At 36.8% G+C, this 144,179-nt stretch overlaps 1 pseudogene; it reads right to left on the reverse strand.

Moving 5' to 3' along the window:
* Positions 1–21,354: 21,354 nt before the first annotated feature.
* Positions 21,355–72,259, reverse strand: LOC143411809 (actin-binding protein WASF3-like; annotated as a pseudogene).
* Positions 72,260–144,179: the final 71,920 nt, after the last annotated feature.

The raw sequence follows: 144,179 nt of genomic DNA on the forward strand, positions 1-144,179 counted from the left end.
AAACTACTAGAACTAATAAATGAATTCAGCAAAGTGGCAGGATATAAAATCAACACGCATAAATCAAAGGCATTCCTGTACATCAACAACAAAACTTCTGAAATGGAAATGATGAAAACAACCCCATTCACAATATCCTCAAAAAAAAAATAAAATACTTGGGGATCAACCTAACAAAAGAGGTGAAAGATTTATACAAAGAAAACTACAGAACCCTAAAGAGAGAGAGAGAAGAAGATCTTGGAAGATGGAAAAATGTACCCTGTTCATGGATAGGCAGAACTAACATCATCAAAATGGCAATATTACCCAAAGTTCTCTACAGGTTCAACGCAATGCCAATCAAAATCCCAAGGGCATTTCTTGTAGAAATAGATAAAGCTATCATGAAATTCATATGGAAAAACAAAAGACCCAGAATAGCAAAAGCTATTCTAAGCAGGAAGTGTGAATCAGGTGGTATAGCGATACCAGATTTCAAACTATATTACAGAGCAATAGTAACAAAAACAGCATGGTACTGGTACCAAAACAGGCAGGTGGACCAATGGTACAGAATAGAGGACACAGAGACCAATCCTCAAAATTACAACTTTCTTATATTTGATAAAGGCGCTAAAAGCATGCAATGGAGAAAGGATAGCATCTTCAACAAATGGTGCTGGGAAAACTGGAAATCCATATGCAACAAAATGAAGCTGAATCCCTTTCTCTCGCCATGCACAAAAGTTAATTAAAAATGGATCAAGGAGCTAGATATCAAACCAGAGACTCTGCACCTGATAGAAGAAATAGTTGGCTCCGATCTACATATTGTGGGGTCAGGCTCCAAATTCCTTAATAGGACACCCATAGCCCAAGAATTAAATACAAGAAAAAACAAATGGGACTTACTGAAACTATAAAGTTTTTTCTCAGCAAGAGAAACAATAAGAGAGGTAAACAGGGAACCTGCATCCTGGGAACAAATTTTTACTCCTCACACTTCAGATAGAGCCCTAATATCCAGAATATACAAAGAACTTAAAAAAATTAAACAATAAGATAACAAACAACCCTATCAACAAATGGGCCAAGGACCTGAACAGACACTTCTCAGAGGAAGGCATACAGTCAATCAATAAGTATATGAAAAAATGCTCACCATCTCTAGCAGTCAGATAAATGCAAATCAAAACCACCCTAAGATACCATCTCACTCCAGTAAGATTGGCAGCCATTAGGAAGTCAAGTAACAATAAGTGCTGGCGAGGATGTGGGGAAAAGGGTACACTTGTACATTGCTGGTGGGAATGCAAAATGGTGCAGCCAATATGGAAAGCAGTATGGAGATACCTAGGAAAGCTGGGAATGGAACCACCATTTGACCCAGCTATTGCCCTTCTTGGTCTATTCCCTGAGGACCTCAAAAGAGCATACTATAGGGATACTGCCACTTCAATGATCATAGCAGCACAATTCACAATAGCTAGACTTTGGAATCAACCTAGATGCCCTTCAATAGATGAATGGATTAAAAAACTGTGGCATCTATACACAATGGAGTATTACGCAGCACTAAAAAATGACAAAATCATGGATTTTGCAGGGAAATGGATGGCATTAGAGCAGATAATGCTAAGTGAAGCTAGCCAATCCTTAAAAAACAAATGCCAAATGTCTCCTTTGATATAAAGAGAGCAACCAAGATCAGAACAGGGAAGAAGAGCATGAGGAAAAGATTAACATTTAACAGAGACGAGTGGGGTGGGAGAGAGGGAGAGAGAAGGGAAACTGTATGGAAATGGAAGGAGACCCTCATTGTCACATAAACTACATATAAGAGTTTGTGAGGGGAAAGGGAAAAAAAGGGAGAGAATTAAACCACAGCAGATGGGGTAGAGAGGGAAGAGGAGAGGGAAGGGGAGGGGGGATAGTAGGGGATAGGAAAGGTAGCAGAATACAACAGTCATTAATATGGTATTATGTAAAAATGTGGATGTGTAACCGATGTGATTCTGCAACTTTTATTTGGGATAAAAATGGGAACAGATAACCCATTTGAATCAAATGTATGGAAGATGATATGCCATGAGCTTTGTAATGTTTTGAACAACCAATAAAAAAAATATTAAAAAAATAAATAAATAAAATAAAGGAATACAAAAACAAAAAAAAAAGAAGAAAGGAAGAAAATGATGAAGTAAAGAGAAAACACAACCTAAATTGTTATCTGAGAAAAACATATATAGTATTTCATATTACACTTGAATATTTCCCATTAAAACATAAAAGCTGTCAGAATGAAGAACAAATCTGAATAGTTGTTAACAAGAGACATATCTAAAACATATGGACACAGAGTGTTGAAAGTACCAGAAAAGAAAAACACACCAAGACAATGTTAATTAAGAGAAAGAGGGTGCATTAATAACATTAGACAAAATAGATTTAAGGCAGGGAAAGTACTAGAAAGAAACTAATGTCATCATGATAAAAGGTTATCCACCAGAAATATGTACTAATTGGGTTAAAAGAACAGACTTCAGACAGCCTAGCTGTTCAAATCCCAGCTTTGCTTGTAGTATTTGATATCTTCAACAAATTCCTTACATGTAAAAAAGGAAAATGATAGTACCTACTTTTTAGGCTGGTTGTGAGGATATAACTGAGTTAATATGTATTGAAGCTTCTCAGAACAATGCCTGGTATGTGTACACAGTGAGCATTTCATAAATTAGACCCAGTAAATATTTGCATGGATGTTATGGCTTGAATCTTGAATGTTCCCCAAAGGCCTATGTGCTAAAGGCCTGGTTGTCAGTCTGTGTTGCTATTGGGAATTGGTGGAACTTTTAGGAGGTGGGGCCTAGTGGGAGGAAGTTAAGTTACTGGAGGGAATGGCCTTGAAGAGGATTGTGGAACCCTGTTCCTTCTTTCTTTTTAATTCCTAACCTATATCAGGTGAGCACTTCCTCTAACCATGTTACAATCATGATATGCCTCCTTGCTATAGGCTTGGAATAATGAGAGCGAGTTACCCTGGATTAAAGCCTCTGACACCATGAGCCAAAATAAAGCTTTCCTTCTTATAAGCTGATTGACTTAGGTATTTTATTACAGTAACTGAAAGCTGATTGACACAGTAAGAATTATAATTAGGGTTTAGTATGTATATATAGCATATGCATCATATAAATAGGCCATTAATTAACAAGACTAATAACAAACAACAAAATATGTGAGGCAAAGGTTGACAGAATATACATATGAAGAAATACTTGTCAAAATTCTTAATGTGTGTGCATGTGTTCGATACATTCTTTTAGTGATTTAAAAAAAATCAGTAAGGATTTAAAAGATAGCAATACAAAAAAAAAACAAAACAAATAAACAACAAAAAAAAAAACAAAACAAAAAAACAAGACCCTTAATGAATACATGATATAAAACAGTACATCCAAAAATTCCACTTAAATTGTTTTCTAAAACTGGCCATATACTGGATCTTAAAATCAATCTCATCAAATTTCATACAACACATGTTTGAAATGATGTCAAGCATGTTATTCACTGCAATAAAGCTCGAAATAAAAATTAAATACATAAGCAGAAAATCCTTATATTTAGAAAATAAGAACATGCTTCTGAATATATAATTCACAGATGCAAATTAGAAACTATCTTGAACTGAATATTAATTAAAACACTGCATGTTACAACTTACAGAATTCAATTAAGCAGAAATTTTTGAACATTATAGCCATAAAATGTATATACTTGAAGAGAAAAAGAAAAAATAATGAACCAAGCCTCCATCTCATGAAACTAGAAAAAGAATGGAAAAATAAACCTGAAGAAGGAAATAATAAAATTCTGAACAGAAATAAATAAAATTTAAAACAAATATAATAGAAATCAACAAAGCCAAAATTTTTTTGGCAAAAAAAAAAAAAAAACTAATAAAAGTGAGAAGCTTCCAGTAAGACTGATTAGGGAGAAAGAGAAGAAACAAATCTTTTTCAGTAATGAAACAAACAGAGGTCACTAGAGTTGTTGCTGGCATTAAAAAAGATAATTAGAAGGTATTATGAACAACTCCTCTGCCCCTGCCAAAATTTGGAAGAAATTGCTGAGCAATTTATAAATAATAGAAATTAATGTCTCAAAGTTCTGGAGGCTGGAAAGTTCAAGCATGATTTTGTGTCATCAAGGCCTGCTCTTTGCTCCACAGTTGGACCTTTTTTCTGGGTCCTCTTATGACTGAAGATGCAGATGCTGTAGCCTCATGAGGCAGAGGGGAGAAGGCAGCTCCCCTCAACCTTATCTATAAGAACTAATCCTATTCAGCCCTCAGGACTTAATCACTCCCCCACAGGCCCCACCTAAACATTGCTGCAATCCAGATAGGTTTCAACTAAATTTTGGAGACCATCATAAGCCATCTAATGTCTAGAGAACTGTAACTTACCAGAAATGAGTCAAGAAGAAATAGAAAACCTGAGGTGTCCTATAATACTAAAGAAACCCAATCAGCATCAAAAAACCATTCTACAAAGAAAAGTCTGAACTTAGAGGGCTTTACTCTTGAGTTCCTCCAAACCTTTAATTTAGAACTTCAAAATCTGATAATAATTTAAGAAAGAAAAATTGTAGACTAATCTCCTACATGGGCATAAATACAAAATTTCTAAGAAAAATATTAACAAAATAATGCAGTCTGTAGTTGACAGATTAAGGGGAAAAATCACATGAACATGTAAGTAAACACAGAGCTACATTTACAAAATTCAACATCTATTTATGATTAAAAAAACATAAGGGAATTTTATTAACATTATGAAGGTTTTAAAATAAAGACTAAAAAGGAAGAAACATTTCAAAAGATATAGAATTATTCACCATACATATATGAGTGTGGATACATGTACATAAGTATATAAAGAATATTTAACATAAAAGAATATAGAAAATTCTTTTTAAAAAATGTGTGTGAACATATCCCAGGCAAATATAAACCAAGAGAAAACTGTACATCATTTTAGTATCAAGATAATTTTAATCCCAAAATTTGAAAAATCAGAAATAAGAGAATATTATTTAAAAAAAAAGAAAATTAAAAATTGAGTTAGAGATTTTAATATATTCTTTTTGTAACTGTTAATCAAGCAAGCAAATAATAACCAAAGGCATGGAAGTTTTGAATAATATGCCTAATAAGCTCATTTAATCAGAGAAAAACATCCATTGCCTTCAAGTACACACAAAACATTCACAAATATGGTTTGTATATAAAACTCAGAAGGAAGGCTCAATATATTCAAAGGATCAACACTATTGAATATGTTCCCCAAATGTACATGTGTTGGAAACTTAATCCTCAAATTCACATGTGAATGGCTTTTGGAGAGGTGAGACCTTTAGGAAGATGAGGCCATGAGGGTGGGTCACAATGTTGCATTAGTGCCTTTATAAGAAGAGGAAAAGAGACCTGAGCTAGCACGTGTGTTGTCTCACAAATAGTAACCTCCACCATGTTATGATGCTCCAAGAAAGCCCTCGCTGGAGAGCAGCATCATGCTCTTGGACTTCCAGCCTCCAGAACTGGAAACCAAAATGAATGTCTGTTCTTTATACAGAACTTCTCCAGAATTTTGTTATGGCAACAAGAAACAGACTAAGATACCAGGCTAAACACTTGCTGGGTATGTCCACTGAGCAATCCACTTAAACGGGTGGACTTAGCAAGGCAAATGGTCCTTCTCAATGTTAGTGGGCATTGTCTAATAGGATGAAGGCATGATTAGAGAAAAAGGAGAAAGTTGCCCTATTTGCTTCTTGCCTGCTTGTTTGCACAGGGATATAGAACTCACTTCATCTTCTCCTGCCCTTGGGACTGGAATTATATTATATTCCTGTGTCTCCAGCTTGCAGACAGTAGAACATGGGGCTTCTCATTCTCCATAAAATTGTATGACCTAATTCCTTGTATAAACCTATAGATAGATAGATGATAGACATGGAGATATAGATATGTAGATATATTGTCTGTGTCTCTGGAGAACCCTTAGTAATACAGCCCCCATGGGGAAACAGGATATGATGGTGAGCAGGAACTATGTCTTTCATCTTTATATTACCATTTTGAGTAAATTAAAGAAACTTTTTACATTTAAAAGTAATTAGAAAAACATTCAGATAAGTAAACATTCACAAGGTTAAAGGTACTGAAAAGGCCTTCAGGAGAGATTTTCCTTCAGTCTTGTCCCCTGAGATACATAGGTGGCCTCCCCTGAGGTTACATGCCACAAAATGACATTTTTGTCATTGTTTGTGTGTGCAACAGCAGTTCCAAAATATTCCAGTTGAGCTGAAAAGTCCCCATTGCCTAGTGACATTGCTGCCATTATGATGTCCCAGAGCAAGATTTTCTTCATGTACTTGTGGTCATGCAGAGGTAAACACACTAACTTTGCTGCCAGTCTTTAAAAAGTGCAGAATATACAGCTATGAACATAATACTTGGTAATCATGAGTGATAGTATTACTGTTCTAAGTATTTGATAACCTAAACCTTTTATCATTATTTTAGAATATACTACTTCTACTTTTAAAAAATGTTACTGAAAACAACATATGCTGAGCTACTCCAGCAACAGGCTCATATACATCCTGTTTACTCTGTCTTTTTAATTTAAATAATACACATTACATAAAAAATTGTACATATTAATGGGGTACTTGTACACATTGCAAGTTTGAACCAGGTTAAACATATTTATCTCCTCAAACATTTATCATTTCTTGTGGTGAAAACTTCCAAAGTTCTTTCTTCTGGCTTTTTGAAATGTGCACTACATAATTATCATCCATAGAACTCTACTGAGCAACAATACTTCATACCTTGTGTCTTGATTACATTCAGAGGTTATGTCTTGGTCTTATGATTGACCTAGAACATCTAGGTTTGTGTAAATGCACCCTAGGATATTCACACAACAAAGATATTACTTAATAACACAATTTTCAGAAAATATATCTGGTTACTATGTTCTTTAAAAAAACAAAGAGCATATAAACATATTTTCCACTCCTTGTTTTTTTCACTTTAAAACTGTATCCTGATCCAGGTTATGGGAATGCATGCCTGTAATCAAAATGACTCAGGAGGCTAAGGTAGGAGGATTGAGTTCAAAACCAGCCTCAGCAATTTATCAAGGCCCTGAGCAACTTGGCAAGATGCTGTCTCAAAATAAAAAAAATAAAAAGGGCTGGGGAAGTGGTTCAGTGATTAAGCACCCCTGGATTCAATCCCTGATACCAATAAAGTAAAATAAAATAAATCCGGAAGATCATGCTGATTAATTGAAAACCTCCTTGTTCTTTTTACAATTGCAATCCCACTTTGTAGAGTATGATTTAATCAACATTCTGCTGCTAGAGCAGTGGAATGTTTCCAGTCTTCTGTTATTTCAAATAATGCTGAGGTGAATGTCATTTTGTGCATGTGCAAATACAAATCTCTTGCAGTTAACCACACTTATTTCTGCTCATGGATCTTCCACTTCCACCAGCAGAACTCAGTGAGCTGAGTGGTCTCTGACCCTGAAGCTTGCTTATCACTGGTTTAGCAGGAGATGCTGGCCGGCTCCCAGCCAAGACTTTAGCTTGCAGGAGACCCTCATATATGGCTAAATTATGGTGGCCTTCTCTTCCTAGACAGGCAAGGGCTGCAGTGCAGAAATGGCATTCCAAAAGGAGAAGCTTCCTGTTCTTTCAGGGTTTCAGCTGTTCGGCAAGCAGTTCAAAAGGTTTCCAGGAGAGGGAAACAGAGTCCACATCTTGATAAGGAGAAACAAGATTCTGGAAGAGAATGTAAGTCCAAGAATACTGTTGTCGCCATTTTGGAACAATCCAGTCCACCTCGGGTATATTTCTAGAAATGAAATTGCATGGTCTTGGATATGTACAGTTTTAATGTTAATAGAGGTTTCCTAAACTGCCCTCCAATTAAATTGTACCAATTCACTTCCAACAGCAACATATGAGAAATACATATTTGTTTAATGAAGGCGCAAAGGAGGATTGGACAGAGAGGACTGGGCGAGGGAACAAGTTGAATGACTAATTATGAAGCTGTTTTTCTGAGGACGCACTTCTCTTTAAAAAAACAAAAAAAAACTTTTTAATATTTATTGTTTAGTGTTCGGCAGACACAACATCTTTGTATGTGGTGCTGAGGATCGAACCTGGGCTGCACGCATAGCCCATGCCGGGTGAGCGAGCTACTGCTTGAGCCACATCCCCAGCCCTGAGGACGCACTTCTGTCACTTGGACTGGAGGGCAATGTTGCCCTATGGAAGCGCAGGGAGTTCCTCCTCTGAAAGGCTTGAAGCACTTCAGTGACTTTGGAGGGGAAGGAAGGAAAAAAAAAAACTCCCCAACATCCGAGTTAGGGATCATTATCCTTAACTTGGATGTCCTTAATATACTATTAAAGGGAAGGCAGAAATGGCAGCTTACCGTTTCCTTTGCTTTTGACAGTGGGCCCTTGCCCCTTGGATAAAATCCTTTTTCTGGGAAACCACAGGCAACCTGTCCATCAAGCAGCGGCCGGAAGGCCCTGCTGCAATTCTTTCAAAGGTAGGTTTCCAAATGGTTTTAGATTTAAGCCCATGAATGCCCACACTCCACCGCAGCCCTGGGAAAACCAGAGATGCTGGCTGCTCTGCAGAGGGAGAGGAGGTGGGTCCGGTGGTCTTTGAGTGGCAGCCCCTTCTCCATCAGCTCCAGAGCTGGACCAATTCCTCCTCCCTGTCCTGGGAGGTCAGAGGAGCCTGAGTGGGACATCCCAGGGGTGGGGGAAAGGATCAAGCAAGATTTTCCCATCCTCAGGGCTCCCACCTGGCTGACCCACGGAGCAGAGCGTCTCTGTCCACTACTGCCTGTCGCTTGACAGCCTGTTCTCCAACACTTCACTCTCCTATGCTTCAGGTATTCCCCCAGGGGGTTCAGACACGCCTGTAAGAGCAAAGCAGGGCACTTCCACAGTGCAACTTAATGGCAGGAGGATTCCATCCTGCACAATTTCTAAAAGATCAAGTGAGAAGGACCAATATCCCTGACCTGTCTTTGTCTGGGATGTTTAAAGTCAACCATTGCGATCAGGGTGAAACTCCTGGAAGGACCAAAAGTCAGGCCAGGGCAGCAACACCACACTCTGGAAGCTGAACAATCGGTTTTGAGGCCAGATTTGGAGAAGGATGGCCTCTTGAGCTAGCTCAGCAGCCTGACATTGAAAGAGGCTGTGTTGTCCCCTTCTTGGAGTACACCACTTCTGAGATTCCAGTGGGGTCTCAGCCTGTCACCTTCAATGTAGCAGCATAGCTCAGAGTTTCCAGGCAGCTGCAGCCAAGCATCTAAGGTCTCAGGCTGACACCAACTTCCTTCTTCAGAGTCCAGACAGCTGGGATGGCATGGGGTGGGGTCTGAGCACAGGAGCTCTTGTCTGGCATCAGGAAGTCCTGGCTTGGAATCTCAATTCTCAGACCCTGGGCAAATGACTTGTCCCCTGTTTTCTGCCTGTAAGATGGATGACAGTTGTCATTTGATTGAAATGGTTTCTCTGCTCAATGAGATAGAAAATGCATAAGTCACAGCCAGGTGCTGGGCATAGCAGGATAGCATGTGGCCACTATCCACACTCTTCTGGCCCTTTACTGACTTCACAGCCCATAGCTAGAACACTACCCTGCAAAACAATCCTTCTTCCACACAAGGCACACAAGCGAGAATTTTGGTCACACTCCCTGTAGACTTACCCTCTGGGGGCCACAGATCTCCTTCCAGCAGCACCATCTGCACTTCTTTTTCTGCCCTGCTATACATACATCTGAAAGCCCCAGGGGATGCAGTGATCAACTTTTATGTTCCATGTGTCCATCCAGGGCAGTAGTTTGAAGATCCAGCATACAGTGATCTGCACTTATAGGACCCAATCACCAAACCAAGACATGCTGGATTGCAGGGAACTCTGGCTCATTCCCTCATCTCTGGATGAGGCCCCAGACCCCAGAAAGGTGGGCTTGTCCCCATTTCCTCACCCGGGCTATACTTGTCACTGCTCCCTGAAAATATGCACTGAGGAGCTAAGTACAGGAAACCCCACCCCCTGTTCTCTCCAGTCCTGGAGGGAGACATTTGTCCTAACCTACTTTCACAATCTTTTCCTTCCAAAGGCCTCAGAACAAACAGGCTGCTCCCTTTCAGCACATGGCTGGGAATGAGTCCAGCAGGAGATGGGGAGGGGGCAGGCTGTAGCTTCAGTCTGCTTGGCCACCAACTCCCTGTAACATCCTGGGCCACCAGGGTGAACACAGATGAGGGCCTTTTTCAGAGGGAGGTCGAGGGCCCATCAGGGTGTAAATCAGTATCTGCAATTTGTCTTACCAGAGGGCAGATAATCAAGAACAATTATTCCACTTCCCATTTTAAATCAATGAGATGAAAGGGAAAGCCAATCTCTGGGTAGGGCCCCTTCAGTACCTTTCAGTTGGTGCCCAGGGAAGCAGGGTCAGGAACAGTCTGATTGCACTTGAAGGAGAGAAAAACTCCCCTTTCCACCTCCCTGCTCAGTGTGTCAGACCATAGTTAGCCCCCAACAAAAGCATCTTTGTGAAATGCCTGACCCAGAGAAAATCAATGCAGACCTCTGTTTCATTTAATGTGTCCTTTGATGCTGCTGTCCCAGTAGGGGCCAAGGGCTGGAGTTCCTGCCACTGTTATTCATTGCCTCTCCCATCTCCAGGGCTTGCTGCATGAGGGAACTTTCATGCAGTCGGGAGCTGACTGCATGGGGAGGGAGATCCATGAAATGAATAGAAGAGGGAAGAAGTGAGGGGGAAGGAAATATGAGCCAGGATAGAAGACAAAGAAGGCGCAAGAGTGTTGTGGTCAGGGAGTTCATGAGAGAAGCCCTGGGAGACTGGAAAATGGTACTGTCTGAGGCACACCAGCCAATATTTCTGCTGCAAGAACCACAGTGATAGAAATAGAGTAGAGAATAATGCTCCAGTTAGGGAAGGCCCATCCAGTGATTGACACTGATGGGTCCAGCCCTGGGGCAAAGGTCACAACTCTTTTCCCCATGTAGGATAACCAGAGATGAAATGACTTCCTAAATGATCTCTTCCAGGTCTGCTATGGTTTGAAATGTATTCCCCAAAGAGCTTGTGTTGGAAAAGTAATCTCCGAAAGAATAGTATTGAGAGGTGAGTAAGCTATGAGGGCAGAATGAATGGATTATCGCTGTTATCCATGTTATCCATAATGGCAGTGATATCATTATTGTAGGAGCTGGTTTATTACAAAAGATAATAAACAAAAAGTTCAGGCCCTTTTTAAATCTCTCATCATTCCTTTGTCCTTCTGCCTTCCACCATGGGATGATGCAACAAGTAGGTCTTCACCAAATGTCTGCACTCTGACGTTAAACTTTGTGGCCCCTAAAACTGTAAGCCAGTACGTTTTCTGTTCGTGATAAATACCTCATCTCGGGTATCTTGTAATAGCTGCACAAAATTAATTAAGAAAAGGACCATGGACTCTCCCATGTGTTTTGTAAAGCCAAGACTCATCAAAAACAAAACAAACAAACAACAACAACAAAAACCCAAAATAAAAAAAAATCCAAAAACATATGAGAAGCATGAGTTGTTTTGAAAAAGTATTAAATTAGAAAACCAGATGTGGCATTAGAATGGCAGTCCTGCACCCCTGCACCTGAGGTCTGAAGGTGAAAATAAACAAGTCATTAGCTCAACCATGTGGGGAAGGCCCTGTCTTCCACCAAGCAGGAAGCCTAGCTCTGGACAGTCTGATGGACCCAGGGGGAGTGGGGATGCTGGACCAGCCCCAAGTCCATGTGGCACCATCAGTCATCTGATCCACATCTCAGGTCACCACTGGTGGCACCCTTGGGCTCCTATTATTGAACAGCAGAGTCTCTTGAACTTCAGATCACCTAATAAGTATCACTCTGGGTTACTGGATACACTGTGACTGCCAGGGTCCCATATGCAAGGTTTTGACTAATAATTTTGAGATGGGGCTCAGAATTCTGCATTTTAACCCATATCCCAGGTAATTTTTATGTAGGGGTTGTGGAAAACAGCCTTGGAGAAAACTCAAGTTTCAGCTTAGCATCAAAGAGGACCTGGCTCCTTCCCTGGTATTCAGCAGCATCTCAGCTCAAACACAACATTATAACCACTTCAGGGAATGTTTGGTCCTTTAGTGATTTTCTAAGGTTTCTATACCCCCAAAGTTTCACCAGAATAGAATTGGGAGGCTTGGGAGGAGAGAATATGGAGCCACACACTGATAATTCAGGAGAGTTAAAGGATGGCAGGAGCTATGGTGATGTGCAGAGACCATAAGGACCACTGGCCAGAGTGAGGATGGAGCCTGTATAATGAGCGATGTGCAGGTGGAGGGAGGCTTATAGAGTGACATGGTGAGCCACTCAGAAATGGGGAAAAGAGGGACACAGGGTTGCTAGAGCTGTGACCTTATTCAAATGCAACACAGTGAACTGCATTGATACAGAATGGTTGCCAACAACATGGGTGCCCCCAGATGGGGAACAATCCAGGGGCCCTTGATGGCAAATTGTCCAGGGTGATTCACTGTGCTACTTTCTGACCTAGATAGACCCAATCAATGCCCAAGTCTTTGAAATGAGCTGAGGGTGAATGATCAGGATCCTGGTATCTGGATTTTCAAAGGGTTGAAGGTGCATTTTGAGCCACTGTCACATACATCACAAATGGCACTGTCCTGTAATGCCAAAGGCATTCACACTTTTAGGACATGTATGCAACATATGCTTAAACTATTTGGCTTCTATTTGAATTGGTTTTAGGCCAGCACAACTGAAGCACATCTTAGAATATTAAATACTTTAAATGTCACTTTGTGGTAAGTACCACTCTCAACTGGAATAGTTTCTTAATTTTTCCTCATGGTAAATCATCTATCAACCTACCACCCCTAGCTAATCATAGTGCTGTATTTGAAGCTAATTATTCAAATCCCATGTGCAAAGGGTAAATGCAGTGGGGAACTTAAAAGGCTACATATGCAAATATTCACAGGACAGCCTTATTGTGTTTGGCAAATATATGTTACAGGTGTCAGCTGTGAGGTGGAGGGAGTGGGGGAAGAGTATGCTTTGAAAGAAAATCTCTTTAGCACTGAAGTCCCTATTGGGATCCCTCTACAAGTTACCCATACGCTCTGAATTAAATATAGCATCTCAAGCTTATTTGTATAGCTTATTTGTATAACTTTATTTATCAAGTTTATTTGTATAACTTATTTGTATAACTTTATTTGTATAACTTATGTTCCTGAATCTAAATTTATAGCACTCAGTGAAAATATTAATGATTATTCAGTGAACATTAAAATTGAGACTGGAGATAAAGCTGACACTTTTTAAAAATGTCTCAACTCTCTAATTATTTTTTTAAAGAAAGAGTGAGAGAGAGTGAGAAAGAGGGAGAGAGAGAGAGAATTTTTAATATTTATTTTTTAGTATTTGGCAGACACAACATCTTTGTCTGTATGTGGTGTTGAGGATCCAACCAGGCAAGTGCATGCCAGGCAAGTGTGCTACCGCTTGAGCCACATCCCCAGCCCTCAACTCTCTAAGTATTGACATACATGGTTTTACTTGCATGTATCAGAAAACATTCTGATTCACAGAAATAAGGAGATGCAAACAGCAAGTGTTTCACAGTACACCATGCTACCCTTGGATACCAATTAATAAAGACCTTATAAGCTTTATTTGGGGTCCTTGTAGAAACAAGATCACCTGGCAGAAAAATTAAACTGCTAGTTGTCTTTTATGATTTGTATTCAACACCAGTCTACTTTTTCAAATTTACATTTAAAAGTAAACATTGCATACAGTATATATGAAATGAGCTTTCTGGGACTGAGGTCTAATCTATTCCAAACCAACTCTCTACAGTTATAAACTGAACAAAATATACTTCATAACTATTGGTGGTATTAAATAGAAGTAAAAATAGACACTAGAGGGGAGTTGATGCTTGGAAGAAGGAAAATCTTTGGGTGTGTTTCCAGATTTGGGTTGCTTTTTGACTGAAGGCAAATCTCATTCTGCCAAGCAAGATGGCTAAACTTGAATAGAAAATCTTCAGTCTTTCTGGCTTAATCCACAATTTGCTGGCTTAAAAACTAAGAACAAAACAAACAACCAAAAATAAACAGGACCAAGTTTGGAGAGACTAGAGCAGATATAAAGTGATAAAGGACCTCAGAAAAGAAAACCATAAGGGGGGATCCAAAAGTTCTGTGTATAATTCTTCCAAGGCCAAATCCTAGCAGCTTAAGACTAAAAGTACTTGAAAACTTTCTGCTGCTATCCCTAGCAGGGTGTATAAGAACAAAGAGGTCAGTGCTTAATTCTGGCCATGTTAACTGACTTCCTTAAAGAAAAATGAGCATGTCTCAAAGAAATATAACAGAATCCAGAGTCTCTAAAATGCATCTAAATTCTAAATATAACCCAAACTACTAGGCATGCACTCAAGAGAAGAACCAATAAACATATTGAACCTAAAAATGACCAAATGTTGGAATTATCAGGCAATAATTTTAAAAGAGCTAGCCTGTGCTGAAAGATGTAAAGGAAAATAAGTTTATAATAAAAGAGCAAGTAGGAAATCTCAGCAGAGAACTATTAAAAACAAAGAAGAACCAATAAGAAATCCTAGAGTAGAAAAAGAACAATGTTTGAAATAACAAATCTACAGATGTGCTTAAGATCAAATTGTAGGGCTAGAGATATAGTTCAGTTGGTGGAGTGCTTGCCCTGTATGCACAAGGCCCTGGGTTCAATCCTCAGCACCATTTAAAAAAGGACTAAATTGTAGATAATAGTCAGTGAGCCTAAAGAAATATTAATAAAAATTACCCAATCTGCAGAACAGAGAGAAAACAATTACATTGAATGAGCCTCAAGTACTTGAGCCAATATCAAAAGATTTAACAAACATGAAACAGGTATATAAGAAGAGGACAGAAAGAATGGGACACAAATTTGAATTAAAAATGTCCAAATATTTCCTAAATTTTATTTAAGACACACTGATTTACAGATTACAGTTCAGTGAACCTCAAGCAGACCCGCCCCCTCTCCCCCTAAACACACAAACCACATTTATAGATGTGGAGCAACACTGCTAGTATATAGCAGAGGGAAAAATTTAGTTGTTATAAAACTCAACATAACACCCAACACAACAAGCAATTTCACTGTTAGTACTGTATTTCACATCATAATCATTACCACTGCATTAACATGTATTTATAAGTATTCTTTGTATCCTAATCTTGCACCAAAAATTGTGAAGTAATAAATCATTTTAAACTAATCATTTTAAACATTTTTGAAAGCTTCACATAATGGTCATATTTCACTTTTTTGAAAAAAAAAGTGACAATTACATGGTATAATATATTTATGCAAGATATATGATGGTGAGGTCCAGAAAAGACTTATATAAATCTTACCCAAGAGAACTGATAAACCCATTGTGTTCCTACACTAGAACATGACTAAGTGATAAAAATTATAACTATTTATACAAGTAAAACATGAATATCAAAAACATTATCATTCAAAGCATCCAAATGCAAAAGAGTACATGCCACTGTTTTCTCTATATAAAAATCTAAAGCAGGCTAAATTAATCTACAGTAAAATAATTCAGTCAGTTGTCCTGACATCGGAGATGGAGAACCAGCTTCAAAAGGGTATGAAGGAGTTTGCTGAGGCCACAGTAATACTGTGCATCTCGATTTGCATTATGTAACTATGCACTGCTAACATTCACTGAATGTTATATATGAAGATGTGTTCATTTTACTCTGAAGTATGTTTCACTAAAACATATTAAATAAAAACATTAAACCTTAATATAATGATATGTACACTGAAGTGTTCAGGAGCAAACTGTAAGTTACCTGAAAATGCATAAAAAATGAGATGAATAGGGCTGGGGATATAGCTCAGTTGGTAGAGTGCTTGCCTCACATGCACAAGGTCCTGAGTTCAATCCCAAGCACCCGCCCCAAAACACATGAGATAAATAGATATGAACAGATGGAAGTTTATTGAACAACTTTCTTGTAGGTTTCAATTTTTGCACAATAAAATGTTGGGTAAAGAAGAATGTTAAGTAATTCTTGAAGGCCCACTGTGAAACAGGAGGACCAGTTTGAAAATATAAGAGTTAAGAGACTGAAGAGCTTTGAGCAACTAGCAACGCAAGCAATGGCTGTTTCCCATCTTTAATATGAGGCAGCTGGACTAGTACTAAGATGTCTTCTAAATATATGAACACAATATACCTAAGATCCTTCAAATATATGAATATAGTCTAAAGCATCAAGATATTGAGATTAATAAAAAGTCAACAGGCTACAAATAGATTTTCTGTACATTTCAGTTATGGTAGACATATTATTGTGGCAGGATTCATTGGCTTAACTAAGGGGCAAGAGAGGTTCCCACCATCTCGTTTCTGTCCCTCTTGTGGTACCTTCTTCCTCTGGGTTCTTCCATCTCACTCATATTTTAATATATTTGCATGATCACTATACATTGTCCTTTCCTCCTTTAGGAAAATAAATGCCATCCCTCTATTGAGAAACTCCTTTCCCTTCTCTTGGCCCCAAACTTCTACTAATTCTTAAATCTTAGCTTCCATTGTTCCACAGACTAGACTTCATCCACTTTCTACCTCACTCCCAATTAGAGTAAATGTAAAGTGATCTACATTATTTATTTGGCAATATGGAATGTCCTTATGATATACTTCAACTTAAGATTTTTTTTATTTAACCTTATGTTGGTGCAAAAACAATCCTCATTAAGTAGAAATCATCATTCAAAATTTGTATTTGGATCTTTTCCCAGGCTAGTAATATGTAGTCCAATTCCCTCTCTTGATGCTGGCTATGGCAGTGACTGCAGCTTCTGGCCTGCCTTGCAATCACAGCAGATAAGAACTGATAGCCTATAGTATGCTGTGTTGCTAAACTGGGATGTGCAGTAGTTTGGATATATTAATGCATTTTCAACTTAAGACATTTTCAATTTATGATGGGTTTACTGGCATATAACCTCACTGTAAGTCAGGGAGCATTCACAATTGTGTGACTATGCTTCTCATGAGACAAGAAGCTCCACAAAGGCAGGTACTGGCCTGCTCACTTTTCCCCAGCAAGGGACCTGCAGATGATAGTAACAGCTCATACTCACTGAGTGTGCTAGATGTCAGGCACTCTTCTGAGTGCTTTTACAGATTCATGCATTTCAACTCCTATCAGTCCCTCAAATATTTGTTGAAGCCTTTGATTTTGTTCTAGAAATGACAATTACTCAAAAAATATTTGTTAATATTGAATGCCAGGCATTGCATGCAATAAACAGAGTAAATAGGAGTTCTCTGCCTTCTTCACTGAGTTCAGTCTGATGGGTCAAACACCCAAATAAAGAGAAAATCATGTCAAATAACAAGTCCCAATACAGAGAGGATATTCGAGGTATGTGGTAAAATACTCCATGTTCTTAAAATTTGCACACAATTTACCTTTTGGTTAAAAAGTAACTTGGAAATCCATCCATTATCTTATCACTTAACAAGGAGTTGCTCATTGCCTAGTTAACTGGGCACTGTGCTGGGGCACTCAGATGCAAGACAAATAAGGATGACACAAAGCACACAGTCTGGTGGTAGGTTACACAAAGAACTAACAATGTCATGTGATGTGTGTTAGGGCAAACATATCTACTGCTTGCATCAGCAGTCCAAGGCAGTTGTTACAAAGAATTAAGTTCCAGTCTGTCTTTCCTAACAAGACCAAACATACCTACCCAATCTGGATTCTCATTACTCCCAACATGAAATTCCTTCCCCAGGTTGAGTTTCATATCATGCATGGTCTCCTAGTTTTTCCATATGTGAAATAGAATGCCCATCTTAAAAGATTTTAAGGGGTAAGCAATGAATATTCACAAGCAATGGATACTACAGAGTACTAGTCATTATTATTATCAGACCAAATGTGGCCAAGACCCTCGTTTCCCCAGCCTTTAACTTCTGAACATGTTGCTTCTGTTCCCAGAATGGCTTCTCCTAACTATACTAGTGCTCCCTTGTGGCACTCACAGAATTCAATCTGGACTTACAGGCACACAAACATTATGCAGAAATTTAAGTGGAATCATTGTAAAATCGTCTGTTATCTGATAATGAACATGCTACATAAATATCTTATACAATTTCCAACTTCCTCCTAAGAGTCAAACATACAACAGAACCTTGTAGGGTTAAAAGTATAATTTTATTTAGATGTTACTTGTACATAATCTATAGTAAGATATACAAACAGATAAAAATTGTTTGACAGGATCTTTTTAATACCACTTTGAATTCAATTTACAACAGCATTGGTAATACTGCAAGATGACAGATACTCTGCTTCATAAAACAAAAATTACTTGCTACTCTGGCTGATACATTCCCACTAGTCTGTAATGGATTAAAATGTATCATATATTTTAGTTGCAAATCATTACAAAACTTTTACAAACTAGCCACTTGGTACTCATAAAAGATTTCGATGTGCTAAAAATTTACTGAAATGAAAACATTAATTTTCTAATAGGATCCTATGTAAAGAAAATCAGAAGTGTACCAAATCTTAAGGTTTGGGGCTAAGCATGCAAAAATCATTTGCCTGCTGTTCAGCCACATCATGCTTGTGCAGTGACATGTGGATTCGGGCATCTTTCCAGCCTGTCTGCCTGAGTCTGTGCCATGAGGAAAATGCTTATGAGATATTCAACTTAACACACATGGAGCAATACAACTGGGGAGAATTTAAAATAATCTTAAAATTATAACTATAATTTAAAATGTAAAATTTATAGAAATAAAATACACTGTTAAATGCTTTTCTCCATTTGTTTTGGTAAATACTTTTTAAAAATGGAAACGGAAAATTCAAACTCTTCACTTTGTTCTTTATAGGGAATACCATATTAGAAGATTTAAATTTAGACCAAACCAGATTTGTTGAAGATATTCTAAAATAATCTAGACTGGATTTTAGTCATTTTCCATTCTCTTATAGATAATAGAACACAAGAGGGCAAAAACTTTCTCACTAGTCATAAAAACAAATTAAAAATAACTTTTTTATTTAACCTACAGGAAGACAACTAGTAATTAATAGGCTCATGAATATTAATGAATAAAGTGCCACTAATTTTATTGTAGTAGGATATAAATAGAAGAAATTCTGAAGTGAATAGTAGCTGACGGTGCTCCCTCCATCCAGAGAAGAGAACGGCCAGAAAACAAAGAAGCATTGTTAAATTCAGGTTTCTGATTATACAGAATACCCCTAACCCAACAGGAACAATGAAGGCAAACTATTACAATAAACACAGAATAAGACTAAAACTGGTAAAAGTACCAAGAGTAATGCCAACACAGTAGGTCTCTGCATTGGAAAAAAGAGAAATTTAGAAATTCACTAATAGTTACTAATATTAAAAAAAAAATCATAGTGACAGCCAAGTAGGGCCTGCTCAGGAGGCACACCCCAAGCAGCTGTGCAGCAGAGAGGACTTGAATGCACAGCCAAAGGAGGGCCTTGGAAAGTGGGTATAGACACGAGACTTTGCAGTTTCAAAATCTATGTGACCAAAACCCAGTGTGCAGGCAGGCATCATACAACAGCTGCCCCAAGTTAAGAGGTATCCACACAGAGACACAGGGTGATGTGGGCAGCTGGCTGATTTCCCCAGGATTCATGAACAAAAATCATTTGTTACAACATTCTCCCATCAACTCACACATATCAGCTGCAGCTCAAGATTCTTTCCTTTGTTGGAGCTGAGAGTTCCTAGCACCTGCAACCTATTGGAAGTACTGCAGATAGGCACAACTCCACAGCAAGTGAAGGACCTTAGCATATTTTTTCTATCTACAATCCAAGCCTGGGACAATTATTTATTCGTAACAAGCATTTGTCCTTATCTAGAATTACAAAGTAGAAGCTGTCATTCTTGAGTCTCCCCGGTAGTATGCCTGAGCCAGGTCTATGGGATCACCATGTGAAAAGGGGAATAGGGTGAGTGGAGGTGAAAGCAAGGTGCTTTGCCACCACTGGGGATTAAATCAAGGTAATCTTGTGAGGTACATTTTTAAAAATTTAATGTGCTAACAACAATATGAAAGAAGAGAACTGTGTGCTTCTAGGACAGGACAAAGGCCCTGCATGGGGCTAACCCCCAATCTGCCACAGCACCTTTAGAAGTAAATAGCTGTCTCTATTTTTCACTTAAATGTAAACTTTTAAAATTCTGACCAAATGGAGTGGGTTGCCTTTGCACACAGGGCCATATGTGGTAGCTCTGTCTAGCTGGGGGCTATACACCTAGATGGCTCACAGCTGTTCTGGCTGCCTGGTGCCCAAGCCATCAGGGCTAGCCAATATTTTAAGTGTGAACCCAACGATCCCTAAAAGGGAAAAGGACCTTGTGTTCATTTGCATTACTACTGAGCCGCTGAAACTTCATACAAAAATCACCAACAAGCATTTATTAAGTGAATATCCACAGGAAACCTGCCTAAAAAGGGTCCTTCCAATTTCACATTTGACAAGTGCATGAAAAGGCAATGAAATTATTCAGTAGAACATTTGAATTCACTCAGTAGCTATCAAATCAAGAAACTGAATGCAGAAACATTTGATTCTCCTGTTGTTAGACCTTTCCCTCTACAACCAACTTCTTCTGAAACTCATAGTAAAAATGAAAAAAAAAAAAGGCAAAACAGTGTCACTTACTGATTGGAAGACATCACTCTTGACACAGTCATTAATCTTGCCAAGACCAAACACCAGGCAGCTCACAGACACACAGCAAGTCTACAGAATCTTAATGATCAATAAGGGTAAAGTAAATGCTTTCATGGCCAAGAGGGAAGCAAGATGCTGTTTTCAGAACAATGTAATAGTTACAGCATATCTCCTTGTGTGCAGCACGATGTGCTATATTTAGTGGCATTTAAGTATTACACAGTAAATACTGAAAAAAACCAGAAATTTTGGATGTGCAGAAGCAATATCACATTATTAATACAAACAGTGCTAAGCTACAGGATTATAATACAACTATTTGGACACTGAAACCATCTGAAATCCCCAGTGAACTTCCACACACACTTTACTGGTGGTCCACCTGCCACCGTTCCTAAATGACCTTAGTCAGACCAGTGGTTCTCGTCAAACTCAGAGTCATCATTGGAGTCGCTGTACTCTACAGCAATTCATCTGGATAGGTTCTGGCTTGGCCTCTTGCTCATGTTGCTCCTGCACCTTTTTCCCAGAGACACGACATAGGGGTGAGAATTAAAATGTTCTGATTGCTCCAGAAGGAAAGAAGACTGAACAGGACTACTGGACTTGGTTTTTCTAAGTTTAAGGACAAAAGGTTTTAGAAATTTGAGGAGAGAAAAGGATGTGCAAACTCCATTTTAAGAAGATTAGTTGTGACTAAAGTGCACATGAACACCTCAATGGAAAGTTCTAGAGCCACACTGTTCCATATGCCTGCCGCTAATCTCTTCTCAATTCTTTATCATGATATGCATACCTGACAGCTGCAAAAAAACTCCTAATATTAAAAAAAATCAAACAAGCATCCATGACTGCAAAAAATCATTTAATGTGTAGAGCTATCATTTGAAGGCAACAAGGTTGAAGTTTGCTAGAGATCTAAAGAAATCTCTCTATAAGGAAGGCTGTGTATATGTGGGATGCTCCACTTACCCATCCTGATGGCAGCAAGGAGGTCACTTCGAGCATCACTTATCGGGGGCTGTGCAGGCTCAGGACACTTTGCCTCAGCTACAGGGGGGCCATGCATTGGGGAGGATGAAAGAGAAGAGCCGGGGCCAGGAGGGCCTTGTGGGGGAGGTGGTGGACCTGGAGGTGGTGGTGCTGTGAAGAGGAGCTCAGCTGAAGATGGATGAGGAGGAGCTGCATATGTGGAACCAGCTGATGCAGGAAAGGGGGGCTGCATGGGGATCTGGAGAGGGCTGACAAAAGCAGTTTGTGCTGAAGGAATCATGGGTGGAGGTGGAGGAGGAGGTAGTCCTGAAGGGTTGTAATACTCAATTATCTGTGCCGGGAGCATCCTAATAAAGAGATGAAACAGAGTCACCAATGTAACAATAAAGGGCCATGTCCCCGAGTTCTAATATGCCTATTCAAAGAAGTTCCCCCAGACACAATGCCCCCTACCATCCAGACTTCAGTCACTGCAGGATGCACATGCCCACTATGTGGTTCTGTCATTTTACAGTCCTACATTATTCATTATGATGAATGCAAGACTTATTGAAACACACACACATACACACACAAACACACAATCATTGAAGAGGAAAGCACCTTCTGTGAATACTAAAATAATGTAGTTGCTGCAGAAGAGCAATGGCATCCTTCATCCTGGACATCTCAAAGGGCTTAGAAACTTGTCTCCTGAGGTCTGTGTCGCCAACCAGATGAGGAAAATCCTATATTCTCTAGCCCAGTTCCATGGAAGCCCTGGGACCACAGCACCCAGTTGTGTGTCAAAGGCTTTGAAAAGTTCTAAGCCAAGAAATCAGCTGATTTCTGCTCAGTCAAGGGTTTTAACAGTCAATTAGACCACAGGCCCTCTCTGTGCCTGAAAGAAAGCACTCTGGGAATCCTGGTTCCACCAGGGCACAAAAAGAATAGCCAAGTCTGTGTGGTCTCCCCTTTGAGGGCTGAGAACATACATTTAGAAAGTGACACCAGTGCTCTAGATAAAGAATACACATTACAGAAGCATATATTCAACTTCTCTGGGTACTGACTCTGAGGGTTAAGACAAAAACAGAGCTATAGAAACCCTATTAATGTCAAGGAGGGCACTTGATTTGATGAACATGTGAAAAGGAAGGTCTTTTAAAAGAGGTATTAGAATTCTAACCCAGACAGAAAAGGAGAGGGCCTGGAGGAAGAACAATCTGAGGGCCTGGAGGAAGTACAATCTAAGGGCCCAGAGGTCAAGAAAGTTTATAGAGCCAAGTGTGAGAAGTGATGTTACAGGATTCAGTCATCTGTGATAAGCATTCTCTATGGTTCACCCAGGACATGTAGAGAAATTTGAGAATTTGAACAGTTTCACAAAACAGCATGTCATCCTTTATCAATGCCTGATTTAAAGATCCTTTCAAATACATGTAAGTATGTATGCAAAGAGAACACATATACAGGAACACAGCTGTCAACCTGGAATTTAGCTGTAATAAGGTAGGGTCAGTAGCACACCTATTTTATTTAACATAGAGTAGGATACCACTGAAGTGTCTACATCTAATTAGTCTTGACTATATTCTGATATCTAAAATATCGAGGTTAAAATTCTTCCACAATACATTAAGATTCAAATGCAAAAACAAGTAGCAACTAAAGTACAAGGAATACTGATTTACCCATAATCTGCTGGAGCCATTGGTGCAGAGGATTGGGACCCCTCTGGGGCCTGGGGGGGTGGTGGTGGTGGTGACTGCTGAGGTCTGTTTAGGACCATGTGCCTCACCAAGGCAGAGGGGGGCTAGTACTCGTGTTCAGGGGCCTTGTTTGCAGCCCCAGGTGGTAGTGCTTCACCGGCAGTGTAGGAAGGGGTGACCAGCTGGGGATGCAGAGAATGGTTGGATGTAGCCGGATAAGAGTAATCTGTAACATCTGATGCATGGGATCTGACGTTGGAGAAAAAGAAATGAAAGAAATTTAAATTGTTTAAAAAATTTCCCTTATCAGGCAGAGGCATATATATGAATAACAACATTGCCAAGGCACAGAAATCTATTTCTTTAACTATCAACTAGGTCTAGTCCCATGAGAGCTTCCAAGCAACAACATAATTACTATCTTAGCGGCAAGCCCCAGTGTTACATGGATTCAGATTCACAGCTTTGAAGTGAATAAGTCAGACAGACCAGCAAGCAGGAACCAGCAGAGCCTCATTTTCACAATATTTTATGTACTTCTTTTCTAAGAGACAAGACTACAAGATGAATCTCATTTTATTTAGAAACAGCATCTCAGACAGGATTTCAGTGGCAATGAAACTGACAGTATATAATTAGAAAATACAAAATGGCAGGTGACATGGGTAAATATTAACAATAAGAACAGAAAGAGAAATGCAGAATGTAATGGAGTGAAGCATGTTTTTCATAACAGAAGCAATTATTTAACTGAAAGAGAAAGAAGCAATGTGGTACACTATGGAAAGGCCTTCTTGCTTTCTTTGAACACATAGTCAAGTGTAAAACTCTGAAAATGGAAATCACATATTAGTGAGAAGTGTTCAGAAAGATGCCAGGTGCTGGACGCTGGCTAAGCCCCAGAAGGAGAGGATAGACTTGCATGTATGGCAGCAGCTTGCCCAAAGGCATTAGTAACAGTCACACACTCGTGGCTTGGGTTACTGGATACGTGTGAGTAGTGACTGCACATCCTCTCATGACACTGAAGCAGGGGATGGCGTGGAACTGGGAATCCAAAGAAAGAAAATGACAAACCCTCTGGGCATCCTGTCCTCTTTCGTGCTCCCTGCCTGTTCCAGTTTCCTTGCATCACTCAAAAATTCAATGCCCATTTTCCTTCTCTCCCACTCTTCTTTTCTTGTTCTGACTTTTCTCACATGTACTTGCTGGTTCATGTTAGGATTCAGCTTGTGTTTCTCTCACTGAAGGAAACAGGCAAACATACTGGGAATGTGAAGGAAAAAGGGAAGATGATACAAGCTGAGTTTCCATCTCTAAGATTTTACACAGAAGCTTCTGCTAACTGGAATTCTGTGTGGCATAGAAAAACTTGCTAAATCAAAAAGTCTGTCCCAGCATTCCTTCCCTAATTGCAGTATAATAATAACCAACAACTCATTTTCTTTTCTTAATTGCAGTATGAATTCTAGATTATGGTGAGCACATGAAGATGTCTTCTGAACTCTGCAAACTTCAAGCAAATGCATTAAAAATATTTTTAATGGGAGAGGAATCTGGCCTATATTTTAATGGGAGAGGAATCTGGCCTATATTTAGACTTAGTACATTTAAAAACCATAAATACCTAAAATTCTGGGGTTATTGATGATTCATCCTAAGGAACTGTGTCAGTGACTATGTGCATCATTTTTTTTAAAGGAAATAGTCATCCAGCAAAAGACAAACAAACAAAACATGGAATGTAAGTGCTTCTTATGAGATGCATGGCAAGAAATTGTAAATGTTGTGGCATAATTGAAAGTGCTATTCTGGTAAAGTTGTTTTTCAATGTAGAGCCAAATGAAGCCAAGAAAAAGGGGTTAACCAGATGGACAGACATAAAAGCAGAAGAATCAAATATTTGAAGGAGAAATGAGAGCAGAAGATTTCTACAGGACAGGACTTTGGTGAAGAATGGCCACTGCAAGGACAGGATGAGAGGAGCAGAAGGGATTGGTCAGCTGAATAGTGAAAGATCAGGGAACAAGGAGATGATAGTAACCTGGAGGAATAGGAGACTAACTGAGATGGGAAGGCAAAAGTCAGCTAGGCACTATGATGTCAATGTGGAGGTGAGTCCGGTGGTCCTGAAGCTCTCTGATCATCAGTAACCATCTTCTGCAGAAAAGAAAACAGATGGGTGAAGACAATAAAGAAACAGGAAGAAGTCAGTCCAGCATGGTGGAAATATCCAATAAATTTCTAGGGTTTTTAAGGTACACAGGGTCAGAACACCAATAACAGGGCCCAGAATTGATGAGAGAAAACAAGGATGTTACACATGGAGGTGTAATGCTTCCTGATTACACTGCAAGAAAGGAAAGAAAGCTGGTTATCAGGAGTGCAAGCATTTCGTCAATGATCAGATCTTAAATTCATACTTAGAAATAAAACATGTTTGACATTGTTCAGAGAGAGGGCAAAAACTTAAGATCAGCTTATGTGAACTATGCTAAAGTATTTGAGTTACATTATTGGCTCATACACATCATGAAAATTGATATTAAATTTTCTTCAATATCTTAAATACATTGATGAGGATACAACCATTAAAAAGTCATGTTTCTAAATAACACTTAAGACATAAAATATCATTTTTTAAAAGTTAAAAAATGGTGATTCCAATTTTGTAAAAGAAAAAAAATATGCACCAGGACAAAAGAAGACTAAGGAGAGACACACCAAAATGGAAACACTGTTTTTTTATGGCTGAGGGAATTATGGTTATTTATAATTTTAATATCTTTTCCATAATTTCCAGGTATAATTAGTGTATCTCATTTCATAATAAGGAAAAAGTTTAACACTCAGTAAAATGAAAATATAAAACTTTTAAAATTAATTTAAGAGATATATTCCAAGTTCAATGATGAATTATATAACTTATTTATCTCTTAGTAAATAATGTATACAAAAAGTGAGAGGCCATGGGAAATAGTATGAGGCAAAACAAAATTCTGAAGAAACAAAATGAACAATTCTATTTGCTTTTTGAAAAATAAGAGAAATGAAGACTTATCTAAGCAACACAAATACAAAGGCAGATACTAAATAATTCAAATAATCATCAGCTTTGTGCCCAACAAAGAATAATAATCTTTGGAATAATCTCATCTCAGATGCTAGAATGAGTATCAATCATTCAACTGAGGATTTAAAAAATTCATCATTTTTCTATTTGCATCTCTTAAAAAAGATTATATGTGGGAAAACAAAGTATAAATTGTTCATGAATAAATAATAACAACTGTATTATTTGGGAAATGAAAAATGAAAACTGACATCAATGGGAGATATTAAATACACATATTCTTCCCTACCCCAAATAACTAGAAGCAGAACTATAGCATCATTTAACTTTTTACAGAAATAAATACATAAATATTTAAATATAGGGCTAGAAGTCATGAAAGCTCCAACAATTCTCTAATATTTAATAGATGCCAACTGTAAAAGCTACTTGCCTATAATCCCCGAAGACTTAGGAAGCTGAGGCAGGAGGATCTCAAGTTCAAAGCCAGAGTCAGCAACTTAGTGTGGGCTTAAGCAACTTCACGTCTCAAAATAAAATATATAAAAAAGGGCTGGTCTAAATGATTTGGTACTAGGTTTAATTCCCAGGACCAAAAACAGGGGAGAGAGAAAGAGAGGGAGGGAGAGGGAGGGGGAGGGGGAGAAAAGGGGGAGAACCTCAATCTTTCCTCACATCCTACCAATGAAACACAGATCTACTTTAGTAGGAATATTTACGCCACTCTATCTACCAAATAAATCTCAGCAGCAAATATTCAGTTAGCACCTTCTACATGTTAAAGTCTGCTAAGAAAAGCCACAAAGGTAAAAAGAAGAAGAAAAAGGACAGAGATAAAACACAAGATCCAGGTTACTTCTGTTTTCGATATATTCTTGAATCACATAAGAATTCACTATTCAAAACTTTAAATGTTGATGACTTTGAGAGTCTATGCAAATGGAAAACTACAACTTAACAAAACCAGAAGGAGGAAATTAAGTCAGAAGGTTAAAATTGGCCAGTTTTTATCATCTCTTCCAATGACTCCCTTTTTATGACAAATGTGACCTACTAACTCACACCTGAAAGAAACATTTTTTCTTAATCACTAAAATTTTAAAATAAACTCCACCAGAAATTTTCTCTTGAAATTAGAGTAGACAAAATTAGTTATCCAAAGTAAGAAATCATTTTTTCTTCATCATTCTTCCAGAGGATTATCAAAATGCTCAAGAAGGTATTCCTGAGTCATAGTAACTACCACTTGCTGATCAGTTTTATATAACAAGTTACCAAAGGAAATTCAAGACTCAAGACAAAAATAAAGGACTAAGTAATTATTAAAGTAAAATTGAAGTCATTGGCAGTTACTCCAAATTTTGAATTAATGTTAACTATCTCCAGATTAACTGAAGAGTAAGTTTAAATCAAAGAGCTTTTTAAAAAAATCAGATAAAGCAACCCAATTTAAATTAATACTGCCTTAAGGTAATAATAATCAAAATATACATAAGTAAGTTTTAAGGAGAGTTTTGAAACATATTGTGGGTCATATAAACCCCAAACTCCTGGTATATTTCCAATTGTAACAAAACCAGGTAGCATACAGTGGCCCCAAGCATGGGATAGGGGGCTGTGACACACACACACCTAATGTCTGGGGACAGAGATCCCTCAGAAGATGCTCTGTGGTGCACACTCTGAGATAACCTGTTGTAGGGTCTAAGCTCTTTGTCATATGCCATCATATTCCACTCCTGGGGCCTGTTTCTGGCTTTTTTAACCTTTTTCACCTCATGGATGGTGCCATCTATATGCTTTTGCTCCTGACATCCAGGAAAAGAAAGAAAGCATGCCAAGATAGAAGGGAAAGGAAAACAGCAGGTTAAATGTAGCTACAATGCATAGGAAAAAAGCTTGGTGCACATACAAGAGACATTCACATCTTGATTACCCTACTGTTAAGAAAATTCTAAAGCATCATACTTGTTCCCAACAGACTCAACAGAAAGTAACTGAGACTTAGTTCTTTAATCTAAATTTAAAAAAAAAATGTTACTGTGCTACAACTGCTAGAGTTGCTGACCATGATTTTTGGTAAAGAATGTCCACTTCACTAGGCTGGTAGCCTGTTTTAAATGTACCACACACATAAAATACTGGCAACAGCCTTCAGAAAAATCACTTCCCACAACTAAACAAGTTTGGTTAGATTGTTAACATGCAATTATATTTCAAAGAAAACAATTCAGAATTTTCTATTCCCAATTCCTAAAAGATTAATGTAGAATATTTAACACTGAAACTAGCTTAACACAAAACAAAATAAAAATTTACCTGCCCATAGAGTCATTCTTGCTCAATCCCTACCTGACAGCAAAATGTACTGAATAAACACTTAAGTCCTATGCAGGTCCTTCTTTAAGTGGCGAGGACAGTTGCTTCTATGTATATATCTATGAGTCCTGCTGCTTCCCTCATAAGATTATATGATCTTTAAGGACAAGAACTATGTGCTCTTACCTCCTATGCTTCCCTCTTAGGGACCTCAACATATGAGTACACACTCAATAAATACTGGCTAAATGATAAAATCCATGCTTTAAGAATGAGCTTCTAGAGCTTACTGCATCCCAGGCACTGTGCAAGGCTTGACTGACACAAATGTCAAAGAAAGAAAGAACAATAAGTGTCTCCACTCTCAAGGAGCTTGCAGTCCAGCAAGAAAGCCTACAAGATGACACAAATAAATGTATCATTATAAAATACAATAAAATAAAATTGTATGTATACTTTTTGAAACGTATTTTATATAAAATGCATATTACATGTACATATTTTATATTTGCATACTTATATTTTGATATATACAGGTATTTATGTGTTTAAATATATGTACATATATCTCTAACACCTTCTAGTCTGAAAGACAGGAGGTGTCCTGCTGGGACTTAGGGATCAGATTTGCAGCATGAGTAGACATTAATTCTACAGACATCATGGGTCACTGCACAGCAAAAGAGGCCACTGAGGAGGAGCGAGAGCACTGCCTTAGGAAAAAAAAAAAAAAGCTAAACTGAAATCTCCAAAAAACGAGACCGCAGGGGTTGACTTGAGGAGGCATTGGAAAAGACCTCTATATTGTGGAGAAAAGATTAAAAAGAAATACAGGAGGGTTAGAAAGCTACTAAGGTGGCTGAAGTTAGATGATGGCAGGTGGCTCAAGTTAGAAAACTGGATTATTTTTAGTGTTATTCAAGGATCCTAAGATCAAAGCCAGCCTCCGCAACTTAGTGAGACCCTGTCTCAAAACAAAAAGTAAAAAGGGCTAGAGGTGTGGCTCAGTGGTTGAGCACCCCTGAGTTCAATCCCTGGGAGGGGGATGGGGGGACCAAAAAACTTTGGCAATATAGTGGCATAGGACATACACATGAATTTCACAGAAGATACAGAAATGGCAAATAATTTGAAAAGATGTATACTATAGGTGATAGGGAATGGGCGCTCATTCAACAAAATAGTATTTGGGGCTGGGGACCTGTTAGTACAAACTAGTTCTTCTGTCTTTTATGGGTCAGGGGCAATATGATAGCATCTTTCAAATGTCAAAACTAACATTCTTTTCATTAACATCAATTTGACTTTTACAAATTTAAGGAAATACCTGTACATGGATACTGGATTACTCACTGCAGTATTTTTAAATTAAAGCAACAATTTAGAAACTTTTTATATTTGTTAATATAGTAATGAGTCAATAACTGATAGAGCATTTATATTTCAGAATACTACACAACTATTGAGAATAAAGTACATTTTTAACAATGTCAGTGGTGTGTACAAATTATGTAGCACAATTTTATGTATACAGAATACTATTAAATGTGTATGCATGTATTTATATGTACTTACAAGATTTGAAAAATGCACACCAAACTGTAAACAGTAGTTATCTCCTCTCAGGGAAGGGCATGCCTTTATTTCCTTCAGTGCTAGTGGAGCATTTTATAGCCAGCATATATTGTCTACATATTAAAAAAAAAGTATGTGTGTGTGGGAGTTTCAATGTTATTCCAATGAGGGACCACTGTGTTAAAATAATTAATAACTATTGCTCTTATTTTCTAAGAGATGTATGCTGACATATTCAGGAATTAAGTGTGTTACTTTCTTCAAATATGTTCTGTCTTAAATTCTACCTAAGATGCATGCAAGATAGACACACACAAACATACACACACGCACAAGAATTAACCACAAATATTAAAAACAATGGCCTTCAATAAAATCCTGTTTCCTACCCCAGGATACTCTTATTTCTGCCAAGCAGGTCCCTTGATTCTAAAATACACTGGCCTCATCTGCCCTCTGCCCCTCCATACTATCTATGCCTCACCCATATCCTTACTCTGCAAAGCTATCTATCATTTAGACCTCAGCTTGAGTAACACTTCCCTACAAAGGTCTTCCTTGTCACTCCTCTGCATGTATGCTCCCACCTTACTTGTCATCTCACCCACAAAACTCTGTACTTTATAATACTTAATGGCAGCAGTGTAACTATGTACAGATATGGTGGCCCATACTTGTAATCCCAGTAGCTCTGAAGTCTGAGGCAGGAGGATCCAAAATACACAGCCAGACTCAGCAACTTAGTGAGACCCTCACTCACAACAACAACAACAAAAAAGGGCTGGGGATGTGGCTTGGTGGTTAAGCACCCCTGAGTTCAATCCCTGGTATAAAGAAACAAACAAACAAATAAAACAACTTCATATTTGGCCAGGAATGGTGGTGCATGCCTGTAATCCCAACAATCTGAGAAGCTGAGACAGGAGGATCACAAGTTCAAAGACAGCTTCAACAATTTAACAAGAATCTGTCTCAAAACAAAAATTTTAAAAAAAATTAAAAAGGGGGCTGGGGGTGTATTAATGCCCCTCTGGATTTAATCCCCAGTACCCTCAAAACAAAACAAAACAAAACACTTCATATTTATTTACAGAATTTTTTAGGGTTTAAAAGTATCAAAAAATACAGGAAACTTGAAATACAGAAACAATGGATTGTTTTATTCCCAAATTTTCTAAATTAGTTTCTTCCTTCAAGTTTGTCAAAAGAAAATAGAACATGACTTGGTGTCTAAAGTCCTTGGAAATGAAGGCTACCATGCTTCATTTTCTTTTTATTCCACTGTGAAGCACTTCGGCATTGACACTGTTGAACTTCTCTCTCTGTATGAGCTCCAGGCTCATGACAGCATAAGGCCAGGGATCCTCACTGTGTTGTAAACCAGGTGTGTGACAGTCTTGTTTTCTCCATCACTGCTTACCCAGCATTTAACAAAAATGATTACATAAATAAATGAATCAGGAATTTTTATCAGACTTGTATGTGTTTGAGGAATATAAAATGAGAAAAAATAACTTATGAAATGACAAATAATTTTGAAGACACAATAATCATACATAAAAGATGATTTTCCCTTCAAAATAAAAAGGTCACAAAATTAAATATTCTTCTACAAAGAATCATTGAGAAGGTAAACTGCCTTTTAAAAGGACAGAAAGTTTTAAAAGAAGGTACTCTCAAAAGTCCTAGGGTTTTGCCAAGTTACTGTCAAAAAGTATAGGAATTGAGATAAACAAATACTTGTTTCTTTTACATTTATTCTTTGGTTGAATACTTTGAAGAACTTCAGCAGTTCTTTCAAAATTCCCAATTAAATCTTTCTAAGCCATGAGCAAAATTTACTGAAATTGAGTATTCAAATAATCCACAGCTTTTAAATATTTTTCCAGAGTCCAGTTTCTTTTCTTTCCTCCTTTTCCCCCTGCTATCTCCCTCTGTTCTTTGGAGCACTGGGGCTGGTACCCAAGACCTCCACATGCTAGGCAAGCACTCTACCAATGAACTACATCCTCAGCTCCATATCTTCTCTTTTTAAAATTCTGTTTTAAAACCTCAAATTCTTCTTTCTCCAGCTGAACAAATATACCTAAATGCGCCAAAACCTAAAGGCCAATCCACAGAATGCTAAATGTTTCTCCTAAATAATGCACTGTAATATTTGTCGACAAAACTGGGTGGTCACTTTTTTAATTGATTTTTTAAAAAAATAAATGACAGTGAAATGCTTTACAATTCTTATTATACATCACTGTTAAACACAGGTTACATATAAAAATATTAGCAAAATCTTGTTCTCAAAGAAGTACTCTTCTAGGTGGCTTAGTCTGAGTTCTGGGTCCCAAAGGGGTAATTTTCAAAGCAGAAGTTCCTTAACTTGAGCAAGCAGAATTATGCTTGCATGACTGCCTGTAAGGCAGGTGTTTCTCAACATTCTGACTTGCAATTCTCTTGCCTATGGCTACCCCATAAACATAAGCTCGTTTTCAGTAAATGGCATCCCTGAACCCAGATTACACATGTTGCCCAATCCACTATGCACATTTCACCAAGGTGTCAATTATGACACCAAAAAATTTAAATAGACAGAAGTACATCCTTGTATCTAATATGGAAGGCTGACTGCTCTATGAAAAATTGAGGGATCAGAAGGAGAGAAGCTATAAAACATGGTCACCAAGAAAACTGAAATTTTAGTCACTACTATTATTAAAGCAAAGCCAGTGCTGGAGAATAAATCAGCAGTTATTGAAAAATAGTATGACTGTGTTACATTGAATTGTCAGGATCTTTTTTACCCTCTATAAAAACCTTGAGTACTAAATCAAATAACTCAACCATTTAAAAAAAGCACTTAGTGATTTACTTACTTCTAAACAAGAATCCCAAATCCACAGTGATATGCAGCTTTCCCATAGTGGGATTACTTACCTTTTGACGCTGTTTCTCTTTCCTTTTGTCTTCTGTATCCTGTAGCATTTTTTCTTTCCATAGGCCAAAGAAATAGGAAGGATCAGTATAGAACTTCAGCCCATCCTTAGTATCATCTCTACGAATCAATGTATTGTAAGTAAGGGGGAAAAGATTATTAGATACTTTCATATGCATTTTCATGTGAATTTAATTTTAACTCATGGCATTGTAACATTTGCAGAGAACATTTTGATGTGAATTTAATTTTAACTCATGACATTGTAACATTTGCAGAGGACATCATAACTATCCTATACTTTATTAATTATCTAAATTTCCTTTTGAAAAAACATGGAAAAATGTACAAACAGCAACTTGTTCCAGAATAATGAAAGTATTCTTGCACACTCAGAATTAAGAATAGAAAATTGCTCTGTAAAAATTGCAATGAAGCTCATGAATACTGAGTGTTAATATTTCAGGAAATATTTTGTTTATTCCAACAGGGAGGTATACACAGGAATGAATGGACTCTTATACATATACATTTACTTCTACTCTGAGCTTCAATATTATTAGAATAAAAACTATAAAGTGCTGTCTCTTCTTCTCAACCAGGTTGCCCAATATCTGTAAATTCAATCAGCAAACAAAATTTTCATGGGATAGAATTGTAACCAGGAAAAAAAGCAATAAACTATATATTTTCACAGCAAGTTCATTCACTTGTTTTCATTTTAGTGTCAAGTACTTTTTCAAATACTGTGGTCTTAGGAATATTTCAAAGGCCTCATAAAAAATTACTCATTTATCATGCAACCAAGGATAATGTAGCCAATATGAATCCAAAGTGAAATATAAATCAATAGGAATGTTAGTAAACTCTTTATAATACTAACATTTTTTAAAAAGCATGTGGTCTGCAGACTTCCCAAGAGGAAGCAGTACATTCATACTTCATACTAATATTTCAGCAAGTCATTTAAGGTACTGAGATGCAAAATCAGTTAAATGAGTATAGACAGGAAACAGCTTATGCCCAAGAAAAGAAAGCTAACACAGGAAGAAAAAATGGAAAAGGTCTATCTTTAAAGTTCCTGCTATGTCATCTCTTGCAGGCTTCTCACTCTAAAATGCTAAGACCCATATTCCTACCATGGCTATTCTAGTCACTATGTCTGAAGATCACTAACAAACCAGTGCAACTCTTTCTATATATACTTTACCCTTGGATTATTTAACATCCCTCCTTTCTTCTAGTTTCCCAATTTGTAAGAAGTTTGCATGATAGAGATTTTATTAGTAACATAATTGTGAAAAAGCAAATTTGGTTCCCTAAGACACTAAGGCCTTTAATATAGAATTATAGAAAAACTGAGGAACTTGCTGAAAAGTTAAAGATGTCTAAAATGCACATTCTTGCTTTGAAAAAATCAGTTAATACTCTAATGAAGATAGAAGCTCAATGAAGTAAACAAATGCCAATCCTGACTTAAGACTAAAAGCAGATATGTCTAATGTTTATCATCATCTAACCACATTTCATCATGTCACAGTGATACATTAAAGTTCAAATGCATAATTTTATGTTTTATGTATCTCAATTATTGTTTTATGAATGAAAAGTTGATTTGGGCTGTCACTGCTAATCTTAAAACACATTATTAAAAAACCAAAGATATGCTTTATTTTCCAAAAGACTGAATATGTACACATTATATATATTATGTACATTATAATAATATATAAAATCATTTTATGCAATTAAAATTTAAATCACTACAAATATGTAATCATGAGCTTGATTAGTCAAATACATGTGGTTCATTGGATATTCTGGATTATTTCATTTAACACAGAATTTTTAGTGAGCTTCCTTAATAATATCAGGCAAGATAATTCTAATCAGCAAGCCCTCACACTACAGTGTTTATAAGTGGGGCTGCCAGTGCTAAATAAAACTGAAATTGTCCTGGAAAAACATTTATCAAATGAAAGCAGTCACATGGGGCTGGGGTTATAGCCAGTGGAAGAGGACTTGCCTGGCCTGTGTGAGGCCTGAATTTGATACTTAGCACCACATAAAAATAAAGAAATAAAGGCATTCTGCCCATCTTAACTACAAAAATAATTTAAAAAATGAAAGCAGTCACAAAAATACTAGGTGTGATGGTTTATATATCAGGTGTCCCCCAAAAGCTCATGTGTGAAACAATGCAATAACATTTAGGGTTATGGGAGACATAACCTAATCGTGGATTAATCCATTGGCATGGATTAACTAGGCAGTAACTGTAGGCAAGTAGGGTGTGACTGGAAGACGTAGGTCACTGGGAGTGTACCTTTGGGGTTTATATTTTGTCCTTGGTGAGTACAGTTCTCTCTCTTTCCTGGTTTCCATGTCCCTCCACCATGCTATTATGCCATGATGTTCTGCTTCATCTTGGGCCCAGAGCTATGCAGTTTGCTGATAATGGATTAAACCTCAGAAATCATGAGCCAAAGTAAACATTTCCTCCACTTAAGTTTTTCCTGTCCAGTCTTTTGGTCACAGGAATGTTAAAGTTGACCAATACATCAGGATTACCATGCTTTTATTCATATGTATCATATATTTTTAAAATTTGTGCCCTATAACCTCCAGCAAGCATACTTGTTCCATTTTTATACAAACTTCTTATGGGGGAATCCTGCTCATCTCCCATCAGTTTATAGGGAGGTCTTAACATTTGTTTTGAGAGAATCTTTTCTGTCTATGCAGAAAAAAAGGGATTCAGTTTCAACTGCTCTATCCTGATAGAGCTGTGATAAAAGGTATCTCCAAGTCTTGTTGATCCCAGAAAGGATGGAAAATGAGACTGGGGAAACTCTAAGCTCTCCCTGAGGTGGTCCCTGCAGGCAGGAATGTCAAGGCAGTGACACATACAAAGAACACACAGTATTCTCCAAGGCCCTTGTGGGAGCATCAGCTGGCAGCACTGACTCTAGGGCCACTGATTTCCACAATCTGTGCTTGGCAGAGGTGAAATAAGTGGCCTCCAAAGAGGAGAGTGTTGTAGTTTGAATCCAGAATGTCCCCCAGTGTCTTGTGTTTCCAATATAGCAGTATTCAGAAGTGGGGTTTTTGAGAAGTGACTGGATCATGAGGGGTCTGACCACATAGGTGGACTAATCCACTGATGGTTAAAAGAACTTTTGGGAGGAGGTACCTAGTTGGAGTCAGCAGGTCATTGTGGGTGTGCCCTAAAAGGTTTTATCTTCCCCCCAATCCCTCCCTTTCTCTCTTTGCTTCCTGGTATCCATGAACTGAGCAGCATTCCTCTGCCATGCCTTTCCACCACAATCCTCTGCCTCACTTCAAGTCCAAGGAAATGGAAGGCTGATCATGGACTCAAACCTCTGAAGCCATGAGCTGAAATAAATCTTTCCTCCTCTGACTTGTTCTTATCAAGTATTCTGGTCACTATAACAAAAAGCTGAATAACACAGGGAACAAAGATGGACAGAGGAAGAAGCCTTTAAAATTTTTCTGTCCTTTTTCTTAGAAATTTGGTCCTTATAATGTATTTTACCATTTTAACAATAACAGAAAGTTAATTTTGTGACTCTATTTTCACACTTAAAAACCCCTAACACTGTAGCATACATTTTTCTGAATTAATAATAAATGTCTCTGCAGTGCTAAAATGCTGAGACAGATATTTTGCTGCATTATAAATAAATTGTGCTGCTCCTTTTTAACTGGCTTTGAACATAAGTAACAACAAGATAATCACACATAAAGCCTTTATATAAAATGCCCACTTCCACTTAAAAGATCCAAGCCTAAGAGTTAAAATCAGAGTTCAAACTTCTCCTGGTAAGTGATATGTATCCTGAAATACCAGAACTTTAGTAATCCAGCACCAGGGACTAATTTCAACAGCATTATTGTTTTCAAAGTTTGAAAGAATTCTTTTAACCTAAATGAGCTATCCAGGATACATTCAGTACATAAGTGGGTTTCCAACACTGTGACTAAAAACACTTTGAGGATGTGGGAAGCCATACCTGTAAGGTGTCAGGATGTTCAGAGGTGGAGGTTTATCACTCTGGTTGTAAATGTCAGCAACAGGATTAGGAATGCTGTTCTTTGAAACCACCTGCTGACCTTGAACTGTAGGACCTTTGAAAGCTTTTTACATGTTGATGTTCTGTAGTGACACTGTTTAGGGAAAAGTCCCCCAAGTTAAATTATATATGAATACGAATATATATATATAAAATTTTTAACCATTTAGGAATGAGTATCAATTGACCCACTATAGTAAACATCTCCTGTAATAACCAAATGATGGTTTTTGAAATTGTTCATCTAAAACCATGCTTAAAGAAAATGACCATCCCTCCTCACTTAGAGGTAACAGTTTTCTCTAAAATATGGTCAAATTATGGCTTTTCTTCCTCTGTAGAGATCAAATTTTTCACTGGACCTAAGTAGTAGAGCTTCAGATTCTTTAACCAGTCCTTCTCAGAAACCACATGGGAATATAGTTATGAGTATAAAAAGGCATGTAAATACATAGATTTCGGCATCCTAGGGGAAAACCTCAGTTAATAGTAGTTTCAGTATAACACCTTATACTTGTGCAAAAATCACACAAGTGTAAATCACACATTAATCTTTTACAACAATGACATTAAGGAAAGACAACAAAAGTTTCTTAACATAAAGTCCTAGAAATTGAGTAGCTTGACTTATGAAACAAAACTATACAAAGGAGCCAAAATATCAGTGCTAGATATATTTCTTTCTTGTGTCTGTACAGCATTTACATTTTATTTGTTCACTCATCTGACCTTGATATAAACTTTTTGTGGAGAGTACACTGGTCGTATTAACACACCAGCATGGCCACTGAAACTAATTCAGGTTGTTATGTGACACAACATCTTCCAGCCTTCACCCTCCCCCCGCAAGAAAAAAAAAAGGTGAGCTATATTTCCTATATTTCTTTCAAATATCTCTTCCACTCTCCTATCCATATCAAGAAAAATAATAAGGTAAAATCTTAATTGAACAGGGATTGTAAAGACCTGACACATACTAAAAAATGTCATAAAATTTCATCTAGAGATTAACCTTTTCCAGCATAAAGTTTATCATAATAATTTCAATTCAAAAAGACAACATAAAAAATCTAATAAAGTTGAATATTAAAAATCACCTATCTGGGCTAGAGCTCAGTGGTAGAATACTGCCTGGCATGTGTTAGGCACTGGGTTCAATTCTCAGCACCACATAAATATTAATAAATGAAATAAAGGTATTGTGTCCGCCTAAAGCTAATTTTTTTTAAAAAAACAATCACCTTTGCTATCAATTTTTAAACTGAATAATAGATTTAAGATGTTATGAATCTTATCTCAACTGAAAAAATTGCCATTTAAAAAACTTTTATTTTTTTAAAATATTTTATTAGTTGTTGATAGACCTTTATTTTATTTACTTATTTATATGAAGTGCTGAGAATCAAACCCAGTACCTCACACATTCTAGGCAAGCACTCTACCACTGAGCCATAATTCCAGCCCTAAATTTTTATTTTTAAATAGAAAATAAAATTTAAAAATCTGATTTAAAAGAGCATGTTTTCAGCTTCCTATTGTTGGAAAAGTCAGAACATTCATAATGGATATTGATACTAATTTAATTTTACCTTTGAGCATGAACAAATATACTTTTTAAAATAATGAGGGATAAATTTCACAAATAAACTATGTTTTTTTAAAAATTTACAGCTTATTTTTATTGATACTACTATAAATAGGTTTAATTCAAAAATCAAATGCTGGTATCATTTTAAAACAATGAGAGAAATTCTAAAAATAATTCATAACTTGAATGTTTTTCTCAAAGCAAATATGAATGGTGTATCTTGCAATTCTTTAGCAAATTTATTCCAGTCTAATCTCAGTCTTTCATTCAAAAAAATACTGAAAATGAAATTTTTAAAATGGAATTACTGATGCCCTAAATTTTATTGCAACTGCCACAATTTTAGGAAATATAATCAAATGATTTTCAGTTAACTTACATAGTGTTTGGTTAATGTTATTTTAAAACCTGAGCTTAAAGGCCTTTGGTAACTGCTATTTCTGAGATTAATAACATTTTTTTAAATTGGCAGAATCACCAAGATTATTCATAAGCATCAACCCTAACAATTAGGCAAAATGTTTTGTTCTTTGGCATGATACACCTATGACTCTCCCTCTTGGTTGGACTATCTCTTTAAATGGTTCTGTTTTAGGCAAGAATGTATTTTCAAAATAACTACCATTAACCTATATTAGGACTTCTACTACTGAATATATTTGAAGAAGCTTTTAGAACAAATACTATGTTTATATCTAATTGTAATATATATATATATATATATATATATATATATATATAATAGCAAATGCATGGTGTATGAGATAAACAAGATATAAATCTTTTCATCACTAATTAACCCAATGTTGTAGGGTTTTTCTCACTATTCTTCTAGGAAACGATGAGATGAAATGTCAACACACTACCTCAAGGAAAAAGCAGTAATTACACTGCAATTAATTTCTACCATCTTGTCAACATCACTTCTAGCTCACTACTTTCATGCAATTACCTACCCTCTTCGACTGTGGAATCCAACTGGGTAACTTTGACAGCAAGGCGATTAATTCTGTCTTGAAGAGAATTTGCTCTGATGTAGAAGTTGTTAGCTTCATTAAACAACTCACCAAATATGTCTTCAGCATGCTTGCCTGTAGAGAAGAAGAAATGGAGAAAGCCATCTGCTAAGGAGCTGTTGAGCTGCCCCCACACAGCCACACCAGTGCTTATTAGTGTCAACTCCCAGGGTCCTGTGCAAATTAGTGTAAAAATGAAGTATGACAGTCCACGGCCTTAGAACTTTTGGAATTTATTAGATATTTATATAATTGAAAAGTTGATGAAAAGTGGCAGAATTCTAAAATAGATAATACTGCATGAGTGATCACTCAAGTTGTGTCCTGCTAAATGTGACTTCTTTAAGAAAGAAAAAAATTCTCATTTTGTGTGTTTTAAGTATAAATACAATTTCAGGAACTAAACTTTCCTTTTGCCACTCAAAATAATTCAATAAATCATATTTGACCTTAAATTTACCTCATTCACAATGAGAAACATTAGATATTTGGTCCTGTTGTGTTTTTTTAAAAAAATATTTATAGTTTTAGATGGACACAATGCCTTTATTTTATTTTTTATGTGGTGCTTGCTGGGACCAAACTCAGTGCCTCTCACATGCTAGGCAGCGTTGCACTACTAAGCTATAACCCCAGCCCTGCTTGGCTCTTTACAATAGCATTAAGTACTTCTAATTTATATTTGGAAATCTAGAGACAGTGATGTGTGATTTTACACTCTCTAAAAATCAGTATTTTTAATTTTGAGTTATTTTTTTTTCTTTATGGTCAACTCTATGTTCCTTTGAGTGCTAGATATAACTCCCAACTTTTCTTAAAATGGATTTAATATTTCTGAAGACTTAACAAAGAGACATAAAAGTTAGATCTACTTACACTGAATTTCCAAATCCCAATACCTTCCTTTACACATTCAACAAATATTTAATATTTGCTCATTTCATGTAAGGACTTAACTTCTATGACATAGATACCTATCATTTCTTTTTATTTTTTTTTCCATCAATTTATTGCTCAAATAACAACCCAAACATTCCAGAAGAAAACTTCATTGGAGCAAGCATAACACTAATATTTTCTTGGTGATTTACTGTTTACTGAGCACTCTCATAGCCAATTTCTGTTCTCAGTGCTAAAATCCATCAGACTGTGAACTTCTGAAGAGCAAGAACCTTGTCTGTCTGCTCAATGTTGCAGCCCCAGTCCTAGAGCAAGGCTTTTCCACACACATACTCCTTCAACAAGTAAATGAGTGAGGCCCAGAGGCTATCAGGGAATTTCTGTTTTTCATTTTCCAGGTAATTAAACTGAGGATCAGAAAAGTAATCTTTAAAAATCTCCTGGCTGGCAAGTGGTAAAAGCAGATGAAACAAAATCATGGTCTACTAACTTTTAGATCTATGCTTTTATCATTTACTTCACTGAATCTCCTTGGCCACAAAATACAGAAGAATATGGCAGATCCTCAAAACATTAAACATAGAATAACAGTATGATCCAGCAATTTCAATTCTGGGTACATGTCCAAAACAAGTGAAAACAGGGACTTGAGAAATACTTATACACTTCGGTTTATTGAAGTGTTAGTCACAACAACCAAGAGGTGGAAGCAACCCATATGACCATCAAAGGTGAAAGGATAAACAAATAAAATATTCAGCATTCAAAGGTAGAATTTCTGACAAGATACAACATGGATGAGCCTTGATAACAAGGGAAATAGTCACAAAAATATGAATACAGTGATTTTACTCAGATGAAGTATTTAGAGAAGTTAAAAATTCTTACAAACAGAAAGTAGAATGGTACTTGCTAGGGGTTGGGGGAAGAAGGGAACAGGAGTTGTTTAATGGGTACAGAGTTCAGTTCTTTCACAAGATAAAAAAGTTCTCAGGAACTACTGCACAATTTGAACATTCCCAAAGTATTGAAGTGTACACCTAAAAATGATTAAGATGGTAAATTTTGAGTTATGCATATTTTATCACTATTAAAAATGAAAATTTGGACTGGGGTTGTGGCTCAGTGGTAGAGCGCTTGCCTAGCATGTGTGAGGTCCTGGGTTTGATTCTCAGCACTGCATATAAATGAATAAAATAAAGGTCCATTGACAACTAAAAGAATTTTTTAGATGAAAATTTTAAAAGTTTCAGAAAAAAAATCATAAAAATTAAGGATTCTACACTGAAACAAACCTCTCTTCCCCTCTTTACTCTGAACTGTTAACAGCCTCTTTCTCTATTTCTTCTGCAGTATAGATTCCAAATAACAACCCAAACATTATGGTTTTTATTTCTTTTTTTTTTTCATGTGGTGCTGAGGATCAAAGACAATGCCTCTCACGTGCTAGGCAAGCACTTCACCAATGAGCTACAATCCCAGCTCTTGTTTATTTAGTTTGATAGTAGGGGATAAGGTGGTGAGAAAGATTTCAGTTATTTTTAAGATGACTAAAATCACAGCAGATTTGTAAGATAAAAAAAAGCAGGTAAATTGCTTAGATTTTTGGCTGACACTACGTGCATTGTAATGTTAGTGATTAGTTTAAGAAAGAGAGTGAAAGCAGTTGACAAGGGGGCTTGCACAAAAGGCACAGATATGGTGGGAGGAAGCAAATGGGTTTAGGGACTGCAAGAACAATGTTGCACTGATAGAACAAATATCAAGCAGAAATTTGGTCATAGGACTTGCCAGATGATACTGAGTGGTTTATGTTTTATCCAAGTCCCTTTCCCCATTCTTCCTGGCATTTTTGCCCTACCACTCTATAAAACAGTTCTCCTGCCTCAGAAGACCACTTCCATTTTAAGTCAAGGGCAAACTCTGGGCCTTATCTGGTTCATGGTTGCCATGTCCCCTTTTGACAAGTCTGCTCACTTGCCTGCCTCACACCTAAATCCTATCTGTTGGCTCCTCCTCAGCTTCCTCCCGTGCCCAGACTAGAAACTTCTTCATATAAACCCAGAGCTCGGGGTCTTGGGGTTTTACTTTTATTTAATTGAAGTTCTTTTTGCTATTTGGCAAAAGAAAAAAAAGCTATTTGTGCTTAAGCCTAGTGTTTCAATATTTCCAAGAACTTTGCTCTTAAAAACTACTGACAGGTGCTGGCTTATAGCTCATTGGCAGAGTGCTTGACTAGCATGCATGAGGCACTAGGTTTGATCCTCAGCACCACATAAAAATAAACAATTAAATAAAGGCATTATGTCCATCTACAAATACCAAAAAATATGGAAAAAAACTACTGACAAAAATAGATCTCCATGTCAAATATTTCAATCTCCTCCCTTTCCTGTCAACATTCGCTTGGGCATCTAATCCAGTCTAATGGCTTCAAATACTCTCTCAGTTCTTACAACTCCTCACTTTTATTTCAGGGTGCCCTCCACCTGAAAGACACACTCATGTATTACACTTCTTCTGAAAAACATCACCTGGATGTCTAATGAACAATCCAAACTCATGTTCCAGAACAGAATTTCTCATTTTCCTTCCCAAGCCTGCTCCTTTCATCATCTTCTATGCTTGAAGAGTGACAACTGCATCCTTCTTGTTACTCATGACACAGCCCTAGGGGTCATCCTTGACTCATCTTGTTCTCTCCCATCTGTTGACTCTCCAGCAAACCCTCTCCAAGCATACTTTTGCAGAAAAGACCCAGAACCTGACCATCCTGCACCACCTCCCTGAATCCCACCCTGATCCAAGTCACACTCACTTTTCCCCTGGATATCCCTTACTGCCAAGGAATTCACTTCCCATTATTCACCCAGACACATGCCCCCTTCAGATCACTTTCTATAGAGCAGCAGAGTCATCTTATCAACCTTAAGTTAGATCCCGGTTCTTTTCTGCATTCTTAAGTCCCTTCTGTTCCTTGCCATCTCACTTAGACTAGAAGCCAAAGACCAGGAAATGGCATACAGTTCTCCATAATCTGGCTCCACTTAATCTCCTGGCCTCATGTCACATACCCCTTTGCACGCACATTCCATTCCCAAACACTGGCTTCCTCGCTGCTTCTCAGACATGCCAGTGTACTCCTTCTCCCCAGTTTTTTGCATTTCCTATTCCTTCTGCTCAGGTCATTTCTGTTTAGCTCTCTCACTTCATCCAGCTCTATGTTCAAATGTCACCTTCTAAGTGAGACTTTTTAGCAACCCTAGCTAACTGTATCACCTCATCACATACATCATCACACAGACTCCCTCATCTCCTCACTGCTGGAGTTTTCTCGTTAGTGCTTATTACCATTCAGTCAAGTATGGTATTTTATGTGTTCTCACAATTTATCATCTGTCTTTCCCACTAAAACATTTGATCCATGAAGACAAGAATTCTCCTCAGTTTTGTGCACTGCTCTATCAATCCCCTGTGGCTACAGCACACCGTGATTATAGGTTTTCAGAAAATATTTTGGAATATATGAATAAAAATGCATTGACTGAGTCATCACCTGGTTAATTTAAAACCGACCCTTCAGGATGCAGACTAGGGTCAGTAAGAATAGATGTCCTCTCTGTGCTCCCACAATACCCTAATCCTACCTCAATCCCATGACTCTCATAACTCTAGTCTTTATTTCCCTAAGCTCTTTGAGGGCATTAGTTAAGCTTTTGACCTCTATATTGCTTTCGCTGAGCAAAAACTGTCTGTCACTGAGCAAAAACAGTGATCTAAACCAATGTCTTCTTGTTAACAAGTACACTGCCAGCTAATGTTCTCTGCTTGAAGTTTGGAAAATGCTGAGCTAAACAGATTAATCATGTTCCTATCCCTTAGGGCATCTCAAAATCTTTAACATGTTAATATGTGTATGTGCTGGGAATCTGCAAGATGATTCTAGCATATAATGCTTTCAAAGTGACTTGGCTTAGAAACACCTAGTCACATCTTTCAGAACTGCTGTTTTATAACACTCTCTTGGTAAATTCTGGGTGCCTTGCAGATGAGCACATGTTCCAAATGCTTTCATATCCAAAGGTTAGTTCTTTATTTCTAAATATGTGACATAGTCAGGTGAAACTAATTTTTGTTTTCCTACTTGACAATTCATAATTCATTACATATTTTATATAAATATATACATATATATTCCAGTGCAATCTCACAATCTCCTATCCTTTCCCCTTTAGCTACACAGAAGACTAATTTAGATGGAGAACATAGATCTCAAAAAATATGGGATGTATGCCACAGCTTCTTGCAAAAGTTATAGCAGCATTTGCAAAGCATTGTGACTATTTTTGAGAAAAACCCTTTGTACTCTCTGCTAGATGCTATATAAGCAGAAAAGGATAAGTAACATGTGCCCTCTGCTATCAATGCATAGCTGTATTTGAAAAGCAAGCAATTGATACTATAGTTCCACTTGGAAACTCTTGCTTTATAGAGAAACACAGAAATTAAACACTTGTATAATTAATATTTTGCCAGCTGCAGAAAGCTGACAAGTGACTAAGAGGAAGGAAATGGAAGGAGTTGCATTTTTTGATGAACAAGAATAAAGTGTTGCAATTATAGTCTTCAGTTTTGCAAACAGCGACAGATTTTAAAAGCAGAATCCTAACTCATTCTTTCAATGGCAAGTCCATTAATAGTTAAATTAAAGTAATTCTGGATTGAATTAGCAACCATACTGAGGGAAATGTAACTTACTCATTCATTACTGGCAAAGGTTACAATTCTGGACTTATTCATACCATATGAACTTGTTTTCAGCTTGAGAAATCTATGTTCAAATTACCCCCACATAAAAATGTTGCATGGATTTCAACAATATTTATTCTAAGCATTTTATAAGAAGGTAATGAACACTGGTTATTAAGCTTACTCAGTTATTCATCAAACATTCATCAAGCACACACTATGTGAGAGGCATTATCTCAGTGGAGTGAAGAAACACAGCAGTGAACACAGTCAAAGTCTCATGAAGCACATATTACAGTTGGGGGAAACAGATAATGTGACAGCTGATAACTAAAACCCTGAAGAAAACAGTAGGAGATTAGAGAGTGGTATATTCTATAGGAGTATACAGGGGAAGAATCTTCCAGGCAGAAGACAGAAACATGCTTGGTATGTGTGAGCAATATCAAGGAGGCCAATGTGGCTGAAAGCCAGTGAGTGGTGGAGAAGAAAAATAAATGCCCTCCCCTTTGAGGGGTGGGTGACTACAGTGGGAGTAAAGAGACCATCTGGGAGGATCTTGACTAGCAGGTGAGAGGTGATGGTGACTTAGTCTAGAATAGTAGCAGTGAGACAGGCAGCAGGTGTACAGATTGGCAAATATTTTGAATATAACTGACCTCATTTGCCATTGGATTAGATATCTGTTATAAGAGACAGAAGAGACAATCCAAAAGCAACTGGTAGAGTAGAGTGCTTATTTGCTAAGACAGAGGGGTTGGGGAAAAGGAAAGGAAAAGAATGATAAATATAGTTTTAGACAAGTTGAATCTGAGATGCCAATTAGAAATCCAAGATGCTATCAAATGGGTAGCTGTATATGTGAGTTTGAAGTCTAGGGGAGAGATCATAAATGAACATGTACATTTGGAAGTCATAGCATAAAGATGGTATTTAAGCCATGACACTGGAAGAGCTTGCCTAGTTGAATGGGAACAGGCAGAGAGGAATTTTAAAGACTGACCTCTGGAGCACACCAACTTACAGGGGTTGGGAAGACCAACAAAAGAAAGTAATAACAAATAGTTGTAAGGCACAATAAACACCAAAGTGAGGTAGTCCAGAAACCAGATGAAAAAGTCTCTTCATCTCATACATAACAAGTTAGAATAAGAAAAGTCAATTAGATCTCAAAAAAAAAAAAGTCTCTTCAAAGGCAGGAAGTTATCAATAGTCCATTGCTACTAACAGATTAAGTCATAGGACTGCAATTGATCGCTAGAGTCAGCAACTTGGAAGGCACTGATAATGTTGACCAGCACAGTTTCATAAGAGTGGGAAGGATAAAACTTTAACTGGGACAAAGACAACAACAAAAGCAGAGATATCGGAGAAATAAATAGTTCTTTGAAGGACTATTGCTGTGAAAGAAAGCAAGAAATAGGACAACAGGGAGAGGACAATCTGCAGTTTAAGCTGGGAGATTCCCCTAAATGTTATATTTAGTAGGAATGATATATATATAAGTGGGTGTTGGGGGAAGATGCAGAGAAGAAGGAAGGTAAATGTAGTCCTAGAGTAAGCACAAGGGGGTGGGATCCAGTGCTCAAGTGGAAGAGAAGGTTTGGAGAGGAGTAGGGACAAGTTATCATTTTAAAGGAGGGTGAGCAGGATACACCAGTACACAGCCCTCATAGTGGGTTGATATGTCAGAACACAGATGTCAAGATTTCCTGATTGCTTTTATTTTACCAATAAAATAAGCACAGTGGTCATCAGAGTGGGGTAGTACAGTATTAAGGAGAAGATATGAAATAAGCACTCTGATAAGAATACCAAAATTAAGGAATTATAACAATATTGTTCAGCAACACTAAGAGTTCACATGAACAAAGTGCATATGATTTTAGGTCTTTATTTTCAAATATAAGCATTTAAAGCTACAAATTTCCCTCTAAACATTTAACTAAATCTCACAAATACACTGATATTTTGTGTTTAATGACCACTAGAAATAATATCTAATTTCTGTTTTGAATTCTTCGTTGACCCAGTGAGTAAAAAGATACTGCTTGACTTTCCAATAATTGAGAATTATCTAATACTATTATTATTATTTTATTATCATCACATTCTATATAGTGATCTTTTTTAAACTTATTCTTTTACAGCCTAGCATATGTTCCATATCAGTGAAGTTCCATGGGAAATTAAAAGAATGTGCATTTCACAGTTTGGGAGTTCAGTATATACACATCAACTAAGTTACATTGGTTGGTAGTATTCAAACCTTCTACATTATTCATTCATGCATGGAATTCATAGTTTAAAAGATGAAAAAAAAGTCAATGAATAAATGACTTAACATTACATTTCAAAGCCCTAGAAAAAGAAAAACAAATCAACACCACAAGCAGTAGAAGAGAGGAAATAATTAAAATCAAAGCTGAAATCAATAAAATTTAAAAAATCAAACAAAAAAAACTAAAAAAATTGACAGAACAAAAGTTAGTTATTTGAAAAATAACTAAAACTGACAGACCCTTAGCCATGCTTATGAAGAGAAGGAGAGAGAAAACTCAAATTACTAACATATGTAATGCAAAAAGGATATATCACAAAAGACACTACAGAAATTCAGAAGATAATTAGAAATTATTTTGAAAACTTGTACTAAAATAAAATAGAAAATATTGAAGGCATCAACAAATTTCTAGACACAAATATTTTGCACAATTTGAATCAGGATGATACACACAATTTAAACAGATCAATTTCAAGCAAGGAAATAGAAGATGCCATCCCAGAAGTGTACCAACCAAGAAAAGCCCAGGACCCAGTGGATACACAGCCAAGTTCTACAAGACCTTTAAAGAAGAACTAATACCAATGCTTTTCAATTTATTTCAGGAAATAGAAAATGAGGCAGCACTTCCAAACTCATTCTATAAGGCCAATATTACCCTGTTTTCAAAACCAGGCAAAGATACATCAAAAAAAGAAACTTCTGACCAATAGCTCTATTGAACATAGATTCAAAAATTCTCAATAAAATTTGAATACAAAACATATCAAAGAGATAGTGCACCACGATCAAGTGGGATTCATCCCAGGGTTGCAAGTGTGGTTCAACATGTGGAAATCAATAAACATGTTCAAAAAACTAGAAAAATTAGGGATAACAGAAACATATTTCGACATCATAAAAACTACCTATGCTAAGCCACAGGCCAATATAATTCTAAGTGAAGAAAAATTGAAGGTATTCCCTCTAAAAACTAGAACAAGACAGGGATGCCCTCTTTCACCACTTTTATTTAATATAGGTCTTGAAACACTGGCCAGAGCAATTAGACAGATGAAAGACATTAAAGCAATACACATCAAAAAAGAAGAACTGAAATTAGCACTATTTGCTGATGATATGATTCTATACCTAGAAGACCCCCCAAAATTCTACCAGCAAACTTCTAAAACTAGTAAATGAATTCAATGAATTCAGCAAATTAGCAAGATATAAAATCAACATCATAAGTCAAAGGCATTTCTGTATATCAGTGACAAATCCTCAGAAGAGAAATGAGGAAAAATGTCTCATTTACAATAGCCTTAAAAGAAATAAAATACTTGGGAATCAACTAAAGAAAGACCTATACAATGAAAACTACAGAACCCTAAAAAAAGAAATTAAAAAAGACCTTAAAATATGGAAAGATTTCCCTTGCTCTTGGATAGGATACATTAATATTATCAAAATGACCATACTACCAAAAGCACTGTACAGATTTAATACAATTCCAATCAAAAACCTATGGCATTTCTCACAGAAATAAATAAAAAATGCAGTCTGAAATTCATCTGGAAAAATAAGACCCAGAATAGGAAGATTGAAGCAGGTGGCATCACTATACCAGACCTCAAACAATACTACCAGAGCAATAGTAACAAAAACAGCATTTTATTGGCACCAAAACAGACTGATAGATCAATGGAACAGAATAGAGGACACAGAGACTAACCCACAAAACTACAATAATTGACAAAGGTGCCAATTGGAGAAAAGAGCCTCTTTAAGAAATTGTTCTGGGAAAACTGGAAATCTGTATGCAACACAATGAAATTAAACCCCTATCTCTCACCATGCACAAAACTCAACTCAATATTTTCAAGGACCTAGGAATCAAACCAGAGACTCTGCGTCTATTGGAAGAAGAAGTAGGCCATAATCTCTATCATGTGGGATTAGGCCCCAATTTCCTTAATAGAATCCTATAGTGCAAGAACTAAAACCAAGAATCATTAAATGGGATTGACTCAAACTAAAAAGTTTCTTCTTAGCAAAAGAAACAATCAGTGAGGTGAATAAAGAGCCTACATCCTGGGAACAAATTTTTACCCCTCACACATCAGATAGAGCACTAATCTCTATGGTATATAAAGAACTCAAAAAGCTAAACACCAAAAAAAAAATCAATAAATGGGCCAAGGATCTGAAGAAAGATTTCTCAGATCATACACAATCAACAAATATATAAAAAATGTTCATCATTGCTAGCAATTAGAGAAATGCAAATCAAAACTACTTTAAAATTTCATTTCACTCCAGTCAGAATGGCAGCTATTATGAATACAAACAACAATAAGTGTTGGCGAGGATGTGGGGGAAAAAGATACATTCATACACTGCTGGTGGGATTACAAATTGGTACAGTCATTATGGAAATCAGCAATGAAATTCCTTAGAAAATTGGAAATTGAATCACTAACCCAGATGTCCCTCTACTCAGTATATACACAAAAGACTTAAAAACAGCATATTTTATTTATTTATTTTTATGTGGTCTATCAACAACTAAAAAAATATTTTTAAAAACAGTATATTACAGGGACACAGCCACATCAATGTTTATAGCAGGACAATTCACAATAGCTAAAATGTGGAACCAAGTAAGAAGCCCTTCAATGGATGAATGAATAAAAATGTTGGTATTTATACACAATGAAATATTACTCAGCAATAAAAGAGAATAAAATCGTGGCATTTGCAGGTAAATGGATGGAGTTCGAGGAGATAATGCTAAGTGAAGTTGGCTAATCCTAAAAAAAAACAAATGCCAAATGTTTTCTCTGATATAAGGAGACTGATTCATAGTTGGGTAGGGAGGGTGAACATGGGTGGAATAGACAAACTCCAGATAGGGCAGAGGGGTGAGTGGGGAAAGAAGGAGGCATAGGGTTAGAAATGATGGTGGTATGTGATGGTCATCATTATCCAAAGTACATGTATGAAGACATGAATTGGTGTTAATATACTTTGTATACAACCAGAGATATAAAAAATTGTGCTCTATATGTGTAATATAAATTGTAATCCATCCCACGGTCATCTATAAATTTAAAAAATTAATAATTAAAAAAAGACTGGGCACCTTGGGATTTTTTAAATCTCACACTTGTCCTATGTCTCCAACAACTCAGCAATAACATCACAGGCTTTTCTGCCTGGAATGGTCCTCCTTTGCTTCTGTGTGTGAGTTTCTGCCTGATTCTCTGTATCTGCATCTGGCTGATTTGGGGCATCGACCATAGTTCTCTGATGATCTAAGAAAGGTGGGGTTGTGCTCCAAATTCCTTAATAGGACACCCATAGCACAAGAGTTAATAACAAGAATCAACAAATGGGACATACTTAAACTAAAAGTTTTTTCTTAGCAAGAGAAACAATAAGAGATGTGAATAGGGAGCCTACATCATGGGAACAAATTTTTACTCCTCACACTTCAGATAGAGCCCTAATATCCAGAGTATACAAAGTACTCAAAAAATTAAACAATAAGATAACAAAGAACCCAATCAATAAATGGGCCAAAGACCTGAACAGACACTTCTCAAAGGAGGACATACAATCAATCAACAAGTACATGAAAAAATGCTCACCATCTCTAGCAGTCAGAGAAATGTAAATCAAAACCACCCTAAGATATCATCTCATTCCAGTAAGATTGGCAGCCATTATGAAGTCAAACAACAACAAGTGCTGGCGAGTATGTGGGGAAAAGGGTACTCTTGTACATTGCTGGTGGGACTGCAAATTGGTGAGGCTAATTTGGAAAGCAGTATGGAGTTTCCTGGGAAAGCTGGGAATGGAACCACCATTTGACCCAGCTATTGCCCTTCTCGGACTATTCCCTGAAGACCTTAAAAGAGAGTACTACAGGGATACTTCCACATCGATGTTCATAGCAGCACAATTCACAATAGCTAGACTGTGGAACCAACCCAGATGCCCTTCAATAGACGAATGGATAAAAAAAAAAGTGGCATTTATACACCATGGAGTATTACACAACACTAAATAATGACAAAATCATGGAATTTGCAGGGAAATGGATGGCACTAGAGCAGATTATGTTAAGTGAAGCTAGCCAATCCCTTAAAAACAAATGCCAAATGTCTTCTTTGATATAATGAGAGCAACTAAGAACAGAGCAAGGAGGAAGAACAGGAGGAAAGGATTAACATTAAACAGAGACATGAGGTGGGAGGGAAAGGGAGAGAAAAGGGAAATTGCATGGAAATGGAAGAAGACCCTCATTGTTATACAAAATTACATGTATGAGGTTGTGAGGTGAATGGAAAAAAAAGAAGAGAAATGAATTACAGTAGATGGGGTAGAGAGAGGAGATGAGAGGGGAGGGGAGGGGGGATAGTAGAGGATAGGAAAGGTAGCAGAATACAACAGTTACTAATATGGCATTATGTAAAAAAGGTGGATGTATCATTGATATGATTCTGCAATCTGTATACGGGCTAAAAATGGGAGTTCATAACCCACTTGAATCTAATGTATGAAATATGATATGTCAAGAGCTTTGTAATGTTTTGAACAACGAATAAAAAAAAATCAGAAAATTTCCCAAATCTGAATAATGAAATGGAAAATCAACCACAAGAGGCTTACGACCTCAAATGTACAAAATTATAGCAGATCCACACCAAGACACAATTTAATGATAACTGAATCAGGAGGGCATATACAAATTAAACAGATCAATTTCAAGCAATGAGATTGAAGATGCCATCAAAAGCCTACCAACAAAGAAAAGCCCAGGACCAGATGGATTCACAGCTGAGTTCTATAAGACCTTCAAAGAAGAATTAACACCAATGCTCCTCAAATCATTTCATGAAATAGAAAATTAGGGAACTCTTTCAAACTCATTCCATTAGGCTAGTATCACCCTGATACCAAAACCAGACAAACGGTGTCAAGGAAACAAAACTTCAGACCAATGTTTCTGATGTATATAAATGCACAGAATCTCAATAAAATTCTGGAAAATTGTATTCAAAAACATTCAAAAAATAGTGTACCACAATCAAGTGGGGTTCATCCCAGGGATGGAAGCTTGGTTCAACATATGAAAATCATTAACATAATTTATCACATCTATAGACTTACAGAAAAAAAATATATCTCAATAGATTCAGAGAAAGCATTTGACAAAATACAGCACCCCTTCATGTTCAAAACACTAGAAAGACTCGGGATAGTAGGAACACATGTCAACATTGTAAAAGCTATGTATACTAAGCTCAAAGTGAACATCATTCCACATGGAGAAAAACTGAAAGCATTCCCTCTAAAAACTGGTACAAGATAGGGATGCCAACTTTCACCATTTTTAATCAATATAGTCTTTTAAATTCTAGTCAGAGCAATTAGACAGATGAAAAAAATTAAAAGGGATACAAATAGGAAAAGAAGAATTCAAACTATCACTATTTGCTAATGACAATTCTATATTTAGAAGATCCAAAAAATTCCACCAGGAAACTTCTAAAACAAATAAATGAATTCAGCAAAGTATCAGAATATAAAATGAATACCCAAAGTGCATTTCTATACATCAGTGGTTTTATCACTAAATGAAAAATTTGGAAAACTACCCTACTCACAATAGCCTTAAAAAATACTTGGGAAGAAATGTAGCAAGAGGTGAAAGACCTTAAAATGAAAACTACAAAATACTAAAGAAAGAAATTGAAGAAAACCTTAGAAAATGGAAAGATCTCCCATCTTCTTGACTAGGAAGAATTAATATTGTCAAAATGACCATACTACCACAAAATTATACAGATTTACTGCAATTACAATTAAAATCCCAATAACATTCCTCATAGAAATAGAAAAAGCAATCATGAAATTAATTTGAAAAAATAAGAGACCCAGAATAGGCAAAGTAATCCCTGGCAAGAAGAGTGAAGCAGGAGGCATCAGAATACCAGACCTTAAACTAAACTATAGAGATATAGTAATAAAAATGACATGGTATTGGCACCAAAATAGACATATAGACCAATGGTACAGAATAGACAACACAGAGACAAGCCCACATAAATACCATTATCTCGTACTAGAAAAAAGGTGCTGAAAACATACCTTGGCAAAAATATCACCTCTGCCACAAATGGTGCTGGGAAAACTGGAATCCCATACTCAGCAAAATAAAATTATATCATTATCTCTTACCCTGCACAATACTCAACTCAAAGTGGATCAAGGACCTAGGAATGAGACCAGAGACCCCTGCGCCTAATACAAGAAAAAGTAGGCCCAAATCTTCATAATGTCGGATTGGGTCCTGATTTCCTTAACCAGAATCCTAAAGCACAAGAAATAAAATCAAGCATTAATGAATCAGCAAAAGAAACTATGAATAATGTGAAGAGACAGCCCTCAGAGTGGGAGAAAATCTTTACTACATGCACATCAGATAGAGCACTAATTTACAGAATATATAAAGAACTCAAAAAATTTAACATCAAAAAGTAAATAACCCAATCAATAAATGGGCTAAAGAACTGAATACACACTTCTCAGAAGAAGATATACAATTGATCAACAAATATATGAAAAATGTTCAATTTATCTAGCAATCAGAAAAATGAAAATCAAAACTTCTCAAAGATTTCAACTCACTCCTGTCAGAATGGCAATTATCAAGAATACAAGCAATAATAAGTCTTGGGGAGGATGTGGGGGAAAAGGTACACTTATACATTGATGTTGGGACTACAAATTGGTACAACCACTCTGGAAAGCAGTATAGAAATTCCTTAGAAAACTTATAATGGAACCACCATTTGACCAAGCTATCCCAGCCTTTGGTCTTTACCCAAATGACTTAAAATCAGCATACTTCAGTAATGTGGCCACATCAATGTTCATAGCAGCTCAATTCATAATACCTAAACTGTGGAACTAACCTAGATGCCCTTCAATAGATGAATAGATAAAGCAACTGTGGTACACAATGAAATATTACTCAGCCTTAAAGACTACTGAAATTATGGCATTTGCAGGTAAATGTATGGAGCTGGAGAATATCATGGTAAGCAAAATAAGCCGAACCCCCCAAAACAAAGGCTGAATGTTTTCTCTGATAAGTGGATACTGAACCATAATGAGGATGGAGCAGGTAGGGAAGAATGGAGGAACTCTGGATAGGGCAGAGGGGAGTGAGCAGAGGGTAGGATGCCTGTGGGTGGGAAAAAATAGTGAAGTGTGATGGACATTATTACCCTATATACAGGTATGATTATAGGACTGGTGTGACTCTGCACCATGTACAGCCAGAGGAATGGGAAGTTGTGTTCCATTTGTGTACAATGTGTCAAAGTGCATTCTACTGTCATATATAAGTAATTAGAAGAATTTTAAAAAATCCTTCATAAAATCTTGTTATGCTTCTTACATCAACTTCTGTGCCGATATATCAATATCTTAACTTACCCTTATCCTTAGCTTTAACCTACACAAAAAACCACTTGTGATCTTTAACCTTTATAAAGTGTGTTTTATCTTTTTCCTCCCCCCACAAAAATCCTGTTTGGACAAAAACATCTAAGAAATCTATAAATTGAATGCTTCAAAATATTTAAACCTCTATTCTCAGTAGTACTGCACTTAGAGGAATTAGCACAGTTTCAAATTTCAGATCCAAAAACAGGTCAAATGCGTGAGAGTGCAAGCCTATGAAATCAAAGAATATTTATGTCAATTCAGCATTCAGTTTGATATGAAATACATTGTGTACCTCCAGGAGAATTAATAAAAACAATCACTTTTTAAAGTATATGAGAAGAAAATAGACTCCTTTCTCATTTATATAATTACACAAAATATGGAAAATAGGGAAAAATTGATTTTGTAATGATTACAAAAAATAGAGGCAAATTTAAAATTAATAGACTTATAGAACTTTAGGCAATTTTTGGAGACTCTTTTTGTTTATTATAAGAAGTCTGGATTTTTAAGATACAAGACAAGTATATTTAAACATCATAAACAACCAATACATATGTAGCTATTTTGTACAATAATTTATAAGTGCCCCTGCCCCTGACAAAGAAATAACTTTTATGTTCAAGAATAGAAAAAAAAGATTAAATCATAAAGAATGACTTCATGGCATTTGTTAGTAAATAGATGAAACTGGAGATTTTCATGCCAAGTGAAATAAACTAGTCCCAAAAGTCATAGGTCAAATGTTTTCTGTGATAAGCAGGAGTTAATCCAACATAAAAAGGGAGGCATAAAAAAGAGAAGAGGATACCAGTTGATCAGACGAAGGGAATGAAGGAAAGGGAGGAGGGATGGACAGGGAAAGACCCTGAAATGAATCTGACCTAACATTCCTATTTATATATTTGAGTATACTGCAATGAATCTCACCAGCATATACATCCACTATACACAAATTACCAAAAAAAAAAATTAGATTCCACAAAGTTACATCAAATTCCTATTCTATTAAAAAATTGAACCAAGTAAAAACCCACAAGTGACAAAAGCAGAATACTATACTAATGATATGATACAAATGCAAAATAAATATTCTCATAAAATTGTTTTCAGAAACAAACAAATTTAAAAAACCCAAAATATCAGCAATAGGGATTTTAGGCTAAAGTGATTATGAACTATTAGTAGGCTTTTCTGTTTGTTCTCTGTGATTTTATATCTTAAACAAACAATAACAACATCATGCATTTGGTTTATAAAATGACTGAAATACACTTAATTTGTAAACAAGAAAAACAGACAAAAATGTCTAAATAATATGGCATATCAATATAATAATCTCCAGTTATTAAAAACTGTGTCTTATAAGAATCAATAAAAATATATATACCATTTAGTAATTATGGGCTACAATGCCATTTCTTCCGTGATACCATTTTTATAAAGATAAATGTATGAGTGTGTGGATATATAATGCACACAGATAAAATATTATCGATACTTTTCTATGATTAATGCAATTTATTCATCTTTTCCTGCTGGAGTCCTGCCCTAGCGGGGTCCAGGGAGTCCTGAAGGATGAGTGGCATCAGCGAAAAGATGAGACAGGAGTCGTTCCATTGGAGCAATCTCCAGAGAGAGAGCTAATGCAGCTTTCTCTGGGTCATCTTTTATTATAATTTTTCTCATCATTATAGATTCAGAATACGTCATTGATTATATAATTTAAAGCTTTGCCAAAACATGACATTTCCTTAACCATGATTGGGGGTACAAAAAATGTAACATTAATTTACATTTTTCCAGGATGTGATCTTCAGTTATGTAATTATTAAAAGTACAGAATCATTAATAAAATATTTCACTAATTTACATTTTTCAGATTTTCCCAAGATTTACTGTTTTTCCCAAGATATGCTATTTTCTTATTAACTAATGCCAAACTATGTAACCAGACTTTAAGTCTCCTAACCAATCATTAACCTAAAGTACACTTGTACTTTATTTCTAATCTAAAATGCCCATCTCAAAAAGTCCCTTTAAATCTTATATTTAAAATATCCTAAAGTTTATAAATCATTCTTAAAACATATCAGAAACCTATACAACTAAAAACTTAAGAATTTCTAAACTTAAGAATCTAAATAAAATAATATTTTAAATATTATTATAAAACTGTGTCTTATAAAGCTGTTTAAATTAATTCCTAAATTTATTCTCATAAAACTGGTTGAGCTGCTTTCTCAAAGAGTTTCTTTGTTTCTCAGTCAAGGTGCACTAGTTCTCATATCTTTATAATCTTTCTCAATGGAAAGTAAGTTCTAAAAATCAATCCACTTTCCACCAATATTAACTATGCTCATCATGTATACCTATGTAAAGTAAGAAAGGATTTATAAAAAGAGAAGAATATATCTTTATATGTTTTAACTTTCCTAAGTGTATAATATAACTTTCCTTAATCAAAAATGAAATTGCATGTGGTGAACTTTGTGAAATAAGCATACTGATTAGGTTTTCTAAGAGGCCGGAAATATGGGCTTGGGTTCTAGTTGATATAATCAATGTGGTGCCTAAAATTCTCATGACCTTTCAATGGATGATTGTTGTCTGTTGTCAGGTTTGTCCACAATGTACTGAGATAGAAGAACAGCCTTCTACTTTGTCCTTGATATGCTGAGGGGTAGTAGAACAGCCTCCAAGGCATGAACTACCTGTTATGTTCTAGCCATCTGAAATTTAATTTGTTTGGCATTTAACATACTCATGCCTCCTGTCAGAAACATAAGCATGAAAATGCAAAGTCCCAATTACATAAAAAAGGGTCTCATGGTTTCAGTTTCCCACCAACCAGCGTGGCTTTGCCAGCATTCATCCTCACTGTGACCCTGTCAAGACAGTGGGAGAGCAGCTTTGCCAACACTTTTTCTCACTGTGACCCTATCAAGACAGTGAGTGGGGAATCACCTTCATCATTTTCCTTTGCATATTTTTATGTTAAATATTCTATATCACCTTAATAATATCATCAAATATAACCAATCACTTTGTGTGGAGAAGGGACATGCTAATTCTTACTCCTTTCTTGTTTTGTTTTTGGTACCAGGAACTGTATCCAGAGGTACTTTACCAATGAGCCATAGCCCAGCCCTTTCTTATATATTTTATTTTGAGACAGGACCTCATTAACTTGCTTAGGGCCTTGCTAAATTGCTGAAGCTGGCTTTGAACATTTGATTCTTTTGCCTCAGAGGAGCAGGAGGGAGGAGCCGATGGGATTTACAGGCATGTGTGGCTCTTACTGCTTTCTTTGTGATATCATATTAAGAGGAGAAAGGGGAAGATAGCTATTATCTCAAGAACAAAGAAAAGTAATAAAAACCAACTTATGAGGCATAGAAATAATTTCTGTCATCCTTGGCACAAATGTCATATCTTCTGATCACCTTTTCAATGTAAAGTGTATTAAAATTACATTAGAATATCTGTAAGAATTTGATTGCAATATACTATAGTTTTAATTGAGCAACTAGTTGACAGGAGTAAGAGCACTCAGATTATTAATCAAGGAAATGATGAAAAAGCAATCTTGATTTAGTGTTAATTGCTGCACTAAACTGTCATTACTTGAAGAAAAAATATCAATGTCCCTTAGATGGAAACCAAGTGACATATTATTAATCAAAATTACCAAAAATATAATTCAAAATAAAAAGCAAGTGGATTTTCTCAATCATGCCATATCTCTGATCTTTCATATTTGATAGTTTGAAATAATGAGAAAAATCTGAAAGCCAATAAAGATTATTATTTTTTTTTATTTTACTGGATGAAGCTCTGAAAGCCTATGATCCTTTAACGATAAGGCTGCTCAGGTTACAAATTTCCTCTCTTTCATTTCTATAACTATCCCTAAACTCAATAACAATAATCAGTATATTCCCATTAAAAAGATTTCAATTTTCTACAAAACCTGTTAAGAATCCAATGCTGCCAAATTACTGAGCCTTGAAGTCAGGTGTTTGATTTGGATGTAATGGTAACATGGCAATATGTTTTTTAAAAACCCAGTTTTACCAACAGGTGTGTAGTTAGTTACAGAACTTACAGAGGACCAATTAGCATCCAGAACCAGATTCTTTTCTTGCCTTATGCAAAGTCATTCAAATCTTCATGTCTCTGAACTTTCCTAATAAATGTGATGAGAAGCAAAATAACCTGATGAATGAGGATATCAACTGCTAGTCTTCCTTATTGGAAAAGAACAAAGAAATTCATTCTGGAGTCCTGATTTGTTTTGTCTTCCCTAGAACTGTCAGACAATTTGTCACCATGGGTTCCTTGAAGCAAGCCATTCTCAGGTGGGAAAAACCATTCAGGCTCAAGGAAGGTCCTTAAGTTCCCATAAACTTGGCCCCTAAGATGGCACAGAAGGACAAGGTCCAACCTCTGTATATTGCTTGCAAGAAATCCAGGTAACTCTCTATCACCTATCACCACACCTGAAAATGAGTCTCTGATGTGTGAGTGTAGATGCTGAAAGATGGGGTGAGGTGTTTTGTGGCACAGAAGTGAGACTTAACATAGTCCATTTTAATCTGAACCAACTGAATAACGGTCAGGTGCACAAGAAAATTTAAAGATTCTGTTTTTACTTTATCATAGAAATGAATAGTCAGCAAAAAAAAAGACTTTTAATATGCCAGATTCTTGCATTCTTAAAACTTAAAATACCTTAGTGATTATGAAAATAGAAAGTAACATTCTTTTTTAATATTTATTTTTAGCTGTAGTTGGGCACAATATCTGTATTTATTTATTTATTTATTTATTTTTATGTGGTGCTGAGGGTCGAACCCAGGGCCTCACACATGCTAGGTGAGCACTCTATAACTGAGCCACAACCTCAGCCCCAAAACATTCTCTTTTAAAAATTTTCTTATTCTTCCTAACAAACTTAGATCATAAAAATTTTTATATAACTTTCTATATATCCAGTAGCATCTTTGTTCAGTGAGAAATCACAAAAACTAAGATTCATCTATGTAGATATTATTTATTATGTTTTTTGTGTTTTCTTACAGGTTATAATGATTGCATATCTGTTTCCTATTTTAAAACCATATTGAAAATATACTTTATTTATAAAGTATAAACACATTAAAAGTGTGTTTAACTTCTTGACAGGGAACAATTACTTCCTGTATGTTGCACCTACAAACAGCGGTACTAAGTGAATTAACAATAATAAATAAAGTACTTGTGTAAGGGATGAAGTTGAAGTTGTGGCCCAGTGGTAGAGCACCTGTCTAGCACATGTGAGGCATTGGGTTCAATTCTCAGCATCGCATAAAAATAAATAAAATAAAATAAAGGTATTGTGTCCATCTACAACCAATAAACAAATAAACAAATGGTAAATCTAATTTGCTATTCTATGACCAATTAATATCTTAGCATCTCAGTCAGTTCAGGCTATGGTAACAACACCTCAGACTGGGTGACTTTTAAATAGTTCTAGGGCTGAAAAGTGCAAGATCAGGCTTCTGGAGGATTCAATATCTGTTGGGTGCTATTCTTTCTGCTTCAAGGGTGCACCCTGATCCTGAGTCCTCACATGGAGGGGACATGGGGTCTCTCTCAGGTCTTTTAAGTCAGGGCACTAATCTCATAAGGATTCCATCTTAGGATCTATCATCTTCCCACAAAGACTCTATTTCTAAATAAGACAACCTGAAAATAAAATTTCAATATATGAATTTTGTGAAGACATAAACATTCAGTCCAGTACACTCAGTTTTTCTTACTTTTCTAGAATTTACCCCTGGCACATACTCTTTCTATAAAGGCTTTTTGGTTTGCACACCCCAGTTGCAGGCAGGGAACTTGAAGGGAACATTCACCTTGAGGACACCAAAAAACTGCACCTTGAATAGCAGTGAGAGGCCATCCTGGGAAAGTCTAGGGACCAGCTGCTCTCTCTGCCTTATGGGGCTCATGTTCTCTCTCATGTGCAGTTCTCTCTCCCTGTCCTTCCTTTTGCCTTTTTCTGCCACTGACTTCCTCTGCTTTCTCCTAGGCTCAGGCCTGTACAACTTTGGCTTATAGATGGTCATGGCTTCTTTAACCCTATATTACATTTTAGCAGTAGGACCTATAATAAACTAGCAAATTCATGTGCTTCTTCCTAGTTCAAATGTCCTAAAAGGATCTGACCAACCTAGCTCACCTTTTCAATCCAGACACACAGGTAACTAATTTGGTGGATAGCATCTCTTATGTATACTTCAATCACCACCATTGGGGGGGATTCCTAGCATCTTGTTTTAATGTTCCCCTAGTGATCCTGGTAGAGAGGCAGAGTTGGGGCCACTGAGAGTCTCTCACTAGGTACTGACTGTCCTTGAGGTAAATGTTTCTCATTGATCCAACCCTAAGGTACTGAGGATTGTATGGAATGCAACATAATGAGGGTAAGTGGTATATGGGTTTTCTATTGCTGCTATAATAAATTACCACAGAGTGGCTTAAAAGAGCACACATTCTAATCTCATATTTCTGGAGGTCTTTCATCTAAAATGGATTTCATGGTATTAAAACCAAGCACAACTCACAATAGCAGCACAATTCATAATAGCTAGTCTGTGGAACCAACCCAGATGCCCTTCAATAGATGAATGGATAAAAAAAAAATTCTGGCATCTATACACAATGGAATATTATGCAGCACTAAAAAATAACAAAATCATGGCATTTTCAGGGAAATGGATGGCACTAGAGCAGATTATACTAAGTGAAGATAGCCAATCCCTAAAAAACAAATGCCAAATGTCTTATTTGATATAAGGAGAGCAACTAAGAACAGAGCAGGGAGGAAGAGCATGAGAAGAAGATTAACATTAAACAGGGACAAGAGGTGGGAGGTAAAAGGAGAGAGAAGGGAAATTGCATGGAAATGGAAGGAGACCCTTATTGTTATACAAAATTACATATAAGAGGAAGTGAGGGGAAAGGGGAAAAAAACAAGGGAGAGAAATGAGTTACAGTAGATGCGGTAGAGAGTGAAGATGGGAAGGGAGGGGAAGGGAGGGGGGATAATATAGGATAGGAAAGACAGCAGAATACAACAGACACTAATATGGCAGTATGTAAAAACGTGAATGTGTAACTGATGTGATTCTGCAATCTGTATATGGGGAAAAAATGGGAGTTCATAACCCACTTGAATCAAATGTATGAAATATGATATATCAAGAGCTATGCAATGTTTTGAACAGCCAATAATAAAAAGAAAAAAATTAAAAAAAAACAACAAGATATTGGTGAAGCTGTGTTCCATTTAGGGGCTGAGAGAGAGAATCCATCTCTTGGTTTTCAGCATCTTCTAGAAACTGTCTGCATTCATTGGCTTGTGGCCCTTTCCTTCATTTTCAAAGTCAGCAAAAGCCAGCTGAGCCATTTCTCTTATTGGTGTATTTTTAGTAGATCTGCACTCATTGACCAAGGAAAAAGTAACTTGGAAATTACTTAAAATGTACTTTAAAGTAAATTTCTTCTGGAGACTAATCTAATTATAATTGATTTTAGTAGTAGTTATTGATAAAATGTACAAATTAATATAATTAATTGCAGGAAAATTCCTTGTACATTATTGAAGGGTAGAAATGTTTCTGTTTACATTCATATATTTTTGCAGGAATTCTTTAGTCTTTTATTTTTATGGCTTAAATGTCTGTGGACAAAGTGAAAGTGATTAAAATAAACAAACCTTTAAAATTTGAGTAATCTACAGGTCATGCTAAAAATATTCAGCATAGTTTTGTATTGGTTGTTTATAGTGCCTGCTTGGCCATAACTTCTTATAAGCAAATCTGACCACCCAGTGTGTTTGTTGTACATGGACTTCATAATGGGCAAAGAGTCCATTCAAATATGTCAGTGTCCTTAACTGTGGAACCTGTGGGTGTGTTATGTTCTGTGCAAGGGTGGATTAGCTTAGGCAGCTAACTTTAGGAGAGAAGGATTACATTGGATTATCTGTTTGGGCCAATTGGAATAGGGCTTCTTTAAATGTAGACCAAAGTGATAGAAGAATCAGTATCCAAGTGTGTGCTGTGAGAAATGGCTCAGCTGGCTTACATATTAATAAGTTAACTATACATGTACCATATTTATTTTCGTATGTGTAGATTTATGGCAAATTCAAGCATAAGGAAGAAAAGACTTTTTTATTATCTGCAGCATTTTTTCTTCAAAATAAATTTTAAAAAATCTTCCTATGCTTGAGACTAACAGTATGTGGAATTTCATGAAGGACTTTCTGGTCATTAGTAGAGTTTCTGAAAAATTTAATGTGAAAACCTGTCACCAGAAATGCCACCTCAACCATCTCAACCAAAAAGGAGAGGAATGAAGTGAGAAAACAAGATCACAATATAAATGTAAATTAGGCAAAAATAGTTCAACTTCAAAAAGCTTTGAGGGAAAAGCATTTTTATGCATATTTGAGAAAATAGAATCCTTATTGGGTTTTAAAAATTAAAAGTCAAAACTAGAATAATAAAAAAGTCTTTTCTTCCTTATGCTTGAATTTGCCATAAATCTACACATACGAAAATAAATATGGTACATGTATAGTTAACTTATTAATATGTAAGCCAGTGCCTGCATTTTAATTTTAAGTAGGTTAAAACCAGCAAATATTACTGCTTTGGATTTTATTCTGTGACTCATTTGGAACATTAGTCAATCAAAAATATTTTTTGAGCACCTCATATATACCAGAAATATTACCAGTATTAATTAGTTTTCAATCTATTACATTTTAAAAAAATTGTTCCCACTCAAGTTCAACAAAATAACTTACTAAAGTTGAAAAAATTAACACTATTTTAAAATGTTTTAATAAGTTAACACTATTTTGAGTCTACATGTTTGGTCTTACCTAATAATTTGTGAGCTGGTAATCTTCACTGTATAGTGATGGATATCACAAGCCCAGTGGGCAAAACAATTAGTTGCACACTGGCAAATGTGAAGGGAGAAGGGTTCTTTCCTTTATATCTCTAATAGCATAACAATTGAATTGAAATTAATTTGATAATGTAAAGTTAATAACATGTCATCAGTAACCAGAAAAAAAAAAAAAGACTTACTCAGACTGCTTAGCTGGTGTATGATTGCAGCATGAGTACTGTTGGTTACACATTCAAGTTCACTGGTAATTCCTTCTGGCAGAGCTCTTAAATAGAAGTCCAACACTGACTGGAGAGATAGACAGCCCTCATTACCCCCACACGCACACACATGTGCGCAAGCGCACACACACACAAACACATACACACAGAGCTCAGCTCCCTCCTCCACTGGTTCCCAGATCAGAAGCAGCCAGGATTTTACTCTCTACTCAAAATCTTACTAGAACATTCCTCCCTGGGGAATGTTTGAAGAGAAAAGGTCTGCAAACATGGGCATTGGAGAAGTGACTTCTCCCTACTGTAATTGCTGGCATCAGCTTTTAGTGCTTTTGAATCACAAAAACCACCACCACCACCACCAACAACAACAACACACACACACACACACAAAAAAAAAAAAGGTCCAACATGACAAGATTCCTTTTCACCTCTCTCCTCAAAAAGTATGTTGTAAATAAAATAAAACCTCAACTTTTATTTAAGGAGGTATGTGGAATTTCAAGCCCTCTACTCAAACAACAAACCCACTCCTCATGTAACGCCAGAATATCTGACTGGGATGTACCTTTTATTTTGCCAAGCTTATCCCACCACCCAACTTGTAGCAACAGAAACACAGAAGAAAAGCCTAGTACCTGAATGACACATGTTAGTAAACAAAGTAGCACTAAAATACCATAATTCTTGTTATAAATAAATTAATATCCTATTTGTTTAAGTGACCATAGCTGGTTTTCTCTTGTGTGAAATATAACCTATTTCCAGCTAGTACAATTACTGAATGACAAACTGCATTTAAGAGTACCTGGAATGCAGTAAGAATATAAACTTTGCTTTTCTTCCTTCTTTCTTCTTAACCTTTGCTTCATTCATTCAATAAATGAATTACATACTGAGCACCTACTTCATAGCCAGTGCTGTGGAAAGTGATGTGGATGCAATGGTAAACGAATGTGGATAAGACATCTACCACAAAGCACTGTACTCTAGCAGAAAGAAGAACTTTGAGCAAGTCACTGAGGTTCACTCACCTTCCACTTGATCAGTGCTATGAAGAGTAACTTGGGGATTCTGAAACCATGTAGGGGTAGGGTGCTGATCTGTCTCAGTTGTCAGGGGCAGACTCTCTTAGAATTAACTGAACTGAAACCTCAGGGACACACATGGGTCAGTTCACAAAAGGGTCTGTGGCAGAGGGAATATGGGGCATAAAATGGAAAATGGCAAAAACAGCAGATTTATAAAGGAAAAGTTCTGTTGAATCCCAATTCTTTATTTGCTAATTTTTTTTATATTTGCTGAATGGTGTTTGAACACAATGAACACATTTTCAAATTCCCACACCACTGGCTCATCCATTGAGAGGTGCATCACCATGGCTCATCACTTTACCTTTGTGTGCCTCAGCTGCCTCCCTATAAAATGGGGAATAATAAAATTTCCCCCATTGAAAATGGGGAGGTACAAACCTCTCAGCTACTATATACATAAGTTACTTAGAATAGGGCCTGATATACAGTAACACTTTAAAAAGTGACTAATTATAGTAATTGTATCTTTTTTATATAGTAATTGTCTTTTTGCAGGGTGGGGGAGATTGAACCAAGGGCCTCATGCATGCTAGGCAAGCACTCTACCACTGAGCTACATACATCCCCTAGCCTGTTGTATTTATCTTATATGTTGATTCTATAATTCTAATGATTCCATATGAAATAATAAAACAAGAACAGTTTGTCATTTGTGGTTTGAGGGTAAAGTCTAACCTGTAAGACAGTAACACAAAAATCATTAACGGAATGGTGCTATGAAAATTCTAGATATGGAGGTTTCTAAGTAAAAGTGTAAAAAAAACCCAGAAAACTAGGATTCCTGATAAAAGATGAAAGAGAAGACTGATTATTATAAGCTTAATAAAATATAAAGCGCAGGAAAGAAAAATAATGAACAGATCAATAGGGACCTAGTGCATGAGAACTAGAAGGAAATCAAGAAACAAAAAGGTGATTTTTCTTTCAGTCAGCTTTTTCATAGCTGTGACTAAAGGATCTGACCAGGACAACTGTAGAGGAGGAAGAGTTTATTTGAGGGCTCACAGTTTCAGAGGTCATAGTCCATAGAAGGCTGGCTCTATTTCTCAGAGCTCAAGGTGAGGCTGAACATCATGGCTGGAGAGGGTGACAGAAGAAGCATCTCACATCACTGTGATCAGGAAGTAGAAAGAGAGAAATTCCACTCTCTAGATACAAAATATACACACCAAAACCATGCACTAATTCCCACCTCCACCAGCCCATGCTACAACTCAGTTACCACTCAGTTAATCCCTGACAGGGGATGAATTCACTGATTAGGTTAAGACTCTTACAACCCAATCATTTTTCCTGTGAATCATCTTACATTCTCTCCCATGTGAGCTTTTTAGGGACAACTCACATTGAAACCATAACAATGTCCATAAAGAAGCACAGAGCAATCAAAGCAGAGAAGAAGGTAGCATAAACCTTCTAAAAACAAAGCAGATGAGCTAATGAACCAGATGCCTGACAAGAGTATGAACTTGGTCACAGTCTGCTTATAGTGCTGGTTTATGAGACTGGCCCAGGTGTTCTTTATCTTGTAAACAATTTCTCAAAAAGGGTTCATGAGAGTTTGGTTTATAATATTCTCCTCTCAACATTTATTCTGCCTTTATTCAGGATTACATGTCTGCTGCCTCCTCCTATTTTTAAATCTCTGCACTGACCCAAAATGTATCAGTACAGCTTCTCCCCAATTACCACTCCTATTTTTTTAGACCTATAACTATTTGGAGATTTACACACTAATCATACTGATGTCCTACTGACATGTCTAGAACTTATCCCCAAAGCAAGATAAATACTCTCCTCCATTTTCTCCTGAGCTGAGTAGCTCCCCAGTAGCAAATATGCCAGTCATTTTGGCATACTTGGGAACTAGCTCAAGCTAATTCCCAAATAGGGAATATCTGTTCCTGTCATTCATCTCTACAAGTCCATGTCCTGTGATACTCACCTCACCACTTCTAAAGGCTTTTGATTGTGCATGTAAGACATGCCTTTCTCTATTCCACTGGACTGCTCACTAAACAATATGGCAGTACTGGCAGGTTCACAGTATGCTTAGTAGAGCTGCTATGAGTGCTGACCTAAACACTTGCTCAAGATATTATTGGGGCACAAATAATAAAGTTCAGTCCCTTAATATTTGTAGTAACTATGTCTTTTATTTTCTTTTTTCTGATACTTTTATATCTCAGTCTGGCTGACAGTGAAGAGACAGCCTGCCCCTCCCAGAGTTACCAACTCCTAGAAACAGTAAATAACTGGCCCAACAGCAGACATTGGTACAGGAGTACCAATGAGTACACACACATATATATTTCTTTTTGGCCTTCCCTTGGGGCACTCTGCCTATTGTTGTTCACTATTTCAGTCTTGAATAATACCCAGCCTTCATTTCTTATTATATCTTTATTTGGAATTCCCATACATGTCTAAATACAAATGACAACAGAGAAGGGACATGCCACCTGACTATAATTTTAGAAAATGCATTTTGCAGCTCCTTTTTAAAGTTCCAATTCTTGGGAGTTGCCCCAGCTCCAAAGACTAACCCCCCCATTGCCCTGAGAAGAGCCTCCAATGGTGAGTCCTGCTGACTCACATGATCCTTACCCACCAATCAGAAAGCACCCCAGGGCAGCTACCAAAAACATTAAACTGTTAATCTGTTTCAACTATCAGACAATCCCCAGCTCTATAAATATACAGAGCAGCCTCAATAAACAGGGACTTTCTCTGACAGAAAGTCTTGATCGTTCTTTCACCAATCACCTAGCAATGCTTTCTATTTTATTTTATTTTCACACCCATTCAGTGTGAAAAATACTCTTGGAGTATTTTACATACACAGAAGTATTTTTTCCCAGACAGCCTTAATTTAATCTGACACTAATTCAGTTTTAAGTGAATTGAAGAGCAAGAACAAGGTAAAGGAAAAAATGTTGGGTCAGTCATTGCTCTTGAAAATACTTTGCAATGACAAACATAAACATGCAATAAACTATGCTAATTTTCACCAACGAACACTTGAGCATGCCTCTCCATTCATTTATTATAAGAACTATGACCCATCAAAATCATTATTCAAAGTCAGTCTATAAAAATGAAACAAAGATTTCTAAAAATAAGGATGAAGGATTATTAAAGTCTGCATAAGGTATTAGTATTAGGTCTGAAGTTTGTCCCACTTTTCTGGGAAATGTCTCAATTTAGTGAGAAACAATGTGGTTCACAAAACAGTGAACTAGATTCCAGACACATCTGAAACTGAGCCAGGGTCTTTTTCTGGGAATTTAGAAGTGGAACCACAATGTTCAGCGTGGTCTGGCTGCTTTCTTTAAAAGTGATGTTACACATCTCTATGGCCACATGAAATTGATTGATAAAGTTAGTCTGCTGTAAGAAATTAGAATGAAATAACTGAGCAAATGACAAATACAAAAGACAAGGACTCCCATGGCTTTGTGGAGTCTCCTTTTAGATCTCAATGCAAACTAGCAGAGAATGGTCCACTCAGTGTTCTCCCCTCTTCCTTCAGGGGACCAGGCTTGCATTGTGTTTCCTTTCTCTTAAGCTTCCTCAGCTCCCACTCTATATTCTTTCTTTTGATTAAGAAGAACCCAATCCTTTCACCTGTGATTCAAACTTGGCATTTGTTTCTCTGACCCAAACACAAATGATCCAAGAAATGATCTGAGGAAGTAGGTGGTGAGATGGGGACTTAAGACTTGCCCACATATTACTGTAAGTAAGAAGATTCTATCCTGACTGAAGAATGGGGGACAAAAAACCATGGCACACCTCATGGTTCAATTGCTATCAATTGCTGAAGAGTGCACTGTTGGTGACCTGGAAAGAGTATGTACCATTAGCAGGTACAACAGTGCAGACACTTGTTTGCAGAAGTTTCAGAGTTTTGACCTAAAATACAGCAAGGTTGAGTAGTAACTGAAAAACTGTACTGATACCCAGCATAAGGATAATGAGAGACTGTAAGGTAAATGTAAGAACCATAGGGCATTCCTGGTGGGTACAAAGTAGTCCTATTATGGACCTGTACTGGAAGGGCAGATACAATATGGCACTGTGGGTTGAAGAAAGAGATGAACTGTGAGAGTAAGATGGAAATTCTGCATGTTAAGCCAAAGCAGGTGTATGCTGGCTCAGCCCTGGTAGAGAAAAACTGGCAGCCTGGAGACTAATATGAGCATGTCCAGAAGGTTGCCCATGACACTAGTAAATCCAAACACCTGCCTACAACCCCCTCCAGGACTTTCTTGGCTTGCTCTTGAATGAGCTACAAGATGCAGCAGAAGCTTCTCCCCTACAAGGCAACAGGTGCCCCCTGCAGGCACTACTCACATCTCTTCTTCCTGTATATCATGTTCATAACCAAGGGACAAATGTCAGCATAACTCAGCTTGTGAAATGATGGGTTATTTAAGAAAGAAAGATATTTATCAACATCATATTAATGAGACAAGGCCATGGTGGCTGGTATGCTGAAGCCTTGATGGTATATGGCTCAAGATGTTGGCAAATAACACTATGAAGATTCAGAATCTGGCAACTATAGTAAAGTTTTGAGGGACTAAGTACTCAGAAGCACATTGGGATACCTCCTATTAAACAAAAACAAATTGCTGCATCATTTACTCTCTACTACTAAGAAGAAAGCCCATTATCTATTCTGGGGACAACACATCTGGCATTACTGCCCTGGCCCACACATTGGACAACATAACAACTGTCAGCTTTTAGTGGGACTTGGAGAGTGGCCTCTATAGCAGGTTCAGGCAGACAGGTGGGGGCTATATGATCCAGCAGATTCTGTATGGTGTAAAGGAGAGAATAGACACAGCAAGGAACTTGTGGTGAACTCCACCAGGAGAATCATGATGCCACTGGGATTCTGCCACCCTCTCAGAGAATTACAGGCCACTGGAAAACAAAAACAGTTGTATTACTGGGACCCAAGAGACCAAAAAATACAAAGGACACAGGCATCCAAGGCTCTCCACAATTAAGTGCATTCTACCTGTCAAGTTATTAATTTGAACCAGCAGTAATCTATCATGACATGAAAATGGAACATCTGTGATCAAAACAGAATAGAAATGGAGACTACAAGTAAATCTCATAAGTGCATCTACTGTGCCCCTCTACTACCTTGTCTCTGGGTGGTGTAGGCCCCACACATCTAGTTAGAAAAGGAAGAAAATTCCAAGCTTGGTTTTCAGATGAGTGAGACTGGCATGTAGGTGCTTACCAAAAACAACAGGGATGGCAGCATTCAGAAGATTCTTGGAGACAATAAGGGAAAATCTTTACAATAGGTAGGGTGCTATAGAGAGTAACTAATTTATCCACTTTGTGCATACAGAGAAGTATCTGGAACTGAAAACATGTATAGATGCCTGAGCAGTGACCAATAGCCTAGTTCTATGGCCAGGGGACTATCAGGTAGGAGATAGAAAACTTCATAAAAGGCAGGTGGGTCAAAATTTGAGAGTCTGACTAGTGTAAAGACTTCTACAGGACAAATTAATCCCCACTAAACAAAAAGTAAATAAAATTTCCAACCTGAGTTTCACAGGTGTCCTCAGAACTGACCTGATGGATTCACACATATCACATCTGACCCACATTATAAAAGAAAAGGCTTGGGATAGTGCTATGGTTTGGTAGGTGTGCCCAAAAGGCCCATATGCTGAAGACCTATTGAGTAGTGGTGAAACCTTTAGGAAGTAGGGCTTAGTGGAAGAAGTCTGATAACTAAGGGCATGCCTTTGAAGAGAATATTGGGACCTAACCATTTCTTTTTGTTTCCTGGCTGTCATGAAGTGAACAATTTCTTCCAATACATGCTCTTGCCATGATGTGCTGCCTCACAGTAGGCCCCAAAGCAATGGGAAAGCCAACCATGGACTAAAACCAGAAAACCATAAGCCAAAATAAACTTTTTCTCCTTTTTCAAGTGGATTATCTCAGGTATTTGTTACAGTGATGGAAAGCTGACACAAACCATCATGGTATGAGCCAATGTCCATATAAGGCCTAAGACCATCCAGAAGCAAACTGGATCAATAAAAGCTGGGGCTGCCTCAAGACACACTAAACACCAGCTAAAAGGCACTCTGAAAGGATGGATGCAGTAATATGGCACTGTGTCCCCAAGAAGTGTAGATGGATTTAGGAGCTGAGGGGTGGAAACAGGAATGATCCCACTTACCATTACTGCCAACAGCCCACCAGGGTACTCTGTGGTTCCCAATCCAGCATTACTGGACTTTGCAGAATGGGGGTTCACAATCATGGCTCATTCTTGTCAGGGAAAAAAGCAAAAGGGTCCCACTGAACTGTGAATTCTGAATGATGCCATGACACTTGGACTCATTTTACCAAGGGACAGAAAATGAAAATGTGTCCAATAATTGCAGAGGAAACTGACTCTGACCAGCAAGAGGAGTCAGGGCTGCAATTACACAAAGGGGTAAGAAGCAGCAGGGAGGAACACCGATGTTTGGCTACTCTTACACACCTTGGAGTCATCTCCTGAGAGGACTCAGATAGCTTACTCCAGTACTTACTGTGGTATGTGTGTGTGTGTGTGTGTGTGTGTGTGTGTGTGTGTGTGTGTGTGTATTGCACATGTGGGCATATGAGGTAGGGACTGCATTTGCTGATACTTCCTAAAGTACCTAATAAATAATAAGTACCTAATAAATAATAAACCCTTTCTCATGTTCTCTGTATCTTTTTAATGAAGGCTTCCTCACAGAAAATTTTTGTTTTCTTCTGCAGAGATTCTGGCACAGAGTTGAGTTGAGTTTCTCATTTCTCCTTTAAAAATTCTCTTTTTTTTTTTTGGTTGGGGGGGGGGCTTGTTTGTTTCTTACTATGTGGTTCCCCAGGCAGCAAATGGCCAAGTTATTTCTCTAGGTTGCTGAGCACATTTTTTTTCCTTTTCAACTTTTCCTTTAAAATTCCCAGCATTTATTCTGAGGACTCAGTACTAACTCACTACCTTAGGTTGCTCCAACATTCATTTCTGAACGACCCTGCTTTCCAGACCCAGTTTAATATGCATCCCTTCTACTCCTTTAGCTCCTAAAACCTATGGACAGATTGATGATTTTTTCTTAATTAATTAATTAATTTTTAAATTTTGATTTGTTGTATATGACAACAGAATGCATTACAACTTATATTACCCATATAGAGCACACTTTTTCATATCTCTGGTTGTACACAACGTAGAGTCACATCCTTTGTATCTTACATGTACTCAGGGTAATGATAAGCATCACATTCCACCATCTTTCCAACCCCTAATCCCCCTACTTTCCCCTCCCTCCCCTTTTCCCCTTTGCCCTATCTAGAGTTCATTTAATCCTCCTATCTCCACTCCCCAGCATATTATGTATGAGCATCCTGATTTTTATTTTGAGAATGGCAATGTTTTAAAATATACTCAGACACACACATACATTTTGATATACTTTATCCAATATTCATGTGTTTATAGTAACTTGATTATCTAATTTTTATTGTTACTTGGGATGAATCTGAAGAATTTCTAGCTTTGGTTCTTGCCATCTCTTCCTTACTGGAACAACCACCACAAGTTACAGTCTCATGAAATGTATTCTGAATGAAGAAATAGTGAAACATATCAATAGTTGACCCAGTATAAGCAAAAAAAAAAAACCTAAATGAAGAAAAGGTAATGAACAGAGAATGAGAAAGATATTGAGGATATTAGTCACAGAAAATGTGGTAGACAGTGTTGAATATAAATCAGAAAATGTGTACTCAAAATACCCCCAAAAAATCCCTCTGAGTAATATCACTTACACATCTATCTTCTTTATAGGTTATGGAGACACTCATATGAAAATGGGTGTAGGCTCAGCATCATAGTGCATGCTTGTAATGCCAGCTACTCAGGAAGCTGAAGCACAAAGATCTCAAGTCTGAAGCCACGATACTCAGTCTCAAAATAAAACGCAAAAAGAAGTGGCAATGTAGCTCAATGGTAGAGTGCCTCTGGGTTCGATCTCCAGTATTTTCCCTGCTCTCCCACAAAAGAATATGTGTGCTGGGTCAAGAAAAATGTTCATTATAAGACACTGATATTGGGCTGGGGTTGTGGCTCAGTGGTAGAGCATTCATGCGGCACTGGATTCCATCCCAGAACCTCATAAAAAATACTAAATAAAGGTATTGTGTCCATTTACAACTAAAAAATCAAACAAAATTTTAAAAGACACTGATGTTACTAATTTAATTAATATTATTCATTACTATAACAAAATACTAATAATTTCCCTCTAATTATTATTGCACAATTAAACCCAAATTTTTCCTCCAGTGTTATGTGTTATGCAACTAACTGCCTAAAGATTGGCATTTCACTTCTCCAAGTGATACTCTTACAATTAAAGTCAAGTGATTACAGAATATGAAAATAATATCAATGTGCTTTCTACTTCTAAGTCGACTATCCTATCTCCCAATAATTTATTTATCCTTTTTTTTCTTTTGGTACCAGATATTGAACCCAGGGGCACTTAATTGAGCTACATCTCCAGTCATTTTTTTGTATTTTATTTAGAGATAGGGTCTTACTGAGTTGCTCAGGGCCTCAATAATTTGCTGAGGCTATCTTGAATTTGCTATCTTCCTGCCTCAGCCTCTTGAGCCACTGGGATTATAGGCAAGTGACACTGTACCTGGCTATTTATCCTTTTTTTTAAATCCCAGTAGTGAAACTTTTCAACTCTGTAATAGCATGATTTAATTACAATTGTTTTCCCCTGAAAAAGTTAAAAAAATCCAACATGTATCCAACATGTTTATAACAGTATGAATTTTTCTAAATGTCCTTTTCCATGTCTACTCTTGTCCACAATGAACCATCCAGAAGATCCTCTGATATACTGTTCATCTTGGTAACCCAAATAACCATTGATTTTTTACAAATATATTTCTGTTGCTGACTATTATTTTAATTTCATTGTGTTAAAAGAACATGCTTTGTATGATTTAAATTCTCTTAAATCTACTGAGATTTGCTTTATGGCCCAGAAAATCTTGATGAATTCCACATGCCTTTCAAGAGAATATACATTCTATTGTTGATATCTTCAAGGTCCTTAGTTCATCTTCAGTGTGCATATTCTATGAATCATTAAGAGAATACATGAAGATGTCAATAATAATTGTGTATTCATCAACTTCTCTGAGTTCTAGCAATTTCTGTTTATGTATTCTAAGTCTCTGTTTTTGAAGTATCCACACACTTAAAATTATATGAAAAATCCCCACTATAATGAGGTGGTGTCCCATTTACTCTGGTAGTAACTCCTATCCTGAAGTCTACTTTGATATTAATATAGTCAGTCCTTTTGATTGGTGTGTATAACTTTTTCTTTATTTTAATCTTATACTTCAATTAAGTTTAATTGAGATAGAATCCAATAGTCTAATTTTTTACTTTTATCTGAAGTACTTTTATCATTAACATTCAATGTACGTGCTAATGCAACTTAATTTGAACCTTTCATTTTGCTGTTGGTTTTTTATTAAGGCCATCTGTTCTTTGTTCCAAATACACACATTATATTTCTATTTTCTCCCTCCATGTTTGGTATTATGTTTTACTTCTTATATTATAAACCCATAATAAATAGTTACTGTTTTTGAACAATTAATTACCATTTGAATTAATTAAAAATAAGTGAAATTATTGATGTAGGACAGATAAGGCTGAATATCAGAGGAATTTTCAGGAAGCAGTTTTAATTACACTGTAGCAGTCCAGAGGTGGTAAGGCCTAAAATCCTCTGCACCCCAGGTCTGGAAATTCTTTTAGATTTATACTCTATGGATTAGTTACATGACAGTGGGTGGGTACATTACAGTTACTCTTTGTCCCATATTTAAGGTAAGACAGAGGTTTCACACGTTTTTGCCAATGAAAACAGAGATAGGGGGCTGGGTCTATAGTTTAGTGGCAGAGCACTTGCCTGGCATCCATAAGGCACTGGGTTTGATCCTCAGCACCATATAAAAATAAACAAATAAAATAAAGGCATTCTGTCCAACAACAACTACAAAATCTTTTAAAAAATAGAGATAGTATTTATTTTTATAATAAACTCTCTTTGAGACAGAATCTACATACCTTTTGTCTACAAACCTGGCATTTATACAAAAGAGAAAGCTTCAAACCATATTGAGCTCTCCACAGAACTCCTGTGAAATCCCACTGATACACTTTATAAGATCTTGCTGACAAGAAGTTTAATTATGGTAGAGGTTCCTGAAGAAGCTTGTATTACAATTCTGGTTTGCTTCAATATGACTTGCATTTAACTTAAGTTTCACCATTTCATAGTTCCCTCATTTCTTTGTGTGGATCCAAACTGCCATTTCATAATCCTTTGTCTAAAAAGCATTTTTTAACATTTCTTAAAGTGTAGATTTCCTGACAGTAAATTCCCTCAGTTATTTATTGCCTGAAAAGTTCTTTATTTTGTGCTGTTTTTGAAGGATACTTTGATAGGTATGAAACTTTGCATTGAGTTTATCATCTCTCCCCCACACCCCTTAGTCTTTTGGTAAAGATGTTGTTCCGCTGTTACATGACTTCATAATCTCTGAAAAGAAGTCTGCTCTTTTCTTGTATCTGTTCCTCTGTAATGTTGTTGGCTTAAATTACAGCTAGCACCTGCCATAAAGACTCCTATATCTCTAGTATTTCTGCAGCTTGACTCTGGTGTTTCTAGAATTAGGGATGTTCATTTTTGTTGTTGTTAATCCCACTCAGATTCTCTGACATACATGGATCTATTTGTCTTTTATTAGTTGCTTACTGTATTTTATTAATTTTTGGATAATTTGCAGCAACTGTCCCCTCAGGTAATTCTTCTGGACAATTCTCTTTTACTTCTAGGTTTCAAATTATATCCATATTAGAGTGCTGATACAGCTCCACAGCTCTAAGAGGCTCTATTCTGTCTTCCCTCTTTTTTCTCCCTTGTTTTTTTAACTTTTCTCTCACTTCTTTTAATTCTTTATTTCTTTTTATGTTCTGTTGATTTAGCTTTAGTAAGTTGATTCCTCCTTCAGCTGAAAGACCCACCGATTCCCTGTCCAGGAAAGACGCACGAGGCACTGGCTGCAAACGCATGAGGTTTACTCAGACACAGACGCCTGCGGGTGCTCAGCGAAACCTCAGCCGGAGCTTTGGTGAGCTGGCACACCGGGCTTTGGGGTACAGGTCTTTTATAGGGTCAAGGGGCAGGTTTCGCTTGCGCGGTAAGCAACAGGTTTCTTATTGGCTATTTTGAACCCAGCATATAGGCTACCTAAGTGGTAAAGTTATTTTTCATTTTATGTTCCTGGAATTACACCACATGACAGTTACATATGAGCACTCTGATTTTTCTGTTCCTGCTTATTAGCCCCTGTTTATTCAGGCATGCCCTGGAATCTGTTTTTCTGCTCTTTCCCAACCATCCTGTTTTACCCTTTTCAATCGGTCACACTTAACTGATTATCTGAAAAACACATTGTCTGCAGGTTTGTGACGTGCCCTAATAATTTTGTAACTAAGCCTAAGGTTGCTGGGCTGGGGGTCTTTCATTCCCCCCTTTGTCTGGAAACTTGGGAACCAATCATGGTTCCCTCAGTTGGGGGCCTATTTTGTCTGGCTCTACATCTTGGTAAACAGTAATCCTCAGGGGACAGTCTTTAACTTCCCAGACTTACTTAAAATTGACCTCCTAGATCCAACCTGACTCGATTTACCTATCTACACTATCTATCTAATTTTGGCTTTGTTCCCCCCCTAATTTTAGAAACTTTATTGCTGTGTGGAGAAGGGGCGATGACTCGTTCTGGCTGCTTCAGAGCTGAAAAAGGGGTGTCGAACATGAGGGGGCTTGAAGACGTTGGGGAGCGGCGACGTGGGGGATGTGAGTTTCCTTTTAGAAGTCAGTTCCATTTGAGGTCTGGTTGGGGAAAAACAGGCTGTCATCTGGGGATGGGTGCTTCTATGAGAGAAACAAAAACCATGAGTACTGAATAAGTGTTGCAGCAGCTGGAACATGTCACTGTACATAAGTTTTCTCACCAGGCTTTAACATCCCCAGTTACTAGGAATGTAAACATAACATTTAACTTTTAGGGTTACAGATGTCCTTTTTTTAAGACACAGTTTAATAATTTAATGTCATCTGATCTTGTAAAATCTTTAATTCTGTTATTAGGGCTGAATAACCATACCAGCAAAAACTAAGCCCACCTGTATAGGTTAGAAATAAAGGCCTTAACCTTAAGCTAAAATTACTCTGGCAGTTCCCTTTTGATGGTTATCAGGCATTTCTACATAAGAATCTCTTTTGAAGTCTCCAGTTTATTTATTTATGGAAGTTACATTTAACTATTATTTTATTTAAAATGTCCAGGAATAACTGTGTTTTGGCTTTGACTGTCTTTGCTAAGTGTTTAAGATGAAGCAAGTCAAACTGACTTTTGTTTTTATCTATTGTTAACAGTCAGCTGAGTTTTCTTGGGAGTCCTCGGAACTTTATAGCAGCTTTTCAGATCTGCTAGTGCCATTTGCGCTAGGATGGGTCCAGGCCTTGCTTGACCATGTGGCTTCCCTCGGAAGCATCAGGGATGTCTCCCTTTTCTGATGACCCTCCTCTTTACAGCAAATGTACTGATTGGCTTTCTGTCCTCCACTGGTCTCATTAATCTCCCTGTTCAGGAGGTTATGTGGCCTAGAGTTGCAGAGCCCTTTGGAAAAGTCCCCTATCCCCTGACTCAGACTGACTCAGAGGGCAAAAGCCAAATTTTTAATTTTAAAACTTGATCTTAAACATCTAGCAAATAAGTCAACAGCCTTATATTAAGAGCACTGGGCTTTAATGTCTATCTCTCTATGCTGTAGGTGATAACTTTTTATCTTACATTAACCCAGGTTGTGAGTTCTTAAATCAGTACCTCTGCAAAATATTAACAGGCAGTTTTTCAGCCATTTTGAAAACTACAAGATAAAATTATCAAAGAGTAAAAACATATTTAGTTCATATAATAGCTACCTTGAATTTTGGCAGAGTTATACATTATAATTCCCTGTTTGAGATCTTAGTAATCTTAACAAAAACTAACTTTTGGACACAACTTTAAATGTACTGAAATCTAGCCTACCTTTTTTTATAGTCACTTTTACATATAGTGGGATGGGACATAGAGCTTTATCTCAAGTAAGGCGGGGCTCTTTATAAATCTTAAGTACTGCAGTTCTGAGACTGATCTTTACTTTTTAGACATCATTTTACAAAGTTTACATAAATTGTTGTGAACTTGAGCAAACATAACATAATATCACATCTAAAACATGAATTAAAGAAAGGCTGAAAGCTTTTAACCTTTGTAGAAAAGTGGCAAAGTACTTTTGTGTTTTGCAATAAAACCTTTACACAGATTAGGCTCTCATTAACTTAAAAATATATTTAAATTGTATCTCAGTGTAAAAAGTAACATAGAACTTTACATATCTTATTGATAACAAGTCCAGTTATAGAACACAAATGATATAAATAAATCTTTAACATGTTGTTTTTTTTTTAAGCCTAAAATTACCATACAACTTTAGGACACCAGTTTGATATAATGTTCTTTTGAAGCTTTTACCTTACAGACTTGTATACCTGGAAGATATAAACATATTAATGGCACCACAATTACATTGATGTTTTTATATTAACCAAGTTTAGCTTTTTAAAGAGATAACATAGCACAATTTTTTTTAAAACAACAGCACTTGTTTAACCAGCTGTTTAATTAATTATTTTTTAAAATTTCTTGTTCAAAAACTTACACTTATAAGCAACTTATACAGACCTTTTTTATATCATTTACTTAAACTTTTTAATTATTTAATCATATAGACTTTTATCCAGAAATATATTTTTTATTAAATTTATATCTAGAACCTTTTAGTTTTTTTTTTTTTATCTCTTAACCTCCTCTGTTCACATTTTGAAACAATATTTGTAAATTTTGAATTTAGGCAGATTATTTTATAGACATGAACATTTTATTAGAGTTTTTCTTAACACCTAGAAAAACCTATAAGCTTAATTTTAAAGACATCTTTACTTTTATATGTTTACCCAATTTAAATTGAACCATTTGAATCACGTGAGTCAAAGATATTTGGATCCATTTTTGAAATATTTTATGAGCGCTCCTCATCTGTCAATTGTCATATCACTACATGATACACGGACATACACACATGCAGACATACTGACATATAACACGTAACAAGTGTAACACAATACAATAGCAAAGGCCTTGTTGCTTTCTCAGGTGATATCTCATTGTAATGTTTAAAAACTCCATAGTTGATCAAAAATAGAACTTATCAGAAAAACATTAACTTGTCTGTAGGATCAAAATCATGAGCTCAAAAAAATACAAAATCTAAGGAAAAAGCAAAAATCCTAGAAAAAATTGGCCAGTAATTAGTAAATGCCATACAATTTACCCTCTGGTTTAATCTAGTTTGAGTTCCCATAAAAAGACACTTTTACTATTTTTTTTATACTAGAAAAACTTGCTCACACAAAACTGAAAATAGAAATTTACTTAATAATATAAAGCTACCATCAGAAGAGATCCCTTCAGGACCATTAAGTCACTTTCTTTGTTCTGAAGTTTTTAGAGTAGTACTAAGTTACATTAAATCACCTGGAAAAAAAATCTTAAAAGAGAACCACACACTACAATATACATCCAAAATTAAGCTTTAAATATTTTCAAGACTGTTGCTATTTAATGTTATTTTAATAAGCCAGACCAACATTTTAATTTAACATTTTTTTTGAATCTTACACACTAAGGGGAACAGATACCAAATCATAATTTACTATCCTTGCCCAAATTAATGCACTGGTATACCTAGTGAAATCTTTTTAGGCTACCCAGTTCAAAATTGATGGAAAAAATAACACTGAATGATTGGGAGTTACTTGCCAACTTGGAAGTAGAGTTCTTTTAATTTTTTTTATCCTAAGTATTTAAGTTTTCTGGCATGAATTATCTGAAATCACAAACTAAACAATTACCTAACCCCAATTTTTAACTGTAGGATTATGCAATGCTTCAAACTTATTTAGGTACCAGATTGTTACAAAAAAATTATCTTTTAGACACACATTTAACCTAGATTATCCCCAAGAAACAATCAGACAACTAGATAAGAAAATATCTCTCCAGGTTTTGAACTTTCATTTAATTATGACTCCTATCAGTGGCACCATAGATTTTCCCATGAGTGGACCAGATGTTTTTACATAGGGGCAACTGTAGGTGTAAAATCAAGGGTCTCAGTGTCACTTACTTTACTGCATTCAGGTGGAGTAATCCTTGCAGTGCAGGGAAAGAATGAGGAAATTCCCCAGAGCGAAGATGGCTCTGGCAGCTGCTGGGAGTTTCTCAGTCTCTCCTTTACTTACAGGATTAACTTCTTTGGATAGACCCAATTTCAGGCAATCTGGCATATCTCCTAACTTTCCAGTAGAGTCAGTTTTTATCTGTCTTAGGTCTTAAAGGGGGAAAAGGGTATGTACTTTGATAGGCTCAAATTTCTCTCTTGACTCTTTTTCTCCTCATGGTGGATCTGTAGACTAAAGAAGCCACCTAAGTGTTAAGGGATATCTACTGGTTTTAAGGTCCCATGTTAGTCTTAGATGGAATGAGAAAGTACAAAGGCAAGAAGACAGACACAAATATCAGACTGGACACAGAGAACGCTGCGCGGCTCGAGCACAAACCGAACGGATTAGGGAGAGGAGGGATACCGTCACCTCCGTCACCCACGAGTACAGTGTACTCTACAGAACATTGGAGGCCCCCCAAGATGGGCCTCCCTGAGCCCCTGGGACGTCTCCCAGGGTGGCAGGGGAGAAGTCTGAGTTCGTCAACTCCTTCTCAAGCTGCCCAGAATACAGAGCAATTACGCGTAATCGTACAGACGCTGCGCATGAACAGATAACAATCAGACATAGACAGAGACACAAAATGACACAAACTGGCCAGCTTACCTCCCAGTGGTTATCGGGTGTTCCTCGGGCAGGGATCCGGACGGGGTTACAGGAGTTCTCCTGGCTGGCTCGCCAAATGAAAGACCCACCGATTCCCTGTCCAGGAAAGACGCACGAGGCACTGGCTGCAAACGCATGATGTTTACTCAGACACAGACGCCTGCGGGTGCTCAGCGAAACCTCAGCCGGAGCTTTGGTGAGCTGGCACACCGGGCTTTGGGGTACAGGTCTTTTATAGGGTCAAGGGGCAGGTTTCGCGTGCGCGGTAAGCAACAGGTTTCTTATTGGCTATTTTGAACCCAGCATATAGGCTACCTAAATGGTAAAGTTATTTTTCATTTTATGTTCCTGGAATTACACCACATGACAGTTACATATGAGCACTCTGATTTTTCTGTTCCTGCTTATTAGCCCCTGTTTATTCAGGCATGCCCTGGAATCTGTTTTTCTGCTCTTTCCCAACCATCCTGTTTTTCCCTTTTCAATCGGTCACACTTAACTGATTATCTGAAAAACACATTGTCTGCAGGTTTGTGACGTGCCCTAATAATTTTGTAACTAAGCCTAAGGTTGCTGGGCTGGGGGTCTTTCACAGCTACATCTAAGTTTGTTGATAAATCCAATGCAGTAGTTTCCATTTAACATTTCTGGAGAGGAGGGGAATGGTGACTGAACCAAAAGGTACTTTACCACTGAGCTAACTCCCCAACCCTTTTTGTAGGCAACTAAGTTGCCTAGGGCCTCATTAAATTGCTGAGACTTGCCTCAAACTTGCAATCCTCCTGCCTCAGCCTCCCAAGTCACTGGGATTACAGGCGCACACCACCCTGCCTGGCTTCATCCAAATTTTAAAAAGAATTTTTGGTTTTCATCTATCTGTTGATATTTTCCATAAGTTCATGCATGTTGTTCACTTTTCCCATTACATTCTTTAACATACCAATCAGTGATTTTAAAGTTTACGTCTGATTTTTTCCATATCTAAGGCATTTCTGAGTCTGCTTCTTATTATTTGTTTTATCTCAAAACAGTAGACTGTTGTTGGGTCTTATGGGCTACAAGGTTTTTCTGCTCCCAGAAACTTTTATGTCACAGAAGATAAGCCTCTTATGAAGCAGACTTTACATCATGTCTGACCACAATGGCAGCTGATTACCCTCTGCAGAGCTGAACCATCATGGCCATTCTGTCCAAGCTTGCCCCTAATCTTTCCTATAAATATGCTGCCCAATGTAGGCCTTTAGAAAAGATCCTGTAGATGCAAATTGCCCTTGTATCTGTAGTTCCCACTTACTCTAAACTGAGTATAAGCCAACATTCATTCAACCTGTAAGAATTCTTTATTTCACTAAAATTTCAACTGATACTTTCTTACTCATTTCTATGTTAGTCACATGTTTCTCTTGTGCTCTGTTATTCAGTGAAATAGCCAGATGTATTATATCTCCTCAGGAGGGGTTGTCATTTCTGGAGATTTAGGAAAAATTATTACTTTGAGGATCATCTAGCTTTTTTTATTTTCTTTCAATAAAAGCAATGTTCTCTCCCACCTTTTTTAAATCCTAATTGTAAGAGAAACACTCTGCCATCACAGTAAGAACAAAATTAACATACCAGCCTTTTCTTTTAAGACTTTAAAGTGCTAATTATATTCACAAATAAAGAAAACAGCAAACTGGCGTTCTTGATATGTGAACACTGAGTATATTCAGTTTTCATGTGTGCAGACCCCAAATTGAGCAAACTGTTTTTTAGTAAAGAATACCACTGCTATATTAGCACAGATAAGAGTTTTCACATGTAAACTATACTGCAATGGGCTGAATAAACTAAATTGAAACCCATGTCTATGATCCTCTGCCATTGCAGAAAGGGTTGATGGGACTGTGACCTATCAACTTTATTAAATTATTGTGACATGTTTCAATATTGTTTTACTAATAGCTAGAAATGGATGAGTGTACAAGATCGACTGAATACATTTGTAATGCATATTTTTTCTCCACTGCACAGTCACAAAGCCTGCCCTGCAAATTTTTAGAATCCACAGTTAACAGAATGATTATTAATGATTATTAATGATTCTGTCTTTTCTATTCCCAATGTGCCAGTAACCTTTGCACTGATTGCTGTGTGCCAGGCAATTAAGAGTATAGCACATGGGAGAGCTAAATCAGGCAATACAAACTACATTATACATAGAGAACTAAATGTGCACACACCACAGATGTTTGACTTTTTAATCAGATTTATTTGTGCTCACTTCAGAATAAAAGAGATCCAGGTCCTGTGAAAACTGGCTGAACAGTTCCTCTGCCTTTCCATTTTACTCTGCCCTTTTTATTTTTGAGGGCAAAAACTTCCTCAGCCTACCTCAGTTTATGCTACCCTGCAAGAAGTCAAGTGCCTACTGACATTTCCCAGAAGACAGACATTTAAATCCACCACAACTTATAGACATATTTGAAGTGTGAGAATTATGAAAGATTGGATCAATCCAGAGCATTTTCCACTTGAAGAAAACATGACTAATTGATTGGCCTGAATGGAAACTCACAGTGGGGTTCAAAATCTGGTACATGCCCTCATAAAAATATAAGTTGTATATGAAGTTTTATATGAAGGTGATGATGGAGCTAAACTGCCTGCAATTGAAGTCCAATTACTCAGCTAGTTTTCAAAAAGTTTAATTCATCTGAAAGTTTGCCATTGTTCTGTGCTTCAGGCCTGCTATTTGTTTAATTAGTTAAGACTGAGGAATCTTGAAACAGTAAATTATTTTTTTGTTGTTGCCAAAAATGATTGGTTATGGAACATTATATATAAAATATTAACATCTGCTTCTGGAGCACATGAGAAGGGGCAGAAGGAAAACACCCTATTAGATTTTCACCTAAAATGGAAATCAAGGCAGAGGAGAGTAACTCTTCCTGTATATTATTTATATAAAAGAAGACTCAACTTACCAGGTATTCAATATTTTGTCAATGCACATGCTGTTCCATAGGCAATGATTTTATTTATTTATTTTTAATACTGGGAATAGAACCAAGAGGCACTGTACTACTGAACCACATCTCCAGTCCTTTTTATTTTTTATTCTGAGACAGGGATTTGCTAAGTTGCTCAGAGGTCTGCCAAACTTACTGACATTGGCCTCAGACTTGCAAACCTCCTGCTTCAGACACCTGAGCTTCTGGAATTACAGGCGTACACCACCATGCCTGGCCTTTGGCAATGATTTTACAAATATGCAGCCTAGGCTTTTTATGGTGCACAAATGTAAAACATTACTTTTAATATCAATGGAAACAAATTCTTTAAGTAAAGAACATTACTGAAGAAATTTGTCTTCAGATTTTATATTACTTTGGATCTTATTTGATAATACTTTGGCATCATTTTAAAATATGTGCTGATTCCTCACATCTGATAAAGGAATCTGCATTGGTTTTCTCAATTATGTGAGTTGTATTATGTAGGTCAATGATTGCATAATACATCAATTAAAATATTTGAAAAGAATATTGATCTAATAGCTTAACTATCCATGCCTAATTATTGTTCTTTTTAATATAACAACAAGAAATATATTCCCAACTGCATTGAAATTACTATTGCAATTTCAAAGCTGTCTCCTATTGATATCATGAAGAGATGGCTCATTTCAAAAGACTGGCTTCATCATATTGTACTTCAGTCTAGGAAGAATTACTATCACAAAATTTTACTCTATTTCCATGTTGAATCACTAATTCAAAATGAAACATGAGTAGAACTACTTAAAAATAGAAAAGTTAATTGCAAACTGCTAATTTATCTACAAGAGAAATATTAGTATGATCCAACTAATTATAAGATAATCTCTTTAGAACTCATACTGGAGTAAACATTATAATGCTTTCCAAAGTACTATAACTTATATGTAGGAAAATGAAAATTAGATACCATGAAACAGTGTATACAATACAGAAATCATTAGTGCATGATGGGGTTGTAATTGATTTAAATACTGTCAATTATATGATAATATTAAGTCTTAAAACAGAATCAAATAGCTTTCTGCTGCCTTATTTAGTAAATATGTCTCTTCAGACTTATAGCATTGATAATAAATAATTTATTATCACATACTACAATTAAAGTAAGAATTTATATTACACCATTATGTATTCCAAAAGTAACACTGTAAGAACCAATTAGCTTTTTAAAAAAATCTTTTAATTTTTATTTTTATTTATTAATTTGTTCTAATTAGTTATATACTAGAATATAATACATTTTGATGCATTGTACACCAATGGAGCCCAACTTCTTTTTCCTTGGTCTGAACATGGTGCAGAGTCACACCGGTAGTGTAATCATACATATATATATAGTGTAACAACATCCAATGTCCATCTCATTCCACTGTCCTACCCATCTCCACACCCCCTCCTCTTCTCTCACTCCCCTCTTCACAATCCAAAGTCCCTTCATTCTCTTCGCCCACCCCCATTGTGGATCAGCATCTGCTTATCAGAGAAAAATTTGGCTTTTTTGTTTTGTTTTGTTTTGTTTGGGGGGGGTGTTGGCTTACTTCACTTAGCATGATATTCTCCAGATCTATCCATTTACCTGAAAAAGATATAATTTCATTCTTTTTCAAAATATTATTTAATTTGTTTTAATTTAGTTATACATGACACTAGAATGCATTTATGCACTTTGATATAACATATATAGATGAAATATAATTTCTCATTTTTTATGAGTGTACATATGGTAGAATCACATTGGTCATGCAGTCACATATATGCATAGAGTAAAAATGTCTGTTTTGTTCTACTATCCCCACACCACTTCCTCTCCCCTCCCTTCACTTCCATCTACCTAATCTGTGGTAACACTATTCTTCTGTAGTGCCCTTTCCCTCTATTTTGAATTAGCATTCACGTAGTAGAGAAAACATCTGGCCTTTGGTTTTGTTGGGATTGGCTTATTTTGCTTAGCATGATATTCTTCAACTCCATCCATTTACAAGAAAATGCCATAATTTCATTCTACTCTAAAGCTGAGTAATATTCCATTGAACACATATTTTCTTTATCCATTTATCTATTGGAGAACACCTATATTGGTTCTATAGTTGAGCTCCTGTTAATTTAGCTGCTATGAACATTGATGTGGCTGAATTTTTGTGGTATGCTGATTTTAAGTCTTTGGGGTATAAAATGAGGAGTGGTATAGCTGGGACAAATGGTGATTCCATTCCAAGTATTCTGAGGAATCTGCATACTGCTTTCCATAGTGGTTACACCAATTTGCAGTCCCACCACCAATGTATGAGTGTACTCATTTCCCCACATCCTCACCAACATTTATTGTTGCCTGTATTCTTGATGATTCATTCTTAAAGACTGAGTAATATCCCATCGTGTGTATTTACCACATTTCTTTATACATTGATGTGTTGAAGGGCATCTAGATTTGTTCCATAGTTTAGCTATTGTGAATTGAGCTGATATGAACATTGATGTGGCTGCCTCCCTGTATCAGATTGATTTTAAATCCTTTGGGAGAGTGGAATAGCTGGGTCAAATGGTAATTCCATTCCAAGTTTTCTGAGAAATCTTCGTACTGCTTTCCATTGCCATAGTGAAACTTCCAATTTGCAGTCCCACCAGCAATGTATGAGTGCACATTTCCCCTTACTTCCTTGAAAACACTTATTGTTGCTTGAATTCTTGGTAATTGCCATAGTTGTGACTTCACCAGAATCTAGTGTTACTGAGAAGTAAAAAATAGGATATATTGTGATAAAATGTATTTTTTAGATTACCAATGATATTAAATTTCTAAAATCACTAGAAATGGTGAACATTTTTTCATATGTTTGTTGATTGTATTTCTTCTTCTGTAAAGTGTCTGTCCCTTTCCTTAGCCCATTTATTGATTGGGTTATTTATTAATTAATTAATTAATTTATTTGTTTGTTTGTTTTGGTGTTATAATTTTTGAGTTCTTAATATATCCTGGAGATTAGTGCTCTGAGGCCTTTGTGGTAAAGACTTTCTCCCATTTTGTAGGCTCTCTCTTCACATTGTTTACTATTTTCTTTGCTGAGAAAAAGCTTTTAAGTTTCAGTGCATCTCATTTATTGATTATTGATTTTACTTCTTGAGCTTTAGGAGTCTGGTTAAGGAAGTCAATTTATAAGCCAACATGGTGGAAATTTGGTCCTATATTTTTCTTCTATTAGGTGCAAGGTCTCTGTTCAAGTACCTAAGTCTTTAATCTATTTTGAGTTTATTTTTGTGCAAGATGAGAGATATAGGTTTAATTTCATCTTGCTACATATGGATCTCTAGTTTTCCCAGAGGAAATTCACTCTATATGATGGAGGAAATTACAAACCAGCAAAGACATGACATCCAGAAAGAAATGCTGCCATAAGCAAGTTCATAAGAATTGTAATGAAATGGGCAATTCAGGTTCTTAGTCCCTTTTCTGTTGTTGTGACTGAATATTTTAGTCAGGGAAATCTGTAAAGAATAATTCTTGATTCAGGTATATCTTATTCATATTCTCTCTCTCTCTCTCTCTCTCTCTCTCTCTCTCTCTCTCTCTCTCACACACACACACACACACACACACATACACACACACATGAATACACACATAGCTGGAGTGACTAGTCTTCTATACTGGCTGGCTACATCAGGAAATGTTGTAACACAGGCCGATTTCTAGAAGCATTGATTGGCACCAAATGGTGAAATTTCTTCCTGACAAGTACAACTTGTTAAACTCAGAATGATAAAGATTAATATTAATTGGTAATCTAAAAAATACATTTTATCACAATATATGCTATTTTTCACTTCTCAGTAACACTAGATTCTGGTGAAGTCACAACAAAAAGACACGTCTCACATTTAGTGGAGACATGTAAATTCTGTGAGATTGCTGGAAAATAATTTAAGGATATTAAACAAAAACTTGAGGCTGCTTTTACATTCTATGATCTATCATCACAGTTCACTGTGAAGTCAGAATGCACTGATGTGCAAGGAAAATGTAAACCTGGAAACAACTTTAAATATGCATAACAGAAAAAACTTAAATATCAAGCACATGCACACGAGAATATTAAATAACTGTAAAATTAATATTTGGTTAAACAGAACACAGTTCTCAATGCTGTAAATTAAAAATAAATTCAATTTAATTTGCACTATGAATACAAGATATATAAGGATTAAGTAGATTAAAGAACTCTCAACTGAAGCAATAAAAATGTTAATTTTTTTTTTAAATGAAAGGTCTATAGCTGCTAATTTGTTTTTGTTTGCTTGTTTGTTTTGCTTTTTTAGTTGTAGATGGACACAAACCTTCATTTTATTTATGTATTTTTATGTGGTGCCGAGAATGGAACTGAGTGCCTTACATATGCTAGGCAACTGTTCAGTCACTGAGCCACAACCCCAGCCCCTACTTTGTTTTTATATTTATTTTTTTTCAGTTTTTCACTAGTTAATAGGTATTACTTTGACAGCTAATATGTAAAGAAATGTGTTGTTTGAGAAATTCCACTTAGAGTAAGATTAAAAAGCAAGTATTCTTCCTCAGTTTGTGGTTTACTAACATAACTAACAATTAAAACAGACTATTCTTGGAAGCAGATTATAGCTCAATTTTTTTTAATGAGTCTCATAGATGTATTATTGGAAGCTGACAGATTCTTTGCATATTTTCTTTAATTCTACATCTTTGTTTATCTTAAAATGGAAGAAATAATAGATTATCTTAATAGGAATACAGCAGGGATTGAGAACAGCAGGATGAGATGGTGCATGGCCTCTCGAGAGGCAAACTTCCCACTGATTGCAGCCCCCTTCCTGTTGTTGGTAGGCTTGCTTGTCACCTCTGACCTGGCAGCCCAGCAGCCCTGTGGAGCCCTGGGGTGCACACCTTTGTCCTTTAAACTATTCTGAGCCTCAACTCCATGATCTTTGTCACCTGTCAGCAGGTTTTTGCAGTACGGTTGAATTCTCTTTCCCATTAAAGAGTCCTTTCCTTTCTTCTCAACTGCTCTGACCATTTATTGAAAGATTTTATTGGGATTTTGGGAAGGAAAGAATACAATGCTCAGGTGCTGAATTAGTTATTTTGAATTGTATATTTTTTTTTTTCATTTTTGATGTTTGTTCCTGAACAATTTGATGACAACTAAAGAATAGCAGCATTTATTTCCTGACGTGAGTTCCACTGAATTATTGCTGAAAAAGAAAGTTGTTTTGCTTTATGTTTTGCAGGTTCTCCATGTAGTAGACCTAACCTAGCATGATTCTGATGATTCCCGGCCCCTTGAGATCATAAGTTGTATCATTCCCTCCTCTTGACTGTAGGCAAGAGCTCTCATTTATTTCTGACTATGAAAATATGAAAAGGGTGTGGAATGTTACTTCCATGATAGGTCACAGCAAGTGGAAAAGTCACTTATGTGATTCCCTAAATTATGTTAGACTCTGGATTTAAGGCCACAGGAAAAACTTTACTTCTAAGAAGTAAGTGCATGTGGAAGCTAAGGAAGGTCAGGGCCTCAACTCTCTAGATGCTGCAGGGAATTGGATCTTGCCAAAAAAAAAATGTCTGTTGCTTGAAAGAAAACCCCCAATGCCAGGTAAGAATGTGGTCTGATTAGCACTTTGACCAAGACTTTGTGAGCAGTTCATGCAACTCACACAGGTCCAGACTCCTGACTCACAAAATCCCTGGAATGACACACGTGTTGTTCTAAGCCTCTAAATACTTTGTAAATAGTTACAGAGCACTATAAAATTATATGACTCATAATTACTACTCTAACAAATTATCCACAAGACACAATAAAAACTACTTCAGTTACCAGGGTCTGGAGATATTTCCATTCTTAGGGCTGCCCAGTCCTTTACCAGGCAGGAGGTCTCCTACACTTGACATCTTCCTGTCTAAAAAGAAAAGTATTGAAGTTGTAATAGACATCTTTACAACTGAGAAATAAAGCTTAGAAGTATGTTGAAAAGAATGTCTGTATTATGTATCACCAGATTATATTTTACACCTGAGGCGTATTTATGCAGACTTGCTTTCCCAAGCTGATAGAAGTGCTTTTCTTTCTAACATTAATACCTGTCTATAATGACAAATGTTAATTATTAGTCATCACTCATCAGAATTTTGAGTCCAGCAGAGCAGGAATTCATCTGATTTGTTCACCCACTCTTCTTTCCAGTGCCTCAGAAAGTGACTTGCACATAACAGAGACTCAAAAACATAATTAATGACTGCTGAATATTTTTCATCAGGAATTAAACAAAGCAGGTGAAGTCACAGAATAAATCAGGTTATAAAATGAAGGGTCCATCCAACTACTTTTTCTCCTGTAAAGTCATTTTCATTTCTTCCTATGCAGCATCAGAAGGAAAAGAGAAAGATGAGGGAGATTGTTATGGTTTGTACATGAGATATGCCCCAAAAATGTACCTGTGAATTAAAGCAAGAATGCCCAGAGGTGAAAACATTAGATCTTGAGAACTGTAACAGGATCAGTGGATTAACCCACTCAAATGGATTAACTGAGTGGTAATTATAGGCAAATAGGTTATGGCTGGAGGGGGTGGTTCACTGATACCATGCCTTTGGGGTTCATATTTTGTCCTCAGTGAGCAGAGGTCTCTCTGCTTCTTGGTTGCCACTTTCTGAACTGCTTTCCTCAGCCATGGTCCTTCTGCCTTGGTGTTCTCCCTCACCTCAGGACCAGAGCCATGGAGTCAGCTGAGGTTGGACTGAACCTCTGAAACCGTGGCCCCAAATAAACATTTCCTAAATTGTCAATGAGGTCAATTCAGCAACACCAGTAAAGAAAACAGACTTGCATGAAGAGACAGTATTTCCCCAGCATGGCTGATGTGGATATAAGGAGAGGCAAAAGGAAGAGGAAGCTCCTCAGCAGCCCTGCGATGGACACTGCTGTCTCTGCAGCTAAGCCCCCTTTCCATGTTCAGTGCAGCTTGACCAGCCCTCTTCTCCTTGTGCCCTGGAGACCTGTTCTAAAATGCTGTGCTTTCTGTGATCAGGTCACCTTTTACACCCACTCGTGCTCTAGAAATTGTCTGGAGATTCAGGTGTTAGGATGAAGCAGGGGAGATAACATAATGGGGAAATAATGATGGTCTCTCTGTTCTTGGCACTTACTTCCATGACCATTTAGTTCCATCAAGTGTGGCTACAAACCTTTTCTTTGATCACTTAAGTAACTTTAAATTTCTTTCATATTCTCCTTGTGATGATTTCATTACTATCACTGTGGGACTACAAAATACTTTGTTACATCTTCTAATTAAACCCCTAAGTGTTCTTCCCTCTTATGATGTGTTCTTGTTGAAGGTTGCTTTCCTCCTGTGCAGGGTGGGTTCATTTTGCTTTCTATTGCAGAGTTTCTAAGAAGAGTGCCCTAATGTGCCACTCTGCTCATAAGGATAGCTCTGCTACTGGATCAGTTTCCATGTAAATTTCTTGATTTAAGATTACAGATGATACATATAGAATTGGAGGACAGAACTAGAAGTGTCTTGGGCTTTGTTTTTTTGTAGTTGACTCTTGCTTGAAGACCTTTTGATACCTTCTGGCATGGACTCTAGTTTGCTAATCTGACTTTGACTTCCACTATTAATTTTATCCTTTTAGAACTAACAAACTAATTCTTTGGTAGTTTTTAATGTAATGTGTTTGAGTAAAATATGAAGAGAGTTCCTCAGTGCTCCTGTGCTCACCCCCTCCCCCACTGTTCCAATTCACATCTGTCACAACAGTGATCCACTTAGCACAATAGACAGATATATTCTGACATATCACCACCCAGTCAATAATTTACATGGGGGTTATTTTGGGGTGCTATACAGTCTATGGATTTTGCCAAATGAATGACATACATTATTATTTTAGTGTCATATAGAATAGTCTCATGCCCTAAAAATTCCCATAAATGTTCATAGTTTTTATAAATAATGTTTCTTTTTAACTGTTGTTTCCTTGGTTTTGTTCTTGGGCAAAGGAAAAGTACTTGATACTAACTTAGAGAAGCGTGAAAATGGATACTATTTCTAGGTTATATGTTACTAGTAAATAAAAATATTTCCCAAGTTATTGGTATAAATATGATATAGAGGTGAAAAAAATCTAAAATGAACATCAAGGTGATTAGAGTTCAATGATTATTTAGTTGACAAATATCACTTTTATGACTTGAAGAATTAACCAATATTAGAAAATTCTTGCTGAGTGTGTGTATATATGTGTTTGTGTGTTTCACATTTAGTCTGTTTGGTTTTATGTTTCCACAATATATTGCATTGCAATCAAATCTCTTCCACTGTGCAGCTGAGAACTGTTGAAATAATACAGAAACAGAAACCAAACCTTATTGCATATTTTATAGTCCTTTGAAGTACATGTGAAGTAATTTTTGAGATATTTCTATATAATTTTCTATCACATTCTTATTTCAATTAGGCCCTAACAAAAATATAACCAAGAGAACGTAAAGACTCTCTCTGGAAAATTTTTTTATCATTTGGATATTAAAATGATTCATCATTTAGTTCACATTTATTTAATATCTAAAATAAAATCTTATCACTGTACTAATACAATATTTCTATCTATCTACATCTCTTGAAAACCACTTTTAGAAATATTATAAGGATTTATTTTTAAAGAAAAATGCCTCTAATGTGCTATTAATTTGTTATCAAAACAGCCAAGAAGTAATAGAAGGAAGGCCAGTAGAGTAGAAGAAAAGGGTCAGGGGGAATGAAGTGCACTTTTGAAGGAAATGGAACAAATTATATTATGCGCATATATGTATATTTCATAATGAACCCTACTAATATGTGTAAATATAATGCAGTAATTTAAATCTTTTTTGTTTCATTGCCCTTTAAGCTGATGGAATGTTGTTTCTGCAATTTATGTCATTAAGTGCTCAAGACTTTATACTGAACTTTTCAACTGATATATGCATCTTGACTGTGTGTGTGTGTGTGTGTGTGTGTGTGTGTGTGTGTGTGTGTTCTGAGATATCTGCTGTGCCCATGACCTACAGCAGAGGTCATGTAAAAAGAGACCAAAGGCAGGGCTAGCTAGCCTGTAGCTGCGAAGTGACCTTCCTGTAGAGAGCACCATGTTATTGTTATTATTCCAGTTGTGGCACCTGTCATTTCCTCAGGGACACCTTGACTCTCAGCTCATCTAAAACTCTCTCTTTTCCTTTACTCTTCTCTTAGTCAGTCTCATTTTCCTCCATATTGATTATTACCAATTAACATAATATGCCTTTATTTGTGTTCTTTTTAGAGGAACTGCCTCCCCCACCAAATAAACTCAAGGAATTTTCCTTCTTTATTTATCTCTGATTTCTAGTGCACAGATAAAAATGCCTTATAAATAGTACCCACTCTAAAACCATTAGGTTAATAGAATAATAAATGCAAATAAAATTTATTTTAAAATTAAGAGAATGGGTTTAAGCCTGAAGAAAGAAAGCATAATCAGAGTGCCCTAGATAGAATATCTTCTCACTTAATTTGACACCAGAAGATGGAGAAAATATTATCTTTCTCATTAATGATGTTTTCCAAAATCTTTGTGTTTCAAGAAAACAATAAAAATGCTTGTAGGTCACCTAATAGTAACAAAGCATCCAACATTGTCAATTAGATTTATGCCTTCAAAAAGTCAGACATTAAACTAATAAATGTATCAGTTATCATGAAATTATATCATTAGACTACCTTTGAAAATTCAGCATTCTGAATCAGGGTGTTAAAATTCCCTCCAACCTCTGCAGGCAGCTATTCCTGTGGTTTGTAGATGGATGTACTTTTATTACACTGCTTGATTCTTTACCTGTATTTAGCATTTATCTCAGTTGACAAGAACAGTATTTCCCAAAGTGTGACATATACAATAAAATTTTTTACTTTAAAAATAAATATTCATTTTTGTGTAGTCTAAAAATGTAACTGGTTTTATAAAGAGCTTGCCCAAGAAGCCTGAAGATGTCATATTGTGAGAGTTTGTAGGATAATGTGACACAGAAAGAATTTAGAAGTAATAAATTTTCCTACGTACTCAACTTTGAAGTCATTCTTTCACACCCCAATCCTAATACCTCCCACAGTGAGATAAGTAATTTCCTGGTTATAGATAGCCACTACAGAATGGTACAGGCTGTCTCTGAGGAGCATGGGCCTCTACAAATTCAAGCACATAAGACCATTCTAGCATAGTGAGTAAGAGGAGGACTCCCTAATCTGTCCCTTTGGACAAGGTACTTAACATCATTTTTGTCTCCATTTCCTCAACTCTAAAATTGAAATAGTACAGTATTTACCCAAGAGGGTTGGAGTGTTAAATAAATTAATCCTTGAAAATGTCCAATAAGCATCAACTCTTGATAGAAAGAGTTGGACTACAAGCTTCCAGAAGGCCAAGATTTTGTGTGTTCTATGTAACCATAGTACCCTAGTGCCTACACCAGAAAGGGCACATAGGGAAGCTCAAAAAAATATTCATAGCATGAATTAATGAAAAATTCTAGCATCAAATGGATCTTCACAGTAGTATAAAGGATCAGCAATGGCTCTATATAAACAATGATAAGAAAATCATAGTTAATGTCTAAGTTTACACAATTACAAAGGAAAAATTCTCTTTTACTAAGAAAGAATTCTATTATTGATACACAAACCCTGAAATGAAGGACTTAGAATTCCATTGCCTGCAGTCACGGAATTTGGCAAAGCATACAATACATAAGATAATCAGAACAAAGGCAAGCCAAGCCAGGTGTGGTGCTACACACACACACCTGTCATGATAGTGACTCAGGAGGCTGAGGCAGGAGGATGGTAATTGTGAGGCCCTATGCAACTTCAGGAGACCCTATCTCAAAATAAAAAGAGTGAAGGTGTAGCTCGATGATAAAGGCCTCCTGAGTTCAATCCACAGTACCAATAAAATAAAATAAAAACAAAACAGGGGCTCGGGTTGTGACTCAGGGGTTGAGTGCGCACCTAGCACGTGCGAGATGCTGGGTTTGATACTCATCACCACATAAAAATAATTAAAATAAAGGTATTGTTTCCAACTACAACTAAAAAATAATATAAAATAAAACAAAACAGTTCCAAAACAACCATTAAAGAAAATCAGGTAAACACCCTTTTGTTAGACATTCTTGAATAAAGATACAAACTTTCTAGTGAGGGATGAAACAAAACAGTTTCCCAAAAATTCGAGGACTACTACTATGCCATTGCTACATCTTCTTTCCCCAGTGTATGCGTGCCATCCCCTTCAGATTACCCACTGACCTGCTGTCCCAACCCTAGGCATCATCTGGTTGTCTTAATACACAGTTCTCGGTAGGAAATTTGGCATGCTTCTCATTCAATGCACGGTACAGCAGGAGTTCTAGAAACCACACTTTCATTAATACCTCCTAGCATGCAGTAGATGTTATAGCAACTACTTCAGACCATTCATACTGAGTTGCTCATGAATGATTTCCACTGAGTCAACTAAACTACCAAATCCTCTACAGGTAGATAGATAATGTCAGATAGCTGCCTCCAGGTCCAGATGGGATAAGTGTGTTAGTGCATAAGTGGAATTATTTTTTTGGACAATTATATTCATATTTTTATTATAAAATATAATTATGTAACTGATAGTTTAGAAAATAAAGAACTCATTTATGATTCTATCACTCTTATGCCACCACCGCTAATGTTTTAGCAAATTTTGTGGCAAATTTTCCCCATGTCTCTAGACGTGCACTAATAACATTTAATTTTTTTTTGTCCTGATTTTTTCTCAGTGAATTTGCATTTTCCCATCATTTGTAATTATAAATAAGATTCCTTAGAGGGGGCTTACATGGTTTACTAAACCATTATCTGATCATAAATGTTGAAAGTATTTGCTCTTCTTTCACATTCAGAGTAGTAATTATAATACATATAGTCATGAATGTAAACTTTCCATCAGTTACTTCAGTAAATTCCCAGAGGCAAAATTACCTAAACATTGGAGGAGGAGATTGACCATTTTTTCTAGGGACCAACAGACTTAGCTGTTTATCAAGAAAATCAGTTTACTCACTTTTAAGCAAACCCCCAAATACTTCTTATTATTTTAAAATATTTATAAAAGCATACAATCCAAAGGAAGCTAATGATCAGGCCAAATTCAACAAATTTGAAAGCGAAGCTTTTGGCTTTTTGTTTGAGCAAGTTTCTGTCTCTCCCCTGCCTTTTTCTCTCTCGATATTCAAATAGTTTTAATTTGTATTTTACATCAAATTGATAGATCTATAGGCCCAGCTCCCTACTTAGCCCTCCCCTACTTTATTATAGAAAGCCCATTTTAATGATTTTAAGCAAAATCAATGAAGGAAAACTGGGTGGATGCTGGTGTTTTATTAGCAGATACATTAAAGGCCTGAAGAATATCCTTTAACTCCTGGCATAGTCCTCCCAAATCTTCAAGCAGGTCAGGTAGCAAGAAGCTCATTAGCTACCCCTGAAGCTTTGAGTGGAAACAGATGGACAAATTCTCATCCCCTAATTCCAGCATCAGAGATGTCTTATAATTACTGGGGAATTCTTGAACTATATGACTATGGAAATAGATGCTCCATGATCCAAGCTGGGAACCAGACTCAGGCAATTTAATCTTCTAAGTATGGAAACCCACCTGCCCATTCATCCAATCTGGCCATTCATCTGGAGGTGTTAGACACTCCCCCCTCATCTTCTTATGTTCCTTGGTGTTGTTCCCTTATAGGTATTTGTTTTAACAAGAGAAAATGCCTGCCTCCCTGTGCTTAGAAAGCTCCAAGAGGCTGGAAGTCTTGACTCTACATGGGTCACCCGAAAACCCAAAGCCACCTCCTGACTTGGAGACCATGTACAGTGCTAGCTGCAATTTTGGAAATCTTTCTATCCTTTAAGTTTCCTGTCTCTTGATTTAGGCAAAAATAAAGATAGACAAGAGTCATAGCCACCATAAAGTGCATAATTCCCCCTGCAAGGGCACCTGTGTGCAGCACATAGGTATTTCCTACTCCTTCTCCCTATCCCCCAAACAAGAGGATTAGGAGGTATTGTTTTGCACTGAGAAGGACCCTACTGATCCTGTCCAGGATCCTCCTTGCCCAGGGCTCCTTATAACTAGATAAGTGGCTTCTCTTCTTTTGGTGAGCAGCTGCCCCACATGGCCATGCCTGCAATTCTGGATCCACATTTCAGATGCCAAACATCAGCCCACACTGAGGCATATGTTTGGTTATCTTTCCCAAAGGGATGGGGTTCCCAGTCACCAAAATGTCTCAGAGGTACCACAAGGCTGGAATGAGCCCTGACCTCAGGGGAGGAGTCTTCATGTGACACCTACCTTGGATTCAGACCTGCCATCCCACCTGCCTACAGTCACTTCTCTGGATTCAAAGCATCAGCTGTGACAAGATGTCCCTAAGGGGTGTGGGTTTCACTTTTGATGAGCAGGAACATGCCTGATGCAGGGAAACATAATATAGAGTATGGGAAAGACAGGCAAGTTTCTTTGCCAAATGGCCACTGAACTCCCTTGGTAGGATACCATGTGCCTTGCAGCAAAAAAGTCATCATCTTTGCTGCATTTTCTTACGATAAAATTGGGGTGCAAATCACAATAAGACAGTTTGAGAAATAATGTAGACATGTTATTTTACATCCTTGATTTCAATTTAATTGGCACTAAATGTGCATGTAATCTCAGGTTTAACCAATAGCTATGGAGTGATTATCATGTGCCATGTACCCTCATGCATGTTATCTTATTTGGTCTCACTAAGGCCAATGATTGGACATGAGTATCTCTGCTTTAAAGGTGAAGATGTGATGAGGTGAATTATTGGCCGAATATCATACAGCTGGTTAGTACTTAAGCCCAGATTCCAGCCAGGTCTTTAGCCACTGAGATCCAGGTCTTGTTGCTCAGGCACCACACTGAGTGTGCCAGGCTATGTTCTTCTGACAGTGTTTGAATGTGGCATAGTACTGAGGGTAACAGGTTGGACTAGGATATTGAGTCTCTGCTTTTAATCCCCCGTGTGACCTTGGGAAAGTCAACTGGGCCCTCTGTGTTTGGGGTGTGTTGTCTGTGAAGCACATTTCATGGAGCATTGGTTTATGTGGCATCAAAGTTCCTATTGGGTATAACATCCTTTGATTCTGTAAAATGAACTGTTAACAGCACAATGGGCTAATTTCATGAGACCATGCTCCATCCTGCAGCTCAGACCATTTCCCACAAAAAGAACATTGGTGCTGTGCGCTCTTCTGCTCACAATGAGTTACACTTAATCTCATTATAATAGAAAATTAGTCACTTCCACCCCTGTGTGGACTGCTGCATTTTACCATCAGGGGTGCTGAAAGACTGGTGGTGTAATTACTCTGGGGTATGGGAGTTGTTCTTCTACAGAGAACACCTATCCACAAAAACCACAGCGTTCATTTGGCTGTTATTTGTGACTTGAGGCCTTCTCTTTCCCTGAGGCTCAATGCTTCTGAGATTCTGTTGCATTCAACACAGTTTGCAAATTCCCAGCAGAGAGGAAGCACAAGGTCCTTGCTGGACACATTACAGTGAGGCCAAGATGGGCAGACAGATGGGCTCTCTCTTCTCCCAAGAGCCTGAGTTCTGGCACCAGGGAGGGGCCCAAGCTTGCTGGTGTCAGCCCCATGCCACCCCAGCCTTATTGTGGCCAGGTTGAGAAATGACACCTACCTTCCAGATGAGGAAAGCAAATTTGTTCCAGCATCTCCTTCCAGGGTACATTTATAAGCCTTCTGGAAAAATAATGTTCTATGGTGGACACAGGTGAGTGGATGTATACAACTTTGATTCCCAAAGTGGCTCCTTTGGGGCTATCAGTACTCACTCAGCTCTGACCACCAAAGGGGAAAGGCTTGGCCTTCAGAGTTCAATGAATTCTGCTAACTGTGAGGTTATTCACAAATCGCCTGTCTATAAAGGGAGGTTTGGAGTTTAAAACATCTTTCATTAGCTGCCAGCCTCAGTTTCACATACTATTGGAATTCAATATTAGGAATGACTTCTTGGAGACAGGAAGTGTCTGAAATTTCCCTGTGTAGAAAAATGAGGGCCAATCGATTTCTTAATAAGTATAGAGAGTGAGGACTTCTGTGGATCCATATTGGCTGAGGTTGTGTGGTATTTAAATTGAATGTGTTCGTGGCTTTCCAAAGCCAATTCAGAATAATGTATAAGCCAAATGTTTTATCACAAAAGATAGTATTGCAAGGACTTCCTGAAGCCAACTCTTGCTGGAAAGTGAACTGTTGGAGCTCTCAAACTCATTCACTGGTTCCCAGGAGCCACTTGGTTCATACTGATTATCTTGAAGGCAAAACAAAAGCTACTTGTAGAAATTTTTTTTTACTTTACTTTTTGTTTTGTTCTAATTAGTTATACATGACAGCCAATGCATTTTTGACACATCATACATAAACAGTGTAACTTCTCATTCTTCTGATTGTAGATCATGTAGAAATATACTGATTTTGTAATCATATATGCACATACGGTAATAATGTCTGATTCCTTCTACTATTCCTACCTCCATGTCCCTTCCCCTCCCTTTATTCCCTCTGTCTAATTCAAAGTACCTCTATTCTTCCCCACTCCTGCCCTTTATCATGAATTAGCTTCTGCATATCAGAGAGAACATTTGGCCCCAAGTTCTTTGGGATTGGCTTATTCTACTTAGTGTGATATTCTCCAGCCCTATTCATTTATCAGAAAGTACCATAATTTCTTTCTTCTTTATGGCTGAGTAATATTTCATTGTGTATGTATGCCACTTTTTAATGTATTCATTCATCCATTGATGGGTGCCTAGTTTGGTTGCATAGTTTATCTATTGTGAATTGAGCTGCTGTAAACATTGATGGGTCTGTAACACTGTAGTATGATGATTTTAAGTTCTTTCGGTATAAATCAAAGGACTGAGATAACTGGGTCAAATGGTTGTTCCATTTGTAACTTGAGGCCTTCTCTTTCCCTGAGGCTCAATGCTTCTGAGATTCTGTTGCATTCAACACAGATTGCAAATTCCCAACAGAAAGGATACACAGGTTCCTTGCTGGACACATTACAGTGAGGCCATGCTGGGCAGACAGATGGGTTCTCTCTTCTCCTGAGAGCCTAATTCAAGTTTGCTGAGGAATCCCCATACTGCTTTCCAGAGTGCTTGTACCAATTTGCAGTCCCACCAACAATGTATGAATGTATGTTTTCCCCCACATCCTCACCAACATATATTTCTTGTATTCTTGATAATTGCTAATCTGACCAAAGTGAGATGATATTTCAGTGTAGTTTTAATTTTTAATTCTCTAATTGCTAGAGATGTTGAATATTTTTTCATATATTTGTTGATCAATTATATTTCTTCTTCTGTGTAGTGTCTGTTTCCTTCCTTAGTATACTTATTGATTGTGTTATTTGTTTTTTCTGATGTTAAGTTTTTTGAATTTTTTATATAGCCTGTAGATTAGTGCTGTATCTCACGTTCAGATGGTAATGATTTTCTCCCATTTGTAGGCTCTTTCTTCATGTTCTTGATTATTTCCTTTTTTGTTAAAAAGCTTTTTAGTTTGATCCCATACAAATTATTGATTTTTTTACTTAACATTTATTGGTCAGTTGTACATGGACACAATACCTTTATTTTATTTATTTACTTTTATGTGGTGCTCAGGTTCAAACCCAGGGACTCACAAGTACCAGGCAAGTGCTTTACCACTGAGCTACAACCCCAGTCTCGCATTTATTGATTCTTGAGTTTACTTCTTGTACTTTAGGAGTCTTGTTAAAGAATTCAGTTCCTAAGCTGGCATGATGGAGATTTGGGCCTACTTTTTTTTTTTATTAGATGCAGGGATTCTGTTATAATGCCTAAGTCCCAGATCTACTTTGATTTGAGTTTTATTCAGGTGACAGATAGGGGTTTAATTTCATTTTGCTACTTATGGGTTTTCAGTTTTCCTTTTACCATCTGTTGAAGAGGCAATTGTGGTGCCAGGGATTGAACCTAGGGCCTTGTGCATTTGAGGCAAGCACTCTAACAAAGGAGCTATATCCCCAGCCCCCTTCAATGTATGTTTTTGGAGCTTTGACTAGTATGAGATTATTGTATTTATCTCTGTGTCTTTTATTTTTTACCTTTGGTCCACATGTCTGTTTACTTGCCAATATTATCCCATTGTTTATACCATAGCTCCATTGCATATTTTAAGGTCTGGTATTGTGATGCCTCCTGCTTCAATATTCTAGCTAAGGATTGCTTTGGCTATTCTGGAATTCTTATTTTTCCAAATGAATTTTTATGATTTCTTTTTCTATTTCTATAAAGGTTGCACTGGGATTTTAGTAGGAGCTGCATTAAATCTATATAACACTTTTGGTATTATGACCATTTTGACAATGTTAATTCTGCCTATCCACAAGCATGGAATATTTTTCCATCTTCAAAGGTCTTCGTCAATTTCTTTCTTTAGTGTTCTATAATTTTCATTGCAGAGGTCTTTCACCTCTTTTGTTAGATTGATTCCCAAAATTTAATTTTACTTTTCCAGGATATTGAGAATGGGGTAGTTTTCCTAATTTTTCTTTCAGTGGATTCATCACTGATTTACAGGAATACATTTGATTTATAGATATTAATCTTATATCCTGCTACTTGCCAGATTTGAATTGTAGAACTTTGAAAACTATTAGAGGAACAAGATGGGGGTATTCTGCTATAAACCTGAAAGTATAGAGTGCCTGCTATGTCCAGGGAATGGGGATACAATAGTCAAGGCAGACACAGTTTATACTCTCTTAGATTTACTCCACTCTTGAAAGTGAGATGAAAGGATCTGGATTTTATCCACAAATAAAATTTTGTGCTTTCCTGAAATCTGCAGCTAGATAATTCCTGCCTTGGATCAGGGTAGGAATCTGTCCTCAACAGTGTAGGATGTTCAGCAACATCCCAGGCTTATGCTCACAATGTACTAGTAACACTTTTCAGTCATGGTAATCACAAAAATTTCCAGACATTGCCAAATATCTTCTGTGGGATGAAATCATTCCTTATTAAAAACCACTATTCCAAGAGCAATAGGGAGTCACTAAAGAGTTTTGGGCAGAACTGGAATTGTAGCTCAGTGGTAGAGCACTTGCCTCACATGTGTGAAGCACTGGGTTCATTCCTCACCACCACATAGAAATAACTAAATAAAATAAAGGGAAAAAAAAGAGTTTTGAGCAGTACCAGAGACCTGGTTGCAGAAAAATCAGAAGGCTAAATTCCTGTGCCACATTCCCTATCTTTCACCTTGTTTGGACTGAGTATCTTGCAAGCATGAGAAGCTTTTCAGAAGTTGGACACATGAGATCTATAATTTTATCTACTTGGGAGGCTGAGGTAGAAGGATCTCAAGTTCCAATCCAGTCTGGACAAGTTGGTGAGGCTTTGCCTCGTCATGAAAAATAAAAAGGACCAGGATGTGGAGAGTAGTGACTTGAAATAGGATTTCTGATTCCCTTATAGCTGTGCAATTGTGATGGGAATTTCCTGTGCAAACGTGAAGGTGAAGATGGCCCAGTTGCTATGGTGATGCCCAGCCAGAGGAGGCCTTCATGCAAAGGAATGTAGCTGTATCAATTGGAAACTTGAGATCAGGCACCAAGTCTATAGGGTAGAGAATTCTGAATATAACAAGGTAACCCTAATGTATTGCCTGTCCTGCATCCTTCAGATTGCCTGCTTTGCTAATATTTTCTCACAAATAACCTTTTGATGACAAAACTTTTGTAATAAATGTGCCAAGCTACACAATAGAAAAGAATAAAATCATGGCATTTTCAGGTAAATAGATGGTTTTGGAGAAGATAATATTAAGTGAAGTTAGCCAATTCAAAAAAAAAAAAGTGCTGAATGTTTTCTCTGATATCAGGAGGCTGATTTATACTTGGGTAGGGAGAGGGAGCATGAAAGGAATTGGTGAACTCTAGATAGGGCAGAGGGATTGGAGACAAAGGGAGAGGGCAGGTTAGCAAGGTTGGTGGAATGTGATAGACATAATTATCCAAAGCACATGTATGAGACACAAATTGGCGTTAACATACTTTATATACAACCAGAGATATGAAAAATTGTGCTCTATATATGTAATAAGAATTATAATGCATTCTGCTATCATTTTTTAAAAAAAAATCAATGAAAGAAAGAAAGAAAAAAAAGAATGAAAGAAATAATGAAAAATGTGCCAAGCTAGCTCTGATAGTTTGACTGCTCACCTGGCCCCAGTTATTTTTCTCTATGTGTGTCTGTCTTTTCTTCATCTCCCATTACCCCTTTTCCAGTTTTAATAAACTGATAACTATGGCTGAAAGCAGAGGTGAGGCCACAACACTAGGGTATATCTTAGAGGTAGAGCATTTGTCTAGAAAAGTCATAGAAGAAAAAATTTGATGTGTCTTCCCTTATGGGTACATTTTAGAAATTGGAAATAGGAAAAAAATGTCACTACACTCATTTCACAGTGCAAAGAGCCCTATGCAGTTTCCCTCCTTGCTTTGGTGACCAGAAAGCTAAGAGTTAATATTTCTATTCAGTAACATTGTTCTCTGTTGGTTGGTTTGAATCAGTTTTCTACTGGGGCCATAGAGTTGATGTCAGTCAACTGGAAGAACTGAACCAAGGTGTCCTGAACATCTCTGTCTTCCCTTTAGGGGGCAGCAGCTCCTCACTCCAGCTGTGGGGCATTGTCATAGCATCTTTGAATTATTCAAGCAAAATAGGAAATTCAGATTTCTATGTAAATCTACCAGTGTTTTAATATGGCAATAAATTAAAATGTTTGTTAGGCCTATAACACACTAAATCTGATGGTCTTGGCGGCTAGTATGTGACTCCTTAATAGTGTTTTGGTTTAGATTTTTCTTTTGTTTAAAAAATAAATTACTTCATTACATTACTCAGATTTTTTTTTTTTGCCTTTATTCCTTTTAATGTCAGTTTCTTTTGGGAGGTAATATGCAAAGTATTCTCTTCATCCAATACAGGTCCACCTTTAGTCTTCCTCTCCCTTGCTCTGTCTCCAGGAAGTTGAAACAGACTCTCTTTTTCTGTAATTTGCACTGGGAGGCCCTAACATCATTCAAGGTGACAAGGAGGTGAGACCAGAATACATATACCCACAGATCCATTTCCTGCTTCTCGTCAGATCAGGAAGCCTTACCTAGAGTCACTGTACACAAGTCCTGAAATATGTCCCCTGTTCTTGTTCCTTCTGGGGCATTGAGTGACAGACTCTTGGCATCTTTACAATAACCTTGTTGGTCTCACTTAACCCTCCCTGTATCTTTAAGAATAGTCCCTTCATGAAACTTCCTCAAGTATCTAATGAGAGTTTAGTTTGCTTCTTTCCAGGGCCCACAACTTATAAAAGAATTAAAAATAAAACATTGAAAGGTCGCAAGATGTTTTATGTGAACAGAATATAAATGCTATTTTGGTCTCAGAGGATGAATATTGGTAATATGGATGGAAAACCCTCAGGACAACATTAATAGGGCTCTGGTGTAGACTCCCATTCATCAAATCAAATCCACTTCATGTGACATAATTTTTGAATCCTTTATTTACAGCAGCTTGTGGCACTTTCACAAAGAACCTGCATTTATCTTATAGGAATAACATGGAGAGCTGCCTTAGAGGTGAACTGAGTGAGGAGTTCCACAGAAGCCTCACATGCTTATTGTGCCTACTATTGTTTATTCTCTGTTCCTGGATTGACTTCTCCTTGGCCTTTTACTCATTGAAACACTTTCTGGAAATTACTAGGCAGGATAGAGTGGTGGTTAAAACCACTACTTTTAAATTAGAAACATTCATTTTGGAGTCTCACATCTTTTCATTTTGCCTGTGTAGCAGTGGACAAGTGGTTTGTCCCTGTGAGCTTTAGTGGTCTTGCTCAGTACAAACCTCACTGGATGGCAGAAACTATTAAAGAGGCAAATATCAGGAAAACATGGATGGCTCCTGGCACAGGAGTACCCAGTAAATGGAGGCAATCACTAACCATTCAAGCCCTGTGCCCAGGAAGCTAGTAATTGTTAAGAGTTATTTGTGCTAATGAAAATATCCACCCATTTTCCCTGAAAGGACTCACAATTCTGAATCACTCTCCAGATCATCACAGAAAGATTGAGTTATGTTCAGTCTAGTGTTCAAAATACTCTTATTGTTTCCACATTTGAAAAATTCCTACATGATATGTCTCTGGCCCTTTAATATCTTTCCCATTTTGCTTTTCTTGAAGATTGAAGATAGTAGATCTGAAATGATATGGCCCAATCCCACTTGCTATCTGTGATTTCAGTCCCCTGACATCTACTCATTGAAAGAAGTGTGTTGTTTCCTTTCTCTTTTCACAGAGTTGGGGCTGCAGTTGACTTTTGTGTATCAGTGTCTGTGAGAAGTTCTCCAAATGTACTCTTAACTTGTCAGGATGACAAGTTTCACCTTAAAATTAGCATGTCACTCACTGGGATCAGAATGCCAAACATGCTGACTGGGAAGGGAGGGAAGACTTAATAAAGCCAACACTGTGTAAAGGGAAAGAATATTAAACCCTCTCTGGGAAGCCATTGATAACTTTGTTTTTATTGTGACTTGATTATGTTTTATAAACTGGATTGCATATCCTCCTTCCAAGTTATTTGCTGAGAGCCATAGCCAAGTAGGAATGATGCATGGCATTTTTGGTTGAAAGGTGACACCAGCAAGCCATTGAGATGATAATGATTATGTTAAGATGTGCATTCAATTGGAGATTAGACCCCTGCTGTCAGCCTTGGCCTGCTACTTTGGAGCTCTCATGCGACTCCTGGAGAGTTCCCATTGGTTGGGGAAGTGCAGTAGGAGGGAATTCCGGAAGAGCGATTTCTGGTTGGAGTAGTGTGGGAGAAGCTGCATGGCATGGCCTTCGGCATTTTTCCCGGGAGCGTGTGTGAAGTGTGCTGGTGGAGTACACAAATAAATTTTGTTTCTGATTCAGTGGCTCCTGATTTGTGTCCAGTCAGACTGTGGCAGTTACTGTCCTGTAGCCTCTAAGTCAGTGGTAGTTGGTACAAATAATCACAAAACAGGATCACAGGCAGTGTCTCTCCTGTGAAGTTGCTCTTAGTTCTTTATCTGTCACCAATAAAATCACCAATATATATGCTAGCATTTCTTGAATACATTTGTCCCTTGATATCTGCCCAGGAATCAATGCCAAGACTCCTACTACACCAAAGTTCAAAAATATTCAAGTGCCTTAAATAATATGGTGTACGTTGCATAGACCCTACAAACATTCTCCAAGATACTTTCAATTGTCTCTACATGTCTTACAATAACTAATACAAGTGTGATGTAAATAGTTGTTAGAAAATATTGATAACACAAAAAGTGTATATATTCAAATCAGATACATTTGTTTTTTTCTCAAATATTTTTGGTGGACAATTGTTTGAAAATGCAGATGTAGAACCCATGGATATGGAGGGCTGACTGGATTTACTACAAATCAGCACTTTCTGAAGAATATTACTTAATCCCAAGAACAAACCTATTTGGTCATTGCTACTTTTCTGATGAGTGACTGAGACTGGGAGAATTTGAGTGAAGGTTAAAGCCCCACCACTGATTTGCACATAGTGGGCAGCATATTATTCCTGAGACTACCTCCCTGCACACCCCTAAGACAGAGAACAGGCCCCAGGAAGTCTCATATAACCTAATCAGCACCCTGAGGTTCAAAGAGGTGATGTTTTGGCTCAAGGAATGGTTCTTGATGGAAGGGCAGAACTGGGTGCTGTAGGATAAATATGGCAAGATGGCTGAGCACCAGGGAAAATGGCCATTCCCAGTAAGTGGGCCACATGTGCAAAGGCCCTAAGATGGGATTGAGCTCAAAATTTCTCAGAAACAGAGAAGGCCCGTTTGATCAGGTGAGTGAGTTAGGTCAGGAGATCAGAGAAATTGTTGAGGACTGGTCATTGTATATCATGAGGCTCAATGAAGATTCATGATTTTATTCCAAATGTGTTAGCAAGCCAAGAGGGTTTGAAGATATAGAGTTAAATTATAAGGTTTGAATTGTAAAAGGTGATCCTAACTACTGTGGAGATTTGCTGAAGAAGGGTAGAAGGGGAAGCAGGGAGCTGATTAAACACTGTCACTGACAGAAAAGAGATGAGGAGGAGGTAGGCCTGGACCAGCTGGATGCTGTCAGAATCATGATCTGACTTAAGAGTAGACCTGACAGAATTTGCTGATATGGGAGATGGAGGAAGGATGTTGTTAGGAGTGATTCCTAGGGTTGGGACTGAGCAACTTGGTGAGTGGGGCATGCAATGGTTTGGATGTTTTGTTCTCCAAAGGTTTATGTACTGGAGGCTTGGTCCCCAGTGTGGCAGTGTTAAGGTGGTAGAACCTTGAAGAGTTGGAGCCAATGAAGTGTAGTTAGGTCATTGGGGGTATTACTCTCATAGAGATCAGTGTAGACATTGTGGGACTCCTGTTATTTCCTGCAAGAACAAGTTGTCATCAAAAAGCAAATGGCCCATGAATATCTAATGTTTCTTGTCTCACCATGTATTTGTTCTGCACACACTTCACCATCATCATGGCATGGCCATCAGACCCTCATCAGAGCCTGGATTGATGGGTCTGCCTGATCTGTCTGAAAAACTGCACTGAATAAGCCTTAAAAAGCACCCAGCTTCAGGAATTATGTTATAAAAACAAAAAAAAAATGAACTTATAAAGGAATATTAAAAAGAAAGTAGAGGATTTTGGAATGAGATTCTGGGACACATGATGAAAAGGTATTTTTAAGGTTGAAATTTACATTTATATCCGTAGATTTTGAATGCACCTTATTACTCTCTGTCATGGTGGTGGGCCTCATCTAATCAGTGGAAAACCTTAAGAGAAAATAGAGTGAGGTCCTCCAGGAAGCAGAAATTTTTCTAGAAATCTGTCTTCAAAGTTGAGCTGCAGTAGCAACTCTTTCCTAGGCCTCCAGTCTCTCTATTTGCCCTGCAATTTCAGACTTGTCCATACGCATGCGTGCACACGTGCGCGCGCGCGCGCGCGCACACACACACACACACACACACACACACACACAGAGTAAGTAAGCTAAGAGCCTGAGATCAACCATCCAATGAGGCAAATAAGAAATGAGAGTAAAATCTTGAAGCCAAGAGGAAAAAATATTACCAATGGTCAACAACATGCACTGAGAAACCAAGTGAAATGGCTTACAATCCTGGGCAGAATTATAACATCCAAGGAAGCTTTTACAACATACCAAAGATTGGACCCTGCCACAGTCAACTTGAATTAGAATCTCTTTAGAATCTCTCTTGAAGTGGAACTTTATCACTGGGACACATCTGTGGAATTGGCCCAATAGAGGTCATGGTGACCTTGACAAGAACAATTCAATGAAATACTGAGATGAGATGTTGATAAGTGGAAGGAATGTGAAGAAGTGGAGAGTAAGAACACAGATGACACATTACAGGAGAGGAGACCAACACAGAAGGGAGCACAGCCAGTTGTCATGCCTAGAGAGGAAGTGGGAACTAGGACATTGTGCCTTGGGGAAGAAACCTAATGTACTGTTTGAATGCCCATGAGAGAGATTTGGTACAGAAGGAGAAAGAATGATGCAGCCAAATGAGAGGGAACTACTGTGGGAATCCAGCCCTGATCTCAACAGGAACAAAGTGGGATGCAGCACTGTCAACAGAAGCTAGGACACAACACATGTGCAAGTGATGATGTGACAATAAGCTTTTTCTCCAAAGCTCTGTCATTCTAAACTTGTGAAGAAGGTCATATTTTCTTGATGAGTGAGCATTTGGAATGGGAAGTGGGGGAATAGAGGCACTGACACACATCTCCAGCTCTTTTTATTTTTTTATTTTGAGACAGGGATTTATTAACTTGCTTTGAGCCTCAGTGAATTAATGGGGTTGTTCTCAAAATTATGATTCTTTTGCCTCCCAAGTCACTGGGCTTATAGGTGTGTGCCACCATACCCAGCATAACAAGTACTTTTAAATATTTTCTTTTGGCTTTTCATTGGCATCCAACTTTAGGAAACATTGGAATAGAGGAATGTGATACAGTACTGGGTCATGCATCCAAACAGTAAATCTGATGTTGACAAAGTTGTTTCTACTGAAGTAACACAACAAGTTTAGGAAGACAAGACTTTGAGGGGGAAAAGCCCTCCAGTCCAAATCAACTCAGGCAGCACCCCCAGTGGGCCTGTCATGATCTCAGCCTTCAGAAGTTATGGAGGTAGCCATCTTCATTATGGGATATGTAGAAAAATAGTGAAAACATTATCTTGGATTGTAGCTATCCAAGAGTTACCATTCACCCTGATGAGAACAATCCAAATCAGGAAAGGAAGGAATAGATTCAAATGTAATACTTCACATATTGTACTTCAGATATTTAGCTAAAGACTGATTCTAGGGTGCTGGGGAGAAGTGACCTGAGATTAGAAAGGAAAGAACTTGAGAAGAAATGACCTGGCAGCTTAGAAGGAATGAGGATTTGCTCATCTCAACATTCAGCACACATTTACTGATCACCTACCATATGCCAAGCTGTATTTTTTTTTTACAAAAGTTAAGCATTTACAACATAGTACAGTCCCTGAGGTGTCAGCTCTTCAGGTTTCACCAACACAAGAAAATTGTCAGACCTTCCAAAAGAAACATTAGAAGACCCAGTGAGCAAAAAATGCATAGATGGCAGCTGTGTCACTCTCACCCAGATCTGAAAAATGACCAAATCATCCCGTATTTGAAATAAAATCAAATAACACCCAGAGATCTCAACTTGCCAACACTTCAGGGAATGAAAAAGACCCATATGGAGCCCATCCTCAGATGCCCTCTGGACTCTTCATTCATTGGTGGCACTATGTCTGATGTGACAGGCTTGTGCTGAGAACAGAAACATGAGGTAGACATGATTTACCCTTCAGGGAGCCCACAGCTTAGTAGGAAGAGAGCCACAGAGTGGAGTGATATCTCAAAGTGATTACATTCTTACATCAACACTGAAGAGAAAAACCACGTGCAACCAAAGTCACCCTTGGGGGGTGGGGGAATCCCTCATGGAGGTGGGAAGCTGGCATCTGAATATCATTTCTCAATAAGCACAGAACAGCACAGCTAGTTTTAATGCAGCTTTGGACCAAATGGTTGTCTCTGTACCTGAGCACCAGAGAAAACACTCAGGTTGTCTTGCATTTTGAGGACATATTGTACAAAGAAGATGTATTGTAGTTTCAAACACTGGTGTGCAGGATGCTACCCATTTGGAGGAGCTCAGAACTGGGTGCAAATGTTGGCAGATTCACCCCCCTGGGCATATGTTTACTGTGGAATGACTGGCAAAATCACACACTTTGTATACATTTTTTTTATCTCAAGTTGTCTTTGAGCACATACAGTTGAATTCACTTAAGCTAAATATGTGTATGATGGGACCTAACAAAAACAATTAAATGCACCGCTAGAGAAGAAGCAACACTTAACAATGGAGATGCAATGGACCCTTTTTTTCAAGGGGCTCTGGTTTTTGTGTGAATGCTCAAAAAAGAGGAAGAGCCACAAGAAGCTTCCCCTTGCCCTTCTCCTAAGACACCTCCCAGGAGAATCCTCTACTGGCTCTGCAAGGAGAATAGAGAAATTTCTATTGACAGTAGAAAAGGCTGCTGGGCCCTGCTTCTGTACTGTCTGTGTGCCTCCTTTCCATGTGTCTTCTCAGAAGGCAACTTCCTTCCAAAGGTAAGTCTGAAGTATTTCATGGAATTCACTGCTGCAAGTGCCTCCTCTTACCAATTCCATCCTGGGCCCTGTAAAGGTTTGGTGTGGCCTCTGCAAGTCACTTGTGGGCCCTCCTCACAGCTATGCATGGGAGCATTCTGACCCCTACCCTGCAAATCTCCTTCCCCTCTCCCTGAATTCTCTCTGACAATCCACACCTTTCCCAGCCCCCTCAGCACCCCTGGAATCTAATGGGTGTTTGCCTGCAGGCTCCATGCACTACCAGATGGAAGCAGGAGACAAGCCACTTTTCAGGCCAAACAGACTCTACTAGACAGTTCAGCCTTGGCTGATTTTTTGTCAAAGAAGAGATAAGGGAAGATTTCAGAGAACAGCCAGCAACTGAAACTGTGGTAGCCCCAATGACTTTGATTTCATATCTGAAGGCTGCACCCCCTTCCCAGCTTTCTTACAGTGGTACACACATCATGTCTGTAATTTAGAAGCCACAATTTAAAAATAAATCAGATATGTCTCCAAACTAAGAAATTAAAAGGAACAACAGCAACAAAAGAGATTAAATAATACAAGATATACAAAGGATATTTTACAAGATAAAGTAATTTGTTTGCATGAAAAAAATACCAAGGTAGGGGAAAATTAAAATATAGATAACAAAAAAATGTGGATAAGGAGAGGGTGCTGCTTTAAGAATTCAAAGTGATTTATAGGTGACACTAAAATGAATAAAAGATTAAGGATAAAAGTTAAGACAAAGATAGAAAAAAAAAAAGAAAAAATTCTTAACAATAGTAGGAAATAAATCAAGGCATTTAAAAATGAATGCACTTGTGAAACAACAGCCAGAAACTTTGAGGAGTTAAGACAATAAGTAAAATAGGCAATACTTTATATGTAATCTGGTAATATATTTTCATGTAGTACAAAATATAAGCTTATAAAGCTAAGGTAATAGAACAAAAAATGCCAATAAGTTAAAAGCTGACAATGGGAGTTTTTGAAGCTTCTAAATGAGACCATATGGTTCCTGACAGACATTCTCAGGGACACTCTCTTGGGCAGCTTGATCCTGTTTTTGTCCCTGATCCTTGGGAGGTGCTTGTGGGGTTGGCAGGGGGAGAGACCTAGACTACATCAAGGACTGTCTCCCATCAGTCTGGCTTAAGCTGAGATTGATTGTCTCTCCTTAGACCTTGGCACTTCACCATTGAAACATGAAGCCTGAGGACCCCAGAATTTCCACAGGCTTCTCCTTCCAGCTCAGAAGCATGGTAGAGTGCCCTTCTGAGTTTGAGAAACCAAATAAGAGTGAAAAGATAAATGATAGAGAAGAGGAATAGTATATTGGAAATCAACAAAGAAAGACACAAATCCACTTATCTAGAATAAAGGTAAAATTTTTCAAAATTATATAACAGAAAAGAGATAAATAGAATAATAAAGAGACTGACAGCATCTTTTTTTTTCAGAGGTAATTAAAATGGGAGAAGAGAAAGGGGATATACTCAAGGGACAGAGTGGGTCATCTCTGACAGGAGAGGGACATTGTGCCTCTTTTTCACTCCAGTATTGGGGATTCCAAAGAAATTTCCAGATGGTTCCACCAGGCCTACTTGTTGACTTTTATTTTATTTTATTTTATTTTTTAAAGAAAGAGAGAGAGAGAGAGAGAGAGAGAGAGAATTTTTAATATTTATTTTTTAGTTTTCGGCGGACACAACATCTTTGTTTGTATGTGGTGCTGAGGATTAAACCCAGGCCGCACGCATGCCAGGCGAGCATGCCACCACTTGAGCCACATCCCCAGCCCCACTTGTTGACTTTTAAATGATAGCAAGGTGACATTAAACTGTCAAGTCCAAACAGCACCATTTTTTAAAAATAAAAAACAGATTTTAAAAAAGAGGCAATTCTTATAAAAGTAATAGAAGAGCAAGAATGTTTTAATAACATATGTATCAAAAATATAACCTGATAAAATATACAGAAGATGCTTGTGAAACTTATGACTTTTTTACTTTCTGTAAGTAGAATCCAAAGTTGCAACTTGGAATTTTGATCTTTTCATTGGTTAGAAGTTTGTGGTACCATACTCTGATGTGATTCCCAGAGCTGTAGCAGTGAACAGCCTACCACCACAACTGATACCCAATAGTAACTGTACTGCTAAGTTGTTTGGTAGGTAAGGGGCATTAAAGGAATTTTCAGGATATTTTCACTGTAGAGTGGGATAAGAGGAAATCCTACCCAACATGAGAAGTCCAGGAACATATATGCAAATGCTGAACCTCAATGGGGAGAGAAACAATCAATAATTATAATAGGATAATTTACTACAAACTTCTTAAAGCAGCTAAATTGAGAAAACACAAAGAAAGCAATGATTCAGAAGATTTGAAAAATACAAGGAACATGATCAACCTAGTAGACATAAAACTCCATAAGGACCTTTTGTTTTAATATTTGCATGAAATTTTTTTGAAAGATTGTCCCAATGCTAGGCCATAAGAGAATATGTTGCATTAATTAATGTCATATAAACTATGTTCTATGGCCAAATGTGATAAAATTACCAGAAGGAAAGAAAGGTTATATAAATCCCACATACCTGGAAACAAAATATCCTATACTAAAGAGCTTTAGGGTTTAAAATCTTGCAAGAAAAATTAAAATGTTCATAGAATTGTAAAAAAATATAGCATTTCCAAATATTTGTAGAAACTGCTTAACCACGCTCCAAAGAAAATTTAAATCATTAATGAGGATGAAGTGAGATACTTTGTAGTTATAAAAGAAATAGCACTTCAAGAATATAAAAGAAATCATGAATGATTTTAATTAATGCCAGATGTTTAAAGTATATTTAGCAATAAAATATTATAATATCAAATTGACAAATTTATAATTATTATAGAATTTTAATGCATCTTTTCATAAACTAATATTTATCATTGATTAAATGATGGTTCACTCATACAATTTTGTCATATTTTGTAATCTTCAATGTTCACTGTAGCTCCATATTTATATACAACAATATTCATGGTACATTTAAAGGAAAATAATAATAAATTAATGTCAGTGTGAGTTTATGTGCATATGTATGTGTGTGCATAAGTGTTGTAAAAACAAAAATCTACCTAGCTTTTTGGGAGTCTGAGGCAGAAGGATCCAAATTTCAATGCCAGCCTGGGAAATAGTGAGAACCTGTCTCAAATTATAAAATGGGGAATGGTGGTTTGGGGTGAGCTGATTGGTAACAGATTCTGGGTTCAACCCCCAGTACTGCAAAACAATAACAACAACAACAACAACAACAACAACAAATACTAGAAGAAATTATTATTTCTTGGTGCTGGGGTTATGGTTGCTTTATAATTCCTTCTTTATGTCTTAACTATATTACTTTTTCAGTGATCATGTATTAATTTTTAAATTAAAAAAGAGCAAACAGTAACAGTATTTTAATGCATCTTATCAGATGCATTAAAAAATCAAGACTATTTGTCCCTTCATGGAGCAGAATTTCTTTATAAGATTTTTTTAATAATTCGTAATCTCTTTATAGTTAGAACCACTTTCCTAGTCCATGAAACCTAATTCATGAAAGACATGAAATTCTTCCCATTCTCATAATTTGGTTATTTTGGGAATGCCATATAAATGGAATCACAAACCCTATGTCTTTTTGAGATTGGCTTCTGTCACTTTTTAACAGAATGTCCTTATTTCATCCCAGTTATTGTGTATACCAGTAATCCATTCCTCTTTACTACTGAGTTGTACTCTATGGTATGATGTACCACAATTTTTCTAGCTATTTACTTACTGATTTAAACAAATATACATTTTAACTTAAATTTTTAAAAAGGTTAATAACATTATTTAATTTATTTATTTTTTATATGGTGCTGAGGATTGAACCCAGTGCATCACATGTGCTAGGCAAGTGCTCTACCACTGAGCCAAAATTGCAGCCTCCAAATATCCATTTGTATTAATACTGTTCTCAGTAAATCTTTTTATACATATTATTGATTAATCACAAATCTGTATTAATAAAATGAACCATTTTTTCATGGCAAATTTGCTTTTGTTTCTACTATCATTATTCAAATAATTAAAATATGATATTGCTAGCTAATATTTTAATCTTCCTTCTTCTTGTTTAATTTTCTGATTCTATTTTAGAAATCTATGCATATTATTGGCAAAGTAATGGTGACCTCTGTTTATTAATGACTAAAAATGGTAAAGATATGTTGTAATAAAATTCTTTAAAATGCACCTGCTTCACCAAATCTCAAAACAGATTCATTTTCTACAAGCCTTTTAGACCTCATCTTATGTTTAATGACCAAATTGTATACACAACATTAATATACCTGATGATCTTTATATTTATTTCAAAATTATCTCCTCTTGCTTGTGAGTGCCCAAGGAGCTGGCACTGCTTATAGGGCAAGCACAATATTTAGTAGATTTATGTTGCATATTACTTGCTTATAGGGCAAACACAATATAGGGCAAACATCTACTGCAAAGGAAACTTAAGCATCTACATCTGCATCCCAGGATGTTCTAAGGAAATCCTTTTACAGGTTCTGCTGCAGAAGTACACAGGACCAACATGCCTGCTTAGAGAAGCGTGCTCTTTAAGTGTATTCTTTTTCTGCTGTCAGCTCTCTACAGTGGAAGGATCCATCTGAAGCATCAAGTCCTTGATGACCTTATGGTAGAATTAAGGAATGTCTTCACATAGGCAGAGTAAGGTAAGAATCCCCTGCAATATCCACAGACAATAATGAGAAGGTGATGGGAAATTCAATCATCTAAGAGAAGTGTGACTCCAGACCATGTTCTGGATGGATTGAAAGAGAGCTCCATGGTAAATATTTAGGAAGAAGTAACAGTAGACAATGGAGAGTCCAAGTTTGCTTGCAGAAGTGGAAGCAGGAAAGGCAATCTCTCAAGAAGTAAGGCTATCCAGTTAGGCTAATGCATTTCTAGAGGTAAATTGCTCTGCATGCAGTCAAGAAAAACTCTAAGGACATTCATTTTGAAGTGCAAAAATTGTGGAGCGTGGGTAGCCAGCCATAACTGGACTCTGATTCTTGACTACTGTTAATGAGAAGACTCAAGATATATCACTTGATAATAAAAATTCATACTGTGAATCCTTCCTTGGGAAGAATATTGAATTACTTGACTGCTAAAACCCCATCCAACCCAAAAATTATGATTTTAAGATATTAAATATTGACAGACAAACAACATGGACTCAATAAATATTTGCCCATATGAACATAATTGGATTGAACTCAGGAAGCAAAAGGGTCTCTATTTTATGACCTCAGTTTGTCTAATTCTCATAAAGAAATGTATGAGCTTCTTTTTTCTTTGAAAGTCTTACTACATTTACATTCTCTGAGAAAATCTGCAAGGTAGAACTCATCCTACTAACTATATTTCAAAGGACAAATTGCCTTTGGTGATTTATTTTTGAGTGCCCTTTCCCTAATGTTATTATTCCAAATGCAGAGTTTTTATATTTTTATCTAAAAATAAATTACCTGAACTTGATTGCACATAGTTTCATAGAATAATGAACATGGATTTTTGCTTAACATATATCCATTTGTTTCTTGCAAAGATACTTTATGATTTATGTTCCTTAATGACCTACTTATTTGAAGAAAAAAAAACACAAAAACTCCCACAAAATACAGTTTTCTGCAATGAGTTAAAATATCATGCATTTCTTTCACTAGTTCAGACATCTTTGTCTTTCATCCCAATTCACAGAATTTAGTGAGGAGGTGGAAAAGAGAATTGTTACAGAAGATCAATGAACCACATGATGGATAAAAGATCATAGAAATAATAAAAAAGATTTTTTTAACTTCAAAAATAAGGCTGAAAATGTGAGAATCTTTGGATAAGGAAACCAATCTTACTTTAGAGAAATTTATGAATCTAATTCATATTATGTATTCTGACCAGAAGAACCACATTTACTTAAATCATAAACCCTCTGAAAATATTCTTTCTAATAGTCTTCTAAAATTCAGCAAGATTACCCTAAGAATATTATCAAAATATCAAATATTTAGTAGATTTACATTGCATTTTACTGTTATAAATTATTTTATATGCATATTTTATTTTATCCACTTGTTTGTATCTATATGATGATCTAGTTATTATTAAAATATATTACATAATCAATTTTATTAGCATCCATAAAGGACTTTCCATGACTTTTCATGATTTAAACATTTCAATAAATGAACAGGACATAAAATTATTATAATTTTTAATAATATGAAAATATAAAGCTTAATTACTAATAGATTAGATAACTTATTTTTCTTACCATGTTTGTTTTAGTTTGATAAAAATATTTTATTTGACAATTTTTGCTTACTCATTTAGAAGTTGTTTTCACCTTCTCTATTCAAATAATGTAGCTATGCCATAACTTAATTAGGAAACCTCAAGAGATGGTGGTTATTTCTTATGATTAATATGAAGTGAGAATCTTGTCTTATTTTCTCAGTTCACAAATTTTTAAAAAAAATTATTTACCTTTAATAAGAATGAAAATACTTTAACAGTGATCCTGTTCAAAGTAATCAAAGCTTAAAAGATATTTCTCCTCATAATTTTTTTTAAATAGGCATATATAAAAAGTTGCCAAGTCAAAAAGAATTATATGTCAAGTGGGTTGTCTGAGTTTTGGAACATATTTTCTTAGAAATAATGTTGTAAATGATGTTCAGATGCACTACTGATTCATGAATGTAGAAATGATGCTTATATTATAGAATGTATACTACCACTCTTTTCAATAAATAAAATAAAAGTAAAGGTTGAAATAAAATTTTACTTAATTCATGTACTATGCTTGAAGTAAATCCAGTTTTATTAGGGACATTTAACAGGGTAATTTTAAAAGACACATTGGTCAATGTCATTTTAAACACTTACTTTGAAAAAATTCTATACCACATTATTGTTTTCATAAATTAAGTAATAAACTTCACTGGAGAAAATTGTGGAAATATTAAAAGTAGAAAAAATATAAAAGTCCTTCTCCTCGAATATAACCTTTCTTATGATGATAGCAGTAGTTATCTGTTGCTTTATAACAAAACACTTCTAAATTATCAAGTAACTAATCAATAAACATTGATTAGTTCATTGTTTATGAGGTCTACATATGTAGGAGTAGCTTACTTGAATGATTCTTTTTAAAAATTTTTTTCTATTATTTTATTTTATTTCAACCTAACCCTATTATTAAATGTTACAAAATAGAAAAGAATACAAACTCCATCTAATTATTGTCCTGTAATTAAACAACAAAACACTATTAAGACATACTCAAACACATCTCTCTCTCTCTCTCTCTCTCTCTCTCTCTCTCTCTCTCTCTCTCTCTCTCTCGGTACCAGTAGATTTAGTAGATTGAACCCAGAAGCAATTAACCACTGAGCCACATCCCCAGACCTTTTTTCTTTGTTATTTTGAGAGAGGGTCTCTCTACATTTCTGAGGCTGCCTTTGAACTTGTGATCCTCCTGCTTCAGCCTCCTAAGTTGCTGGTATAAGAGGCATGTACCACCATGCCCAGCTAAACATTTCTCTTAATGAGCAAAAATAAAATAAAAACTTCTTAGTTTTTCCTTTGTTCTTCACACCTGTCAAACAGTATGTCTTACTTCAGTTTAGCTTATCGTATATGAAAATGATTTCAAAAGCACAACAGAACAAGTCACTTTATCTTGATAAGATATTTAAATTTATGTTGAAAAATCCTTGAGGAAGGGCTGAGGTTTTGGCTCAGTTGAAGAGCACTCACCTTGCATGTCTGAGGCCTTGAATTTGATCCTCAGCACCACATAAAAATAAATAAACAAAATAAAGATATTGTGTCCATGTGTAACTAAAAAAAAAAAACTTGAAAAAAAATCCTTGAGGAAGAGATTTTCATCTTTAGGTGAAAGGGGTCTGCTAAAGTTCAGATACAGAAGCACCTTTTTCCCCTTCCATATTCAGGCTTGGTCAGTGATGTACTGCTGTGAGTAAGAACTATCCAGACAGCACGGACTACAGACAGAACAGCCAGCTCAGCACCCTGCCTTGTGCTTCCAGGACATAGAGACAGCTTGAACTCATGAGCTCAGAACCCAGCTTCTCATTACTACTACTACAAGCTAGACAGAGTCCTCAAGATATTTGTCAGAGCATTTAAAGAATAAAAGTACACATATAAACATTAGGAGCATTATCTAAAATATTAAGACCACTGCCAATATCTTTAATAATAACTTTAATAACAAATCTATGATGCATACTGATTAAAGTTATTGTTCTTATCAAGGAACATTTCTTTTAACCTAGATTGTTCTTTTATGCCTTCAGTGGTAACCTCACCACCTCCACATTCCTCTCCCTGAAGTGCTGGGGACTGAACCCAGGGTCTCAGACATGCCAGCCAAGTGATCTACCACTGAGTCACTCTCCCAATGGTTTCAGTTTCAAAATGTAAAACTAGTCATTGTGAGACTATCGGTAAATATCAATATGGGAAGTCAGCATGTAATGGAAAAATAGCAGAGAAGTATCTTAAATTTTAGAACATAGTACTCTTCCTGTGCATTTTTCCAGAGCTGCTTCTCAGAGGAAAAACTACAGCACATTCAGGGGAATATAGAGATAGAGAACAGCCAGAACACACTGGGTGGGCCCATTCTTCTCTGTCTTCCTTGCTGTTTTTACCAGAAGGGTTACTAAGAAGGCAAAGTCACTTACTCTTTGACAAACAATAGTGAAGGCACTTAAAGGTATTTGAACAACAGTCTGTCTGTGGCAAGTGAAGGTTCCCAGAAAAGCAGTCAAGGAAGGCAGCTTTTTAAAGGGCTTCTCATAGAGGTTTCCAGAAACAATGACAAGGTATTACACAGCTGGGTGAAACCCATTTAGGTGGTCTTTCTGTATGTTCAGGAAACACACCAAAAAATATGGTAATGGTAATAAAAGTCCTGCCACAGAAATTTTGCATTTAATTGAAAAACTAATCTTATATGACAATCCTTAAGTGTTATAAAATTTTTAAAGTAGTTTATTTGTATATTTAGTATTGGTGATGGAACACAAGTGTGTTTTACCATCATGCCACATACCCCAGTTTTTTTTTTATTTTGAGACAGAATCTCACTAAGTTGTTGAGCCTGGCCTCAAACATGGGGTCCTCCTGCCTCAGCCTCCCTAGTTGCTGGGATCACTGGTGTGTACCACCACACCCAGATATATTATGCATTTTATATATCCCTAACCATTTATTTGTTTATTTATGGTATAAATGGAACCAATATCTTTATTTTATTTATTAATTTTTATGTATTGGTGCTGAGGATAGGTACCCAGTGCCTCTCGTGTGCTAGGCAAACACTCTACCACTGAGCTACACCCCCACCCCCTATAGCCCTAGAGTTTTGAAAAATTCTAATGAAAGCATTATTGCCTTTTGGCATTAAGGACTGAAACCAAATTCTTTGAAATTTTATCTTAGGACACAAGGCATTGTGAAAACGTCCTGCAGTGGAATTTCAATGCAGCATTATTAGAGAAAATAACTGAATGGTCACAAAGGCATTTGCTCTTTCAACCTATGTTTTGACCTTTTGGGAAACAGAGCAGAAAGAGGTTAAAAAGATGTGACCCTAAAAACAAACAAGTGACTAAGCCTCCAACTAGCAACCAGCCAAATTAAAAAAAAAAAAAAAAAAAAGGGTATTTCAGGACATCCAGAAAGCAGAGTTGGCAAAGGCTTGCTTCTGAACTTTCAGAATTTAACTATAAGTCTTCAATGATGACATGAATAAAATGTGATCCTTAAAATTTGCACGTCTGTTTTATGTAGGAGATATAGCAGTTGCAGAAATTTTTTTAATAGACTGGTATAAAGTCCGAATTCAGGATCCTCCTGCGTATTGGACAAGGGCACACCAGTCCCCGCAGCCTTCACGAAGTCGGATATGTACATCATCTGCCGCCTCCAGCCATATTCATTCCGCATAAATTGCTGCCAGCCTGAATGTCTAAGCTGCCAGAGGATGGACCTCGGAGATCTGGTCAGGACAACTGGAGTATTTCTTTGACCGGTAAGTATTGTAGTTATTTTATTCTATCGTTCAAAAAGAAACACTCCTCTGTAACACATTTACAGTCAGCAGCCTCCCATCCTCCTTCATGGCGAAGTAGTGGTTCACACACACTCCCTTGATTGACACCACCTCTCTGTCTTCTGCTCCTAGACCCGTCCACTCGCTGCCCGGGTGCATGTGCAGGAAGAAGCTTCCATTTTTTTGCAGTACAACTGCTTGGGGTCCTTGAAGTGGCGGGGGCAGGGAAAGGCACCCTAGGACAGAGCTGGCAGCGTAGTGACACTCCAGTTGCCATGGCCCCGCCGGGGCCCACGGGGCACCTGGGATGCCCTAGCCTCTGCTCCTGGGCTCTGACCCCCGCCCCAGCCCTTCTCCTCTCCTGGGGTGCAGCCAAAGCCCCGGGGTCCCCAACCTTGGGCTGCTGCGCTGTCCTGCTCAGGTTGCCTACAGCATATGCCCCTTAACGTTTCTTGTTCAGATTCTCTCATGAGGTTGTGATCAAATTGTTAGCCAAAATTTCAACTACCTCTAATAGACACAACTGGCAAAGAAGAACCTGCTGCCAAGGCAACTCAAATAGTCACAGGGAGGCCGCTGTTCTTCCCTGTCTGTTGGCCCAATATTATACTTGCCCACCATTTAGACATCTCCTTAAGAGTGATCATACACGGCAGCTTGCCTCAGCCAGTGACATATAAGTGACAGATCCAGAGTCTTAGATGAAAGTCACCATGTTTTATACCTAAGTTCAGGTAGCATATGATCACATGTGTCATATGCTCTTAGTCACTCAAACTAAGCCTGAACATTAAGGGAAGGGACAACACAAGGCCATTAATTCTAAGAGGTAAGGATTATTGTGGTCCATCTTGAAGGGTGATATCACAATGGTATGTTTCTTATGGGGCATTTTTTGGTAAATTTCTGTATGCTATTTTCCCATCAAATTATATAAGAACAGTTTATTTCATCAATCCTTCCCTTATTTTATTTGCTAGAACTGTATTGTATGTTGTTGAAATTTTATATTATTTCCAAATAATGTGCTACAAAAAAATTACTAATGATAAAATCTTTTACATAAAACTTTTCTATCTGCATAGCAGGTCGTTTCTTTGAGATTGAAATGTAGCTAATTTAACCCAAATCACCCAATTATTTTCCAGTTGGTTTATCAATTCACTCACAGGAAATAAGAATATGTGTTTTGCTTCTCCTTTATTGGGGGATTTTCAGTGATCTAAAAATTAATAGCTGAGTGTGATGGTGTACATATGTAATCCCAGTGACTTGGGATGCTAAGTCAGGAGGATGATCAGTTCAAGGCCAACCTCAGCAACATATGTACCCTTTCTCAAAGATAAATAAATAAATAAATAAATAAATAAATAAATAAATAAATAAATAAATAAAAATAGACAAAGGATGGGTGCTGTAGATCAGTGGAAAAAATGCCCCTAGGCTTCATCCCCAGTACCAAAACAAATCAACATAAATGAAATAAGAATACTAGTATTTTATTTTTATGTTAGTTTACCTGTTCCCTGATTCCTTATATTACTAACTTTGCTGTTTAATGGAGCAATCCTAACTGTGTATTTGTATAACTGGAAGAAATCACATATACGAGGTTGTGAGGGGAAAGGGGGGGGAAGGGAGAGAACGGAACAACAACAGATGAGGTAGAGAGGGAAGATGAGAGGGGAGGGGAGGGGGGATAGTAGGGGATAGGAAAGTCAGCAGAATACAACAGTCACTAATTTGGCATTATATAAACATTGTGAATGTGTAACTGATGTGATTCTGCAATCTGTATTTGGGGTAAAAATGGAAATGCATAACTCATTGAATCAAATATATGAAAGATAAAAAAAATAAAAATAAAAAAAGAGAACATATCTACATGCAAAGAATATCTACAGGAAGAATACAATATGAGTATTTATATAATTTGAAATGATGAATTTTTACATTAAAAAACGTAATGGCACCTTTAGACACTCCTTCTACCTATGTTTAAAATGGAAGAGAAAAAAATAGTTGTGTGGCTCACTTCAAAGTTCTGAAAAACACATCAAGAAGCTAAAAATTTGGAAGAAAATCTTAAGAAAATAATGAAAATGACCTGATAGGCCTCATGAGGGAAAAAAAATGCCCAAATAACTTTTATTATTCTGCTTGGTAAAGACTATACAAAAGATACAACACTAGTCCAAGTATATGAAGAGATAGTCAGACCTAACAAAATGAGAAAATGTTATTGCATTCAAAGAAAAAAAGATATAGCCAACAGCATGTACAATTTAAATTGGGCATTAAACTACCTTCAAACCATATACAATGAAATTTTTTTAAAGTGTCAAGCACCTGAATTATCATCACAGAAGTCTTAAGAATACAAGCAGCTCTTTCTGGGTTGATTTGCTCCAGTTTGTTTGAACTCTGAATTAAAGGCCATATCTACTAGGCTTCTTTTATTAATGTATACAAATATTAAAATCTCATGGGACCTAAAAAAATAGGCTTTCATTTATTAAGGAGCATTATGAATTTGGGCACCACTTATAACATGTTGGGTCTCTTCACTTATTCATAAGAGTACAATCTACTGTGTTGTTAAGTGTACTTGTGTCTGTGTCCCTGTTTGTATGTGCATCTGCATGTGTAACTTTTATGTTAATTTTTGTAATGGCTTCATATAGCTCTTTCCATATATCTCTTGACCATAAATGTTTTCCATTGATATGGAAGTCTGAAGAAGACCATTTCCCTGGCTATAGTGCTATGCCATTTGCAACACACCATGATTCTCTATAAATATATATTTATTTACATTTTGTTAACAAGGCCTTTCTAATGACTAATGCAACTGCTATTAGTTCTGTATGTTATGCTGATTTGTGTTCCCCTTGCTCTGTCAAGATCTTGCCTGTCTTAGGGTTATATGCTACTGCTTTCCACTCAGTAACTTATTTCACTACTGTACTTGATCCATCTGTATACCATGCATTTTGTTTATTTTCAAAATATACAATCCCCATGTGCCTATATTTTTCAGTGTTTTTATTTTTTATTTTTTTTTGAATATCAGGCACTGGTACAAATGGTAGCTTTGCCATTTCTTCTGTGGTTTTATATATGCATACTTTTTGATACTCCTCTTATAGAAATTATTGTAGGTACCATTGCCACATCAGGACTTTCTTTTCCCATCATCCAATATTTTGTGTCTCTTTGGGTGTGAGTTTACACCAGTCTTTAAGTGAAATTGGAGTTTTTAATATAATGTGTTCATTAGTTATGGTTTTAGCTTGTTTTAGTGCCTCAAAGGCAACCCATGCCAATTTTTCAAATAACGAATATCTATTGGATGCATATGGAAATCTTTTACAAAAAAATCTATTGGTTGGGGCTTAGTTTTGTTATTATAGATTTATTTTCACAATCATAGTTCCTTGGAGGTTATGCAATTTTCTAAATTCTGTTATATATTGTTTTAATATATCTAAAGATTTTTGGTGATGTGATTCCCAAAAAAGTCCTGTGATTTTCTTGTTATTACACATATTGGTTGTAAAATAAAATTTAAATGTGGTATATGGTTGTGTGAATACCCAATATTCCTATCAGTTGTTGTGCTTATTTCTTATTGTAACTTTTATGTTAATGTGTAACTTTTATGTTAATTTTTGTAATGGCTTAATATAGTTCTTTCCATATATCTCTTGATCATTATTGGTAAGAGATTGTAGTCCCAATATTTTATCTATAATTTGATCTGGGACTTGCCTTACTTCTGTTATAATCAAAACTCCTAAAAAATTAACTGTTTAATCTGGTCCCCATACTTTCTCTCTGTTGATTGTCCATCCTTTTGCTATTAGGTGTTTAATTACTTTCTCTGACATTTCATGAAGATGTTGTTTGTCATATCCTGCTATTAGTATATCATCTACATATTTGTATATTGAGGCATTTTTAATTTTAAGATCCTTAAAGGATTCTTTTTTTAAAAAGAGAGAGAGAGAGAGAGAGAGAGAGAGAGAGAGAGAGAGAGAGAGAGAATTTTTTAAATATTTATTTTTAGTTTTTGGTGGACACAACATCTTTATTTTATTTTTATGTGGTGCTGAGGATCAAACCCAGTGCCCTGCACATGCCAGGCAAGTGTGGTACCACTTGAGCCACATCCCCAGCCCCTTAAGGGATTCTGATAATGCAATACATGCTATTAATGGGCTATTTTTATAGCCTTGTGGTAATCTTTTGAAATGATACTGCACAGAATTCCATGTAAATGTGGTTATCTCTCTGGATTTTTTGACTATGGGGATAGTAAAGAACATATCTAACATATCTATAGTTACATAAAATTTAAAATTGTTGGAGTGTATTTATTGTAATATTGTAGTAATATCTGGCAAGTCTCCTGTTGTGTCACTGCATTGGCTGCTCTATAATCTACTGTAAATCTCCATTTACTATTAGGCCTATCATAAGATTGGCCAAATTGGGCTATTATAGTCAAATGAGATAGTTCTTTCTATGATGTATTCCCTCAACAATTCTTCAATTTATTAGTTATTTCAGTGTGTCCTCATTTTATTGGGTATTGGTTTGGGAAGCTATGTTTAATTTTAGGTAGGACTATGGAGTCCATTAATAAAGAAGCTAGGTGTGTCTGAGACTTGGTCATATTATTTTTAAATTTTTTATAAGTTATCCATGATGGAAAAATTTTAGGTATCAGGTCCATTCTAGGACCTTTAAAGGTGTTTCAGCTAAAATTATCTTGGTTTTAATGATTTCTCTGTCCCATAAAGGGATAGTTACATTTTTTCATTTTGCATTAATTTCTATATTCCCCATTACTGTTATCTTATGATCACCTTGCATAATATTATATGTTACTCCCAAAATAGTTACTTGGCTTCCTGTATCTATTAGGAATTTATGTGTTTCTATTTTTCCTGTTTTTTTTTTTTTTCTGTGAGTATTAAAGGTAAATCTCTATATATCCTATTATACCCAGGCTGTTTCAATGCTGTCTAACTCCTGGGTTTCCTTGTCTGTTGAATGTCATCTTCCTGTTGTAAATTGGTGTGTTTGTGTGCCTGAAGTTGCTGTTGTGTTTGGGGAAGTTGTTGTTTTGTGTTTTTTGTTTGTTGTTTGGTGTGGGTCCTCTGTTTGAATGCAATCTGCCTTCTGATTGGAATATCTGTCCTTGTCCTCTGAATGTTGTACTGCTCCTGGGCCTCCTAGGTGTGGAAATTCTCCCTGATGGGGCCCTTGTCTGGGAGGCTCCATATTTACCCAAGGATGCCTTTGCTGTCTGTTGTTATAATTAGGGAATCTAATCTGGTTTTGTGAGGACTGAGCTGGAAAACTGAACTGGCAAGGGTTGAGCTGGGAAAGAAAAAGATCTAGAACCATCCAGCTCTTTGGCTTCTTTAAAGTAAGTAACTACATCTTATAGTGTATACATGCCTTCTAATTTTGATGTTAAGGTTAATCTGAGATGAGATGGACCACCTCTAAATATTCTTTTCATCTGATGTAACAGCTCTGTCTGTAATGGCATGTAACATGTGTGTATATTGTATATTATAAAGTATATTCCTAATTTTCTAGTTAATAGCCTGTTGGTGTGTAGTCTATTGTATCTGTGACTCAAAACTGCCTATATATATCATAGAAAATGCCCTCACCCAAGCTAATGCTACCCATTCCAGGATAGTGTGTTCCTGTAATCTTTTCTTACTAGTTTCAGCCCTAAAGCCTCAAATATAGATTCATTTTCTACTATATAGGTTATTGTATGCATTACATTTCCATTAACACTAATGGCGTGGGCTCCATGTTCCCACCATCTTAGTAAAAATTCTACAACTTGTTCCCCTTTCTGGGCAAATTTATTCCTTAACTATTGCAACTCTGTTCTACTAAAAGTACTGACTTCAACTTCCTCTTCATTTTCACTATTATCTGAGCCCTGTTTCCTTGGTGTTTTGGTCACCTTCAGTGTAGTTACCTGTAAAACTTCAAGATTATCTGGGTGGCTATTTTGCCTTTCCAGTTTCACCTTTATTTCTATCATCATCTATATCATTAATAGCTTTAACTAGCAATCTAAGGATTGCTTTTAGAGTGGCTCTAGCAATGATTGCCTGAACTACCTCTGGGTGAGATAGGGAGATATCAATTCCTTTAGTTCCCTTGCTAAATCCTGGCAGTTTCCCTTGCACTGTTCTCTCTAGTTCTCTACAGGGACTAGGAGGGCTAAGTTCCTGGATACATTCTTTTTTTTTTAAAGATGTTCTTTAATTTCCTCATTTTGTCAATATGCTATAGGCCAATTTAATATGCTTTTTCCTACAACACCAAAAAATGTGTCTGTGTCTATCTGTTTTAGTGCTTTTGAAATTTGATTTTCTAGGTGTCTGTGTATGCATTTTTTTATCCAGTTGATGTGTAATTTTATGTATCTGTCTAGGAATCAGACTGTGTAGTTTGCTATATGATAGTGTATCTGTGTGGTGTTATTACCAATTTGATCTATGTCTTTGCAGAAGGTGTAATGTCCTATTAGGTTTATTGCTATAATTTCCAATGTAAATATTATAATAAGTTTCACTGTGTTTAGAAAAAGTTTCTGAATTCTATATGTGATTGTCACACAAGCAGGACAAGGTATTTCTCCCAGACATTACGTGTCTGTTTCCTTGACTGACGACTATGACAACTGTCATAAGGGGAGCAAAATTGCGAATTAGGCAGTCAAGGGAAGAAATAAAGAATGCCCAAGTGCTTTTGTCCCTTTCAATGCTTTATTCACTAAAATTACTCAATACAGTTTCACTCTATAGGTTCTTAATCAAGAAAATGACAATCCTTAATGCTAGGCACTGCAATAGAAAAAATCAATTCACAGCAAACAATTCTAGATTAATTCTAAGCATAGCAAAATACAATTATCATGATAAGCTAATGACAGACATTTCATCTGCATGCTAAGTTCAAAAGTTTAAGGCTTAGGCTTTAATTCCAGCAGATGCACAGTGACTCAGACCTTGGTGATCAGGTTTGGAACCAAGGCAGGCTTTTTCTGGTGTGGAGTGGATGACCAGTTGAGGAGGAGGTCATAGGGAAAAGTTGCAGCTCTCACCAATGTCCAGATGAGGTGGTAGAGTTTGAGAGTGATGAGGATAACACAGAGGCTCAGGAAATGATGACAAGTGATGCGATGACAGGTCCTCATCAGGCTCTCCAGCATGAGTGCATACTTGTTTCAGCTGGCTGAATTTCTGTTCATTTGCTCTATCATTTATACTTTATTTTGTTTTTTTTTTTTTACCCCCCTTTCAATCCTTATCAGCTACCACTGGACTTCTCAGTGAAATCATTTAACCTGAGGTCAGAAACATCTGTCTGGTGGTCTCCACCCTGATCTTCTTCACTTTCCCTCTTATCAGGTGAGGATAGCCTGCCAGGGGCTTCACTCTCTTTATCAGGGTGAGGGGAAGTAATTGGTTTGAGGCCACCCTGGAGGGATTTGTGGGTGTGCCTGGTGAAACTGCAGGTTAAGCTGGAGTTTTCAAAATGGAATTTCTTAGGCTCAGGCATAAGGCCATCCTAACACCTATTAACAGATCTGCAGATCTCCAAGGCACAACACCATCACCTGGCTCTCCCAACCTCTCCCACCCTGGTGCTGAAAGCAGACAACCACCATCTTGGCTAAACATCCTCACCAGGGGGCAGTTCCCAGATTAGATCTATAGGGGCCAATGGATTTTCATAGACATCACCAGACCTGTGACCACTCATGCAGAAATCAGAGCCTCCGGGCTTGAGTAAGCCTCTAGACTCCAGACCCAAAGCCCGCATTTTAGATCACACACAGCTCACAAGTCACTTAGGGGAAACACTCATCAGCATCTCTGCAGAACTCCAGACTGCATTCTGCTCCCACACAGGTCACTTGGCTGCTACCCATCCACAGCACAAGGCCATCACCCAGCCCCCTTCACATCACCAGATACCCTGGCACTGGAAGACGATTGACACCATCTTGGAAAACCGTTCTCACAATTTTGTTGTGGGTGTGGCTATCAGATCAGATTGCCATTTGAGCAGGTACCTGATTTCCAATTCCTCCCCATACCCAACAGCATTAACTCCTAACAGTGGCCACCCAACACAAGATAAGCTCTCAGTTTGACAGCTCTCATTTGGCAGTGCAAACAGGGCACCACCCACCTGGTGTGAGCTTGGGGAAGACAGGTTATGCAGTTTGGACCTGATACATAAGAGAAGGGAGGTGACTAAAATCTGGCGCATAGCAGAGACATCAGGATTTGGGAAGTCTCCAGGCAAGAGAGACTATACCAGGGGCTCAAGTCAGAGGAGTGGTCACAAAAAAATACCTGTGAAGAGCTATCTCCCTGCTAGGACTGATGGGCAGCACTCCCCACTTCCAGATGCTCGACACCATATACAGTCTTCACACCCTGTTTTTCTACACCTTCCTGAGGGTAGAGACAGCTACTGGATGAGACAACTCCACCTCTGGGTGAGAAGAGAAAGAAACAAATCTCTAAGAGTATTTTTTCTTTTTCTATTTCTTTTTCTTTTTCTCCTTTCTCTTCTATCCTCTGACCCTCAAATATCCAAAATATGTAAAACCAATAATTTTGAATGAAATAGGACTAAGTCACCTGAATAATATAATATAGGGAATTGCATAAGCCCCCTTTTTCCTTTTATTTTCCAAGTATCAAGAGGTGCAAAAGATCAGGAGAGCTGATCTACATGAACTGGCTGTGCACTCTTCCCAGGCATCTTTATCTTTTTCTCCCCTGCTGTGGTTTCCCTGGCCACCAACCCTTCCTGACAAGAAGACAACCAGAGAGTAGTGATACCAGGTCTTGCAGGAGCCACTGCCCTTGCTGGACACCTCTGCCACAGCCAATGGGCTGGGCCCTGATCCCAGAAGTGAAACTTCAGGGCCAGTACTTGCTCCCCATGTCCCATTGACTCCCTTCCAACCCCAACTTCTGGCCACACTACAGACACAGCTGGCTACCAGGGCTGCCACCTTGGCACCTAGTTTGTTGATGGGTGGTCCTAAAATATATTAATTTGCAATTCCTTGAACTCGCCCACCACTCAGCCCCAGGATGGCTGGGAACACTGCAGCTGCTGGAGCCAGCAGGGGTTTAGCACTCTTTACTAAGACTCCAAAAAGGCTCAAGTATAATAATAGAAAAACTGGGTTTCTGCAGCTGAGGAAAATGCTGAAAAGACAAACAATGAATGAATAATTTTCTTTTGCACAAGTCACTTGTCACCTCACTGGATCATGCCAACCTTTAAAGGAAATGCTGCCTGTAGGAGAGAGACAAAAAGCCAAATCCTGTTCTTGAGGTTCCCACCCATCTCACAGCCACAGTTCAGGTCTTCTTTGGAGCATGTGAATCTGCAAAAGGCATTTAAAGAGGTTCCAAGGAAAAGATAAATTGGGTTACAGGAGTTTCAGGAAGTGGACCTGGAGGCTCCCTCACACACACAAAAATATTTATTTGATTTCTGGTTTACTTTATGGTAAAACCACCAATCAACAAAATCTGAAACACTGCTCTCTTGCTGTCCCAAGGAAAGATAAATTTGTTTGGTATTTGCTTGATACCAACTGGTATCTGCCAGAGTATCTTGTGCAAAATAAACCACACCAAATAAAACCAACTAAAGCTATTTTGAAGAAAAGAAAGTGATGCAAATGACACACTAGAAATTTTGGTCAGATGAGCTACATGGATTTTTAGTTATTTGAGTCTAACAACAACTACATTTTTGTTTTAGAGCCATCTTATGGGTGTATTTATGACTTACACCTAAATTTTAATTCACTTGTTAGATGTCTGAAAGATTGCATTTTTAAAAATATTTTTCCTGCTAAAGATGCCACCTTCAAAGTTATGTTACTTCAAAGAGCATGTTTATTAACCAGTTTCCTGTTTTTCACTTCCACTACAGTTTTCTGAAGATGAGTGAATAAACAGAGTCCTTTTCTGCAGTCTATTCTCACTCTTTTTTCAAATATATTTAAGAAAAAAAAAATTCTAGTTGCACCAAAGTCAAAACAAGGGTAATATATGTTACATTATCAAATTGGGTGTAGATGTTGTGAAATTGGTGGAGTTACACCGCCATCTATCATTAAGCTATAGGACTACAAAATTTGAGACCTATAATAATTTTAATTAGCTTTCCCAACTTTTTTAAATCACAGATTATACTTTCCATTGTGTTTTCATAACCTGTGCTCTGCATTTACGAGGATCCTAGGGAAACAAATGTTTGTTCATAAGCCCTGTACTTCTATGAGGATTCTCTACTCTTCAGAAAATAAATATTCCACATCTGTCAACCTGTGGATAAAGCCCTTTCAACTCAGTTGTGGGTCTGCAGATTTTCATCACCCCCAAACTCTACCCTGGAATCTAGTAAGCTCCAGATATAAACCATGGAGATTTAACTTCAGTGGCCAGCAACGTCCTATAGTGAAAAATGATTCCCAGTTCTTTCTTGAATAAATACAACCTAATTTTTTATTAGTATATCTAATCTCAAAACATGTAAGTACAGCATAACTCTGCTAAGAAGTTGAATGTCAGTGACAGAAAATGACTGGAAGATAGTTAATATTAGGTACTAGTTTTGTTTTCTCTTATTATTTATTTTTATTTTTTGCTTTACAATTCTTAATACACCTTTATACCACAATTTATCATATCTCTGATTGTATATAAGGTATGTTGACACAAAATTCACATCTTCATACATGTATTTTGTATAATGATGAGGGTCTCCTCCCACCATACATGCTATTCCCTTTCTCCATCCCTTTCTGTTGAGAGCCAGAGCTGAGTTGGAATGGCCCCTGGCATTTTGCCAGAAGTAATCATTGAGAGGGAGCTGGATTGAAACATGTTCTGTATTCAATTGTATATAAACCCCTGCTGTCTGCCTAGGGCACCTGCTACTTTGGAGTTCTTGCAAGGATTCCTGGGGAGTTTGCATTGGTTGGTGACATTCCAGTGAAGGGAGTTCCAGTTGGTGTGGTGTGCCTGAAAGGGCTGCGTGGGTGGCATTTGCGAGAGTTCCCAGGGAGTGTGCATGGAGTGCTGGTGGAGTTCAGCAATAAAGAGTTGCTCTTTTGAACCTACAAGTGCTTCCTGATGGCTCTGTTATTTGTGCCCAGCCAGACTGCTGCACCTTTCCCTCCCACTCTTATTCCCTAACTAGAGGTAATCTTCCTCCCTTACTCTTCCTCCCAACCTCATTTTGAGTCACCCCCCCTTATATCAGAGAAGACATTTGGCCTTTGTTTTTTTTTTTTTTTTTTTGAGGCTGGCTAACTTAGCATATTTTAATGTCATCCATTTCCCTGAAAATGCCTTGATCTTATTTTTTTCATTGCTGAGTAATATTCCATTGTGTATAAATGCTATATTTTTTATCCATTCATCCACTGAAGGACATCAAGGTTGGCTCCACAGTTTAGCTATTGTGAATTGTGCTGCTATAAACATTGATGTGGCTGTATCCCTGTAGATGCTGTTTTTAGGTCCTTTGGATATAATCCGAGAAGAGGAATAGCTACGGTCAAATGGTGGTTCCATTCCCCAGTTTTAATTTGCATTCCTATGATTGCTAGAGATGATGAGCATTTTTCCATATATTTGTTGATAGATTGTGTATCCTCTTCTGAGAAGTGTCTCTTGGCCCATTTATTGTTTGGATTATTTGTTGTTTTGGTGCTTATCTTGTTGAGTTCAGATTAGAGCTCTATCTGATGTGTGAGAGGTAAAAATTTGTTCCCAGGATGTAAGCTCCCTATTCAACTCACACATTATTTCTTTTGCTGAGAAAAACCTTTTTAGTTTGAATCCTTCCCATTTGTTGATTCTTGATTTTAATTCTTGTGCTATAGGCATCTTTTTAAGAAAGTTGGGTCCTTGCCCCACATGATGGAGATTATGGCCTACTTTTTCTTCTTTTGGATGCAGAGTCTCTGATTTAATCCCTAGATCTTTGATCCATTTTGAGTTAACTTTTGTGCATGGTGAGAGATAGGGGTTTAATTTCATTTTGTTGCATATGGATGTCCAGTTTTCCCCGCACCATTTGTTGAAGATGCTATCCTTTCTCCAGTGCATGATTTTGGCACCTTTGTGTAATATAAGGTAGTCTAATATAAGGTAGTTGTAATTTTGTGGGTTAGTCTCTGTGTCCTCTATTCTATACCATTGGTCTATCAGCCTTTTTTGGTGCCAGTGCCTTTCTGTTTTTGTTACTATTTCTCTATAGTATAGTTTAAGATCTGGTATAGCGATACCACCTATTTCACTCTTCCTGCTTAGAATTGCTTTAGCTATTCTGGGTATCTAATTTTTCCAGATGAATTTCATGGTTGCCTTTTCTATGAGGAATGCCATTGGGATTTTGATCAGAATTGCATTGAACCTGTATAGTGCTTTTGGTAATATGGTCATTTAAATAATATTAATTCTGCCTAGCCATGAGCAAGGTAGGTCTTTCCATCTTCTAAGGTCTTCTATTTTTCTCTTTAGGGTTCTATATAGTTTTCATTATATATAGTTTCTTGGTAGAGTTTTTTTGGCTATGTTATTTTAGGTCACTGTAGGTTTTCCTCCAAAATACAGAAGTTTGAACAATAGAGCATTCTGGGACTCTCTGTGCCTCTAGAATGTGTAGGGGTAAGAGTCCTCCCAAGGCATGGCTAGCCTGCATCTTCTTCCAAGATGTCCCCTAGCCCTTAGTAGGCTTGTAACCACTCTTGTGGGAGTGCAAGTGTGAAGACACAGTAGAGAAAAGTTGATGAGTGTCACATGCATTGTCAGGGGCTGTACACATCCATTCAATTGTATGGACTAACTTAGTGTATTGAATAAATGGAAGTTCAAATGCTTCTTTTGTATTACCAGGATGGCCTAAGTAATAGTCAGTGCTAAACCACCCCAAAGAAATGGTATAGATAGCACTATAAAATATTAGGTATAAAAGTAATTGAATTTTCTTTTTGTGTCACAAAGTAAGAAAGTATGTGGAAATGATAGAGGCCTATAAAAAGGACAAGGGAATTGGCCTGAAGGGATTCCCACTGACTAAATCTGAAATAATTAAATTTTAAAAAAAATTAGCTCAGGGCTGGTGTTGTGGCTCAGTGGCAGAGTGCTTGCCTAGCACATGTGAAGCCCTAGGTTCAATTCTCAGCACCACATAAAAATAAATAAAATAAAGGTATTGTGTCCAAGTACAACTAAAAACCAAATATTAAATAAATAAATAGAAATAATAATATTGTGTCCATCCACAGCTATAAAATATTTTTTAAAATAACCTGAAAAATATATTAGAGCCTATTAAATGAGACAGAAACCCATGAGGTGATATTAATCAAACCAATGTAGAAGGGAGGGCAGCTCCTTAACTTAGAATGCCAAATAATGAATATAGAAGGTCAATTTTGGAAACAGAGAATTTATCAGGGGCAACCATAGCAGGAATAATTGATTCAAGCAAGAATCATCAATGAATGATAATGGATAAAAGATCAATGAAACAAGATACTTATATAGTCTTGTAGTACATGTATAAATTATAAAGGGAAATAACAGTTAGCTTCAAAGTGGAGAAATACGGCATATAAAATAGCCTAACCAAATGTTCAAAGTTAACACTTCCTGTAATGGGACAAATTGCAATAATGTGTCACCTGATAGGACACACTGAGAAGAACATAGAACATAAACTGAATCCAAAGGGAGGAAATACCAGATGAGCACAAATCAAATAATATTTTACAAAATAACTGACCTAATATGTCCAACAGTGTCAAGGTCATTAATATGTTTATACACATATATTTTCATATTCTCTCCATCCATCCTTCCTTGAGCTGAGCCTGGGTGAGATCAGAGCTATGTTCAGAATCATGAGGCAGGTTCCTGTTTCACCTGGAGAGCAACCTAAGTCTTATTCAAACCGTTAAGCCAGAGGTGTCACAGAGAAACACAACTGGTTTTTAAACTTATAAATAATTATGGGCTATAAATATGGAATATATTATATTTTAGGGTTAAGAGAGCCAGAATTATAGTAATAGTCAGCTACTACTGATTGCTGTGAAATAGTCCTTAAACTTTGTTAAGGATTGTATAGGCTCACGTAACCCAAACAAGACTAGAACACATTTTTATTTCTGATGTTATGTCAGGTTTTCTCTTTATCAGCGGTCTTGGATATCATCATGAACTTGACATAATGCTGACTTACAATGCAGCACTTTTCCCTTTGCCTAACACAAAACCTATTTAAGTATCTAATTTTCCTTGTAGGGCTTTATACATGTTGTTCTTTAATGAAAGGTTATTCAACCCATGCCAGTAATGTGAAATTGAAAGCACTTTAACAGTCCTTAATGTACTTCTTTAAACAAATATCTAAACTAATGAAAATTATGTAGTATTAGTCAACTATTTTAGGGTAAAACCCACTGAATCTCAATGATACCACAGGGATGTCAGGGAAGAATTGGCTTCATATTTCTTCAGAACCCTGGAAAGTCTCATAAGAGGACTGCACAAGCATGTTTAGTTCTTCCCTACATAAAGTTGAAAAATGAAGCATGTATTTCTTTAATTCCATTTCAGAAATTGAAAGAAAGATAAAATTACTGGATGCTAAACCACCATTGGCCTAATTACCTAATTGCATTTGTAAGGATTATTTTCATGAATGTTGTGCTGTTTGCAAAACAAAATAAACCTGAAAACAGTCCTGAATGGCAAAAATTATTATTCTGAAAGAAAGATCATCAGCTATCACCTGGAAGGGGCTGGAGCTAACTATCAAAATCACCACAATCCCCACCACCAAAATTACATTGTCATATTTTACTTATTCAGTATTGATTGGGGGGATTTCTGTCTTCCCTCTCTATTTCCTTTGTTTCAGGTGAGTGGGAATAATGCAGATCTCTCTTATCTCACACTAGGAGTGAAGACATGGCCTACATCTGACCTATTGCAATATTCTATTTCTTGGCCACAGTGACTGGCTCAGAGGTGGGCATGTGACCTGGCCAAATTATTGGAGCACTCTACAGAAATTACAGGGAGAGACAAGCCCCTTCTGTTGGATTTTCCAGTAGTGAAAACTATGTACTTGATGGAGAACTACATTGTGAGCAGGAAGCCACCCCAGAAAAAAGCATGGCAGAGAGGAGAGAGAATAGGCATCATGACATGTGTTCAGCCCTTGGTTTGGTCTGTGCTATAGGTCCTAGGACTTCTTGATTCTGTGAGCCAATGTACTCCCTTTTGTCACTTAAATTATTGTGAGATAAAATTTTTGTCATCTTCAATGCTCCTGACAAACATCATTTTACATACTATTCATTTCATAATAAATCTGGAGTTACAGGGTATTAGGTACTGGAGAAAGGAATTCTTTTAACTAATAGCCTATATCTCACATTCCATATTTATTCTCTGAAGTCATAAATGACACACAACCTGGCTGCATCATGAGTCAGGATGACAATCAGCACAAAGTTCTTGTCCTAAGAGATCTGCTACTAAATAGAGTCCCTGGTGAACTGGAGCAAAGAAAACAGGATTATGAACTGGCAACTTGCAAAAGTATTTTTAAATCAAAATAAATTTGGGGCCTATTAGGTTAAAGTTAAAGAGGTTTCTTTACAGTGCAAATTCTCAAAATCAGATATTTACTAGTCATAAGTACATCTCTTAGAGGCTACTAAGTTTAACAGTATTTAACAATAGCATAAACATGGATTATTATGAAGAATGTGTCTGAGAACATACTTGAAGAAACATCAGGCTCTATATATTTCTAAAAACCTTGTGTTTTGTCTGGTCCTGAGCATTTTGCCTGATCTCTCTCTTCTCCTTGGTATCTGACCATTTTATCTCTGGTTATCTTCATAACTCTCTTGATTGCTTACAATTCTAGTTACTTATTTCAATTACTGGCTGACTATCAATCATTATCTCAAACTCAGTGTATTCAAAATGCCTGAGCCCTGTCTCCTCTCCAGCTTTCCTGATTCCTTCAAAATTCGGCCATTTGCCAAGCACTCAAACTAGAAACATCCAAGCATCTGCCTCCATTGTCCACACTCAGCCAGTAATTATCTTGGACTCACAGTTGCCCCACTTCACTGGGGGGTCTTTCCCCCACTATCCACCTCTCTTAAGTCAAACATTTCCTATGCAATGAGCTTCAGCAACTCCCAGTCTTAGGGAATGTGAAGACCTTACTGGAGCTTTCACACAGTCTGCTTTCTCCTCTGCCTGTAGTTCCTTATTGAGCCACTGCCCAAAGAGACCTTTGCTTTGGTCAGATTCTCTTACAACAGGCTGAAGGATGCACTGAGGACAGACCAATGTTGCCTAGAGGCAAGTTTCCTTTGCTTTTTTTTTTCCCTTGGTACTGAGGGGTGCTTAATCACTAAGCCACAATCCCAGACCCTTTTTTATATTTTATTTAGACACAGGGCCTCATTGAGTTGCTAAGTGCCTTGCTAAGTTGCTGAGGCTAGTTTTGACCTCGAAGTCTTCCTGCCTCACCCTCCTGAGCTGTTAGGATTACAGGTGGGTGCCACCACATCTGGCTCCTTCACTTTTAGAAATGCCCTGTGTCAGCAATTCTGTGGTGAAACTAACCAACACTCTGTTTTCTCCAATTTGATAGCCCACAGGTTTCTATGCTTAGACCCAGAACTTACCCCTACCTCTGCTTTAGCATGAGCACAGCTACCTCCTTGGGATGGTTTGTGTTGAGCCTGGATTTGCCCATGGGGTTTTGGGCTTAGCTGGATTTACTCACTGTGGCAACTGCTCCCAGGTCATCACTGTATTTGTGGTTTCCCAAGCTGTGGCACAAATCTTCCTTTTTATTAGGGAACCACATCGTGCTCATCTTTTTATGTATGTTTACAGTCAAGTTTTTTGGAATGCAATGCTGGAATGCCTTTTCCTCATCTTTTAACTTTCTAAGTACATCAATTTAAAAAGCACAGCCTAAGCTTCAACTCCTTTACTTATAAAATTCATCAGCACAGACACTTCTTCTCTGAAACACTACAGCACAAGGATCCAAATTTCCTCAATTAACATTGAACTACACATTGTTTGGCACTTGCTTCTAGTTCACAATTTTCAGTTTTGTCTCCCCAAGTATATAGTCTAATCTCCCCAAGAATAAAAACCATGATGGATATTCTGGTATTTTCCTGAAGGGCCTACCTTGGCAAGTCCACAGTAAATGCTGCACCAGAACAAGCTGGCTAATGATTTTCAAAGGACTTAAATATCTATTGTTTGTCCAGAACCTCTTGAATTCAATAGATGACAACTTCCAATGACACAGCTTGGATCACCACCATCTCCCTAGGAAATTGTGGTTCATTAACCTTACGGGAGCCAGGCCTAAACACTGTTGTTATATAGTTATAAATAAACTAGAAATACTGGGGTAGAGGGAGCCAACAGAATTTAAAAGAACTGAGATTCTAGATAGGGCAGAGGGGTGGGAGGGAAAGGCAGGGGGCAGGAGGTTAGCAAAAATGGTGGAATGTGATAGACATCATCATCCAAAGTACATGTATGAAGACATAAATTGGTGTCAAAATACTTTATATACAACCAGAGATATGAAAAATTGTGCTGTATACATGTAATGAGAATTATAATGCATTCCTGTGTCACTTTTTTAAATCAATAAAAAACAACTGAGATTCTAAAGATAAATCCATAGATTAAAAATATGACATGACAGGAAAACTTATCCACCAAAAAAAAAGTATTTGTGATGACAAACAAATGTAAATATTGTTGTTCTTTATTTTTAAATTTTTTTTGTGGTGGACTAAATCCAGGGCCTTGTGTGTGCTAGGCAAGTGCTCTACTCCTGAGAAACATTCCTAGCCTATGTGAGCATTTTGGATGTGCAGGCATTAATTACGGCTTGGGATTTCTGGAAGTCTATACCCTAGTAGAGAATTTCCTTTGAGATTGTAGTTAAAAGTTTATTCATATTCAGAGTATGACTAATAATTCACTTTTTTAATGTCACAGTTATTTCCTGGGTACATAAACATGGCTGAAATAAAATGAAAATGAAACCACAGAAACAAAGCAATTTGAGAAAGAAAAAAACAACTCTAAGTGAATGAGATGCCTGCTTTTTCTGGAACAGAACAGCCAGTCTAGTTTCCTGGCTTTGTGCCCCAGCCAGGCTTATGTTGTACCCAGAAGTTTGAGGGCTTCACCTTTCCATTTCAAATGTACTGCATCTTTCTCTCTAAGAGCCAATGTTTTTTGCTGTTCTTGGATAGGGCTTCTCCTTTCCATTTTAAATGTATTGCATCTTTCTCTCTACGATATGAGCAGAGGGCATGGGAGGCTCTGATATTGGGTTATAGGCTGTGGAAGAAATATGTGTGCTGTGCTTTGCCTGGAATGGGAGCACTAATTATATTGGGGAAGATCATTTTCATACCTCCATCTTCGCACCAGAAAATTGTCCAGAGGTTCAAATAAATCAGTTCTAGAAAATCATTTTAATGCTTGTCAGGCCTTGTTTCTTGTTATCATTTGAATGTCTGTTCCCTCTAAAACTCCTATTGAAATTTAATTGCCACAGTAACTATATTAAAAATTCAGATATTTGAGAGATGATTTGGTCATCAGGATTCTTCCCTCATGCATGGGACTAGTATTACTATAGAAGAGTAAATTTATTCATCTTTTGTCTCTTTGTCATAGAATCTTAGGTGATCTAAGGATATCATAAGGGCACTACCTGTGAATCAGAATGGCTAAACCCTCTGGAGTCTTGATATTGGACTTCCCAGACTCAAGATCAGTGAGGGAGTAAGTTTTTGTTCTTGACAAATTATCCAGTCCATGGTATTCTGTTAAAGGAGCAGAAATGGACTAAGATATGTCTTTTTAATCACTTGTATAAAACTTTAATTAAAATTTTTAATTTTGCTTATGTATGAACAAAAGAACAAACTATAATATTATTTTTAAATTCATATTTCTTAAACTGAAGGTAGAGATCAGTAGGCAGGAGCAAGGTTTGAAACAATTTCTGGAAAGCTGGTCAGTAACAATGTTACTTATCACAACCTTGATATCAACAGGGCACAGAAAGATGAGTTCTTTTCCTACCTCTCTGGGCAGAAACATATAAGAAGCTGGGTACAGTTAAGAAAGATACCCTTAAATACAGACCACCAGGGATGGGAATGTGGCTCAGTGATACAGCACTTACCCAGTATGTGCAATGCCCCTAGGTTTGATCCCTGGCACCACATACACGTGTGACACAGCAGACAACTTTTTTACAAAGATTCTTACTTAAAAACAAAAACAAAATAAAGTCATTTAACTTTTGTGATTCAACTCCATCCTTGAGGAGAAGCTACATTCCTATGGGACCCATCCTTCAATGAGCTACCTTGTGTCCCATCATCTGTTCCTAGCCCCTAAAGGCACCTGTAAAGCTCTGCTTACTATGACTTCTGCTATTTATTCCCATATTTTATAATAATATTTTATTTATAATTACTATCATTATTATTGTTATTATTTTATAGTTTTGGGGATTGAACCTAAGGGTATTCTAACAGTGAGCTATATCCCCATCCCTTTGAATTATCTTATTTTTAGACAGGGTTGCCTCGGGTGACCCTGAACTTCAACCTTTCTGCCCTGTCCTCCTGAAGGGATAGATATGCAACACCACACCTGATTTATGTTATCTTTACTTTTCAGACATAATCTATTGACTTCCTACTATGAAAGGTAAAGATTATTTTACCTTTTTCACCTCAAATACATATCATTTTTTCTTCTCTCATATTCCTAATAGAGTGCTATCATAAACAATAGATATTAATTATTTAACTTGTTACTATATAAGTATGATAGTATGCTCCAGTGTGTAAAGAAATGTGTAATTATATGCTACTATATATATTTCCATTAAAATAATATACATTACTATGTAATTAATACACTATTTTATATATACTACTATTACATACTTTACTATTTCATCTTCCCCAGTATTCAATTTACTATTTAAGGACTCTTCATTAATTCATAACATTATTTTATGTATCTATCTCTAATTGTTCCACAATTCTTCACCAAACCTGTGAGCTCTCCTCATGTCACCAGTCTATCACATTACTAGTTCCTTTCTATTGTTAAAAAATACATCCAACTGGGCACCATGGCACCCACCTGTAGTCCCAGGGACTTGGGAGACTGAGGGAGAGCATGACAAGTTTGAGGCCAGCCTCAGAAACTCAGTAAGGCCCTAAGCAACTTAGCAAGACTCTGTCTCAAAATGAATGAATGAATGAATGAGTGAATAGACTGGCTGGGGATGTAACTTAGTGATACTAAGTTGGAAATGATTTTCCCTTTGCCTTCTAATGCTGCCAAGAAAGCCAGTGCCATTAGGATTTCTTTCTTTCTTTCTTTCTTTCTTTCTTTCTTTCTTTCTTTCTTTCTTTCTTTCTTTCTTTCTTTCTTTCTTTCCTCTCTTTCTCTCTTTCTTTCTTTTTCTTTCTTTCTTTCTTCTTTTCTTTCTTTCTTAATATATTTCTAGATGTAGATGGACACAATATATTTATCCTTATGTGGTGCTGAGATTCGAACCCAGTGCCTCACACATGCAAGGCAAGTGGTCTATCACTGAGCTACAACCCCAGTACTCCCATATTATTTCCATTAAGATTTGAGAGATGATAGTATAGAATTTTCTACCACATTTTATATGCCCTGTTTTCCACTGCCTCCAATGTTGAAGATTTCATCATTGTTTCATTATCTATGAGGCTCTAAAATTTCAGGTGGATATGCTTTCCCATTTGTTACACAAATACCTATTGTTGTTACATGAAATTTTCTTAAATTACTTTTTGTGTGCTTTTTTGCTCTCTTATTCTCTTCCTAGATATCATATTAGACAAAATTCCCTATCTTCTTTTTTTCTCTTTTAACTTTCTTTGTGTTTTAGAAGTGTTATCTAATATCCAATTTCTTATATTGACTTTTATTAAACTTCTATCACTTTTTAATTTTCTAGAGATCTTCCTTTTTCTCTGAAGATTTCCTACATTAAAATATTATCCATTTTCAGCTTTTGATTGTAATATATTTTCTTACCTCTCTGAAAATATCAATTGTCCTTTTGTGAATTGTTTTTCTACTATCTGTACCACCCCTATATTTCAAAGTTCTTTTTTTTCTGTTTGTTTGATTCTATCCATTGTGTAAGAAGTTATTAATTAATATTTAAAAATTACTTCTTAAAAAAGTGGCTTTTTTTGCATGAGGGTAGGGCTGGTGAACAGCCAAGTCTTTGTAAAATTTTAAGGAAAGAACTCGATGGTAATCATTATCCAAAATACACATATGAAGACATGAATTGGTGTTAACATACTTTACATACAACCAGAAAATAGAATAAGAAGGTAATTTATTTAAATCAAAACAGAAAAAAAGGAAATTTAAAAAATGGTTACTTTCTGCTCCATCTTTCTAAAGATTTTGCCCTATATCTGGAACTAGCCATATGACTTAATCTCTAAGAATGTATTTACATCATATTTAAACTATATTTGTCAATAGAATTGATTGGAACTCTACCTAGAATGTCCAGCAACCTGTATGTATTGCCATTTAATGAATGCATTTCTCTCGCTAATTATTTTGCTGTATGCTCTCTGTGGACACAGATAGAAAGATAAATGAAAATTATTCCCTAACAGTGATAAAAGGTAATTA

This window comes from Callospermophilus lateralis, chromosome 12 (genome assembly GCF_048772815.1).
Source record: "Callospermophilus lateralis isolate mCalLat2 chromosome 12, mCalLat2.hap1, whole genome shotgun sequence".
In the NCBI taxonomy this organism is placed as follows: Eukaryota; Metazoa; Chordata; class Mammalia; order Rodentia; family Sciuridae; genus Callospermophilus; species Callospermophilus lateralis.